At 38.2% G+C, this 144,179-nt stretch overlaps 1 protein-coding gene across 1 annotated transcript; it reads right to left on the reverse strand.

Annotated features, from left to right (window-relative positions):
• Window positions 1-2,560: 2,560 nt before the first annotated feature.
• Window positions 2,561-93,968, reverse strand: LOC149793155 (calpain-5-like). Its single transcript, XM_089967084.1, has 20 exons — window positions 93,680-93,968; window positions 85,501-85,578; window positions 59,442-59,663; window positions 50,908-51,101; window positions 49,863-49,895; window positions 42,050-42,127; window positions 41,477-41,666; window positions 39,115-39,380; window positions 38,358-38,540; window positions 33,022-33,171; window positions 29,412-29,543; window positions 26,428-26,639; window positions 25,657-25,846; window positions 24,775-24,965; window positions 23,957-24,034; window positions 18,849-19,029; window positions 15,366-15,464; window positions 12,976-13,172; window positions 7,652-7,773; window positions 2,561-5,439 (listed from the first exon to the last, which is right to left on the reverse strand). The coding sequence occupies exons 2-20, from the start codon at window positions 85,541-85,543 to the stop codon at window positions 5,426-5,428; spliced, it is 2,775 nt and encodes a 924-aa protein (XP_089823210.1). The 5' UTR covers window positions 85,544-85,578; window positions 93,680-93,968; the 3' UTR covers window positions 2,561-5,425.
• Between the last annotated feature and the right edge of the window lie 50,211 nt (window positions 93,969-144,179).

A 144,179-nucleotide genomic window follows, 5' to 3' on the forward strand; every position in this document is an offset into this window, starting at 1 on the left:
CGGGATAAGTCTGATGAGCATTAGGCATCGGGTAAGCAATTGGAGGATTTAACTTTGACATTGACAACTATAAACATCAACATGGTATACCAACTCCGTGAGGATATCAGCAAGGTGCAACATTTACCCATTCTTCACCGTGTGACTGTACAGCCACAACAGATTAACGAATGTGTGGATAGGATGGAAACATTCGTGAAGTCATTTCGCGACAGCAACAATGCACCAGAAATAATCAACGAAGCCGCATCGATTTGTCAGCGGTTGCTCACCAACAAACTTTCATGGACTTGTTTCTGCTTTTATCAGAAAGTGGTCGAGAGAGTACCTGGAATGTTTCAAGACATCCTACGTGTGAGTACGAGATTAACTCAATAAATGATAAGTTCCGAGAGAAGATTTCCTTTGTGACCGAATACGATTCTAACACCTATAAACTAGAACGTGACCCCAGACTCATCTCTGCCATCTCAATCGAATATACATAGTATGAAGTTCATATTGTACATTTGTCGTCTCAGGTGGCCTGAATATATCAAGGAGATTCCACCTAATAAACGAATTATGTTGACACCTAACGGTAACAGGTACAATATCACGCCAGATATTGCCAGGATTACAGCGATGATTCAATTTAGATTAACATGTGATGCTATCAGCGGCAGTTTTGAAAGCGGAGAAGCCACTCAAGATTAGATAATGACTGGGTTCGTCCCTAATCGTTGAATCGAGTACTTGCATATCCATAACTCCCTCGGTACCTGTGTAACGTCAATGCAGCTATCTCCAGTTACCTCACCTTTTTTCACCCTTGTGGACCAGGACGGGCACATGTTGATTTTGACAATACAACTATACAACCGAGATTTACTTGATATTTAATACAATGACGATTATACGTGGACATGTGAAACCTGTGCGTATTCTCAACGCGAGAAAATTAGTTTATGTTACATATTACGGAAATGGTCTTGGTGATGTTGTCAGAGGATTGTTTGCAGGTGCATCAAAGTTGTCTGAGGCTTTATCTTCATGCACTTAATATTTTGCAATGCGAGTCGTTGACGAAGTTAAAAGTATAGGTGTGTCGGTTGAAAAATCTGAGATTGCATGTGGGGCCAATTGATTCGAGATTACTACGCGGATTAGTGTTTCGGGCAAGATCACAGGCTGATACGCTTAAACAAGAAGTTAAATTCTATTGACAGCACTAAATCCAGCTGTGTTCAGCAAAGCTCATCGATGAAGCTACTCGACGATATCCAACGAATTCAATGACAGCGAATTATGCAGTTGCAAGCGAACATGGAAACATGAGGTTTATGTAAAGGCATTAGATGAAACTGACAATTAAGTACCGATAATGTATAAGTATGAACAATGTCAACATTCGAAGAAGTAACCGATACAGAATTTTACTGTGGTTATAGATCGAATCAAAAAGAATTTTCAGTATAGTTCGTACCCTGCTGAGGAGCCTGTCAAAAAGGTTGAGTAGAACTACAAGTGCACAATATTTTCTTCAGTGTGAATCCTTTTCTAAATCGATAGAAAACTTGTACATGATGACAACGACGCTACTTACGCCCGCGTTGATATTTTGCAAAGGATTGACCCGACTATAGAGCTTAGACCCTGTATACCATATGAAACGTCTTAACACTCCAGGAAATGCAACAATACCTGCTATAGCTGCTATTAATGGTGGTTACAACACTGGATTTGCACAGCGTCAACGACAACGTCACAGAAACGTGTTATCGTTTCGTGCGTCATTCCTCTCAGTCACATATTCGAGATTTGAAGATATGTCCGCAATGGTACCTTTGTAGGCAAGCGCACAGTGCCATTATACTGAAAGGGTGACAACAGTCAAGAAATTTGATATGCAGATGATGTTGGTCATGGTGGCAAAGCTGTTTTGTCGAAACTGACAGTGTGAATGCAAGTGATGGCTGCAGAAACACAGTTGTTATCGTTTAGAACATCTGAAGGAATATCACCGCTGTAATTTCTAACGTACACCACAGACTTGTATAACACCAAGGTTCAATGGTTATATACTTGGACAATACGATACTGCGACGCACATAATATTATTCTGTTGTACTTAGATCCGATTTACAAAACATTTTGACAAACTAGTAACTATTTCCAGAACGAATGATTGCTTTTAACGATGTTCCATTTTGCAAATTATAAAGCTCTCTTCATAATCTTTGAAAATAGTTTCTGAATCTACAGAAGATTCCAGGAATTTATAAATTGATATTCTTAATGCAAATACTGTTAAACTGTTTCTGAATCCAACGGTATATATACCAACCATTCAATCCTATTTCATCATAGGTCCATGTAACTGTAAATTAGACTAACTTTTGGTGTTAGAACTGAGGACAACTCGTTCCCAAATTTAGTAGCATTGTTTGGCACATATAAATGCTCAAACTGAATGAGGTGTTTCTTAGGAATTATCCATGAGAATTTATGAGATCATGTTTGGATGTGTTAATGTGCGTGTCTGTGCATAGGTGCGCGCGCGTTAGAGAGAATCTGTAACTTCAGACAGAAGAATATTTTAATTCATCTGACACATAAAAGCAAATAGGTCACAACAGTGGTACCACGACATGATTAGATGACCTAACACTGTAGATATGTACATGAAAAGGAAAATCTTATCGATAGTATTGACTATTTGTTTTGTATTGCAGAAACAAATAATAAAGTAAGACAAATTCAAACTAAATGTTTGTCACATAAATGCAAAACCTAACCATCTGTACAACTTATTCAAATAAAGGAATCTTTGGACGGACAAATCAATAGTGAATTACATGAAACTGGTACAATATATCTTCATAGTAATAATTGCACGGATACATACATGTTGCCACAGAAGGCATACTTCATGATTTCGTTCAGAATAGTGATGCAAAAAGAATTAATATCCAAGCAGAAAGGCCTAACACTGAACATCATATTTGAAAACTCGTTAATGTCTGTACTCGAGAAAGTCAAACAATGCCTCTAGTTAAAACTACATAAAAAATTTGGATGAGACACGCGATTTATTTATGTGGCTGTAGTCGAGAAGTGATATCTAAATGATGACCGTTTTTAACGAAAAAGTTAGAATTTAAGAGAAGATAAAATGTGTATGCATTAAATAGCTTGTCTGTAATTTAGCTGAATTGATTGTTAGAAAGCAACAATATTTTCAGCAACTTTGTAACATTCAGGTGCATTTTCTATACTGGAAAGATTACCGCAATCTGGCAACTTCATGGTATTTACTCTATAGTCAGAAATAGAAATATATTGACTGTGCAGACATATGTGTATCATCTTATGCTGCGATCATATATTTTACTATAAGGAATAAGGTTAATGCCGCTCCATACTTGAAATAGTAAATTCTTTATTAATGTATCATTGTCTCAAGATAGAGGACCCTCATTTTTATAAAACGTTCATCTATAAAGAAGATATTGACATATGATTTGGAACTCTCTCGAACTCTCTCTCTCTCTCTCTCTCTCAGGCGGACATAGGCATATAATTTAGATCTCTCTCTCTCTCTCTCTCTCTCCCAGCGGATTAAGACAACGATTTGGAACTCGAACTATCAAACTCTCTCTCCCAGCGGACATAGACATATGATATAGAACTCTATTCTCTCTCTCTCTCTCTCTCTCTCTCTCTCTCTCTTAAAAGGGGATTGATCAATAATATGCAAACCTTCAGTGATAATATAACTTTTCATTAGAAAAAGATATCCCACAACTAAACATAACATTTATAACAATCAACAAGGGGAAAATAAATGTGTACCAATTAAGTTCACATATGTGTATCATCATGACTTTATATTCAAATGCGTCTTTTGTCTTTTGGAATAATTAAAAGATGCTAGCATGAAATGTTAGCAAAATAACAGACACTATTTTCTATAAGTAATCATTGTTAAAAAATTGTTTTCAAAAACAAAAGAAACACAGTATAAAAATAATGAGCGTGTCATTTATATGGCTTTACAAAAATCACCAAGAACACCATACTTAGTAAATATGTGCATTTGTAAATGTAAGAGAACCCTCCAATATTACCAAAGTAGTTGCGCTAAACAATATTTGTATTTAAAAAGAAACAACCATAAATGTCAGAATATATAACAGATCAAGATATTAGAAAAATCAATGTCAGTCAAATGTAATTATCAACTACTAAGCATATTACATTCTGATAATAAAAATATCATTTCAGACTCAACACACATTGTTACCGGCAATAAAAATGTGTCTCCTTTTGACACCATTTATATCATTCTTTAATATAGAAATAGCTGAAATTACATTTTTTTTCAATGCCAGCCTTATTAATGACTGGATTTATGTGCTACAAAAAATCTTCCTCTCGTGCAAAACAGACTCAGCTAGAAAACACTTTTTGAGGAATAATGCAGAACTTAGTACGGGATTTTGAATGCTGGGTAAGCTATCAGAACGTTCTTTAACAAAAGCAACTGTACCAATAAATTATTCTTATAAACTGCAAAATATTTTACCATCACTGGTTGCATCTATAATCAACATGTCATTTGTGTTCAGGCACGACTACTTCTTTCCGAAAAATAGAAGGACAAGTCGATTCTGCTCCATACATCAGTAAACAACAGTGGCTACTAATTACATGAGTAGCATTTATAATATTTATCAGGCGAATCGTTTTCAATGAAATTGGTTGATGTTGTAGTATGCATATGAGAGGTCTCCAAATATTTTTGCATAAGCTATTGGCCTCAGTATTTTTACAAATAATGATAAATGTAATGATCTACTCCGACCTTTGCTTCCTCCGCTTTCTCTTGGTTTGTTTTTCTTTTGTTTCCGTTTGCAATGATGATACAGAACTTTCAAGATAATATGAACCCATCCAGTGAGCGCACAGTCCTAAACAGAAAACTCTTAAAATGAAAATTACATCTCTTTCTCTATTCTAAGGGGCATTCAAAATACATGAAGTGAATAGCTAATACGGTGTGTAAATAAGTACTTATATAAAATGATTTCAATTGCTTGACAAAAAACAGATAATACAGTAAACGGTTCTTAATTTGAAACTTTGGAGTTTCATTTACGCATGTACAATAAAGTCGACAAATTGTAAGTTGTCGGTGCCATCTGTAAACACATGAAAAATGGCTTCATCTAAAAGTAGTACTTCTGGTACTAATTGATCAACTAGCCAAACTATACCTATTCATATTGAAGTTCGTAACTAGACCTTACACATATGCTTAATGTTCCAGGTACGATATAATCATTATGTTTGCCCTTTCCGAGCATTTCGCATTTTTTTCTCTCGTTAGTCTGTTTCGTGACTTGCTATGAGGGATTATGTTATGTAGTCAACCATCAGCACGTTACTCTTCCAGATCTGAAACGGTACATGCTTTAAATATCAGAGATGTTGAAACGGTTTTTAAGGTTTACAAAGCCTATACGCACAATACTTTATGGACTACAATTACAAATATAATAGATCTCTGAATTCATATTCATAGTTTCTCAGTAAAATAATAAAGTCTGCTTCAAATTATATATATATATATATATATATATATATATATATATATATATATATATATATATATATATATATATATATATATATATATATATATATATATATAAAAGTCCTTCCATTATACAAATATGCTTTTAAAACAAATATATTGTATATATATTTTTCTATGCTCACATACACAATTATTTCATATATAGATTTTTCGTTTTACGTTCGTGTACATTTCAACAACAAATTGCTTATACGTACTTATATACTTAATCCACGAAATACCTATGTACTCGCTCACTTTCTACATATATTTAAAATTTCAAAGACAAATGATAAAAGGTGGCAATTGCGGCATAAATTAATCAACGGTTGAGTTTCAACTGGCTATTTTAAAGGAATCACACTAAATATATCGGTTATATATCTTCTTTTACATCTTATAGGGCGGGAGAGTATCGCCAATTGATAACTTGTTTAATTGTGGCATGGCAACAAAATATTCAGTCCTTTGATTGATAACAAAGCATTGCCATTGATTGACCCTTCCATTCTGACAAAGCAGAAAAAATACACCAATTCGTTTTCAAAACACTCCAAGAGCTTAAGCCATCAACAACTGTTACGCTGATTTTGCCGAAGCTATCCAGAATGATATAAAGCACATTTGTCAGACGGTCGTCATTTTGGCTGTCTCTCCCCCTTGGTCAGTGTCTCTGGAGAAAAGTTAAGGAATTCCTATTAAATTGAAGATCCTGCTGGCATTGAGTTTCGTGCCTACATTCTACTTTCGTTCTGCATTTGAAAATTTGACAGAGGCTTGTCAAGAAGAAACGACATCACTCATCGACTATTGGGAGGACACTTATATCAAAAGGAGGAGAAGAAATTGCACAGAAAGTCATCGCTTCACCATCAACGCGTGGAATGTGCATGGTGGCGTTGTGATAGTCTGCTGCGTAGAAACAACTTATTTGATACTTCACATATATTATTTCGAAACACTGTTGATCGCAATGACCCTCTTCTTTTCAGTTGATCGAGTAGTTTTGCCTTTAGAAAGACCACGATGATATAGAAACTGAACGCCAGCAGTTCGGAATGCTTTAGATAGAAGCTGAACGACAGCAGTTCGGAATGCTTTAGATAGAAGCTGCACTGTAGAAATATGTTCACCTGAGCAAAGGATTGAAGGCAACATTTGCTAGCTTGTGGAATGATTCTAAGGGGCATTGGTCATCATTCGGTTATATATTTTTATACTCACAAATATGTGAAGCATTCTTCATTGCTTGGAAATAAGAATATCACAAACGAAAATAAGATCTGCAATTTTCTAAATGTCGTCTATAATATACAATTTTCTAAAATGTATTATTTTTAATGCTTTTTTGTCTTGAGCAAGAAATGATCCCACTGACAAATTATTTAAATGACAATGATCAATTTTAGCTATATAACTTTATTTTCGAACACTGAGATGTGTACTTTATCTGTTAATGTTGTTTTAAATTAGAATATGAACGAAAATATCATCATAATAATTACGTTTTTTTATTTAACGTTTTGTGACATTGCTCGTATTTTAGAAATTAGATTATAAACGAAAATATCAGTATCCATCTAAATGTTTTCTATAACATGCTGTTGTCTAAATTATTATTAGAAAACGTTTTGTCGACTCTCTTTTGTCATGCACTCTTTTTTGTCGTCTCGGTATTTGTTCGTAGTTATTTTGTTGTGTAAAGTAAGTATAGGCATTTTATACACTGTGCAAACTTCTCATCCGTAGATTGTTCTGAGGAACTAATTGATGGATGTGTATCCAATACAACAGCGTGTAAAACGTCATGACGTGATCCTCAGAGAACTGCAAGGAAAAATCCGACTTTGCATACAATAAAACTGGAATAAATTTGAGAAATGACCTTTGTGACATTTCTTAAGATCACATTTGCACGATTACATAGGCACCATGAACGCGTATTGCGGCAGGTGCGCGGTTAAATAATGCGACGATAAGATTCTAGATATAAATACTGAACAAAGACATTTTTTTAAAACAAGAACTCACGTGTGGTCTTCCCTTCCGCTGGTAGTTCTATGCCGCCAGTGGGCACCGCGGTCTTTGGCGTCGCCACTTCAGAATTCTTTAAACATTTGCATTTGCCTTTAGGACATTCCTCCGTAAGCTCTCTAGAAGTTCCAAAAACGTAACAAATACAAATAAACTTTTACCCCTTGGAGACATATATGTCAGATAACTCTGGATTTGAATTCCTATATTTTTTTCGTCTTAATGCGTGGAGAAACATGATCAGTAAATGGTGAATGCACTAAAAACAGGTATGTACAGCTAAAACATTATATATATATATATATATATATATATATATATATATATATATATATATATATATATATATATATATATATATATATATATATATATATATATATATATTAGTCAAATTACATCGATATAAAGCAGTAACTGATTTCAAAGGCATCGTGCATATACAAGGATGAGCTGTAGTAAACTAAAGTCTGCGTATAACCTTGTAACTTAAAAAAGAAAAGGTAGATTAATCATTGTTTAACTTCTTATTGGAATAGTTCCACAGAAAATACTAATGTAATTAAAAAAGGCGCATATCGATATATAGATATATATATATCTGTGTGTGTGTGTGTGTATAATCCAGACAGATATTAATTGCTAGTCACCTGGTAAATATCATTTGTTAAGTCCTTTAACTGTTACACCTTCATGTGCAAATGGACGAGGGAATACTTGTAGTTGTGCGAATCTGTCATTTAACCATGTTCTAGTTAATATAATATTTTGCTGTGATGACTACTAGTCTTTCTTTCATAAATAATATTGCAGCAACGTTGCTGTACAAGTTTTCCTGGCTACAAACAATATTTAATTCACTACTTTCATTGTAATTTGGATCAGCATATAGTCTAAAAATATGTGAGGCCTTTTTTGTAATATTTCCTGATATGTCTCAATCGTCGTATGTACATATTTCGCATACTGAACACTTGTAAAAGAGAACACGTATTTTATTTGATGGACAATGGCTCAGTCTGTAATTTCGTTGCTTAACAAGTGATTACGTAATTATCATTGAATTTTCTTCCTTTAATTGTTCATGACATATGTTTCTGTGTAAACCATTACCCCGTATTTGCCATTATGGCGTAAATGGGAAAGATGTGATTCTTTCATGTGAAAAAAATTAGGCTCGTTTTCATATCTTTATTCTTTATTGCAGATCTAAACACACAGATATGTATATATAATTCAATTTTTGTAAAAGAAATGGATTTTCTGCAATACGATTGGCTGTAAACGGTCACGTGATACTGATCTGAACTTTTTTACACATGGAGAATTTTTGGGACTTCTTTCGGTTTGTGTACTGTTTCCAGTATAAATAAACATTGCAGACACGTCATTATGAAACGACTGTCTCATCTTTTAAATTTTGTATTCAGCAAATAAATATAAATTTTACCTTTTCATACTTTTTCAAATATTCTTTGATTGAAATGCATAGTTTACAATTTGGTGTTCGTCTGCTACATAGTCGTGAAAAATTACCGATTTTGCAATTTTCTGAGGAGTTTCTTGAACAATTAGATGACAAGGAGTTAAAAGAAATAATAGCATTGGATTTGACAATAATGCGATTGATGTTGCAAACGCTGAAAATGAAATAGAACGACAGAGATTGATAAATTCCCTCACATAGCACACCATGACCTCAGTCACCCCAGCCATACACAACAACAATACTAATAGCGTGGGAACGGGACCAATATATTTTGAGGCCGCTGAGGGATACAAATCAAGATTCGAGAAATATGTGGAGGACTTACAAACTATTGAAATAAATCAATACTCATAGGCTACTAAACGAAACACATAATGGGTCATTGGCGTTTTCAATAGTAATTTCTTTTATTTTATTTTTTTATTTTAATTTTGTTTGCTTATTTTATTAAAAAACATGGTGTTCGTGGTATGGTGAATATATCCACTTGCACACAAATTAAAACAAATATTTATGAGACCATTATTCAAAGACTGAATAAAGTTTTCAAATGGTAAAACTACCATCTCCACCAATGTGACTTAACACCATTGAAAAATGTATATAATATAGGATTAAATGATCATGGTTGGGTATTTATCGATGTGTAAATCTTACCTAATCACTCACAAAGTAAATAAAGTCCGAAGGACTTTATGTAATTTTTGTGAGTGATTAGGTAAAATTTACACATCGATAAATACATAACCATTGTCATTTAATCCTGATAATTCCAATTTCGTCCTTTCTTCCGTCAAATCAGCTTATTCCGTCAAGAATGCATTCCAATTTAAATAGCGCGTTCTTTCCTTTCATTCACCGCTTCACATCGCCCCATAAAATCAATATAAGACACACTCATGATTTAAACATGAAATATGGTTATTATGAAGAAAGTATTGCACTACAAACACGGATAGCTTTTTGTAATCTGAACTTGAACTGTCAGGCATTCGCGTACTGGCGTATGGAAATTAGCGTGGAATATAAACAAAGCAAAATGACGAACAAACAAGAGGTAATTAAAATATTTTAATATACTGACAGTTCATCTAAATCATTCTGCTTTGAGTAACATTTCTAAAGACTATAAAACTCTCTCTCTCTCTCTCTCTCTCTCTCTCTCTCTCTCTCTGGTCGGTTTAACTGAACTTTTACCATCATTCGTAAGTCTAGATACATAGTGGGATGACACAAACAAAAATCATCTACGCTCATCATTTCATAGATTTTAGCCCGTATCGTGCTAGGACGATTCAGAGAGAGAGAGAGAGAGAGAGAGGGGGGCCATCTGACATTTCTATATTTAATTAATATAATCGATTTTTGTAACATTATAATATGTTTCATAAACAAGAACAAAACATTAAATCCATCACAGTATGTGTACCACGTAACGGAGAATTACCGTATAATGTCGATATGTTTGGCAACTTTGTATCATTGATAAACACTGTAGATAAATCCTAAGGAAAGTGCACACATACCATCACGACGAACCATATTATTGTAAGGATACTTGGTGTAATTTCTATTTCAAGGTTTCAATCCAACCCCAATTCCTATTCTCTGTCACTCCACATTTCTGCGTGGTTTGTCTGTTATGCATGAGAGGGGAAGGGAGACGGTAAGCAGAAAGGATTGCGATGAAAATGTGTAACATATTAAATTCATTTAGAAAACGGGGATTATTAATACCTTTTATTGTTATTTTATACGTCATTAATGATTAATATGTGGAAATGTTCTAGAATCAGCTGCACACGGTCGCGAGAATGTTTATATATTCGTATTATTGCGCCATGGGTGGATCACAGTTTGATATACCAGTGGAACCAAAGCTTAAAATTACATGTTATTATATATATATATATATATATATATATATATATATATATATATATATATATATATATATATATATATATATATATATATATATATATATATATATATATATATATATATTGTCACGTTTGCCTGCCGCGATTACGTAAGTCAGGAACAAAGGAATGGGTTAGCGCAATGAGTATGTCGACCCTGCACTGTTACGGCGATTTTGTTTGTACAAGAACCCTTCGTTAGGTGTTATCGCTCGCATATAGATGTTAAAAGCTTTGTTCTAAGAACAAAGGACCCTCGATGCTATTGTAAATCTCTCCGCTTGACAGATGGCCTGAGGCTCGTCTGTTAAATTGCACCGACTGGGGGTAGAATTGATATCCAATCAGAATTGAGGAAGGGTGGGGCCATCAATTCGAATCAGAACTTAACAGTCATTTAAACTGATAACGAATTAGCGATTTGTAAGCCGTCGTACTGGTAAAGCAGAATATATTCACTCCGAGGGAGCCACTCGTGATTTGGCGGGAAAACTCTTAGTACATTCTAAGGACAGAAAGCTTCGTAAAGGTCAGTGAGTTATTTGCTCGATTGTTGCAGAATGTTACGGCATTGTAATTGTAATTAAGTGCAGTATGTATATTTACTTACTAGAATCGTTAGCGCGTAGAATTACGCTTGTATTGTTTAATTTACATGCGTACTTGAGAAATGAGCTATGATTATGTAGATTGCTCGCTCGTCAGAATTAATATTGTATTTCGCTATTTAGTTACTTCGTAGTAAACTAGTGTATTTATTCATGTGATATTCTAGATTTTGCCATTGTGAATTAAATGGTAGCTTGTAAAATGGTTGCAGTGTGTAAATTTAAATAATATGGATATTTGAATATTTGTGTACACTTGTGGGAGTGTAATGTACAGAAATGCGTCGGATTATTGTGATAGTGTTGAGAATAATGAGATTAAGAATATATATATATATATATATATATATATATATATATATATATATATATATATATATATATATATATATATATATTGATGTGACGCAATTTAGTGATTTCTGTATGATAAGTAGGATACCGCTCTTATTGCAACGTTGTTTCTATAAGAACGTGTGTGTTTTTCGATGTGCACGAATGCGTGACCAAAGATGTAGATAACCTTGATCTGATGATTGATTGATTGTTGATTAGTGTGAGCGAGATGGCTAACACAAATACTAACGTCCTTGTGTTTTTCGTAGGAAGCTTTTGGGGACAGAGTAGTGAAGTCCCGAGTCTCAGAGAGACAGGAGAGAAATAGGCGGAGAACGCCGGAAGGAGAAATAGAGAATAGAATTAGGCGGGGAACAAGCTTCGTTGAAGGAAGGAGAGAAAGAAAAGGAAGAGGAGAAAGGAAGACAAAAGGGGAAGAGGACAGGAAGAATCGGAGAACGTCGGAAGGAGGAAAGCAATTGGCGTAGTAAACTCAGATGAGTAGAAATCAAGTACAGGGGAAAGCCATCTCAGTAAAATCACGTGATGAAATAGGTTGTCACATGGTCGAGAGGAAGTAGATTGGTTGAGAAATTAATATCGTTTAACTTGTATTAAATTGTTATTCTTTTGGGTTTCACCTTTGTGTTCTTAATACTTTAATTGTCGATATTACTGACTGGGGGCTCGGAGCTTTACCTCTCTCTATCACTAATTTCACTTCCTACAAAACGAGCCAGGGTGGGAATTCCTCAGTAATTCAAATAAATATTGGGAGCATCCCACCCCAACGACTAACAGGGAGTCACATAGAACTTCATATATATATACATATACATATATATATATATATATATATATATATATATATATATATACACACATATATATGACAGTGGCTTTGAATAAGTCAATGCACAATCGATGTCAATGAATAATGTTCACAATTAAAACATTTTTACTCACTTCCACGATACTGAATTCCCCGTATATAGCCTCACGATAAATCTACCGAAGTCACCGGGATCCTTTGTGGTCGGTATTAGGACGTGGCGCCCTTTCTTTAGCTCCGTGGTGCCGAATATGCTTCTGGATTGCATGTAATCCGATTCGTACGTCAACTTTCTGCTGATGTGGACTCTGTATTGATTGTTTTCCTCCACCTGAAATAATTACAAACACATGACATATCTACAATGCTAATCTCAAGAAAAAGAAACATTTCATATTTTGCCACATTAGATAGCTACAAGCCTCGAGGACTGATGAAAGAAACGCCATCGTGGTTTTACTATTATATTTCAGTACACATTAGTATAAACTTGGTCAGCCTTTAAACTATAAATCTCCGTTAGGTGACATCTTAAGCGATAAATCAAAAATAAAATGCAAGCAACGTAAAAATTCAGGGTATTTTCGTAGTAAAGTAGATATCCAACTGCACTATGGCAAACCACAATAATGCCAGGTTTTCTTCGTAAAATGTTTAAAATACTCTCAAATAATGCTCTGTTAAACACGACAATGATAATGACATACAATGCTCACTTTAGTTGAAATCATTAGATGAAATGTTTTGTCTTCGTTAACTTTACATTGTCAAAAATTGGTCAGTATGTTACGATACTGAATACCGTCATATTGCACACACGTGCACGTGACGTGTGCCTAAAATAGTATAGTGCATTAGGAACTACTTTGTAAGCAAACCATGTATACTAATCTAGTCGAGGATTTAGGTTTTGGTTGATCAAATTTGTTTGTGAATGAACTAAACAAAATATTTTGTCCATTTGAAAGTATAGATGATACAGTGAACGATGTGGACGAGTTGGTTGTTAGAAACGAAACTTTGAAAGAAGCCTACAAATGAACGTGATATCGTAATTTTATCAACAAACGTGAGAGACGCATTTATTGAAAAATATTGTTCTGTTCTGATCATTGAAACGGTTATTTAGCAGAAATGTTTGTAACTTTTCGCAAATAGAATGGTGCAGACTATGACCAGTGCCCTTTAGGGTCTTTACAAATATAGCGTATAAAAGCATATTGACGCGAAGGGCTATCGCATATCTATCAGAGAAGTACCATTTTACAAGTCTGTCAAAATAGGGCCAATAAGCTAATACAACAAAAACATTATTTCTGCTGGCTAAATGGACTGTCACACAACAGCTGCTTTGCAATTTTCCACGTGTAACTATTTTGATACAGTGTTAGGCTAGCGATAGGAAACGCACACTGTATGATACAGGTCATAACTGGGGTCCCTCCAACAGTGAGATGCAAGTGACAGGGCATAAACATATGTCTTCTGTAGCTGGTAATAAGAATGGTAATACATATATTTACATGTATGCATCATGAATTTCCTCAAAATGTACTTTCTTATTTAGTTCTACAAATCGGAATCAGATGTCCTGCAAAACCTAAGAGACACTGAAACTGTACTGGAATTTCGAGTACCGTTTCCAACTGAAATCTGCACCTAATTTACCAAATAATCCAGTCCATCATAATCAGAAAAGCCGAATTGAGTTGGATCAACATAAAAATAAAATTTGTCCATTCCAAGCCAAACGGAAAAATTGTTTCAATGCTCATTCATTCACAGTATGACCCTAAATTTCCATTTTAATTAAACCAAAACGACAAAAAATGTTCAAACTATTATCGAGCGCGCGAAGAAGTTCAAAGGTCGCTTCGGCGGTGCTATGAACGCATTAATATATATATATATATATATATATATATATATATATATATATATATATATATATATATATATATATATATATATATATATATATATATATATATATATATATATATATATATATATATATATATATATATATATATATTGTTATTGTGTATTGACGAATCTACGGTTGTGTATGTATTTTTTAATACAGTATAAATTGAATAACCTTGTGTCTTGTAATGTATTTTTCTAATGAAGCCTTATGTAGAATAGCAAAATGAGTATATCATAAAAAGGTCACTGCATTTGTAGTAAAAATATGAACTCATTCTCTCGGAATAATATTTCTCAGTCTCAGAGGTTGTTCAGTATTATTCTGAAGAGAAAAAAACAACAACACAACCTTATTCATATTTTCCCATAGAGATGCAGTAATCTATAACTATCATATAGGTTTGGCAATCCTTGTGCAGATTGTGTCACAATTAGCAGTTTGAATGAATGTACCGAATACGGTGGTTAATGTAATGTCTAATGTTTCTTAACCATGATACCGTATACTCACCCAAATGGACACCAATGAATCAAACAACTAAAGATGTAGCATTACTGGTCCTCTCTGTAACTGAGCTATTCCGCCATTATTTACCTTCATGATCTGAAATCCAATTTCGTTCAGCTTTAGTCCATCTTGTTGCTCTAGTGACACCATGATCTTATCCCGCTGACTGCCGATATCAACCATGAACTGCCAACAAACAAAACTGATTACGTGACTTCATGTATATCATTTGAAATATTCTCATATTATAAAATGATTCCATTTTGAAAATCAACTCTAGGAGTCGAATGATTTCACAAATCATACTACTGACAAAATTATCAGGAGTTTTTACAAATAATCAACATATATTGAACAATGGTAAGTAGAATCTCACATTATGTATAGAAATGGAATTTGTCAACTAATTACGATGTTTCCTAACTACGTCTCACAGTTACATCAGCCATGACATATGCATTTTGACTGGACTCTTATGAAATAAGCATACCTTTACTATCCACAATGTGCGCTGATTTTACTTGTTTTTCTCTTAATATTGACGAGGCGAATGCCTTCAGTGGCGGAATTGTAATGTACAAAAGCAAATATGATCAACGTTCAGACCATTTTTTTATCTTCTTGGCGGAGTGGAGTTAGGGACATGATGTTATGAGGTTTTATTTCTCCTTGGAGTGGGAATGGGCACTAAACATTGACTAGGTGGATAAATATATTTCTTGCTCGCCTTAATTACCTGCATATCACATTTCATTATGTGGAAAAGTGTATGAGGTATAAAATAAAATTTCCGACATGAGCCATCTAACCTGCACACCAGGTAATTCGTTGGTACTGTGATTGTTGCAACAACAATACTATTGATAGACCATTGCATCTACCCTCAAAGCAAACTCGTAGTTGTTTGTATTGATTCATGTCAGCCGCTGTTTGATACATAGGGATACGTCAGGGCCTTCAGGTCAAGATGTATTCATACTCCATACTTAATGAGGTGTTTTTCCCTCTGAACCAGGGCAAAATAGAGTTGCTGTTTCTATTTATCTCCTCTTTCAATCGTTTGAAATAGATACATATTTGTTTTTTTCTACAATGTAAATGGAATTGGTTTGTTTTTATTGCAGATTTAACATATTATGGTCTATATCGTGCAGAGGAAATGGGTACTCTGTTTGTTTCCTAAGGTCGCACCAAGACATTTATACCAGGGCTGACATGAATCGCGATCAAAACATCGAACTTTGGGTTACGAGCCTGACGCAATACCAACTGAGCTACCACGGTTCTCTTAAAATGAAATGAACACGAACTGAGATCATATCGAGTTCCATTTGGTGCAACTAAGAATATCCATCAGTAGACATGCGTGAAACACAAACAATTCGGGCAAGCGATAAGGAAATACAGATTGCATATACATAATACGTGCCAGATCAGCCTTACAAGCTTAGCTGGATATGTTCTAAAGACGAAGAATGGTTCTATATCGCTGTATAAATTTTGAAATCTCCTTCTGATCGCGATGGACGCCTAAGTGGTCAGAGCGTCCGCCTCGGATGCGGAAGGTAACGGGTTCTGACCCAGGCCGAGTCATACCATAGACTTATAAAATGGTACTAGCAGTTGCCTAGCTTGGCACTCAGAGTTAAGAGGTTTGTGTTAGGACTGGTGGTCTGGTGTCAGGATAACGTGACTGGGTGGGACATGGTACCACATATTCGCTGAATGATGCACAAGTTCATGACCACCATACAACGCCACACTGCAGACATCGCAGTGTTATGACTGAACAATTGTTAAAGCTACGTTAAAAATCCAAATCACACATACATATCCTTCTATTGTGAGAAAGAACAAATTTGATCTTCGACAGATAAATAAATCTAAATCTCTCTTTAAAAAGGGCTGCAAAAAGTCGGAAATTTCAGATTCAGTGTGAAACGTATGAAGGTTTGGTTAAAATATATCCTTACAGCAGGATGCTTAATGCAGTTGTGTGTATGGAAGATCGTGATGGTTTCGGAAAATGGCGGATATTCAAGCTGCTTTGAGAACCTGTTCTGTAAATGTCCGGCTGGTTTTAAAAGGACACTCTACAAGTGGGTATCGTTGTTCTGTGGCGTACAATAAAAAATTCATTGTTCAATACATGCCATAAAAACTTGGGTCCAAAATAATGGTTGGGTTATAGCCGTAAGACTCGAAATATGCTGGTGAAAGTTCAATACCAAATATCACGGAGGGATATACTATATAATTATGATACATAATGTATCATATGTCGCATAAATAATTACTTCCACAATGTATGTTATAGTCACATATCACATCAATTGTAATGTCATGTACCATATATTTTCTAAAGAGTTACACAAAATGTTCTGATATATCGTGATGAACAAATTCTGTGAAAGGGCACAGTCTCTAGTTGCTTAATAAATTTAGTGTTACCTCTAGGGTCTTAAACTGAACAAGATTATGTAAAACCCAAACAAGCATTCAAGTTTTCCACAAAAAAAAGTTATTAAAAAAACCTAAAATAAAAAAGTGAAAGAATTTAAGTAACTTACAGTGTAAAAATTTATAGAATGTAATCATAATAATCCTAATTATATTATCGATTTCTCACTAATCTGGAAACTGTTCAACGGTATTCCGGACGAAGCCTATATATTGCTTATGTGTTATCATAATAACAACACTGAATTTAACACAAGTATAAATCTAAATGTTTTACTTCAGTTTCATTTCGTGAGCGAAGAATATCACTGGGGTCTGAAAAGTTTCACATAATCCGATGAAATTAGTTAAATATTCAAGTCATTGAATACAATCACATAATCCGAAAGCACTGACTGTTTAAATCAATAATTATCCACTTGGCTATATCCAACCAACATGTAATTATACATCACCATGTCCTTATAAATGACTCTTTCAAACACTAGCACAATAATTGTACCAGAATAAAATAAGTGGTGTATGTGTCATTATAGTGTCCATTTACGTTTTCAAATAAAGAAAATCGGAATCATAATATTTACAAGAACTATTTGAATCGCATCATTCCCTTTCACAATAACATGGTCTTCAACATGCAATAAACGGTCCTGTTCTGACCTTCAGATCTCATTGAACCAGTCAAATCCTAGAGCGTCCGTGTTAACTCTCCATACTTTTAATTATTCTTTGAACCACACTTACTTTAATTCCATTAATACTCGCGTGTCATTCTTGATTTGCTTAGTCGTTGATTTCACGTTAGCGATCGGCCTTGTCGTGAATGGCACTCTTTTACTATAGTACTAACCATTGAATTAAAACAGTTAAAATATAACTTCATGGTCTCAAACGACTTAAACAAATTTATATTATAAATTCAAATGATGATACATAATTCCGTAACAATATATATATATATATATATATATATATATATATATATATATATATATATATATATATATATATATACGTGAACAGCTTAAGCTTAACAATGTTGCTTCAAAAAATGTAAGTTTTTACCACAGCATAAACTGTGAGGGGTGATGTTGTAAGAAAATACCATACCTGAGGATTGCTGAAAACCAAACTGGAGTTGCTCTCACTGCCACCACTTCTTCCAGAGACATTCCATTCGCCGTGAAAAATCCTTTCATGCCAGGATTTTTTGATAGAGAAGAAGCTGGTGTTCTCAAAATGACTGATGTTAACATTGGAAAAGTTTTTGACAAAATCATCGAAAGCCATCCTGGTGAAAGAAGCAACAGATTGACAAATCAATGTTACGTATCACAAAAGTTTGCTTATAGGTCTAGAAGAGATTAAATTGTTTAGAACACTAAGCGATACATTTTCCTTCGTTCTATTCCAATACAATGATATAGACCAGTTTGTATCACCTGTCCACGTGGTACATGATTTATATCTTGAGATAGATCAACGGAAGCTGTTTGATGACTGATTTTTCAAAGAATTTGCAAACCTTAATGTAGCTAACTCATGTTCAGAAAATTGAAGATAAATGTCTTTCATAACAATAAAAGTTGGCTGCATAACCAAACTGGCATGAGCGGATATCGAACGGCTATTCTTCGATTATGTGTCCGGCTCTCAACCAGTTGAACAATAAATGCTCCCATATCAACCAGGGATATAAATGTTGTTTTGTCATTTTAGAAAACTACTAGGGCAAAGAAAGGGATGGTTACTAATGTAAAGCAAATCTCATAGGGATATGAACATGCCGAATACCTGACCTTCCGTGAGTAAAATCTCAAACCAGAGGCCCATACCCTGGCCCACGACCACTCATAGCCTGTGATATAGCTTGCACTATGACTCGAACATCACTGAATACAATGCTCAATTAGTTTCAAATTAAGAATGCTAACATAGAAGCTAATTGTGATCGGAAGACAACTGTCTCTTGTGCACTGAAATACAATCCAAACCGACCGCTCTGGTGGTCTAGTGGTTAAAGCGTCCTCCTCGGATGCTGGAGGTGGTGGGTTCTATCCCCGGCAGAGGCATACCAACGACTTATAAAAATGGTACTAACAGCTGCCTCGCTTGGCGTTCAACATTAAGAGGTTAGTGTTAGGACTGGTCGGTCTGGTGTCAGGATAATGTGACTGGGTGGGACATCATGCTACATGTCTGCGACATGAAGGTACGTGATAGAAAAATGAATTTTTCGTGTTGAAACTATTTATCTTTTTTAATGCAGTGACCTTGACTTTTCATCATCAGCCCTGAATCAACAAGTTACGTCCTTACCCCAACTGCATTTTGTCCACAAAATTTGCTCCAGGTATATTATGATGAACTAATTTCTCTCTCTGGAAACCGTAAGTCCTCTTGAAATCTTAGTCTTTTTAACTTTTCGGCCCGAATTTGATAGGAAGCTTGCGTACCCCATGTGTAAACCATCCAGAAAGATTAGTAACAGTAGATAATGAAAACTTCAGTTTTTGTGCGAAAACCATTTTTTTTCTTTACGTCACAGTGATCGTGACCGTTTCACTTTCGACCCGAAATCGAGACTTCCTTCCTGTCCCTTGTACAAGCTATACAAATGGCGGCTCGGCTTTGATGCAGAATTACTTTTACTGAGCTGAAACGTTATTTCTTTGCGTTACCTTTTGACCTGATATCGATAAGTTCTCTTCTTGTTTTTACTTTCATACTGCAAATGCAAGTTAACAACAAAGACCAGTGGAATATTATGCAGAACTTGCATTATTGTGCGGAAATCGTAATTTGCAAATGAACTTACCATATGATCGAAATCACAAACTGTGTTGATCATCATATTCAACGCTTGATGCTAAGTTTGTATTATACTGTTTCAATGACACATGTGAGGTAAACCGTTTCCAATGCACACTTGCAGATTTTAAGAAAGCTGTCGATCACGTCTAGAGAACAGAGTTGTCGAATCAAGTAACTACTGTTTGTACAACTAATGAAGAACATGAATAGAGATATATGTATACAGTCAGTGATGAGTTTAACTTGTTCAAGGAATTGAAGTGCGGCATGCTGAAATATTTTAACGCTTGTTCCATTCCTTTGTTTTTTTTTTATCATATTTGTGCAAGGAAATGGCAGTATGTGGTAATGATATTGAATTTTAAACTTCCTTGTGTATTTCAAAGTGATATTTTATGCTCAGTGTAGTCAAAACGTGCGAGATATCTTCAGATTATGAATAGTTGAGTTATATATCGTGATACCTGGAAAATGAATGAAAACCTACAAATATCTTGGCATTATTTCCACAAAAAGAGGACGATTCGTGTTAAATAGCTAAAACAATGTTTCTTAGTTAAAAAGACGTGTTTGTTTTGAAGGATCTTAATGTAGACTTGAACTTATCTGTAGAATGTCAACTTATATTACCGTGAACAAGTGTGGACATCTAACAATGCAACACCCATTGAAGAGTGTACCCTGATTGTAAGATATATATATATATATATATATATATATATATATATATATATATATATATATATATATATATATATATATATATATATATATAAAACTTAGAAAATTTATTCAGCTTAAACCTACCTACCCTCAGACAAAATAAAAGAATTAGTAACTGAAAGAATACGTTGACGAAAGTAAAGATATGAAAATTATTACCGATCTGACTGGCATGATTCATGAAGCAAATGTTTTAATTAAAAATTATTTTTTGTTAAAATTAGTTAAATGGTTACAAATTTTGAGCTATAATATGAGTACTAAGGATAAGAAACTTAATCACATTATTTTTTTCCTGAGGATATGAAACGAACTATTCCGAATGAAATTATACAAGAAGATATCTCAATTATAACAGCAAAATGTAATATGGCACCTAATTCACTCAATACTGATCCACATTGTTGCATTATTAACTTAAATACTTGTGTATATAAATGGTATCCATAACAAATATGTACGAATATAGTTTTATTGTATCGAGCGCGGGATGATATCAGTACCGTGATAATGGAATGTCATCCGATTCGAATATGGTCGTTTCATTTAATACAATAATAAAAAGCTCTGTAAAAACTAAGATGTACGTCACAAACGATTGTTATCTTCGTTTATGCTTTCCAATCAAAATAACCCTGCGTTGTAGCAATACAGTTCTCAGATTCAGCAGATAGAGTAAAAATCACTAGATTGTATTACCTGTCACCTTATATGAATGTCATCAGGTCTTGTTCTCTTTAATCCGAATAATTATCTAAGTAGACTTTATTTATATATGCCACTCTTACAAAAGAAAAGAATTCAAGAATAAAGTTCTAACTGTTACGTGTTGTAAGTATTGCATAATGATCTTCTAGAGCTATGTGCATTTATTTTCTTAATGCGCATTAATACGAATATTAATGAAGGCAGCGCGGTGACCAGTCGACTCTAAGTACACAAGTTCTACGCATGAAAAAATAGAAACATATTACTATTTAATGCTATTACTGTTTTATCACATTTAATCAATGGATGTTATACAAATATAACTATAAGAAATTAACATATTTTATAAGGATAACGTTTATCTTCTATTATCTGTTATTATTTGGAAAAGTTCTTTGGTAGCCAGTGGTACGATAAAGTTCAGAGTACTAACGAAGTGTGAGATTTCTAGTTCATTTTATTATTGGAAATTTTTATTTTCTGTCTTGGAAATATGGCAATTGTTGCTATTACTGGTGCAATTATATGGTATATGAATCTTGTGGAATAGCGTGTGGACTGGTGAACGAACCATTCCAAGTGGTAAGTGTAGTTTTCATTTGAACATGACAATGTTTGATTTGACTCGGGCTGGTTGGGGGTGTTTGACAAGGTTTGAAGAGCGCAGGTCTGACATAACACATTCTTAGTTGTTGCCGGCTTTGCTTATGCTCTTGAGAGAGTTTGGAGTTTTGTAACCAGTGACGTGTGCCTGGAACAGTGTTTTCTGTTTTAATTCGTTTCGCACAGCATCGCGAATTTTATCCTATATAATGCTCAGTAAATTTTCAAATCAGCTTCACTTAATCTCGATAAAAGAGTAATTCGTTCACACGAATTATTTTAAACTAATTAGGTACTTTTAGCAACATTAAATGACGCTGACCTGAATAATCTACCGAGTTACAGAAATAACAAAATTCGCCATGCTTTATGTACTTTCGATCATAACACCAAATGGCTCGACATCGTGGCGAGTTTGTGTCATCTCTCTTACAATGGTTTGTATGGTATATAATTAAAGTCTGAATGACCTTAATTTCCTTTATAAGTGAATTATATATATATATATATATATATATATATATATATATATATATATATATATATATATATATATATATATATATATGTGTGTGTGTGTGTGTGTGTGTGTGTGTGTGTGTGTATGTGTGTGTGTGTGTGTTCTTGTTTGATCTCATAACAACTCCGTCAGGCACAGCAGAAGACACATATGTTTCTTTGTTTAAATGTAGTTCCTTGCGCGTGGACACCGTGAATGAGACGACCGGACTGAGACGACCATACTTTGATAAGAAAAGTAAGGTTAGTAAAGCATGTAGGTTTCTCTATCGCATGGCTGAAAATAAACATAGATGAGCTGAGTTGATATTGCCTTCTACCGTACTAAGAATTGCTTTCAAGTTTCGATAATAATATGAAATACTTGTCTAACAACACTTTTTATGCGTCTTCTAGGTGTTGGTTGTGGTTCTTTGGTCGGAGTTAATTTACATATTGCACATACTGTCTATCTATATAATAAGTTCTTTCCCATTATCTAATAACCATGCAAATAAAGTGTTATCTAATTTAATTTTTCTTCTCATATCTCTTAGAAACAGCAGTGCAATTTCATTTATCGCCGTTGGTTACTTATATCGCTACAATATTCGTTTGCTTTATGATTTTCTTGCTCGCAAAGTTCGAATATTAAGAAAACTTGCGGAACTGAGCTAAAACTGACTTACTACATAGTTTTAACGTTCCCCAATAGTTTTGCAACGAGGTTTGGGATTAAGATTTTTCCAGATAATGAAATGTTCACATTAAATTGTAAAGGTAATCACCAAGAGTCGTCTGAGGAAAATTCCATTTATGAACAAAAATGAGAAATAAGTACTAATAAAATAATGCAAAACAACTAAAGTCACCAAAATTCCCCTTCTCTTTCAAGGCTGAGTCCTAGTTTTTGCCACTCTGATTGCTTGATCTTCTGCCATTCAGGAGCGCTGTAATAATTGAAATGCATTCTGTATCATATACGAGTCCATGTGTATTTTATTCTGTTGTGATTAAGCTCTGAACATTTTACACCAAGGGTACATATTTTTTCATGAAATATTTGTCACTGTTATGTAAACGTTTAGCGCAAAATATAAAAGGATAATGTAAACACAAATGCATGGTAACATCGAACATGGGAACATACCGCGTAGATTGCGGAACCCATTTTAAAATCGTCGCCAATGCCAAATCTGCAAATCTAAATGAGAACATGAGTTTAGTAGCGATAAAATAACCTGCTTTGCGTGTGTCTATCATGGGTTTGATACTGGTTGTCGACATGAGCACGATTCGGATGTGACCATCTATATTCTGATATTTAGCCAGTTAAGAGAAGTTGTCTGTACACAATGCTTAAAGGATCCGAGACAATTCTATATTTATTAGAGTGATAAAGTAGTGCAATTATGAAGGGCAAACATTTTGGAGACATTTTTAAAAAATTCTTTTGATTATTCGATAATTGTATTCATGCCTTAAAAATATCAGAAATTATTTCTAAAACGTTAACCTAGATATCAGATTTTTGCTCAAGAAGTCAGGAATTCGTGCTAACTTCTAAGTACATTTATCGCTAACAACAAAGTCGAAAAAGAAGTATTCTCATTTATTAAAAACTGCTGTGCGACTCCAGTAGAATAATCGTTGTCTTATAACGAGTTTCCAAATGTAATAACATGCTTACCCTTTTGACCAAGGACCTGTCCATTCACTGGTTCCCCAGGGGTTTGAAAGTCTTATCATTATCAGCTCACCTGACCCCACCTCTTCTTGCAGACCCTTGTCCATTTTAATTCTCAGGACCTTAGTAATGCAGTAGCCATGGCCTTTTATAAGCCCTTGATTAGCCCTTGTCCCTATCTGTTCAACAGGGCACTGAAATTAATCAAATTTGTGTGAGATTGAGAACTGAACCGTGTCATATTAAACAAAGACTGGTACAAAACTGTATATTTAGCTAGTCGACAAAAACCAAAAAACATCACATTTAAAACTCGCCTTCTTAAGACCGCAATTTCTCAAAATTATCATCATCATTATTACTAATTTATTATTGTTATTGTTATTATTATTATTATTATCATTTTTGTTGTTGTTGTTATCAGTATTAGTATTAGTATTATTAGTAGTAGTAGTAGTCGCAGTAGTAGTAGTAGGAGTTGGTAAAGGAGCAAGACGATTAGGAGTAGTTGCTGTTTTGTTGTTGTACTGTGTCAGTTGTTACATACATGTTCTAAGGATTGTCTGCTTACGTTTCTCACAAGGACTGAAGTTCTGCACATCCTCATACATTTTGATTTAACAGGTAAATTTGAACACAAAGAAATAACATAAAATTTAAACAATTAACACAGAATACAACAATTTTCCGACTTTTTTCTGAATGAAGATTTTATTTTGTTTGGAGTACAAACGTAGTGTCAAAGGAACATCACTATTTTGTGAACGTAAAAATGTGCTGAAATTTTTTGGTGCCAAAAATAACTAAATTTATTAGGACTTAAGTTAATGAAAAAAGTCCTAATCGTATATTAAGGATATTTTTTCAGTCTTCTGCCCGTCTTACGTCAATGATGCATGTCAGTAAAGCATGGTTGTCAAGATCATCTCTCAGTTTGCGATAAAAGGTAAACTTCTCCTTCGGTTCATTCAGTGACAGTTTTGACAGTATCACTTTCTCCGCCATGCCACCTGTAAAATCGACCAGAGCATCCTCCGTTCGGCCCGTTTTCAGGGATGCGTACCCACCGTACAACCTGAAAAAGAATAAATCGCACTAAAGTGTCGGTCTTACACGTGATACAAAGTGGTCATAAATGTTCCAACCGTTGCAAAAAATTACAATAATACAATAGTCTAATGCATAATGCCTATGTAAAATGATCAGACATGAAGACAACCTGGTTGAAGGACTAGCTTCTTTTTTCAGATGCACCCTTGAAACAACAAAGAATAGAGTCTACAATCAATTCGGTGTCCTCACCATTTCTATGTAAACTTCGTTTTCTTTTAACTCGTCTAGTGTATCAAATGCATATATTCGTCTACGGAAGGTTTGATGAATACTATTGAACGTTACTTCGGTGCGTGCGTGGTAAATAGTAACCCCATTAAATCATGCAAGTTAGGGACTTGAGACACAAATGGATGCATTATCTAAATGTTTAAAAACCCTCGGCTTTTAATGTGGGGACTGAACGAAAAGAAAAACGCGTCAGTTTCTTAGAACATCATTTGTGCAGGCTTCATTGATATAGTTTATTAGTTTATCTAGTATGAACCGGTGCTGTTTCAAGTGGAATTTCTAGCATCATCTTTAGTTTCGTTTTATGCTTACTTTGCATAGGCTTTTTCTGCAAGTGAGCTCCAAAATTCGTTTTCTGCTTTCGAGTGAGAATATATGAGATTGTCGTTCTTTGTTGGTAGTCTGTCGTCTACCACAACGTCTGTCCACTCCCCAAACCGCCAGAATTGGAAATGGAAGATCCCAGCATAGGTTGGTTTATCTGATTTCTCATTCCATTCCTGTTCATTTAGATTCGGAACAACCTGCGATGGAAAAATAGCGGAAAATACATATTACGTACACGTTTAGTCGGACGTAAGGAACAGGAAACGAAAGTAAAAGGACACTATAACGTGCCAAAGAGAAAAGTGTTTTCTCTTACCGTAAAGAAAGGGGCAGAAAATGATTTTATAGGTGGTAGAGATGTTGTTGTTATTTTGGGTTGAACGCCGTTGTTCATGACACAAAAGGCTATACAAAGCGGCCAGTATAACTGGTGGAGGACGAACGCAGGGAAATCTCGGTTAGAACCACCAACATACAGGAAACTACAAGTAAGCTTTTCACAAGCACTTGTACGAGACTGGAACCCACAATGACAGAACTGATATGACAGTGATCTGTAAAGGCGCGCTTAAAAAAAAACAATAAAAAAAACACGGCTACTGGGGCCGCGGTAAATGCTAGAGACAGATATTTGTTACAAAATCGAATTTAAAGTGATATAATAACATGCTTGAAACATTAGTGGGAGTGTTTCAGCCAGAGACAATAATAGCCAAAATTATCTTCAGATGCGAGTTTGGAATAATAATAAATGAAACCACAATTATATGGCCAAGAAGTATTCTAAAGAGGTACACGGGGTTGTAACCTTATAGAGTTCTTTATGGTATATAGGTTTAACTTTCCAAGCATGGTGACCTTGCAGTTTACCGCTTTCAATGCTATTGCATAATTAAAGATGCTAAGATGAAACCAAACAAGGAGAACGGTTTAGTAAGAAAGCTAAACTTAAGAGATCCAGCATTATGTGGCACATGATTCTGGTAAAAGGTCATGAACTTTCGCCTGGTGATGTACGAATACATACGGCCTAATTTATTACAACGCTTAGCGAAACGAAAAGAAAATAGTTCCCCATGATAAGTCCATTTCTTCCGTCATATTATTCCCTTAAATTGCTGAATATTTAAACCACCTCTGCAATTCTTCAGAAACCCCAACGTATTCGAGTTTTGTATGCTCTAGCTTAGATTTTCGCACGAGTTCTACTAATGCAGTATAAAATTCTCTGTCATGCCACATCACCTTGAAAGTGATGTCATGGATAGACTGATCATTAAACGTGTTTCAGACACTGCACGATATACCCGCATGTTAGGTTTGTTTAAATCAAGTATTACATGTTTAAAGGAGAGAGAAGAAATTACTGAAGTGCATCATTGACTGTATTCATCAGATACATCTACAAATTGAATTTGATAAAAAAATCTATTCTGTCAATACTTAATTGTGTTATCATACAGGCGAGTGCAGTTAAATGTCAAGACCTTTGGCCTTAAAATAAAGTATATGTGCCCACTTTCAATTTGTTTTTTTTTAAATACAATTAAATACAAAGTTTTGCCAAAATGAATTTGTATATGTTTAAGTCATTATGTTCATATACTTTATGAATTACATAGAACAGATGTAACCAATAACCTTTTACCAAGGTGAATTAGGTCTTGTTCAAACTTTTTTTCAAACGTGCGGATATATTGGGCAGTAGTTTCATTCGGAACAAGTTGCCTAACTGCAATACGCGTTTTAGTGAAAAACCAACGCATGTGGCAGCATTTGTTGGAGAGGAGTTTTGGTAACAATAGTTTTGAAGTGGCCTCCATGATGTCGTTTTGAAACTTAGATCAGCACTACTTGCATCCAGAACCAGCAACTACATATTACTATCAGGAGGACCCCATGGCGATACAACTGTCCAATTAGAAGAAGTTTTACGATGACCGTCGAGGCAGCGACTTCGAAGGATGGATCAACAACATAGTATCATACTAACAATTACTAACAATTGCATATTGCGAGAGAGAAGTGTGTTTTAAAAAAGTTTCAATACGACCATCCATTCAGGAGAGGTTGCGCTAGCAAGAGTTTGCACAATGCCGGGTATGTCAGCCATATTGGCCTCTAATACTGGACTGATTTAGGAGCAATTGTGTATAGTGAGAAGTATTTCATGGATAAACCTCTGTCGACATAACATTCGAAACGATGAGTAACGATAACACGATTTTCAAGATCGGTACCATGGCTTTCATCTTGAAGGTCTGATAGCCACCATTTACCATTTTCATCTGGGGCTAACGCGATATAAGAAATATTTTAGTGAGCAATATGTGTTCAGAAATAGTAGCGAATTCAAGATGTTCCATATCATGTTGGCAACGTTGGAAGTTTGATCGGCTGTTAAGACTCTAGGGCTAGAGGTATGTAACAGAATGAAGTGACACCAACAATTTAAAATCAATACGTTATTTATTTCTCTACAAAATACAATGAGACTTTACGAGATACATTATTGTGAATTAAATCCCAAATAATCCTAAATGTCCTATCATTACTAAAAACTATAGAATGCTCCGAATGAATTCCAAAAGTATTGAATGACCTGATATAACATTAAGTGTAATTTACGAATATTCCTATATTATACACATTTCTCAATACCACTTTCTGCCAATTAAACAAACTTCAATATTGATCGCCATTGCCTTGAGAAATAACAGGTTTAGCACATCGTCTGGAAATAGGTTACGAAACACATTTTTTTGTAACAAAAGAAGTGCGTTCTGGTATTAACAAAGTTAGTAGATTGAAGTAAGTTATAATTTAAGTTTGGGGAAGTTTTTTTATTGCAGGTACTTTGGTATAAAGCTGATATTAAACTAAACACGGTGGACAACAATCACAGAGGGAGAAAACTCAAACAAGTGCGAACGTCACACATGAATACTTAAATGTTGCGAAACCCTTACCGATTGAAACAGGACTTTTTCATGTGCGAGACTGGCACAGGCGGTAACAAACCAACAGTTGCCCAGTTCCCCTTGGATTAGGTCACCTGAAGTCTTCCCCTCAACCACAAGTTTTGGTTCATTACAAAGCTCCTGAAATTAATTATGTTTTAAAATGTCATATGAAGAATTAAAAATAGTGTGTTCTTACTGAAGAGGAGGAAGACTGCTTGATTGATTGTTTGGTTGCTTGTTGACTGGCACCGCTGCATAAAAGACTAGTTAGTGTCAATGCAATGCAAATAAAGTGACTAGCTCCCCACCCATAGACACACACAAACCAAGACATCCAAGCGGGGAAGGTCTTGGTAAGATTCGAATGAGCAACCCATTGATTGCTAATCTCAAATGCTAATCATTCCATAACAGCTGCTGCAGAATAGCAGAAAGAGGAAGAATATCGTTAGTAGGTATTTTATGGAATTCTATTTCTTTAGTCAGTTTGTTACAATTATGATTTCTTTACAAATTTACCGCATTTATGTTCAGTAGTATACAGGACCAATATAGACCACCTGTAGCTGGTTCAACCTAAATTTTGGCGACGCTGGTGTGGTGGGGGCAAGCAAGGAAAGAGGTATCATGCAAAGATGAGAGGTGTCATGAAAAAAGGTTGATCAAGAAATATTTCTGGAGCAAAACAAATACATAACAATAATGTACCGCAAAATCTGAAAATAAGTGCTAAGTTAAATGATTTGCTTTGACCTACATGTAAATGATGTCAATAATTATGATAAAGTTCTGCCCCAAAATTGTGTCTGCACGCTAGCAAATATAAAAGGTGCCTCCATTTTGAAATAAGCGTGGTCTAGATGCATATTTCACTTGTATCAGATTTCCTTTCGTAATCAGTGCCCAAAAAGAGTGAAGCTATGAGAGTAGAGCTGCTGGACTTGCATAAAAATAAAGTTTACGTTCCAAATGAATCAGTATATGAACTGCCTTGACATGTAAGGTAGGAATAGCGTGTAACAACGATTAATAAGTTCGATTTGCTTTTCTCCTTTGTCATGTGAACTCAATCCAATGCAGACATCACTGCTGATTCAGTGCTTATATTCAATATTGGTTTCCCTAAGTATCAGCAATACCAACATTAACTTCAGTCAGTATGAAACCTAGGTTTCACTCTCGACAGTCTGTTCTTATTACACCAACATTTAATGAACATATACAAGATTGCATATTTGGAGCTGTGACGCATTAGCTCCATTCTAAACTTTCTTTATCTTGATGCAAAATAACCCGTGTGTGTTCTTTACTAGTTTTAAGACTGGACTATTGTAATTCTCTTCTGTCTGGTACGTCCTATTATATATTAAGGAAACTTCAAAAAGTTTAAAACACGACTGTTCGGATCATCTTTTGAGTACGAAGAACTTAGCACACCTCCCTTCTGCTCTTTAACCGTCACTGGCTACCAGTTCATTCCAAACACAAAACCTGTTCACTATACTATATTTTGTTGACGGGCACCAGTCCAATATACCTATTTGACTTTGCTCAGGTCCCATCTAGAAACTGACACTCCTCGTCCGACACCCGCATTGTACCCACTGTTAAAACGAAGTTATACAGTCAACGTTCTTTTGCGTGCAAAGGCCCAGCAACATCAAACGAATTGCCCATAGACCTTAGACACAAGGTAGCTGTGATCTCATTCAAGAGAGCTCTTAAAATTCATATATTTCAACTAAAGAAGTAGATTTAAAGACTGAATAATGTTTACCTCCTTAATTATTGTCAGCAAGTTTTTTGTTTTGTAATTGTATGGTGTTTGTTTTTGTAATTTTGTCGTCGCGTATATTTTGATGTTTTATGTAATATTGTAAAGCGTTTAGAGTTCTAAATATTGGGCGCTTTAATAAGTCTACATTACTATTATTATTATTATTATTATTATATGTCACGTAAGTTTCTTGTTTCATGCAAAATTGCTGTTCATTTGCTCTGCACGTAAAAGTGCTTCAGTGCAATAACCAGGCTCAATCCATTCTTTAAGATAATTAATGTGGATTTATATTCATCATCAAGAATGGACTGGGTACTCTTGTAACTTTGGCCGCATTATAATTGCCATTAATAAATAGACAAACAAGGAGTGTACAAAAAATCAGCAATAGGCTAGAAGTGGGTTGTACGTCTTAATTGGGATTGAAAACGCATTTTTGCCATACCATTGGCTTGATCCTTGTACCTTTGATACTGTTATCCGCGTATAAATATCAGTATACGGTTATTTGAGGTACGAATGTTAAGTTGATGTTGTAAAGAGAATGGGAAGACAAATCTGACTGCAGAGAAATTTCGGCTTCTTCTTTAAAAGATTTTCAAACTTGCACTAAGCTGACGATTACTGAAAGATTCAGTTCAAAGTCAATATTTACATAAATATACAATTGCTGACATTTTAAATTATATACGCGTACAGCAAACAGCTAGAGTGAGGTCATATTGATTTATATTTATCAGGTCTTTAATGTTAATTACTTACACATGGCTCTTTTATTTTAATGAATATAAAATAAAGTAACGATTGCCTCGAATTTACATTTATAAATGAATGGTTATTAAGGGAAAAGTGAAGATGAGTATGGTATTTTTAGATGGAAGGAAATGATGCAAGGTTTGAAGTATAATTATTCAAATAGATAATTTGGTATTTTTTTATAAATACATGGATGGATTCATTAACTGATGCGATTAATTATTCAAATAGATAATTTGGTATTTTTTTATAGAAACATGGATGGATTCATTAACTGATTCTATTAAATAGATAATTTGGTATTTTTTGATAGATACATGGATAGATTCATTAACTGATTCTATTAATTATTCAAATAGATAATTTGGTATTTTTTGATAGATACATGGATGGATTCATTAACTGATTCGATTAATTATTCAAATAGATAATTTGGTATTTTTTGATAGATACATGGATGGATTCATTAACTGATTCGATTAATTATTCAAATAGATAATTTGGTATTTTTTTATAGAAACATGGATGGATTCATTAACTGATTCTATTAAATAGATAATTTGGTATTTTTTGATAGATACATGGATGGATTCATTAACTGATTCTATTAATTATTCAAATAGATAATTTGGTATCTTTTGATAGATACATGGATGGATTCATTAACTGATTCGATTAATTATTCAAATAGATAATTTGGTATTTTTTGATAGATACATGGATGGATTCATTAACTGATTCAATTAATTATTCAAATAGATAATTTGGTATTTTTTTTATAGAAACATGGATGGATTCATTAACTGATTCTATTAAATAGATAATTTGGTATTTTTTGATAGATACATGTATGGATTCATTAACTGATTCTATTAATTATTCAAATAGATAATTTGGTATTTTTTGATAGATACATGGTTGGATTCATTAACTGATTCGATGTTATCTTTAGGATATAAAAGAAACGTTTATACTTTCTTAACCCCTTAGCACAAGCTCGTATTTTATATTTTTGGTTTCTTTTTGTTAAATAATCTATTGTTTGGTCCACACTTTCATCAAATACATAACGTGGCTTACACTCGGTCTTTTCCATTCTACATCTGAATCCACTTCACTGTCGGCCGGAAATTCGGGGTCCTCAAAAAGGACTCCCTTTTCCAAACAATCCTTCTTGATGGTAAAGTAGTGTTGACCCTTAAAGGGGGTCGGCATGATGGAAGCTAAGACCTGCAAACATAGTAATTAATCACAAAATAAATCAGAACTTTAATCAACATCACTCGTTTAGTAAACTTTAGATCCTAATTTAAATAATAAAGATAAACATGAAAAATATTGTGTGCAATATAAATACACTTTAGACCATCTCACCTAAATTATCGACCTATGTTGAAAAGTAAGGAGACTGGGACAGTAGTTTGATGTTAAATATCTAAAGATAATTTTAAATGTTTACTTATATTTTAGTTTTGCCATCAATGATCACGTTATTTAAAGAAACGTTTCTCTGGATGACACAACCATATGTGAATTCAGTTGTCAGATTTCTGAGCTTAGATATAGGACCCATTGTTACTTGCATTCCACTTTGTATGACTATTTTAAGAGCGATTATCAAAAATACATCTATTTAATATTCTTTCAGCTTCTATTTCGAATAACTCTGAACTTGATAATATTTCTACGACCTAATAGTGTTTCTCTCGTTGTAAAGGACGCATTTAAATCAGTAAAGTAGCAGAGAATGCTTAGGCTGTTCTAGCAGCAGAAGGAAGGTAAGGATGGGAGGAAATACTAATGAGGTTGATTAAAGCTACATAATCAACAGAAGCAGGATTAGTAGCAAAACAAACCTTTCTTCGTTGCCTCTAAAGTTCGTAAAACGGTCAGAATTGTAACAAGAAGGAGTCGTTAAGAGTACGCGGGGCCTAGGGCCAAACATGACCGCGCGGGGCCAGAGTATCGGTATCTCGATTGGTATGCTACTGCAAACACTGATTATGTCTAGACTAGATCAACTTTCGCGATTTGGCGTTACGAAATTGACTAAGTTGACTTCGCAACTTTGCGTGCATTACGTGCGGCCTGTATCAGCGTTTCCAATTTACCGGATAATACAGCTTGACAAACTCATAAGGACAACCTTAGGCCTGAAGCGCCGAGCCCCCTCAACAGTGGGGTCTGGGGCGGTCGCCCCGCTTGCCACCCCCAAACGCCGTTCATGATTATCATGTTTCCTCTAGTCATAGAAGCTTCAGAATATGATACAAAACCCACATGAGCGTAATTCGAACGAGTTACCTCCCTTGGGCCACTGGTCTGGTAGTCAAAGCGCAACAGGTCAACGATGATCATGTCGTTCAAGGTAATTTCATTAAAGGTTTCATTTTATGTGACTATATCAGACGAGAAAAATGGGGCAAAACATTTTAGCAAGAAAATTCATAATACTTCACAGACAATTGAATATCAGGCGGATCCATTCTCAAAAATGACTAGATGGAACTGACCGCTCCGGTGGATTAGTGGTTAGAGCGTCCACCTCGGATGCGGGAGATCGTGGGTTCAATCCCCGGCAGAGGCATATCAAAGACTTACAAAAATGGTACTAACAGCTGCCTCGCTTGGCGCTCAGCATTAACAGGTTAGTGTTAGGACTGGTCGGCCTGGGGCGGGACATCATGCTACATGTCTGCTCATGATGCCCCAGTGCTAGACATCACTATAAACTGCCACATTGCAGACATCGTAGCGATATGACTGAAAAATTGTTAAAGCTACGTTAAAAATCCAAATCACACACTCACTAGATGGAACTCGACATGTCGGGGCTGCGAAAGATATACAAGATTAGTTGAAGCGATTACTTTAACTGGTTGAATGATTTACAAAATCTTAAAAGGATTTCTTTGGGTAAAAAGATGTGCATTGATCAGAAAGAAAGACATTTACATGAAGATATTTGGATTACATTAATAATGAGGGTTGATCTATAAATAATTTGCCATTTTCATTATCCTGAAAATGTTTAAACAACATGTATGAAATTTGAGTGAGCAAGTATTAAAATTATTGTTTCTTAAAGAAACCTCCTATTAGGGTTAAGCATGGGATTTATTTTTGACACCAAGAAAATGGAATACCTTTTGTGTTAAACATGGGATTTAATTTGACACCGACATATGGGCATGAAAACACTGCAGAAATATCTGCATTTCTTTTACTTACCACGATATATTTAACATGTATTGTGACTTTTATCTAAAGATTCGAAGCGCCAATTTTCTAAGTATTGTAAGACTTTGCAACACATTTACTGTTTCCGCACTCATTGGAGCCTTCGGGTTTTCGTCCTTGTTGTTCTTGTTGAGTTTAATTATAGTGGCGTGCGCACAATTGTGCATGTGCCACATTTTTCTGACAGCACCGCAGCCTGCTAGTTGTTCCTGGGGAAGGGAATGGTGCCACCTCCCCCAGGCTTTTATGAGTTCAAGGAACCCTGATAGTTTGGCCTCAGTCTGTGGGTCCTTAAAGGTCCCTTACAGTTGAATGGTTGGCTGTCATTAGTGGGAAGGAGAGATCGGGAACGGTCCTGGTTGCTTCACATCGCTGGTTTCTTGTTGCATTTGCCTGGTGTTTCTTGCGTTTTTTTCTTCTTTTTTTTTCAAATGTTCTAAAAAGGGGGCGGGGGTGTTCTATGCTATTTATAGAGGTTGTTAATAGAAATCATGTATGAAGAGAGATTTTCAAGGTTATTATGGTATTAATAGTCGAGGTGTTTAGGATGTGCTTCCTACGTTATGTTATTTATAAGTTTTTAGATATTGCCTCTTTAAGTTATTTATTTATTAACGTTTTTAGAGATTGAATGTTATTTATACTTTATTTAGCAAGAGACCGGAGTCCTAGCCGATTACACGGTTCGTTAAGGACATCAAGGACCGACCGGAGTCCTAGCTGATTACTCTGTTCGTTAAGGATTTTGCGGTTTCCTTAGTTCTTTTTTATAGGTGCTTCGTAAGTAAATTATTTGTTAATATTTTTATAAAATTGAATGATATGTTATGCGTTTTTATGTGGGGGCTTCTAAATTTATTTAGCTAGTTACTGGGTCTTTTGATTTTGTGGGGATAGTATTTATATTTTGTTCCTAAGTCCTGCTGAGTCTATGAATTTATTTATATTGTTATATGCTGATTTTTTAAAAATTGTTATTATAGTCCATAAGAAACTCTGGGTATGTGTGTGGTGATCCAATTTCTCTTTGGTTTTTGATAAATATTTTCCTGGCGGGTTGATATTTTGGGCATATATTGAATACGTGGTGTAGATCTTCGGTGGTGTGGCAGTTAAAGCAGTTAATGGTTGCTGGTTTGGGTCCTATAAACCTTCCAAAACTGCTTGCTAGTTTAGTTTTTCCAGTTATTATCCCGTTTATAGTTTTCTGTTCTAAATAGGTACCCTTAGGTAGCTGTATGTTCCTATTTACGTTTTTGGGGGGTTTCATGGTGCTTTTTAACTTTTGTGGAGGAGTTCCAAAAATCTTGCCATTTTTGGTCTATATATGTTAGTGCGAAGCTTAGTGCTTCTCTAGAGCTATAGTTAAGCTTGATAGAGTTTTGATCTCCTAGTTTGGTTTGTGCAACTTTGTCTGCTGTTTCCTTGCCAGAGATTCCAATGTGCGACGGTATCCACATGAGCTCGACTAATTGATGTGACGTGGTGATATCGTCGATTAATTAGCATGCTCTGTCGAGGAATTGTTTCCTAGAGTGTGTATTGCGATTTTGGATCGATTTGATAACGCTTAGGGAATCGCTTATAATGACTACTTTAGGTATTTGGTTGTCTTTGAGCCATTGTAGTGATTCAAGTATAGCCCAGAATTCAGTGGTGTAAATGGAGCAATAGTCAGATAATCTGGATCCCGTTTGTATATTGAATTCAGGGATGACTATTGCTGCTGCTGTTCTTGGTGGGTTGTTTGTTTTTGATCCATCGGTATATATTTTAACATAGTCCGGGTATTTTTGGTTGATTTCGTTTACCAGTAAAGGTTTTAGTAAGTTTTCTTGTCCTTCTTTATTGCCTAATTTGGTAGCTTCAATGTTAATCCTTGGTGGTTTTTGTAACCATGGTTATTCTGGTTTGTATTGTTTGTTACCTGTCTTTTTAGCAGAGGTATCTTTTCGCTTAGTTCAAGGATTACTTTGCCACTTGGTGTGGTGGGTATGATTTTGGGTTTGAAGACAACTTTACACTTGTTTATAGCAATTTTGGTGGGATGGTTGTCTGGGTGGGTATCTAATCGAATGGAGTATCGGAGGAGCAGTTCTTGCCTAAGTAATTATGAGGGTAGTTCTCCTGTTAGTGTTTGTAGTTCTTCCAATGATGTTGAGGGGAGTGTTCCTGTGCATAATAGTAAGGCTTTTCTCTGGATAGTGTCAAGTTTTTTGTAGTACAGGTTGCTTAGCCGAGTGATATGCTTGGCAATCGTAATCTAGTTTTATCTAATTAGGGTTTTATATAGCGTGAGGAGGGTTTCCTGGTTGGATCCCCAGTCAGTTCCTGTGATGTTCCTGAGTAAACTGAGATCTTTGTTACAATTCTGGGTGAATTGTTCAATGTGCTGTTTCCATGTGAGGTGGTTGTCAAAGAACATTCCTAGGAATTTTACTAGAGTTACGTATTTTCGTCGTTATCGGAACATGCTTAACAGGATATGACAAAGCTCAATTATAAGGTTGCTAACCGACGATCTCACACTGCATTCTTAGTATCAAACTGAACAACACTGCTATGGGTTTTCGTAACGTCTTTTGTGTATTCAAATCAAACTTCACTGATACACTAACCATTTTAATGCTAGAGAAAATATTTACTTTGACGGAATTAATTAAATTCAAAGACAATGTCCAGAATGTAGACAACACAAAAACCATTAGATGTATGTATGTATGTATGTATGTGTGTGTGGGTGGGTCGGTAGTTAGGTAGGTAGTATGATAATAGAAGTTGTGTATATTTTTTACGAATCTAGGTTAAGGTGTTCTACAACTTTACCGTTCAAGTCATATTATGAGTTCTCAAATGAGAAAAGTCTTTTAATATCAAGTAAATAATGGAATATTTTGGTGGTCATTAGGAAATAAGGAACATATGAATCATGCATTCCTACTATTGGTAAGCCTGAAGAAAATATATGACAAACTTTGTACAATGATATGCTTTTGTTGGTGCCCATCTGGTTGTTACACAGATAGTATTTGTTATAGTGAAGAATCCCATTGTTTGACATATCTCTTTCGATGTTTCATTAAATAAAATATAATTCATCAAGATGTATATTTCTGACGATCATTTTAACAAGATATCCCTTCCCAAATTAATGACAACACGTGGACATAAAATACCTTTTCGTCCCAGTTACGGAAGGCCGCTGCAGCAAGGCTTGCTTTCCCGACTTCGTCAACTCTCTGAAAAATCTCCATGACATCTATGTATGTTTTCCTACTAACTTTCTTTTCATCAAAGTTCTTCATTTGCCTTATTAGTTTTTCAGGCTGTCGAATTAAATACTGAATCGTCTGCCAATCCTGCAACAGATGCAAAGCATGGAAGCAGCTATAGATGCGCACCAATAATTATATATAATTATTATCCATTGTACTTTCACGAACCAATTGCCGTTATACTCGTTTCAGGATGACAGAATAACAGGAAATCGATATGCAGCTTCGTAATAGTTGAATTTCCACATTGTTTGCTAACCGAGGAACATAACTACACTTTCCTACTAAAACGTATGGTAAAATGTTTAATAACCATTCAAATGAATTATGCATGCATCATAAAATACAACATAAATTGAGTCTTACTGACATGCTACACAAAAAAATGCGTTTGAGTCATCGTTCTGAATAACGGAAAGAAGGACAACCAGGCTTTATATTGTTCTACATCAGTAATGATTTAATCGGGGTGTGCGTGTATCAGGTACTTAAACTTTCAATAAGGCTTCACGTTAATGATAATATATGTTGACTGGAAACTAATGTCTTTAATATATCTTATATCCATGTCTATAGTTTGACATCTATGTATAATTTTGCAGTCTATGTTAACGAACGTTTTTATCCTTATGGAATTGGCTAGAACATGTAATGTTACCTCCAAGTCATGTTGGTTTTCTCCTAGTAACATGAATGTTGCCATCATGACATCGTGAATGACTTTTAATGGATCGGTATAGCCCCGTAGTTCTGTAATTGTCTTTGGTGTTATTTCTAAAGGGTTGTGCATGTTATTCAGTTTATCCAGTTCTTGTTTGGCCTTTGATAAGATCGGAGGATCATCTACGAATCCACTTTCGGTGGCCATTTTGATTGCCTTCTTCAAAACGTCTGTGCGTCCTCTGAGTATGGCATCTTTTAGTACTGTGAAAATATCGATACGATGTGAAATTGCTCCTCAAATTGAAATGTGTCTCTTGCTAGTGTCACATATGTCTATACTGTGACAAATGCCGTATGTGGCAATAACAAAGGATGCAACTACATATTTGGGATCAATGAGGCACACCTCGAAATGTTTTCATCCTGACAAAAATGAATTGGTGTATATCTGTTCTTTATGAAAATCGTCAAGATTGTTTCTGAATCGTGAAGCAATGTACTCTATTTGAGAAAGAAATATAATGGCTATATTATACTCTTTAAAGCCTGAATAATGAGAATGAATTATGACAAGCAAGGTCTCAGCTTTAGAATCAAAATTTCAAATCTTTTGCAACACTGGGGATAGAAGTAATATACACTTTGATTTATCTGAAGTATTCTTAACATATATGAAACCACAGCAAACCAGTTCATATCCAAGTTCTGACAAATATTCGGTCAGTTTGATTGAAAGGAATATCATTGTTGACTTATAAGTGGCATTCTGTGGATAGAGACAGGAACATAATGTGATTAAGGTATTAAAAAATGCTTTGGTAATGATGTCAAGAGTATAACGTTTAGAGCACACGTTTTGGTACAAGAACATATTTGTCATTATTTTATCATGAACTTGGTCATAAGCTTCGTAATCGTTGAAGTCCTTTCTTGTGGCAGATTGGGGATCTGAGAATGAAAAGCAATGTTGCGTTAAGATGATTTAGTTTTGATAAGCGTCTGTTGCCAATAATAAGATATTCTCCGTAAGAACTCGAGAAAATGTGCATGTGCATCTCCATTGTTTATGAAAGAGTTAAATGTTTCATTTCCTTAGTCTATTCAAAGTCAAGGTACATAAACGCCAGATAACTAAAGATGACATCAGTTCTACTCTTTTACTAATCGGATGGAGAGGAATTTGGATCATTTCTTGAGACTGGTCAACAAAGATACAGTGTGTCTGATTATAGATAAATGATAGTAAACACATCAAATCTTCACATAGGGAAATCGCCTGGTTATTTCATAGGAGTATATTTTAAGTCCCACCAATAAACATATTTCATTTATTCTGTAGTCAAAAACACACTTAATTTTTAATGATTTTATGGAGGTTAGGATGACGAGAATAAAATGAAACAAAAACTTATTATGCGCCTTTGGAATTAAATTATATCCACAGCAAATATACTAAAGTCAACTTAATAATAATAATAATAATGCATACATACATACTAATAATAATAATAATAATAAGAAGAAGAAGAAGAAGAAGAAGAAGAAGAATATTTTTAAATTGCAACCATTACGAATATCCAAAAGTTTTTAATTGCCTCCATAAAGCCATAAACCGCATCCCCATCGATGTAATGAAACATTTGACCTCGTCATCTATTATATTTCCTTAAAAATTGAACCAAAAACTATCGCACTCTTTCAGTTGATGCAGACGGAATTCTAACCACAAGCAAGAGTCAATATTAGCTATGACAATGGGATGTGTTTTCCTGGTATAAACAGTACTTTTAACACAGTATTGGCTATATAACGCTGAGGAAATCGGAACTAAGCAACATTCACAATAACATACCGAGTTAGCCGATACGGGTTGGCCAGAGTGGGCATAAAACTAGTAACCACTGGATTACGAATCCAGATCTTTCGATGCGTGCCTAATCAAAATGTATAATTTGGCAAATACCACACCTCCCATATGGGCTGAATTAACGATCAAAAAGATCCACTGTACTTTAAAAATCCTCCTTAAACATAAATCCAAACATGATCATTCTCTCCTCCCCTCTTCTCTTTTTTTCGCTCTGTCTCTCTCAGTTTGTCAAGATGGAGTTAGGCAACACAGAAAACCGATACGGACTGACGCATGTAGGTACTGGTAGACGTATTAAAGGAAATGATGAAAAACATATCCCCAAAATCGTTGATATAATAATAATAATAATAATAATAATAATTCGAAAACCTGCACAGCAAAAATATCAAAAATCAGTATCGAGTACGCGGATTATTTGAAGTACATAGTCCAAGATTTTTAATGAATGTATACATATTAAGATTAAATATTGTAGAAATATTACCAATCTCGACTCTTCCGTTGTTCAAGACATTTTTAGCATGCAAGAGATCCACATCTTCCTTCAAGTCAAGAACATTGAATTCTAAAATTGACATCTCTAGAGCTTCAATATCATTCATGGTTTTTCCCGGTCGCTCGGCCTTCTTGACCAATTCATTCATCTTCGTCCTCGCGATTTTTTCTTTTGCGATCTGAATAGCAGAATGTAATTTTCTTTTGAGGGAAGAATTAGGCAATTAGAAAATAGAAAATTTCGAACATTTGGCATTAATGATTATTCGATTAAATATAATTCCATAATGAATAGGAGTAACAAAAATATTCTACATTTTTAATGATCATGTGAGTCCTTTTATTTGTTTTCTTTTTAAAGCTACCGTGTGCTTTATTTTGATCAACGAATGTTAAAGAATTAAAAGCCCGAAAGAACATTGTAGTGCAGTAATATTCAATATTTGTAAAAATTTATGCCATCATTTCCATAGACTTGGAAGTATCAAATTATGCTACTATGAAGAATTTACTTGATGCATTTTCATGTGTATGCGAGTGGAGGAGAGAAGAACTTTCTTACTTGATATGACGTTTTATTTTTCCTTTCTGGATATGTTATCGTAGAAGTCTGCTTGTCTGCTTTCTTTGTACTCTTCCCCTATTAAATTACGTAAGCAATATTATTATGAATGCAGTTACAGATGACTTCTAAGTCACATGACTTGTAGGTCACATGATGAGCAAAACACTTTAAAATAATTGTCAAATCTACAAATAAAACTTTTTCAAGCTGACATATGAAAGTGTATACTTACTATTAACGAATATATTGAAAGCCGAAAGACGCTCAGTATCATTAAAACAAACTGAGTCCTATCCTCCTACTACTCTGCATCGCAATGTTAAGGTGCTATGCTGTCTTGATCTTTCGTGTTTGCTAATTTCTAGTACCATTAGCTATGTGTGCTATACATATGGTATCAGCACAGTGTATTCTATAGTAACTTTGATAGACGTATAAAGCCGTCCCGATAACGACTTTTGAAACATTTATTTAGTCTTTATGTGGACGAATATTGGTAAAAAGATTTCTCCTTGACGAGGTAAGCCACGCCTAACCTACATATCCTCCAGTTTGGATCTTTCATCCAGCGGAGAGCTATACAATTTTTAGCTCCTCTGATAGAACTTGACAACTTATGTTGTCAATACCTGACTAGAGACTGTCAAGAAAGATGTGTTTGCTAGAGTTTGATTCCTATTCTTTTCAGAATAATTGTGGTCCTGCATTGTGAGACGTTAGTACACTACACATATTGAGGAAAAGCCACGTTTGTTGATCAAAGGATATTGACCTTGATAAGAGCAGTAATAAAATATGTTTGGGCATTGTAGTCAATATGGTAAAAGGGAGTGCCACTGATGATGGCATTAGCTATACTTTCGCTGAGTAAGGTTTCTAAAATCATAAAATATACCTTTGTACTTTGGCTCCCGATTTTGTTTTAGTCAAAGAAATGTTTTGGTCCAAAGTCAATGCATTTGTTTCAAGTTTGTGTTCTTAAGTTAAAATAAATTAGGATACGAAATCGCATGCAAAGAGCAATGCTTGTCCATTTGGCCTTTCGGTCTTATGTCCCAAAGTGATACACAATCTTACGATGCATCTCATTCTTGGTAGTGGAGATCTAGAATCAGAACTCCTATTGTAAAGATGAGACATATAAATCAAACTAAATATAACATTTATAAAGATAAGGAAATAAAAAGGGAATAAAACACTTGTGAGATAAAACTGACTTTGAAAACAATTAAAGACAGCAATACATTTTTCTTTAAAATGTTCAATGTTGCGTTCCAACTATTCCGTTTAGAGGCCGTTAATGAAACTATGAGATATACAATTCTAGATAAATATTTGATGCAAGATAAAGTACTTTCAAGCTGTGTTGTTTATGTGAAGTTTTAGTCAGTAACTTAATGGTTGTGTTGGTTCCTATAACTAGATTATGTGACCAAAAGCAATTGAGATATGCCTGCTTGATAGATGTATACCTCCAGAACGTCTAGCTATATCGAGACGTATTACGACTGGGTTGTCACAACTAAGTAACAGAAAGAAGCAAAACTAACACGTTTTGCGACACTTAACAAACAATCAATTATGAAACATATACATGAAAATGTGAGAGGAACTTACAGTATTATGAAGTGAATGCAAAATAATCCTGATAAAATTGTATGAAAATCCAATGAATGAAAAGTTCCGTACACATTTCAAAACCGAAAATGTACTGGTCGTTATTTTAACATAAAGGCGTCGTTCAGAACTCTTTTGCATATTTCACAATAATTCCAGAATAATAGTATAATCCAAATAATGAACACCTTCTATTTCCACTGAACAGCCCAAACAAATGTTTTTCTTCACGAATAATATATAAGTACAATATAAAACACGTCAAGAGACTTACAACAGGAGCACAAGAAATATCGTCCATTGCAATTCGAATGATCATAGTCGTAATTAGAAACCAGATTTAATCCTATATCATCAGGGATCCTTTCATCTGTCTTCGGTAATGCTAATGAGCTTTCAGGACCTCTTCTGACATACGCCAACGTTTCAATGACTTAATCTGACCAGTCAAATATATTCATTTTATGCAGATAGCATCTGCAGACCGTGATGCTGAAGAGGCCTTGTCATGCCAAATAGCTCATCCGACAATACTGTCAGGAAATATACAAAAAATGATTTGAAACCCAATAGGTCTTTATAGAGAATAAAAGCGGTTCTAAACCAACCTGTAAGAATTGGCTTTTGCCTACTTGAACCATATAGGTTAGCGAAACTTTTACCTATATCTACAAGATACATATATAATCACAATTTGTTTTATGTTTATACTATCATATGATCATCCAAAATATATTTCACAAACATTAAATCAAGTCGAGAGAATAGTGGAGGAGCATATTTTAAACAATCAAACATTTCGTGCTCTTAGTGTTTGTGATCAAAACGCACATTCTTTCATCAGAGAGAGAAAGAGAGAGAGAATTGGCTTTGGAGTGGACTTTAGGGAGCAGCTATGCACGAAGGAAATATGACCACTTGCAAATTGTTTGAATGCACTTTAGGCTTGAAGGGTAATACAATGTGTAATGAAAATCTCTGATGTAGACACGTTGTCAATTCAGCTGACACAAGTGCGAAAAAGAGCAGATATGCATAAATAAATGATTCCTAATAGTGTAAGAATGAATAGTTGCTTGGAAAGGGAACTCGGAGAAATTCTAAAAATAAACCACAGTTGTGTTAGAAATAAAACAAATCACAGAAGATACGTAGTTTAAGACATTAAATAAGACAATTTGATTTTTCTGAACGTGTACCTATTAGGACAGAAGTTCTGAGTAAAAGTGTTAAGATTAAAATTTTCTTTAAATTGTATTACATGTAATTTTTCATTAAATTATATTGAAAGTAATTTTCCACTAAAATATATTGAGATTAATTGTATCTATTTGTGTAATACAACGGAATGCTATTTTATAATGATCGCGCTTTACGAGCAGGTGCAGAAATCCATAAAATACATTTCTTTTGTATCTAACGGTCTGCAATTTAGATTTGGTGGGAAGCTGCTTAACATACAAATTATTACGTCAATAATAGATGAGTTAAGCAAGATGATTCGCACGGCTTCCGTGGGAAAGGCTAAAAGCCTTGTTCTGATCCGAAATGAGCGAAAAACAAAATCTGTGTATAAATAGAGAAGCACACTTACGCAGAATTAGTTCGTTCCTCGAGTCAGAACAGTATGTCTATTCCTTACAGCGATTTCGTACCTCATTCCCCAAGATGTAGCCATATCTACACCGTTATGGGTGAAACCCTTGTTAAGAAAGCCTGAACACCTTCTTCTTCTTCTTCTTCTCTCTCTCTCTCTCTCTCTCTCTCTCTCTCTCTCTCTCTCTCTCTCTCTAACCATGGGCAAAGACGTTTCTTAACTTATGATTAATCCTTTCTCATAGCAAGAAATGAGAAGAAGATTGTGATATAAAACTATATTATGACAGTTGGTGGAGAATAAACAATTTGAACTCTTTCTATATTACAGACAATACGTGCATTGTTTACTATTCATTTAATATAAAATTCGTTTCATAAGGAGAATATTTTTGGACTGTGGTAATTCTCACCCAGGTATGGTTTTGCTATATCTTATTTTGGTTCTTGAAATGCACAATTACAAGGTTAGTGCGTTAATTTCAAAATATTTTCAAAAACTGATATAATTTATGCTGTATTTGATTTCTTATTTAGTAACAATAACTTTTCTGTACCTACTTCAGTAACGTTCATCGCGCTTGCTAAAGTTTCTACTACAGAGAGTGTGAATGAACCTACTGACTTTTACTTTCATTTCATAGACTAAGCTTTTACATCAGACCAGTTCGTACTGAAATTTTAAACAAGTGTTTATATGTTTCGCTGCTTACACACATAACAAGATCTTACCGTATTTGACAATCTTAAGGAGAATTCTAATTTCAGCCTAGCCTTCTCAAGCATATTGATGCAGATGTTTATTTTGTTAGCTCAATGGGCTTCGATAATGTTATTGAGGTTTATCTCTCGCGTTTTCATACGAATCGTATGACATCGTCTCTCTGTGATAACGCCATAAAAATGGCTCTAATGCCTTCAAACCAGTCAGAAGAGGTGCTTCCTTCCCTGGTTTGGCAACAACAGTTGATGTTGCAATGTTGTTCAACATATATATATATATATATATATATATATATATATATATATATATATATATATATATATATATATATATATATATATATATATATGTTGAAAGTATAAAATAAAGTGTCAGAACAATTGCTCGACACTGAGCTTTCATTGTTGCATAGCTCTCATAAGACATGAGCAGCTATTGGCCAACATAGGCCAGCTTCTGAGTCAAATTTGTTTAAAACGATAACGGCGATACATTCCGTTTCTTACGTCACAGGTAACGTCAGTAATACACTCCCATTGTACGGTTGCACTAGACCACACCGCACCAATTTTACGATTATAATGGTAATTTCACTTACTACTTTTAGGTTAGTTTAAATGCGATTTCTATTTCATACACGCGCAGGTCAAGGTTTGATTGCAAGTGAACAGACGCCATGGTTATTAGGGTAGGACTAACACAATACTAACTTTTTCACTTTCATAACACTTGGTTAATACCATGTTCTGACGCCATCATCTTCGCAACCATTTTTCACTTCAATGTCGCTGATATTTCTGTGTTGATATTACACATGACATAGGAAGATAAACTCACCACACATGGCTGAAGCAAAATAATAACCGTAGTCATACATATATATATTCTGCTGATGTTATGCAAATAAAAAAAAAACATATAGTAACAAAAAAAGAGTAAACTAACATATAAAAAGAAAAATAAAGAAAACAAGAACTGCATGCTAATATTAGTGTCATAATTATTTGACAAGACTAGTCATAAAAGTAGACAATGTATTATTTTATTAAAATATTATAAAACTTTATTTGGTCATTATATTCTTTCAATTTTTATTTAGTGCTATGCCATGCTTTTTTTGACAAAATATGGAATATTTTTGACTGTCGTGAAGTATTCTTTTCATCCTATGTTGTTGTTTTTTTTTCTTCAAATTTTAGTAATTATTTAGCAATGTACTTTTCATTCTATTTATTTGTTGCATTTTACAGGGTATTTTGCAGTTTTAATCATTGTCTAATTGAATTTCAGTAGATGTCTGGCAATGTTTTTTATATTGTATATTTTGAATTTTACCGACTGTTTCAACTATTTTATTATGATTGTATTTTTGATATTTCACCTTTTACCTTCTATTATGAATATAATATTTTTCCTCTGTCGAGTCTCGAGGACTCGGTTCAAATGACTCGGAAGGTAATATTAGAAGAGAATTTTTGAGCAAAAGTATTAAGATCGAAATTTTCTCCAAATCGTATTAAAAGTAATTTTGCATTAAATTATATTGAAGTAATTTTCCACTAAAATATATTGAGATTAATTTTATCTATTTGGATAATACAACGGTATGCTATTTTATAAAGATCGTGCTTTACGAGCAGGTGCATAAATCCATAAAATACATTTGTCTTGTATCTAAAGGTCAGCAATTTAGATTTGGTGGGAAGCTGCTGAAGAGACAAATTATTAAGTCAATAATAGAAGAGTGAAGCAAGACGATTCACACGGTTTCCGATGGGAAAGGTCGAGAGCCTTGTTCTGCTCCAAAATGAGAAAAAAAACAAAATCTGCGTATAAATAGAGAAGCACACTTACGCAGAATTAGTTTTTCGAGTCAGAACAGCTGTCTTTTTTATACAGCGATTCCGTACCTCATTCTCCAAGATGTAGCCGCATCTACACACGGTATGGGTGACACCTAAGAGAGCCTGAACACCTTCTTCTTCTTCTTCGTCTCTCTCTCTCTCTCCTAGGGCAAATATATTTCTTAACTTATGACTAATCCCTTCTCATAGCAGGAAATGAGAAGAAGGTTATGATAACAACCTTTATCATTACATATCCATCATTTTGAATGAAAAATATCTTAATTGGAAGCATTCTTACCTGTGAATGAATTCAGAAAAGAATCTTGCGAATATAAGGTGCCAAACAGAATACTTTCTTTCATTAACCTAACAATAATATCCAATTGCTTTTATGTAGTGTATATTTATGTCTGAACTATTGCACATAGTATCATAATGTAGAAATTATTTCTAATGGATATGATAAATGACCTTCTATCTACAAAGCGTCAGTGTGTGCTTATTATTCCTGTAGAATCTTCTATCCGTAGAAGTGGCTATACAACATAGACGAGGAGCATTTCGTATCTTATCTAGTCTAATACTTATAATGAAAATTAAAATATAAACAAAATAAATTGTACTGAATCCAAAACGACAAAATATATAAGATTTATTTTTTAAGATGAGTTATAAATTGTCAGTCGAACTCTGTTGCATGATCTTTGACTTTAACTCAATAAGAGTAGCACGTTAAGTACTTAATACTAACCATTTCTAAACTACTTGAAATAAAAATGTAGGGCCAAAATTCTTAATATCAGTACCACACAAAAAAAGGAAGAAAGAGAGCAATTTATTATTACTTAAAAATCAATGATTTTATTTCAATTTGTCACAAATTGAAAAGTCAATCGGAGAAACAAATATAGGTGTTTGATAATTTAAACAAAGTGAAAATAGTGAGTAAAATGAAGAAAGTGGCCCTGTAAAAAAGGTTTACCGACAATATCAAAGCTGTGTACAGAAAATGAGAGGCAAGAAATGATTTCCATGACATCTAATTATCATAGCAACAATCAGTTAGAATGTTGTATTGTAATGTCGAGATGTATTTTAATTAAAGGTGATGAGTCAAGCTTTTGAGATACAAGACACATTAAAGAATAAAATATAGCACTTTGAAATAGAATACCCGTTATAAAAACACAGTCATTTTTATTAATAGCCAGGTAAGGTATAAATAACAGGGTTTCCTCTCTCTATCTTTCTTTTTTCTTTTTTGAGATTTGTATACAGGATTTATGTGCCAAGTAGCATGCTCCCACGTATTTTGTAATGACTGATATTTAATTATTTTCTCATTTGTACTAGTTGCATATGTATCGTTGGCTTTGTGGAATGCTTCCCGAAATCATAAAAAATCAATGTAAATTATTATATTTCTCTTTGTCTCTCCTGTTCTCTGTCTTTGCAAATGAACTCTCATTATGGAGTTAATTAAGAATGATTGATTTATTTTTGGGTATTATTTGAATTTCAAACTTGCATTATCTTAATTAAATTTCTCTACAGAGTTATCTGCAAATCGGAACATCTCTTGGCTTTTCTGTCAAACCTCGACAAAAAAATACTTCGATGAAGTGATTCAGTGTCCAAAGGTAGAAACTGCCGAGGAATTGCGGGGTACTACGTTCTATGCTGAAGTAAGCAAAAGCAAAATAGAATCTGTCAAAAGTGTGTGACACCTGTTTGGATTTATTTGCTTAAGTGCTGTAGAAGAGTTAACATAATTATTTCATGCATAAATAAAGAAACCAGAGGAATATTTGGCCAAGGATAATTCATCTCAATCGATTGGCAACATGAAAGCTATGCTGGTGTGTAAAACAAACAAACCATTTCTGCTAAAGCGCCAGTCCAGCACTTACTGCTGATATCATCTTGAAGACCTGTATAATGATAGATATAGACCAAATAACTTTCTCAATAAATTCTCATTAAACGTAAATAGAACAAAATAACTTTCTGCAGTGATTAGACCTACCTTTACTCTATCTTCGTTCTTTATCTTTTTTTCCTATGAAATTGTAAAAGCGATAATATTAGGAAGGCAAGTGCCTCGTATAATCTACGCAAAATTCGTAAGACTAGCAACATTCGCAAAACATATTACAATATTTGCCATTTATATCACTGAAATGTATGATACATAACAAATAAAGAAGAATACCCATAGCTATTCGCCTATCAAGTAAATCAAACATATAATAGTGCGAAATGAAGCATCAATGCACAATTCAACCAGAATTAGTGCAAAAATAGTTTAAGCAAGTGTAATGTAAAACATAATTCCGCGTCATGTGCAGCATTTTTAAATAGTATAGAAAGTTCTCTAGGCCCAAAAGAAGTGTAAAGCTTTGGTAAATACAATTCAATTTTAAAATAGTAAATCTGTTTAATATTGTGATCTTTATGCGTTTGCACTCATCAATAAGAAGGAAGTTTACTCAGAATTGTAAAATAAATATTCCTAGCTTGATATCTGATCTGATTTAGTTGGAAACGTCTAAGATTAATGTGGACACTAAATTTGCATTTTTAACTGTACACTGATGCATGGCACTGCAAACGGTATGGACAAGCAGAAGTTGTTTATTTTTGTGCCTTCACTGTACGGTTTGTGCTACGTTTTTATGAATATCCGTGTCTATTATAAGATAGTAAACTGGCATATCAAATGTTTCGTTCAAAACCCTGGGTTACGTCTTCCAATAACCCACGGATAAAATTCAAAATACCTTGATAAAACCGATAATCATAAAAACGTACTGGTAGCAGGGTTAAATAACAATGAATAAGAACATTTCTTGACACCTCAAACCTAATACTAATATTTAACCAAAATAAAAAAACAATCAAAAATGACATAATAGAGAAAGATTTTTCCTAAAATTAGTTATATTTATTCTGTCTGAATCCTTCGTAATGAGTTTTAGTTGTAACTCATGAACTAACGTCATTATCACAGTAGTTTACTACATACAACTACTAAATGTTAGAATGTTACCTCTGAAGTTTCTTGTACTTACCATTTCTGTTATTTGATCCTCTATTCTTTTGTGTATGTTATTGGAACACTCGTGGGGTGTGCCATCACTGAATACAAAATATTCAAACGATATGTCATTTTCAGTTCTGAAAGTGTGATTATCAGTCGATGAACAAAATTTGGCATGGTCCTTGACGTCATTTGTGCAGATAATCACAGCAATGATCGACTGTACTGAAACGAGATCTTAGTGTTTTAAATAACTTAGAAAAAAGATAAACTAAAATTTCATGAGGAAAATATACGCAGAAAGGTTTGGCGTGTCGGGATGTTATTATACCGTCAATGTGGTAGGTGTGGGTTGGGGTGCTTCCAATATTTATTTAAATTATTATAGAAGTCCCTCCCAGGCTTTATTTTGGTTGGAAGTTAAATTAGTGAAAAATAGATGTAAAGCTCCGAGCCCCCAGGCAGAAATGCCGACGGTTAAATGTTCGAATATACAAAAAAGTGAAATTCAACTCATAACAATTTAATGACAATTTAATAATCAAATGATTAAAATTTCCCAAGTACTTTCCTTCCGCTCGACCCTGTCATAGCCTATTGCATCATTTGATTTGTAGTGTGAGATAGCTTTCCACCTGTCCTTGTATTCTACTTATCTGTGTATTCTTCTCTCCAATTTATCCAATTCTTTTTCCTCGTCCTCCCGACTTTCCCCCAAATTCCTTCTCTTCCTGGACTTCTATATACTTCTCCTCCTTTGTCACTTTCTTCTCCCTGACTCATTTTCCTCCTACTCCTCGAATCTATATCGACTAGATTTGTCGACTCCGGCTGCTCTGCTAGTCTTACTTCCGTCTCCCCTCTTATGGGACTCAACTAAACCGGACATTCTGTCCCCCAAAAGCTTCCCATGAAAACACAAGAACGGTACAACATTTTCCTTATCCCTCTCGTCTCACACTCCACCCAGCCTATCATCAGATAACGGATATTAAATTTCTTCGGCCATTCATTCCTTCAAATCCAAATACGCTTATGTTCTTGTATGGTAAAACAACGTCGCAATAAAACACTGTAACAATGACTACTCATACATACATCCATAAATTGCGTCCCATCACTATATATTCCTAATCCCATTATACTAAACATTGTCACAACAATCAGACACATTTCTTTACATTCATCTCATAAAAGGTACACAAATCTTCAAATATCCGTGCGCTGATAGATCCATGCATCCATATTAACTAATATTGCACAAACATAATAATAATAATAATAATAATAATAATAATAATGAGGACTTTGTATGGCGCCTAATCTTTAGAAGCTCTAAGCGCTTTACAACATTAGACAACACCTATAACATAAAAAACATATATAATGATATTATTACAGAAAACAAACACCATGAAATTAGAAAACATAAAACATGCTGTAAATATTTCAGGTAGGGAACATTATTAGGTCATTAAGTCTGTTCTTGCAGTCGAAGAAAGCGAGTTTAAAGAACACTTTTGAATGGGATCACTGTGTCTTTGTGTCTAAGTTCAGTGGAAAATTCATTGCACGTTGCTGGGCCCTGGTATCCAAAAGAACGTTGTCCAAATGACTTCATTCCCGTAGTGGAAATAATGAGTATACGATTGCCAGAAGAGGAGCATAAGTATATTGCTGGTGTGTACACATTGGTGAGGTCGGATATGTATGTTGGATTGGAGTCCGTCAGTGAAACGTAGCACAGAGAACAAATTTTGTGTTTGATTCTGGATCGAATGGATAGCTAGTTTAGGGTACAGAGCAGCGGGGAGGTGTGCTCTGATCGTGATACTCTAAGTATGATCCGAGCATCTGTGTTTGGAACTTTTGAAGTTTCTGAAGTAGATATTTAGATGAACCAGACATAACTGAGTTACAATAGTCCAGTCTTGAAAGTACTAAAGAATATGCAAGTGTTTTAGTGGAATCAGCTGAAAGATATTTGCGAATGGAGCTGATGCGTCTCAGTTCAAGATATTCAGCCTTGCATATGCTCATGACATGTTGGTGCAACGTGAGAGTACTGTCCAAAGTAACACCTAGGTTTCATACTGACTGTGTGAATTTAAAATTGGTGTTGCTATATATCTATTGTTTGAGGGAAAGGATGTGATAGAGAAAGTCTTTGTGTTGTGATCAGAATGGCCTCAATTTTATCATCATTCATCTGTAGCTTGTTACATGTTATCCATGATTTCACATCAGAAATGTACCTCTCTGCACGTTGGATGGTAGCATCAACTTCAGCTGGGTGGCTAGATTTGTATATTTGGGTGTCGTCAGAGTACATTTGGTGACAAGCTGGATGATGATTTTTGACACTTGAGAGCGGCTGAGTACATAGAATGAAGAGAACAGGTCCAAGAACAGACCCATGTGGAACAATGCAACATAGATTAACTAGGCTGGAGTGTATTCTAATTGCAGACACAATATGTGTCCTGTTGACCAAGCAGGACTTGAACCACAGTAAAGTTGTATCATGAATGCCAAATACTTGCTGGAGATCTACTGTGTCAAATGCTGCAGACAAATCAAGGAGGACGAGGACTGTACTCTTTTCGCTATCAAAAGCAGAGAGAATGTCATTAACTACTTTTAGAAGAGCAGTTTTAGTACTGTGGCAAGGGCGATATGCAGATTGTACATTGCTAAAAAGACTGTTTGGATTTAGATGCGATACAAGCTGGGATAGAACAACCTTTTCTAAGATTTTTGATATGAATGGGAGATTAGAAACTGGGCGGTAGTTCTTTAAATCGTTATGGTCGAGTGTTGGTTTCTTCAGCAGAGGCTTTACAATGGCGGTTTTGAAAAATGATGTGAATTCCCCTGATGAGAGAGAGGTATTAATAACATCAGTTGGTGAAGGCAATACTGGATCAAAGCATTCAAGCAGCAGTGATGTTAGAATTGGATCAAGTTCACACGACTTTGGTGCGCTCTTCCTCACGATTGTACGCACTAAATCCATACAGACGGGCCCAAATGCTGCTAATGGTTGCCACTGAAATTCAGTATCCCAACTGTATGGTGACGACGAGTGAATTGAAATTGTGTTGTCAGTCTTATCTCTAATGGTTTGTACTTTGTCACGGAAGAAATTTGCAAACATGTCCGGAAGGTCGAATAGAGAGAATGTAGTTGGAAGTGGTGTAGATTTGTTCCTTGACATTAGCTTGTTAGTAATCTCGAAGAGCTCTTTGCAGATGGAACTTTCCATGATTTTAGTACTGTAGTGGGCTGATTTTGCTGCATGGACTATGTTTGTGACGTTCTTCTTAGCGGGGGCCCCGAGTGGCCGAGTGGTCTAAAGCGCTCTTCGTTACGGATCACTGCCATCTCACCTCTGTCTGCGGCGGTTCGAGTCTAAGATTCAGCCAATGTGGGCATGTGAGAAAGCTTGCCAGTAGCTTCTCGTGGGTCGGTGGTTCTTTCCGGGGTTTTCCGGGTTCTTCCTCCACCATTAATACTGGCCGCCATGTATAGCCCATCGTGCTGAAAAATGGCGTTAAACCCCACAACAACAACAACAACATCTTCTTAGCGGCTTCATAGATTTGCTTGTGAACAGTGATTTTGGTGGAAAGCCAGAGCCTTTCAGCTTTACGGCGATCTCTTTTAGCAGTGTGAAGCTGGTCCCTAACACTGCTATACCATGGAGAACACTTTTGAATTGATACTCTGCACTTGGTGGCTAGGGCATGTTTGTCGAGCAATGAAGGCAGGCAGTTATCGAGTTGTTCTGCTGTAGGCGGTAGGCAAGTTGTTAGGTTTGCTTGGATGTCATGCATTAGTTTGGTTCTATTTATCATACGAAGGTTTATCTTAGCAGCCAATAAAGGTGGAGGGTTAGGGACTGATACGTCAATATGGCATATAATGCGGAGGTGATCTGATGCAAGTTCGTGGGATACTAGGGAGGAAGTTAGAATATTATCATCAGGTCCATAAAGAATCCGGTCAAAAATGTGACCATGTTAATGGGTGGGTTGGTTAACTGACTGTTTGAGGTTGAAAACATTAACTGAATCTAGGAGTTTTGATGTGTAGTTTTCCGGGACAGTCAAAGTGAAAGTTGAAATCTGCAAGAATAATCAGGTTGCCACCTATCGAATTTCCATACTCCAGGAGATTCGGAAACTGCTCCAAAAAGAGAGATTCAGTCAGCTTTTTTCTACTAGGAGGAGGGCTGTATAGGCAGAAAAAATGGACTGACCTTTGTTCCAGTGTAAGTGTGGCTTGGACTAGTTCAAACGATGTGTGGTAGAAATTGAAAGTTGTGGTGTGGTTAAGACGTTTGATCATAGATTTCTTTGTGATGACAGCAATTCCACCTCCGCGAGAGTGGCGGGGGAACGACTTGATGGAGTAATCGGTGGGTGTTAGATTCGCGCACTTAGGCTCATCGCCTGATGTTTTTGACCATGCTTCTGTCAGGAAAAAGACGTCATGTTCTGATTGTTGATAAAATTAACTATTTCTTTGCGCTTTTCCGGTGGTCCTACTGATTGGGTATTGAATAATGTAATACGTAGAGGTTTGTCTTGGATAGTTGACACAAAGGTTGACGATTTAATAGGGATTTGAATTGGGTTATCTAAATTAACGGTCGAATTTTTAAATTGTTGAGCATAAGGGAGATAACGGGAGTTCTTCGTCCTGTTCTACGCCGGCCAGCTTTGAAACAACGTTTCTTTTATGGCTTCTGTTTACATTTACGTAATGATGAATGTAGTCCCAGTTGGTTTAGTCTAGAGCACAATGTAGTGTGGAGACCCAAGGAGTGATCATTTCAAGCAATTAATGAGGGTCCATCATAGCATAAACGGGTTGACTGGCGAGTATCACGTGATGGCGGTTTGTTCAACAACAAAGAAAGTTGTAGCAGTGGAGAAAGACAGCTGAGAAAAAAGGCTAATTGTTCTCGTGTCCAAAATAAGGAGATGAAGAATCACATACGAACTGAACAGCGAATGCATGATGAACACAATAGCGTAGACGAAGACAGGCAACAAGCACACATATCATGAAGAACGGCACAAAAACAGAAGAGCTGCTTCAAGCCGGTTAAGCGATAGCGGCCATCTTGAATTATATCATCTGATATCAACCATTTTCCAAATTCACATTTCAAGCATGTGTAAAATCTAACATATCACATGAATAAATGCACTAGTTTACTACTAAGTAACCTAATAGCGAATTTCAAAATTAATTCTGACCACAAGCTAACTATCTACATAATTCTCTACATAATACGCAAACTCAATTCTCAAACACGCATGCAGATTAAACACTACAAAGGCAATTCTACGTACTAAACGATCCTAGTAATTAAGTATACATATTGCACATAAACACAATTACTATGCCGTAATATTCTGCAACTATCAAGCAAATAACTTACTGCCCTTTACGAATCTTTGTCTTTCCTTAGACTATCCTAAGTTTAACCGCCAAATTACGTGTGGGTTTTCTCGCAGTAATACTATTTGTTCAGCAATATTCCCTCGTGAACTACATTTTTGCTTGCTAGTTAGATCAGAAGTTATAATTCGGATGAAATTTTTATCACACCCTCTGTCTCAATTCCGATTGGATGTCTCTTCGATTTGATCCAATCCATTTTAGCGGACACTGTCCTTCTTGCTGTCTGTCCACGCCCGGTCCTCGCGATTTCCTCTGATCTTTCTAACATATAGGTGGAAAGTCGCTCGATCTCATGCTTGTGCCTATCCGAGTGTCGGATCTTTTCTCTGGTCACGGTAACCTTGCGTAAGAGACTAACTCTAGCCTGCGGCATGTTCAGACATCAAACATGGCTTGTAATAATAATACCTTTGTTTATACACGACTTACGAACTGGCCTGAGCAAACGTGACAAGAAGTTAAACGAGAAATTAGCAGTTTTACACATTAGTTTAAAGATTAACTGCCTCAGGGGATACAAAATTCAGGTAACTTGAAAGAACCACAAACGTTCTTAATTCCGGACTGCTGCATGTACAATGGACTTGCATATGTACGACCAGTTTTCGAACAGTAGTCTTAACATTATGTTTCCAACTTTGCTAGAAGGGACATAATTTAACAATGGATCGTCATTATGTATACACATGTTTTAGTTGAATAAACTGTCTGTTACAATTGGATAATATTTCCAACTTATTTCGCATCTTTTAGTACCATTTGTGCAACTGTACCCCTATTCAATAACAGCAAATGGGCTATGCCTTTCTGAAAAGCTGAAAGAATAAATAACCGCAGTCATGATTTGTATGGTGATGTTTCCTGAATAGATCAAATAAGTCATGCCTTAAACACGCTACTTTGGCTAGGATTGCAGTAATATGTAATAACCGTTAACATGGATGGTCTGGATATATTTCATTTGGCTAGGATTGCATGAAAGTGTAATAACCGTGGACATGGATGGTCTGGTGATATTTCCTTTGGCTATGATTGCATTAATACGTAATAACTGTGGACATGGATGGTACTGTAATATTTCCTTTGGTAGGATTGCATTAATATGCAATAAACGTCGATATGGATGGTCTGGTGATATTTCCTTTGGCTAGGATTATACGAAATTGTAATAACCGTGGACATGGATGGTCTGGAGATATTTCCTTTGGCTAGGATTGCATTAATATGTAATAACTGTGGACGTGAATGGTATTGTGATATTTCCTATGGCTATGATTACATTAATAAGTAATAACCGTGGAAATGGATGGTCTAGCGATAATTCATTTCGCTTGGATTGCATTAATATGTAATAACCGTAGACATAGATGGTCTGGTGAAATTTCTTTTGGCTATGATTGCATTAATATGTAATAACTGTGGATATGGATGGTATTGTGATATTTCCTTTGGCTAGGATTGCATTAATATGCAATACACGTGGATATGGATGGTCTGGTGATATTTCCTTTGGCTAGGATTGCATGAATGTGTAATAACCGTGGACATGGATGGTCTGGTGATATTTCCTATGGCTAGGAATGCATTAATATGTAATAACCGTGGACATGGATGATCTGGTGATATTTCCTTTGGCTAGGATTGCATGAAAGTGTAATAACCGTGGATATGAATGGTCTAGTGATATTTCCTATGGCTAGGATTGCATTAATAAGTAATAACCATGGACAAGGATGGTCTGGTGACATTTGCTGAATATATCAAAAAAGTGATACCTTAAACACGCTACCTTGGCTAGGATTGCTTTAATATGTAAGATGTAGAAATCCCAAAGAAAATTAAAAAAATAATCGCTATTTTTCATCTTTATTTATCTTTCAGATTATAAATAAACATCATCCAGCATTTTATGATATCTTTGTTTAGCAAATGAGTTCTGAATATTCATAAGTAAACATTTTGTCTTGCAAAATTGTATGATTCATTTTTTGATACTCTTATGTTAGTAATGATTTACATATATCATACCTGTAACGCGATCCCCTCCAGGGTGCGGCTCTTTCTTTTTTCTCTAAAACTCTTCTCCCAAAATTTAACTTTTTTATCTGCTGAAACATTTTGCAAAATACCTAACAAAGTAGACACAAACGATAACATCACTAATTTTAGATTCAAGTTTTTGTAATGCCTGACAATTTGATTTTGATCAACTGCGTCGAAATCGTAACAACAAAACAATGGTTCTTCGCCATCAGTGTTAATTGGTTAATTGGTTTAGTTGGGTTAAGTGGTATTATTATTATTATTATTATTATTAATGTTGTTTTTATTATTGTTAGTATTATTATTATTAGTAGTAGTAGTAGTATTAAATTGTCTCCAGTTTTGATTATATTCTTTTGAAAAGGTACTTATATTAAATATAAATATTAGATTTTATTTATTGCTGTGCCGTACATCAATATGAATGATTTCATAATAAGCATTGTTGTTAATCATAAATCATAATTCGACAAAAGGTAATATGCCCCGCCTTTGCCTGGTTTGAAATTCATAGTACCTTATACCCATTCCCGTTTGATATGCATTCTACAACAACCTATACTCTGTACGTTAATGATACAGATGTCTGTAAATCTTGGCAACTATGTCGCTGTTCTTATAGTGTAAGCTTTTTATTTTCTTAAATTAGAGTTTTATTTCTTACCTTTTATTTATTTAAAAATTTTGAAGCTAAAATTATATTAAAAATCACAACAATTGTGTTTACATATATTAAATTTAAAAAAGTATTAAACATACTTTATCGAATATGAATGAAGCTGGGACAAAAATAACAGCCAAATAAATTATTTGAAGTAATGAAGATATTGAGACAAGACGATATAATCGTACTCACAACTTCTTCAGATGAAATATCTCAATGTTAAATTGCATGGGATAACAAAATTAGCAAACTAGAAAAAAATGAGTTATTGTTCACAGGGATGGATATGACAATTTGATTTCCAACTGAACGTTTTTCAAACATCTCTAATGTGTATAAAATTTGTATTTTATCTGTTGTGCAAAATAAATCGTTATATTTACCTCCTGAAGCCAGTTCTCTAATTCCGGAAAGAACATCATCCGCTCTATTTTTATCCGTAGTTCCCGTGACAAATACAATCAAGCAATTGATGTCCTTACCGGCTCCTTTGATCACTTCTGTCCATGGAATTTCCGTTAAAACACCATCTTGAACCTTCTTCGATATTTCCTTTGCGTGGTATGAAATGTTTTCCTCCCTAACCGCGTAGAAGTACCTTTTATCTAAAGTAAGAGAGAACCTTTCTCAAAAAACTAATATAATTAATCTCAGCCACACAATATTCACAATGTACAACCTGCAATATAAGGATTGGTCTGACTAGGAATACCTTAAATCGGTGACCGAAGTTTTGTCACCAAAGTGTAACAAAATGTAAACCGTTTATTGTTCGTCGGGGGAAAGATGGCGAATCATCATGGATCTTTAAAAATATATTTATAATCATGTTGTCTATTACCAAAAAGAAATAAAACTAAAAACGCAAGGTTAAAATCCAAATTAAAATATATGACCCAACATCAAGAATAAGAAACATATCACTTATAATCACGTTAGTAAGTATTGTGATCTGGAAAGTATATATATCCCTCCGAAAAATCAAACTGGTACAGAGAATAATATATTGTCGCACAAGAGTCAACGTGTACAGCAGGGGAAAAGCACATACTCAAAGTGTAAGATTAGGATAACATATAAAAGTATTATCTCGGGGTTTGGCTTCCACCTTAAATAAAGGTAAAATAGATATAACGAATTACGCTGAAGAGTAACATATTTCCTTGACGTATTTTATGATGCGTTTGGTAAGAATGCTAACATAGTATGCGTAGACTTAGAAGAGAAAAATTCCGAAACCTATGGTTTTAACGAACGAAGATGAAAAATATTTAACAATTATATATTATATCACCCAACAGCAGGGTATAATGGTCCACCACCTGATTAACGGAATTAGAAATGTATATATCCAGATACATACATATATCTATCCATAACGTGTCCGATTATGACAGTGACTTCATCAAGACTCTGGTTAAAAATTATATAAATTAAGAGTTAATAATCATACCTAACAACGACAATATATACATATCATATGGCAAGGATTTCATGGCCTATTGCTTCATGAAAGAAGGAAACGAACCCACACAATAAGGTCCATAGGCATGATTAAATACAAGACACAGTCAATAAAACAGCTGACTCACAACCTGAGTTACGAAACGTGCTCACAATCTGAGTTTAGAACGTTACAGAAACAAAGTTTACAAATAAATAGTATGAGTACAGGAATAGCTTTGAAAGCTTTCGCTAAAATTTCAATTAACATCCACGCTTTGGATTACATATATTTCCCGTCACGGAACAATTCAAACATATTCAATGGCGAATTCCAGTATGGCAATGATGTCACGAAACATTGTAAAATTTAAAACATTTGGAGATGTACATGGCTATTTAAAGAGAAAGATACTTTGATGCAATGCGACGTTTACAACAATATATACATATCGGTATTACAAACGATAATCGAACCACTACAGAGGCGTAAGTGACTAAAGCGTTAGCCTCAGTGCGAGAAGATGCGGGTTAGGTATTCGACCAAGTGATAACAAAGACTTATAAAATGGTACTTGCAGCTGCCTCGCTTGGTTCTCAGCATTAATAGGATAGTGTAAGGACTGGTCTGCCTGGTGTTTTAAACCATCTTAGCAACACTAACATTTACAAACATTTTCAGTCCCATTTTACCCCATTATCACTTTGCATCTTTCATTTGTAATAGCTATGAGTGATGCAAATGTTACGCTTCAGTTTCTGTACAGAGTTATTGTAATGTTTGTGCTTGAAACATCCAAATGATTTTCTTCATCTGTCACAACTCTTTTTATCTGGTCATGTGTATATGTGTTCTCTTTTTCAATAAGAGAAACATGACTAAATGTGGTAGTGATCATTTTGATTATACGTTTTGAAATCATTTGCATAAATATCTTATGATCATAGTAATACACAAGTTAAGATAGAAGCTGTGTATTATAAACCATGCTAATGATTTTGCAGTGTAAAGTATCAGTTATGATGGTGTCATATCAATTGGAATTTGTCGGATTTTAATTCAGGATTTAAGGTCTTGACGTGAATTAATTGCAATATACATTGGCGAATACCAATATCCAAATACAACCCAAAAAACTTTATTATGTTAAAGCAGATTTAAAGAGATTTCAAATGTCAAGTAATGGCATCATACAAACCAGGCTATTATTCTTCCATTGTTGCATGCCAGACTGAAAAGGATTGGCATGTTTCAATAGGCTAGACACATCAAAGTGATACACAGAGGACATCATCGTTGTTGTTTTTGTTTTTTTTGAGTAGATACAAATAAATATTTCAACCTTGTTATGTATAACTTTATTGTATACTTAGTGTTTCATTCATGAGTAGAAGCTGAACTTTAAGATAACAAGAAAATTACTAACCTCTTGAAATGGCCAAGGGAAGATTGGGATTTGTTATTTTTAAGTTTACTTATTGGCATAGATAGAGAAGTCTACACTTCGCTGCCGGTACGGTGATGCAGTTAAGGAATATATCTTGAAGGTTTATGTGTCGGTGAATAATGCATATAGACCAAGCTTTACGAATTGCAAATAAAAAATAGTGGAGAAACACATGTCAAATTTGCAAGGAAGAAAGAACAATTATTTGATAGGTGGTTCTCAGCCAGGAATGTTCATAAAGATTACGATAATGACAGCTCATAGTAATTGAAGTGTTCAAATATTGCATCATTGTGATGCCAGGACCCTGTTTGATGAGCAAAAAGTAGAAATGTTGGGAAGATTCTGCTTGCAAAGCTAACGATTATTCTTTGACTCACAAAGTTTCATTTCTCAATAGGTGTCCCCTTGCAGTTTGTGGCACCAAATTCATATCAGTCTCAAGTAGTGAAGTGGGATACTAGACGTACAATGGAAATTAGCATTACAGACCCCCCTGGGTCAATATACGTACAATGGAAATTTAACATGGCGAAAAATCGTGGGTCAATATACGTATAAGGGAAATTAACATGGTGAAAAATCGTGGGTCAATATACGTACAAGGGGAATTTAACATGGGGAATAGAGTTTGGGCTTGTTTAGGGACAAGGGGATTTTTTTTTTTTTTAAATTTTTTTTTAAAAAAAAGGGGTAGGCAATTGAAAAGTCATTCTCTTTTCGAGAAATATGGGGGCCCTGAAAAGGGCCTTTGGGTTTTTCTTCTTCTTCTTTTAACTTTTTAACTTCTTCCACCATCCTCTTATTTTGTCCATCATTCCTTTCTTCTTCTTCTTCTTCTTTTCTGTTTCCGGCATCCAGTCCGGGTGGCCCATGGCCCTGAACTTCTCTTGGATTTTCATCCAGTTTGCGTTTAGTTTTTCTAGTTCTTCCTTTTTTTCTATTTTCTTCTTCTTTTCTTTCCTTTGACCACTTTTCTTTGATCTTCTTGACCTCTTCGGTCAGCACATTCCTCATTACTTCTTCCGCTTTCTTAAGTTTTTCTAACCCCCACTTCGCGAAACATCAATCTGTCCATTCTACAATGTCTTCTAGAAAGCACCTTGCACTCGTCACATGAACTATCGCTTCTTTTACCTTACCCACTTTCACATACGGTGGGTTAATTAAACCTCTGATTCTCTTCTCCTCATCCTCTATCATTTCTTTTACAATATTTACGGATAAGTGGAGGCTGGTTACTTGTCTTGAGACGAAGTCTTTTGTCACTGCATATCTCCATTCCTATTCAACCCTTTCTGCTACACTCAATCCATCCACCATCCAATACCAACTTCCCATAAGATCGTTGTATAAAGCTGAAGCTGCTGGCATCTTCTTGTTTGCTTATTCCGTAGAATGGGCTCCAATGGACAACACTGTTAGTTTTATACTGAAAGCGCGGACGTGATGGAAAACATCCCCTAAAAACATAAAATTGATCTTACCTAGATCATGACCAAGCAACGCGCGGACGTGAAGGAAAACATCCCCCTACTTTCTCATTTCATATAATAAAACCCTAACTATACTCTCCACATACGCTAAGAAACAGTTAAAAAAAACCATAATCTACTATTCACAAAAACATACCTTAGCTCTTACAAACACAAACACATACCCTCACATTTTTTTAAAAAAGAGTTAGTGTTTATATTCACACTACTCTACCTACACACATTGGCAAATGGATCGTTATTTCTTTTCTAGAGTATTGGGTAGCCCTTAAAAGGGCTGTTTTTTTAACTCCAGATGCATCTATCTAATGATGGCACCTTCCTGGCCTGGCGCCACACACGCATCTTATTCCCCAGTCTCCTTTCACCTTTCTTCTGGGGAGCGCAGAGGGAGGATGATTCGCTTCAACACCCCAATCCTCTGTCTCGGGAATGTTGTACGACATCCTCTCTCCTATTTTCTTTTCCTCCTCTTCCCTCTGTCTTCTCTCCTCTTTCTTCTTTATTCTTTCCTCTTCTACTATAGCCTCCGCGGCCAGTTCATTTAACAGGCGCCTGACATATTCCAGATGTATCTGGAGTTCAAGAAGTTTGCTTATTCTGCTATTCATTTTTGGTGTTGATCAATCAACAAGGGTAGTTAGACTGCCGAACGAGTTTCAATTTATAGTGAAAGCGCGGACGTGAAGGAAAACATCCCCTAAAAACATAAAATTAATCTTACCTAGATCATGACCAAAAAACAATGCGCGGACCTAAAAGAAATACTCACTCACTTTTTTTAATGCTACCCATCACTATTTTAAAATCTTTTATAAATCACTTCAATAGACTATTTACATACACAAAGCAATCTAACCCCAAATGTACACCTGAAACACCAAAAAAAACATGATTTTAATCTACTATCCACACCAACTTACGTGAGCACTTACAAACACAAGCACACAAACTCACAAACACATACCCTCACATTTTTTAACAAAGAGTTAGTGTTTATATTCACACTACTCTACCTACACACATTGGCAAATTGATAGTTATTTCTTTTCTAGAGTATTGGGGTAGCCCTGAAAAGGGCTGTTTTTTTTTTGTTTGCTATGGCAATCATTTTTAGTTTCTAAGAATGCGATGTCCTCTGAGGATAGACTTTCTGGCGATAGGTCTGCTTCTTCGGAAAGAGAAGAAGAACTCTTTGGTGTCGATACGACAATCGACAAAGCCTCTGTCAGCTTCAGGTTGCTGCTGCTGCTGCTGCTGTTGCTGCTGTTGCTGCTGTCTCTGAAGTCTGTACTTCTCTGTCCATTCTTCTTTTTCCCTGTTCATTTCTTCTCTGAAGAGCTCTTCTATCAGGTCTTCAGTGATTTTTAACATTCTCACATTCTCTATTTCTTCCGGCTTCGGTATCAGACTGTGTCTGACCCTATGCAAATTCACGTAGGCTTCGTTGAGCTTAGCTAGTTTGGAGCACATCTTCTTAGGAGGATGAGTCGACAATGGATGGTTAGACTGGAAACAACCCCGGTTCTTAAAGTCAAAGCGCGGACGTGACGGAAAACATCCCCCACACGGTTTTCGAGCCGCAACGTTCAGTGAGTGTCATGAGAGGGATAGTAAGAAATGAAAGAGCATCAATCCAACATTCTTATGGCTAAACAAAAGACAAAGGCATTTTTTTTCAAAACACAACATTTTTTATTCAATAATCACTTAACACTAAACAACAACTCTAACATTTTTAACAATAATCCAACATGATAACATCAAACAATTTTTTTCAAATCACAAACATTTTTTTCTCAATTTACAGTCTACTTTAAACAGGGCTGACAACGTTGTGAATGAAATTGTGACTTCCACTGTTGGAAATCATTAGGCCATTGATGGACACTACGTTTGCTAGCTTGAGACAAAAGATAAGCATAATGGTCACAAAACCATCGATCTACTTTCACATCGTTTCTAGTAGAAGAACGAGGATCAAAATGAGTCACTAAATGTTCTAAGGAATAGCCCAGGCTGCGATGATGCAGAAAATACACACAGTACTGTCCACACACCAAGGAATCTGTGCCTTGTAATTTCACGTTATTGAATCGGGTAGTCTGAGCATTTCTTCTCATAAAGTCGATGATATCGTCTTCCAAAGGGGGCAATCCGTACGAATCGAAATATTCCACAAATCCTTCTTGAGGAAAGTAGACGGCTACCCAGTGGGTTCCTGGGAGATGACTGTCGTCCGTGTTGATCACGTAAGCTTGATGGTCTTTAGGTTTGCGATGAGGGAGTTCATCTTTATCACAGACGACAGGATTCCAAGAAGCCGTATACGAACTGTGGTTCAAAAGGTAATAAAGTTCCCAGGTATCCATGTTTTGTGTGTGCTTTTTTTCTTCTTCACAGGTAATAATAATTCGTCAATTCGATCCTGACTTTTTGCTTGAAAATGTCTGACGAATAAACGGTTATTCGTTCTGTTTCCTCACTCTGATTCAGGAGAGCTTCGATACGATGGGTCTCTTGAGTGGTTAATGGTGGAAAAGAATGTTCACGCAAGTCTTTATACCACTGGTGCAACACGTCTTTGTCCGAGATGAGACTCCAAGCTTCGTCCAGATACTCGTCCAATTTTTCTTCTTGACTTAACATTAGGCATTTATCGTGTTGAATTTGACTGGGATGATCGTTTTGGCATCCATAACAATTTTTCTTAATCAATTCCGTCATTTTTTCGACCAAGTGTTTGGCAAAACAGGAGGCTAAATGAGCTTCTTGTTCTGGCCATCTCGACTTCATCATGATCACTTCTTCTTTTTCCACGGTCTCCTCACATTTCATCTCCAAAGTTTCTTCACTAGGTAAAGAGGGATAACAGTCTTCCATGGCTTCTAGTAATCTAGGATGACTTCTCTCAAACTGTTGATTTCTATCGTATTATCGAATTCTGCATACAGGATGACGTTCACCGTTACATCAGGGTCTCGGTTTGCAAACTGAATTTCCACACGAATTTGGCCGGATTTTATAGGGTGGAAATGTCCCTCGTCGCTGCCTTGGTCTGGAGTGAAATCGAAAGCCCACAAAGCGTAGCCTCCTGCGTAATCTTCGTACGTAATGCCGTGACTTGTATTGGTTCCTAACTGTCCGGTGGCTTCGTACAGGGACAACTTCGACCTCAAGTAATTCTTCTTCTCAAAGTCAGGTTCAAAGGGTCGGGTACACAAGGTCTTGCCATCGCGACTGACTTCGATCTTGGACACGCCAAAGTGTTGAAAGTAGAAAGGATTTTTAGCGATAGCTCCGTTGAAGGCTTCATTTTCGACGATACCAACGATCAAACGTTTGGGTAGCTATCCTTGCAACAGATGATCTTCGATCATGGATCGCTGTCCCTTGGGAATGGTGAAGGTTTTCACTTCCACGCGTCGTATGGGATACTTGGCGGTCGTTCTGCTCAATGTTTGACTGATGTCGTTACCCACGTTAGGTAACACTTCTACGCGTCGTACTTAGAGCCTGGCTTCCTCGATGACAGTTTTGCAAGCAGTAGTACCTATCAAATGGAAAGCGGCACTGCCACGATTCAGTCTCAGGCGAACATTCACCCCGTTTAGCAAATATTTCTCTTGTAACCACATGTCCAAATGCAAACGATCCATTAGTTCTAAACTCTGTCCATCTTTGATTCTGTTTCTTCGTTCTACAAATCCGTCATTGTTTGGTGTTTTGGTTCCATCAGTTTCGAATGTTTCAAACTGGCCTGCTTCGTCAGCTTCCCATAGCACACAGGCATTGAGATGAGTGTTCTTGGCGTCTATTCCGTACGTCAAGAGATTTTCCAGGTACGCTCGATAAGGGTAAGTATCCATGCTGCTACTGACCAGTTTGTTGTTCAAGTACAAGACCACTCCGCTAAACAAGGAAGGCATGAAATTGTTGACGGGAGCTATTACCTCATCCTTTTCTAGGGGTGAATTATCCTCATCGACAAGTTTGACTTTCAAGTACAAGTAACTGCTATTCAGATCGATGTAATCTTCGGGTTGTCCTTTGATTTCAAACTCGATGGGAGCTGAGACTGTCAATGAGGAGACGGGGTGAAATTCCACCCACTGGGATTCTTGCATGGTCATCATGGTGGGGGGCATGGCAAACAGATCCAGTTCCGTCTTGGAACAAGCGCAAGACTCTCGGTGCATCATTTTTTTTTTGTCTCTTTCTCAATAATCGAAAACGTCTAAGTCTCGAACGGTTCTTCTTTTCTTGGCCTTTCTAGCTTGAAGTCTGGTGAAAGGGTGTTTTCTTCTTCGTCGTCTCTTTCTGCCTTGTCCTTGCTGAATGCCTGACTCGGTAGCGTGCAGGGCATTTATAGGTGTGTCTTGTCGGCCTAAAATGTCTTTGCCTGTTTGTAGCAAGACATTTTTGCCTGCCCTCATGAAGGCTTCTTTAGGGTTTTGTTTGTCGATGATGACATTTTGGAGAAATTCTTACCCTTGCGTCAGTGCCGCATCTTTCAAGGCGTGCAATCCGCGTGTCACCATCGGTTTCAACACCGGGGCCACCGAACGAAAGGCTGATTTTAACATATCTCCTAAACCGTGTCCTCGCTGTCGAGCAACCCCTCGGTACACTGGATACATGACTAACTTACGAGTCGTGAGAGAACCGTTTTCGAAAATGGAGTTTCACCGTGACTTTTCCTTTGGTGAATGGAATATTTTGTCCCAAATCTCCTTTTATAGTAATGTTGACCATGTCCAAATACGACTTGCTGACCGGCAAATAGTGAGGATGGACAAATTCGCGGTGGACGTGGTAAGTGTTTCCACCTTCCTCGTCAGCGTTCGCAGCAGAATCCACTTTGAAAGGAATGACACGCAGTAACGGCACGGAGGTGTGTCCCACCACGTTGTACTCCACCACATCGGAGTACACAAACATCAAATTCAGTCCTTGGTTCAGTTCTACCGGGGGTATGAAAATACTTGGCAAAAGAATCGTTGTCGTAAATGACTGGTAATTCGGGTTGTCCTTTTTGTTCTACTTTCTTCCTCAGCTCCATGTCTCCGCCCAACATGTCAAACAATTTAGGACAAAATAAGAAAGTCATCATTTTACGCCCCTCAGGAAGCGACGAGCTGTTTTGTGGTACTCCAGGGTGACGACACCTTTTTTGATTTCCTCCAAAGCTTTCAGAAACACACCATTAAACATGGTGGCTATGGTGCTGACCAAATGTTGACCACTAAAATAATAACCTGGGGGAATGAACAAGTGATAGATGGTGTACCTTTGATTTTTTTGCTAGGGGTTTTCTTTTCATATTTGCTATGGGTAACCATCCACTGTTGCAATTGCTATTCATGAACTTCCACATCAAATTTATTTTGATTGGGAAGGACATTGAGGACTTGGGTCGGGTGAATCATTTCTACTAAAGCCACTTCCCAATGGGCTTCGTGATCTAAGGGGATGGCTTGAGGTAATTTGGCCGTGTAACAGCACACCGTGTTGTTGGGAAACATCTCCATGGAACTGTCACTGGGTAAGGTTAAGTAAAATTGGTTTTCGTGACTCATAATTCCAGAGTTCTGTGGCTCTCCGAGGGGTTACTGGACGTCAGAGGCGTGTCTCCGTCCAAAATGGGGTTCTGGTTGTGGTTGGAGTGGTGACTGACACTGGCACTGGACACAAGGTTCCCGTGGTTCCAGTTCGAGGAGAATTTCAGGGAGGGATTGGGAAGCAGGCAACCGATGCAACTGCTCAATAAAATGGTCCACAATTGTTTGTCTCCTTGTTGCAAACTCAAATTGGCGATGGCTGCCCCGATGACACAATACACCGCGAAGATTTGGCAGAAAAAGACGATTTGCGTTTTAGGCACACGTTCTCCACACCACACCCACAAGGGTTGTTTTTGTAAATCTTGCACAGAAGAACTAGGTGAAGAAGGAGTGGTCGACGTAGCTGCGTCTATGTGAAAGGGCATGATGGTCACTTCTTTTTATAGTCGATGACTTGCGAAGCGTCGATCCAAGAATCAAAACTGGGTGGATATCCTTTCCAACGTACTTTGACTTCTTTGACACTTCGTTTGCCTACTTTACGGGTTCTGCGTTCGAGAATGCTTTCGATGTCGTACACGTCGTCTTCTTTTTTGGTCACACGTTGTAACTCGGGCAAATAAAACGTTCCTTTGAGCACTTCTCCGTTCATGTCTTCCAATTTATAGACGGCAGGATGACGGCCATGCACTCATCCAGTGACACGAAACAATTCGGTCGTCCAGTTAGGTAAGTAGCCTTTGTCGAAAGTGCATTTGGTTTTACCAATGCGCACCCAATCTCCTACGGCCAACACTCCACTTTTCTTGGGGACAGCCCTCGTCGGGGACGTACCAAACAGACGCTCGAACACCAGCACTTCGTTCTCGGGAGTCACGTCTTGCGGGGCACGTCCGATGCTTCGATGGTAAGATTGGTTGTACGCTTGCACCAGGTGCGGTAAGATGTCGATGTACTTCAGAGTGTGGTGATGCGTAAAATATTTCCACATGCGTTCTTTCAAAGTGCGTTGAAAACGTTCCACGATGCTGGCTTTGGTTTCGGGATTCTAAGTGGTAAAAAAATGAATCTCACGTTTCTTTAATTCTTTAATTCTTTTTGGAAAGCTTGGTTCAGAAATTCGGTGCCTTTGTCCGTTTGCCATCGAAGAGGGTGACGACCGCTTTGTTTCAACACCCGTTGCAGGGCTCGCACTAACTCGCTGCTCGATTTGGAAGTCAAGGGCACGACCCAGGCAAATTTGGAAAAGACGTCGATGACACAAAGCAAATATTTGTAGCCACGATTGTAGCTGGCCAAATGAGAGACATCGGCTAAATCGGCTTGCCATTGATGATCGATACCTTCCACTCGGGTGCGACTTCTGGTAAACTTGTGTCGAATGGGTTTGTGTAAAGTGTAGGTAGCTTGTTCTTGTAACCATCGTTGCACTTGAGGTAAAAGGAGACTTTTTAGTCGAGTTTTGGCAGCACGATACAATTTTTGAACTCCTGCGTAACCTGCAGGATGAGAGGGATCGTAGTAAATGCTAGCTAAGACTTTTTCCATTTTTTTGTGTTTGTGTGTTAATAAGACACCACTCTTGGAGGATGCTACTCTTTTTCTCTTGGGGTACTTTCTTGGATTGCAATGCTTTGCGTGTGCGACCGGCAATAGGTGTTGAAGAGGAGGATGTCTGAGCGGGGGATATTGGTTCTTGTTTCACTTCTGTCTTCACTTCTGTCTTCACTTTCTTTTTCTCTTGTGATTAAGAATGGGTGGCCATCATCTTTTTAATCCATCCAATTCTGGAGGTAGGTGGTGTTGTTAACTTGCGTACTTTTCTGGTGAAGTTTGAAACCCTTCTTCTTCTTCTCCTTTTTCTGTCTTGGTCACTGGTACTGGTGATGGTGCTGGACTTTTCATCAAGGTCTTAAAATCTTTCAGAGTGGGTAGAGCTGTTTCGTCTAAAGCTTTCTGGTGAAAGAGTTGCAGTCGTTGCAAGAGTTGACCGTACTTTTGCGATTTTTCTGTTTCGGACAAATCTTGGCGATCCATCAAGGACTGCAATTCGTGTTGTAACTGGGACATCTCGCTCAAATTGGGATTGGGAGGTAAATGCGGGGTGCGTTGTTCTTGCCACCGATGGTATTCCATCCATCGTTTGTTAGGCACTAAAGCTAGTTTTCGTCCTTCCATGGGATTGTCAGGGGTCGATTCTGAGATCTTGGGACTTCCGAGGGTCTTTTTATCTTGCTCCCACCAGTACTCCCAACATGGTTCCCAAGACTCCTTTCAGTATGGGGCCTAACAAGAGAGGCAAAATTCCTCCACGTTGGACCAACATCTTCTTCTTTAGACGAATGGGAATTTTCTTTTGAACCATTTGGCGAAGAACGTGACGATGCTTGCTTAAGCATTGTTTCTGGTGTTTGGACAAAGGGATCGTGCGTTTCAAAACGTTCAAACAACATTCGCACACGGTATCGATGACCTCTTTGGAGGCCGTTTGAATGAGTTTTTTTCGTAGGGGTGGAGAAGCTTTGGACAGGACAGATAACATGTCCCCATGTTTGGCTAAACGTGGTGGCAGTCCTTTCCTTTTCTTTCCTTGGGGTTTTCTGGAGGGTGACATCTTTGAGTCTTCAGGAGCACCAAAAAAAAACACTGATACCCCGACTTGGTAACAGGCCTTTTTTATACTGGAACTCGTCGCCACTGATTGTCTTTACGTCGTATCAGTTTGAGGACAGGCATGACACGTCGTGCAGGGGTACGTAACGGACTAAATCGAGCAAGTTCTTGCTTGGACAAATCCAGTAAACTTTGTAACATGCCCGATCTTTCTTGGACTTTGATTTTTGACGTGTACAGGACAGGCCCTCCGTCTTGGCACCAGTGGTGAAACAAGTGGGTACGAAAACGCAAATCCTCGGGGGTCGTCGGTTTCAAATCGACGAGTAAATAGGCGTGTGGCGTTTGAGTGGCATCGTCGTACGCCTGAGTCAGCCAAGGCGTTCCTAACTGTTTGGCTAAGACTTGCACTTGCGATTTATCTCGAGGGCTTTTAAACAAGACCACGTAATGCGCATTGAGACTAATGGTGCGATGGGCTTTACTTTGTTGAAACAAATTTTGGGTGATGTAAACGACACTGGCATTACGGTGATGCCCTTTCCGCGTGAACCACAGTTTAATTTCTTCTTCGTCTTCTCCTAACATGTGGTCGAAAATGACCAAACGGGTTTGACGGGAGTCAGAGACGATGCCGTCGTCTTCTTTAGGAATGCCTTCCACAAACACGATGGAATCGCCTTGACTTTCTCGCAAGAGGCTGTACGCCGATTGCCACTCTTTGTAACACCACACGATCCGCTGAGGTGGCCGATCGATCAAATGATGTTTATGTTCGATCAAACGTTTGACGAATTCGGTTTTGTCTGAACCGCTAGGTCCAGCAATGAGCATGTTAAAGGGATGGCAAAGATACAAAGCCTCCCAACTGGCACGATCTAAGTGTTCGTCGATGACTTTGACAGTAGAGGAAGAGGGAGCAGAGACAGCAGAGGTAGCCATTGTGTGAGAAATGTCACTTGTGACACGAAAACAAACAAGACAAGAGTTTATATACTTTTTCAGAACACGTTTATTAAATGTTTTTTTTGAAACATGAATACGAAAGACAAAAAGACATAAAAGCCAAAGGCTTAAGTACAAGAATAAAAGGCACATGGTAACCATTAACGTGGAATAAACACAAGTGTCTGTACAACAACATGTTTTGGGTAATGTTCTAACCAGTTCTATAGTAGGGGGTAAGGTCACACAAGGGTCCTCCCGAAAGGGTCTTTCAGGCCTGTCCACGACAGTCCCGTCCTGGGTGACGGTTTCTTCTGGCACCGTCACTAACACGGGTTGAAAAGTAACTTTTTTCCTTGAACAACTCTCGTGCATACTGGGCCACTTCTTGGGTCCAAGCCTCAAAACCCCATTCTTTCCAGGCACGGACATCTGTCCAATGGGGATGTAAGTCACAAGCTACACACACATCGTCATACACGTCTTGGGTAGCTAAAAGTTGACGAATCCAGATGAAAACGCAAGGCTTTGAGCAAAAGGAGTTTTTCGTGACCATTTAAGGCCATTGAGGTGGTAAGTACTGATCCACAAAGAATCGGCTGGTAAACGAAATCCCAGAAAACAAGTCACTAAGACACACACCACTTGTCGACCCAAATTGAATGGATACAGTTCTTGTAATAATCGATGGTAATGATCCACGGTTTGAATATGGTCATTGAGTTCCTTCCACGGAATCTGTTCAATAATATGTGACATAATCCGTGGCATGGCAACTTGATTTTATAGTGTCTTTGTTTCGGAAGCAATAAAGGTAATTTCTAACTAAACATGTTCGTTCTCCAGTAGGGAATTTAAATGTTACATACTGTAACTGAAACGTCAGAGTTTGTCTAGATGTTTCGTCTTTTTCTAAGCAGATTGCATGTAACAAATGTTGGTAATCCTTTAACTCGTCTTCCTCAATACGTTGCAGTAAGTGAATTTCGAAGTAACCAAAATTACGAACGTCTAGTCCATCATCATCCCCAAACTGAAAGTGTTCAACAAGGTCTGACCACTGAAAAAATTTCTGACGAATCAGTCCTCTTATACCATTCAGGTACCAGTGGTTAAAGATCTGGTGACGTAACGGATTCAATTGTTCTTTACGTTTGACTTGTATTTTCACCAGTTCTCGGTAAATCCTTTCTCTCAACTCCTCAGGCAAGCCCAAAATGTTCTCTTGTAAAGTATCCATAAGTATATACACTGTTTTTGGAATCGTTGGGTGGTTTAACTTTGTGCCTGATGTAATATCCACTCATAATCAGTCTTCTTGTACTTTGGAACAGAGCATAATTTAAAAACGGATGAATCACTTTGAGTTTGCGTTTCACTTGTATTTTGATCAGTTCTCGGTAAATGCGTTCTCTCAACTCTACAGGCAAAGCACGAATGTTCTCTAGCAAAGTATCCATGAATAGGTCATACTAAATCCTCTTTGGTCTGACACAAGAAATGTACTCTTTGCACAAACATGGTTTTACTTCAGTGTCGAATTTAAATCGTTTAGTCACTAATTTGCACATTACAATTCGTTCAGAAGTTTCCTCTTTCACTAAGTTGACATTGTGTTCAAGATGTTGGTAATTCGTTAACTCTTCCTCTGGAATTCGATGCAGTAAGTTTACAATGATGTAGGTAGAATCGTCCATAACAAACCAATCCTTTTTAAAACTAGAGGATCGTTGATCAATGTCCGTCCGATGGAACACTTTCAATTGAATCAATCCTTGTATAGCCTTCAGGTACCAGTGGTTCAAACACCGGTGACGTAACGGATGCAATTGTTCTTTACGTTTCACTTGTATTTTGACCAGCTCTCGGTAAATGCGTTCTCTCAACTCCACAGGCAAAGCACGAATGTTCTCTTGTAAAGTATCCATGAACAGATTATGGTAAGTTACTTCAATGTCTCGGTCCCACTAAGGGTAAGTAATGACAATTCGGTGACCATCGAGCATGTTCTATGTAGGCCGAATCTTGCGGTTCCCAGTGGTGAAGTGACACACCGCAACTGAAGCACTTGACTTTATCTCCTTCGCCCAAGTAGAAAAATCCGGCTCTGGCTAATTCTTCGGGGGTCGGTCCTCCAAGATACTTAGGCCATTTTCCTTTGAACGATTGAAGACGATTTTCAAAGTCGCAGTATTCCGACAAACGCACAGGAAACGAATATTCGTCTTTCACAGGTTCGTTTCGATGAGGGTTGGGTGACATGAACAGGAGTTTGCTCAAGGCTGGATGACATCCGTAGGGGGGTAGACGTGAAGGTGAACATTCCCCTTTAAAACGAAACCCAGTAAAATGTCCAAGAGGACGAGCGGCATCACTTTCGCATCCCTCAGGTTTGACACGCACAGCATCCCTTTCCATGATAGGGGTAGTGACACTAAAGTTCCCATGATGCTTTACGGCATCGCTCAGGTCACAACGTACAGCATCGTACCCATCGCAAGGCTCACAATCGCATTCCACTTCAGAAGCCTCACACTTGAATTGTGCCTTTCTAAACAACTTGTTCTGTGTTTCTCTGAAAGTATTCATCTTGTTCGCTCGGTCTTGGTAGTCACAATGAACTATCGATCTTGCCTAGGGTTCCTTTTTTATATACAGACCAATACCGATGTGACTGTACGGCAACGTAAAGTGATTGGGAAGTCTCACTCGCTTCTGGTACACAATTTGATAGACTTTTTCCAAGGGCCGACTGACGATGTGGTGAGTGGGTAAACGTACAATCTTGTTCGGTTGGTAGGTGGTCACTTTAAAGTGTCCATCCTCTCCCGATTGCAAGGCTTCTTTCAATACCCCAAAGTTGACCACTCGACTGGTACGATAATTCAGAGTCAGTCCTTTCACTTTGCACGTCGTGTGCACTTCTCCTTGTTTGTCCCGGTATTCGTAGCCGTAATTTTTGGGGCCGCCACTGACGAAACTTAGAATCTTGTCGTCGGGATGCTCGTCTGTCCAGTCTCCTAAACGGTCTCCTTCGATGTCAGGGTGCTGTTGACTCGGGTGATGGATGTAAATGCAACTGTCCGTGTCAAAGTACAGGACGCGTTCTCCTAACAGTTCTAAAGCTTCGTACAATTTTAAGCGAGCATGAGCTGTCACGTAAGCCGCAATGATGACATTTCCAAAAGGGTCGTCTTGTACAAAGTCCAGATCTTCGTAATTGACCAAGATCAAATTCTCTCGAACGACGTCCACGTGTTTCATGTATTTGGTTTTGTCGTGAATCATCTGGAAGTAGCGGGAAGGTTCTGTCAAATATTTCGTCTTGGGTAAACACGGACGTTGTGCCATTTTACCCCACAAGCAATTTAACATCACTTTGGCAAACGATCGCCTGCCTTCGTTTTTCTCGATGTGGTCTAAAGTGATGCCTTCTTGTACATAGTATTTCTCTTTGAATTGTATTTGGTCTTCGGGAGTGTGACACCAGGACTGATAGCCGCTGGCTTCTTTCTTCAGTTTCAAAAAGGCATCCACGTAGTCGGCGAAAATGCCTTTCTGACTGGGATCACCCTTGTGGTATTGCTGTGTCTTGGGAAAGTGGCAAATTTCGTACACTTCTAACACTTGGTATCCCATGTCCAGAGCTTTGAACAATTCTACGCTGACCCAGGTTCCCGTCAAGGCACGTTCTTCCTGGGTGTGATGGCAAGGCTGGTCTTGGTTGCACGTTACGGCACAAGTACGGCGCAATGGAAACATCAGTTTGCCTTGACAATGGTGAGGTAAGACGGGATGGTACAAGTCCGTGGGAGGCAAAACTTTACACTTGATCAAGCCTTCGTATTGTCGAATGTTTTTCAGGTCGATGTGTTCCGTCAGCAATTGTGGGTGCCCTACAGGAAAGCGACAATATTTGCACACGTAGGGATACAGCGAACACACGTCCAAGTATTTGATTTCTTCTCCTTTCTCTTCGTCGGCTTGGTACAGAAAACAGGTGGCATTGGTCCTTCCTCCGTACAAACTATCCCTCGGGTTCAGCAGGTCCATGAACTGGTAACTTTCCACGAGGCGTTTAAACTCGGGATCGGTTTTCATTCGGTGATCGTACTCGTGTTCCCACATTTCCACCACTTGGTATCCTTGCTGTTCTAACTTTAGGCGCCGCTGAAAAGTGTCCTGGTACAAGTCTTCCATGGTTCGTTGTAAAAACTGATTTTTAGTGCTACGGTCAGGGTAACAGACGGGACATCCGTGAAATAAGCAACCGTTAAACTCGTTCACGATCTTGGGCTTTTCTAAGTCCCAGCCATCGACCGAATACGTTCCAATGGTCTTTTCGCCTCCTCCGTTGCGGGCATGCTGAATCCACTTGTCTTCCTTGTCGCACAAGTAATGTAACCAACGTAGGGCTTTGACCGAGTATTGACGTTTGACAAAGTGGGTCGTTTGAGGACTGATGACAGCCACGGTGTTTTCAGGCATGAATCGTTGTCGATACACTAAGGAACACGCTTTGGCAATGGTGCAAGCTTCTTTCAAAGGATCGACCCTTCCGTGTTCCATGAACAGTTCTCGAAATTTTCCACACCAACGCCGTAAAATGTCCACGTCGGAACCGCAATACTTTAGCATTTCTTCCTGAAAGTCGAAAGGGTCCGAGGCGTGAGCCTGGTACCAAGCGTAGAAAGCTTCTCGTTGTTCGGTACGCATGTTGTCGGGGTCGTAATAATGAGCCTCAGGTAAATGGGGTAGAACGGCGTGTTGATTGGCTTAGGTATTGAAAAAGTGTGGAAAGTACCCTTTAGCCATTTCTGTCATTCCAAACGTTTTAGGCATTCGACTCAAAGGCATGGCCAAATAGCTCATCGAATCTTTAAACTGTACTTGTCCCACTTGCATGAAAATGATTTTGGCTCCGTTCAAAGTCACTTTAGGACGCTCGGTGCCTTGTTCCGTATAGTATCTGAGAAAAAACTGTCCATCGTATCCGGAAAAATTGTGAGCCATCACCGTGGCATGACGATGACAATCTCCGTAACGTTCGATGTCCTCTTGGCTCCACGTCTTGTCGATGGGGTCTAAGACCCATCGAGCGAAATCGGCTAACGTGTTCGGTCCCCGAAAGATTTTTTCACGTCCTCCAGGAATCTTGCTGCAGTGAGGGCAATGACTGAAGATAGGTTCTTGAATGCACTTCTTGCACGCTCGATTAGCCACGCAGAAATTAGGGATGTAAATGCCGGTCTCTTGCATGCATTCGAAATCGAAAAAGATGAAATTGCCTTTCTTCTTGTGACCGTCCTCTTTCTCTGGTGGGGGTTGGTCTTTTTGCACGTAGCATTGGTGTTCCAAGTCCACGATGTGGTGACAAATGTGACATTTTTTCTTTCGTCGACATACGTGTGCCTTGGCATTATTAGTAAGTATGCTTTGTCCACAGGTAGGGCACAATTTCAGGAGTTGACAAGCACATTTCTGCTGTGAACCTTGTGTTTTCAAATGTTGTTGGTAACAGGTAGGGCTGACAAACGTGCGCAGACAAGTTGAACAAGGCACTGGTTCTTCGCTCAGACAGGGTGGAGAGGCCAAACATCCTGGACATTTCATTCCACAATGCTTGTGTTGCTCTCGATTGTTATAACCATAATCACATTTCTCACAATAATAACCATATCCCAGGAATCCGGTGATGGTGGTAATGGTATCGAAATGGTCATCGTGATAATAAACATGAATGTATTTTCCATTCTTAAAATCTTGGCCTCGAAACAACAGAGGCCCGCCCATTTCTTGAGGGTGCACTTTCAAGGTGTAGCGTGGAGCTAGGACATCTTGCAATTTTTGCATCTCAGGAATGCCACAGGGTGTGTCTTTGGACAGGCCAGCTTGTTGCAACAGGAGTTCTGCTTCGTTTCGTTGTTTGGCTCGATAGGAACGTTGAATAGTGTTCCAGGTTCTTTTCCATTCTACCGTGTCGTTCTTGTTGGCATAGGTTCGTCCCACCACGATGGCACGGGCTAAACACATCTGGTCATGAGGATTGTGAATTTGGATAAGGCTACGCTTAATGCTGCGAAGCTCGTTCACCAATAACATCTTTTTGCGTCCGGTCCCTTGAGGAGGAGAGACGTGGGTCATGTCCAATGTGGCTTTTCCATCGGTGATGTCAAACTGGTCATTAGATTGTTGCACGTGTTGAATCTTGTCCATGACTTTGGAAGCGGTCAATTCTGCAGGGGTGCTAAACTCGATCCAAACAAGGGATTTCAAACCGTCGTGTTGTATGGAAAGTCTCAAGCGATCGTCTTCTTTGGGTTGACATTGTCGCTTGAGTGCAGTGAGCAGAGAATCCCACACCCCAGTGATAAACAATTCTGCTTTCTCTAACGGCACTTCAGCCTTGAAATCTTTAAACTTCACCGTGTATTTGTAAGCCGTGGTTCTAAATTTTCTAGAGGAGCGCTTTTCCGTCTCTCGAAAGGAATAGTATTTTTCAGGGTTAACTAAGGGTGGTGAACTTGGTTTAGAGGTTTCAAATTCTGGTTCACTCATGTCCTCTTCAAAATCACTGGCATGAATTTGTGCCAAGATTTCAGCCCTGGTACGAGGCGATAGATCACGTTTCTGCCTCTTACTTTCTTCTTCTTTCTTCTCGAATGAATAGGATCGTTTCATCTTGAGTGCAAAACGTCAAATGACTCAAGTTTAAACACCATAGACTAATTTATAGTCATGGCAGACCAGCGTATATAAAAGGGTGTGTGTCTTGTCCTTTCACTATTCATTTCACTCTCAAGCCGAGCACAACGATGGAAGAGACTAACCAAATCGAACGTTTCGTCAGAGCTTTGCGAGGGGTCATTAGAAAATTCTCTTCAGACCAACCCACGGACTACTCTCCTTCCTTTCGAGATAAAAGTCAAGATACTTGCTATATCTGTAAGAAGAAAGGGCATTGGTCTTCAGAGTGTCCAGACCGTCAAAAAAAAAAAAAAAACAGGGGCTAAAAAAGACAAAAGTAAAGATACCTGTTATTATTGTAAAGAAAAAGGACATTGGTCTCCAGATTGCCCAAAAAAGAAACAAGAGGAGTCAGAAGAAAAGAGGAATTCTTCAGAAGAAGAGAGGGATTCTTCAGAGGAAGAGAGGGATTCTTCTGAGGAAGAAAGAAGACAGGTGAAGAAAAAGAAACAGGAGAAGAAAAGAAGAAGGGAAGAAAGTGAGGAAGAGGAAGAAGAAGAGGAAAAGAGTGTGACGGTGAAAAAATTCAAAAAACAGAGAGACTAAACAAGGAGACAGAAGAAGTCAATGAACTTTTAATTAAAGTGTTATGTTGTGAATTGTGAATTGGATTGTAACAATGGAGAAAAGAATAAATTAATGATACAAGGTAAGTGTCTTTGAGTTTTGATTTTAAAATAAGAAGCTACACTCACGCACTCATACAAAGACACGTACTATAAGGCTAAAATGGGTGGGTTTTTTTTGAGTTATTGGCAAATTGAAATTGTATTTCTTTTCGAGAAATGTGGGTGGCCCTGAAAAGGGCCTTTGGTTTTTGGTGTAGGGGTGAGTTCAAGCAATCAACTTTAACTGCCTTAAGCCTTTGCCACGGCCAAGGCCTACTTCTGGACTGCGTAATGTTGATGATGATTGGGTTGAAATCACTAAGGGTGGTACGGTAGGCTTAGTCACAGGGTTAACGTGTTTAGCTCGGGAAGGTCGTATTCTCTTCGGTCGTAATAAAGAAGTCTGATACATTTGTTTCAGACTTCTTAACTCCGCTAAAATGTCCAACAGTACCGTGATCGTTTGATTTTCACCCTCTTGTTTCTTTGCTGCTACTTCTTCTTGCTGTTGTTGCTGTTGTTTTTTCTTACCTCTTCTTCTTGCTGCTGTTGCTGTAGGAGAAAAGCTTGTTCCGCTTCCTTTTGTCGTTGTATAAATTTCTCCAATTCTTCTTTCTGTCTCTGTCTAAAATTCTCCACTTGCGGTAATGAAGAAGGTAACGAAGGTTCCGGAACAAATTCTTGCGAGGTAAGAAAATCCACAAAATCCCTATTCACCTCTTCTGAAAGTAAGTCCGGGTTCCCTTGGGCAGTCTCCCCTGCTGATGCACCCCAATGGATCGTTTTCTGAGTTTCCGTCATGTTGAATCACTGTCGCATAGATTGACTGCACACAGGCGCTAGCGAATCTATATAGACTACGTGACGTCACAGACTGCTCTCTTCGGATTGGATGCGGGCTGACTGATGTTGTAACGCGTGTTCGGATTGGTGAATGAACTCAATCCGTTTCAATCCTACCTCTACCTATAAATAAGCGCAGTTCACTGCATTGATTCACCTGTTCTCGTCGCTTCAAGATGTGGACCGATGTGCAATCTTCTGCGCTTGTGTCTTCCATGATGTTCAGGACGGACATGCTCATACATGTCCGATCCAAGTGGACCGTTGTCCACAGGACAAACCCCAGTCTGTGGATACGTAGGATCTACGTCGAAAGACAAGGATGCCTCAAAAGAGTGCTGATTTACGGGCCAACAGTGAGACGCAGCCTAAGGACAAGAAGAAGACCAATGCGGTGCCCTTTATGTTAATGGAAACATTAACATAAACCCAAAGGCCCTTTTCAGGGCCCCCATATTTCTCGAAAAGAGAATGACTTTTCAATTGCCTACCCCTTTTTTTTTAAAAAAATTTTTTAAAAAAATCCCCTTGTCCCTAAACAAGCCCAAACTCTATTCCCCATGTTTAATTCCCCTTGTACGTATATTGACCCACGATTTTTCACCATGTTAATTTCCCTTGTACGTATATTGACCCACGATTTTTCGCCATGTTAAATTTCCATTGTACGTATATTGACCCAGGGGGGTCTGTAATGCTAATTTCCATTGTACGTATAGTATCCCACTTCACTACTGTCTCATAAGAGTACTTACAAATTTCAATCCGACACAGCTTTTGGAAATCAGTCATCTGATACAACAAATAAGAAATTCTTAATTCTTCCGCCGTGAACTTCTTATCAAATGAAACTGCACGTCATTTGCAACTTCTTGCTACAGATTCAAAAATATGCAAGAAGATAATGCGAATTTTATTCCAAATGATCCCATGTCAAAGAGGTCACGGCCTCGGTCTTGTATCGAAATCAAGGTATACATTTTATTTTTATTAGAGAGTGATTTAGCTGAAGATAAGATGGTGGTGACAAGCTTTGTTTATATCAAAGTGATGATCCTATTGAAAGTGAAATCCCTAATTTGTATCATGCTTATGATGTTGATCAGGAACTTATTCCTTTAGCTGGCACATTTATTGGTAGATCTTTCGCTGAAGTAAGATTTGCTCCTTTTATTGGTCAATAAAGAGGTATTTATCATAGTGATCTTTTTAGTACTAATTATCTGTTCTGATGAAGGTAACAACAAAAAAATCACTCATTTTCTAACAGGAACAATATCCTGTGATCATCTGTTTGTTTTACACGGCTATGAGTGCAACTGAAGCAAGTTTGTTACTTTGTGAAAAATTGAGGTACTTGAGAGAAAATGGAGACCAGTCTTTCATGCTTGATGATTATACTGACATTTTTAAGTAACATATACTACAAAAGGTGAAGATACCCTAAACAAATTGCGATATAGTTTCATGTTCTTGTGCTCCTTCTTCGACAAAGTATTTGGCTTTTACTTTCATATATGTCCAATAATGCTGAAGTGGAATGCTTACAATTGTTGCACAGCAACTTAAAATGTGTCATATGTAAGTTGTTACTATTTGATTGTATTGCATCATCATTTGGTAACCACAACGAGCTGTTCATTTCCACACTTCCTGGGTTGAATGATTTTGACATGTATGTAAAATTGTATAATGTTCAATACATAAGACCTGTAGGCACATTCTTTCACATTTACACGTAACATTTTATATTTATTTGTGTTCAATTCCTTCAAAATGATTTTACACAATATTTTATCTATATCCATGGTCAATCTATTTTTATTTCATTTACATTATTTTACAACTGATTATTTCCAGATATTTAATCTTATCTTCTATTTCTTTGTTGAATTTCAATAATATTATTTGTTAAGTCAAAATTTGAAAAATATGTATTACGAAAGCTTTATGTATATACAGTGCTAAAGAAATATTAAATTTTAATTCGTTCATATGTTGTAGAAACATTTCACATATCAACATAACTTTGGCTAGTTTTTGTAACTTCCTTGTTGCTGAAGATTTTATGGATCTGATACTATTGCTACTAGTAAAAGATGCTTCGAAGGAAAATGCATGAGTGCATCAACATTGATGTGATTTTAATTAACCTTCTTCCTCTAGATCTCATGCATTAACTTGTAGACTGTTATATTGTAACTTTTGAAATTTTATTCGGATGCAATTGGAATCATCTTCATAGAATAACATATCTATTGATATTTTATATGAGTTCATTTACTAATCTGCTAGTATATTTTCTACATTGTAATCACGTTATCGCATTTTTAGAGTGTAGCAATTTGTCGTGTTATATTGCTACACTTTCTTTCTATATATTCAGAATCTACAAACTCGTTATGAGTAAAATAAAGAAAAAAATCTTCAAAGATGCCATGCAACTTTTCAATGCAAATGGTGATTGTTATCTTCAAATGTTTCTAATAGGACGGTGTGTTCTACATATATCATTTATTCAACGACATAATATTTCATTTGGTTCCCACGAGTCTGACTTTCCATCAGATCCTTTTGTTTCCCGACAACATACTTCTAACCAATGACTCTTTAGTCTTTAAAGGGTTTTTGAACTTTATACATGTTATCTTTTTCAAACTAAAGCTAGAACTCTTGTTTGCAAAACATGCCTACTATATCCCCTCCGATTAAGGTTTATTGTGTGGAAAATGACTAGATCACTTAAAACAACCTGCCTAATTAAAATATTTTCTTGGTAAAGTATGTAAGTTCATTTTTCAAAAAGAATGCTTTGCATAATAAAAATTACAATTGTTTTATATACCTTGCGCGCGCGCGCGCGTGTGTGTGTGTGTGTTTTGATTATTATTGTACCAATCAGTTATATGTTAGAAAGACAACAAATTTTTAAATATTTTCACATTCCTGTCTTTACGATTCTGCGAAACGTCTCCACTAACAATATTTTTGGCAAGTTGAAATGTGTTTGATTTTGTCACCAAAAAAACCCCAACAAAATGTGCTTTGATCGATCGTTGTATTCCTGTGACTGAAGGCCATTGATATCAGCCTGCCACTATTTTTCCACGTGACTGATATAAACTCTCTCTAAGAGTGATAATGTTGTCGCTTTCTAGTGTAACATCCTAACATAGTATTAAATTAACAATCCCGCAAGGCAGAGTAATTTATTTTCTTTTTGTCCTGTTTAATGTGTCTCTACAAATTAGTGATATCTGTGTACGCATTTGGACTTTCAAAATAGTAGTAAAAATTGTGACATATAGAGTTATTTATCTTCCTCTGCAGCGTTTCCTACTTTAGTCATTTTAACGGTATAAGAGCATTGGCAGCATTCTTAGTCCTTAATAAAATATATTTTGATCTCATCACTAAATCAAAAGCACACTCATCTACAAGAGACACTATAATTTAAAAAGTATAACCTGTTTATCAATCGTTTCCGACTAATATCAAATGATGACATCCAATGATTGATTCTAAACCAACTAAATTATATGCTGAACCAAAACATGTGCTCTTTTAAATCTACATTTGTTCTGCTTAAATTTTCTCTCTGTGATTACATTGAATTACTTTAGGTTGAGTTTTTATGAGATCTTAAAATAGCACTGTAAATTTAGCTTATTGCAAATTTGTTGATTTTGTTGATATCAAATACGTATTGTATTTTTCCTTCATCGACGTATAGGTTATTATTAGTCTTGCTTAGTCTGATGTTGACATCATTAAATGTAATATATGATCCAGCCTTTTCCTAAAGTAATATAGGATATATATTTGAACGTTTCAAAAAACATAAAATAATCATTTTATTCAGTTGTGTTTATTTTTGAGCTACAGGCAACTGAGACTCATCCAACCGTGCAAAGAAATACATATTATCGGTTGATGACAACTTTGTTTTCTCAGTATTAAAGTCATGAAATGCTTACAACATCTCCTTGAAAACCACTGAATTAATGTAGTGTTGTATCATTATTCTTTGAGCATACCATCTTATTTATTTACTTATAAAATTATACACTAATCTGACTTGAATGTAAATGTTCTCTCTAAAAAAAATGTTAAGAGGTGAACCCAGAGTCCCAACCTTGGCATCCCTATTTGTGTCTGTGAAAATACAAAAATGATACTAGCAAAATTAGAATGTACTAAATAGAGCAAATTAATGATCCATCGACCGCGTTTGGCTGTACTGTGCCAGCTGAATATATCAACCTGTTTGAACCAGTAGGCTTTGGTTTGATTTTGACTAAAATAAGAGTAGATTTTTAACGATTTTCAAAACGTGACTAAATCGAGATAGTCCATTTATTATATTTATGACTTTTATTGTTTCGTATTAACAAACAAGGATTTAGGAACAAATATCGAGTGTAATTGCAACGACATGTAATTTCTTGTACTTAGTGCCTTAATTGTCTATAAACGTAAACCTACCGTGCATAGAAATAAAACAAAACACAAATATCTTTAGTGTTTATGTATAGTTGCTACTTGCTGTTTAAGGCAAATTGTTTATCATTATAACATTTCAGATTTTATTCCCATTTCTTTATTACGTTTTCGATTGTAATACATGTTGGACTTCCATCTTGTATCATTACAAATGACTTGTATCAGAAAAATCAGAAATGTATTATTTGTTAAATGGATATAATTTACTGTAAATGTAAAATGAAAATGCTACCTCTTGTCTCTGACGATGAGGAGATATTGGAAATTTGATTCATTCTGGACGATTCTCTGCTGGTTTGATTCCTATGATCTGTAATAATAATAATAATAATAATAATTGAATAGATATAAAAGTATGTAGTCGATGATATACCAGACCATGTGAATATCTAGCAACTTTTTTATGTAAGAGCCGCGAAATAAGCACAAAATATATGACTTCTTTTTAATCTAACAGAGAAACTTCATACTTCAATGCACGAAATACTTTAAAATGAATTGTTTTGTTAACGGCGTTAGTTAATGTTGGTTATCTGGTCACAAAATGGCAACTGTGGTGAGATTCACTCTCCGTTCATCTCGTAAAATGACAATATTAACGGGAATCTACAGTGGATGCTGATAATGACCCACCCTTATTGAATAAACCCCACACACACTACTAACCATCATCCACACTAGCAGACTAATATCAATAGCAACAGGCCAACACAGCCTTACAGATTACTACCAATTCCTACAATCAGTAACCACACATATTGAAAAGATAAATGCAAAGAAACGTAATTCATAATATCAACAACAACAACAATAAAAACGTATAAAATGTACGTTACTTGGATACAGAATACATTGAAGGAAAGAACTCACTAAAATTGAACTAGCAACAACGTTCCGTCATCATTAAGTTTTCAAAAAAAAGGATAAGGAGAAACTTGTAGTTATGTATCAAAATCTACTAAAGCAAAGATCCTGTATTACAGGAGCGGCTGGTGAGGTAGCTAATCCTTGTGCTCCCAGACAATACGTCAAATCAGAACCAGAGGTTCGTGTCGCGAAGATTTATCTATTATATACTGCAGATTTTCATCGAAACCTATATTAAAAACCTAAAAACGTCAGGAAAACATTTTAAATTGAAAAAAATAAAACTAATGCCCGTGAACCAACAATTGTTCAGAAACAAGTTGCAGACAAATATATTTAAACTGGTAAATATTTCAAACCAAAAACTGCAAAAGTTGTAAAGTATTCTCAAATGATAAGAGAAAAACGAACTAAAATACAAAAATGGTTCCTGAAAATATGTTTACCTTGTAAGCCTTGAAAAACGCGAACTCTCCGGCAAAACATGCTATTACGAATACTGTAAGTCACATCAGATAGCGTTACATGTTGGTGTCAGTAGTCGACCCTGCCTTAAATGTGTTTTGGGGAGTAAAGTCTTGTAAACAGGTTTCTCAACAATGTGGATCTGTACGCGAGCATTATTTCGCGCGCTTGGAAAGACTCCTGAAAGCTCTCGTCGTGGAAGCACGGTTGAAAATGATACAGTACTTATTCGATTATTTACTACGAACGGTTATTGATCCTGGTAGAGGAAATATATTGATGGAATAGGCTATCAGATATGTCATGATGCATTCTGTCAATCAACATAGGGAATCTCCGAAAGATCGTGGAATAAAGATGTCAGGTTGACCCTTTCATAACGGCAATGACAATATCAACTGTAACTCAACTGAAATAATTCGCGCAAGAATATAACATAAAATACAGAGAACTGCAAGAAAAGTTTACAAACTTGTAATGTTATGACTTTCCGTGGACGACACATAGTTGACGAAGTCACCTTATTCCCGCAGCAGCGCGTCTGCGTAACGAAATGCCTTCACGGGCCAAGCGAGCCGAGATCGCACGCATGTTGGCGATCAGCAACAGCATTGCCACATTGTAGCTGTTATTGCAGCTGACACTGTTAAGTATGTCCAAATTCCAAAGTTCAAGTTCATAAAAGTTTGAAGATTACCGAGCGATTATTCCCCACCTGTAAAAACCAGGTAATGATGTTTCGCCGAGGAAATATTAACGCTAGAGGGCGCGTGTACCTCTGGGGTTAAGATGGAGATTGATCTTGGTGTGCATTGATTATTTCGCTTAATCGTGATTTACCATACAATGGTGCTTTCAAAATCGCAACCCATTGGATTCACTGTGATGTCCGTATGATCATGAACAATGACAAACAGGGCAATAAATAATGAAATCTCCATAGCTATTGAGAAGATTGTCGAGACTTTGGGGAAAAATACAACAATGCAGTTCAGATGGACTAGTGCGAATGGACCTTTAATTTCCCTACCCCTTATAAGAGTTTTCGCGGGTCAAGCTATGTTACAACACCAATGTAGGTACTGCTGAGAAGAGTGACGAATGTAAGGAACGACGACAGCCGATGTTTCGAATGGGTGCTTGCGCCTGCACTGCATCTAGCAACAGATCATCCTCGAGAATGTCAACACTACCGAGATGAACTCTAGTTTGGTAATATATAATTTTTTGTACAGACTTCAAAGGTCAAATCGCTAAACAAGTTGCATGCTCGATATGATATACTATGTCAGGTGCGACGGAGCAACTGAGGAAAAAAAATGTTGAATCGCGGCCGGGACTCAGCTGAAGTCTTCCTTAAATCACCTGAATTTACCGCTTAATTCAAATCTACAACAGCTCTCCTCGCCCACACACGTGATTGTAACACGTGATGATTAAACGCGAGTTTTTCTGCGGACAAAGTTTGCTGGATCTGTCAAGGAGCTTTCAGCTGCACTGACGAAACATTTCGCCATCACTGTCACATCACTGATGCATACAGAAGCGTCGAATACAGCGCATTAAATGAACAGCTGGGAATGTATCTTGAAAAAAACGAAAATCCAGTTATACCTCACGATGCTGTGTGGGTATGATGTTCCCCAGATCATGCAAGGACTAACAATATCATCGAATGCAACATCACGATTTTTTCCCCGACAAAATTGGAAAACACATATGACACCTATATCTGGACAATTTTAGTCTATTGATTCGATACTGTTTCTCAATTCCAGCCTGGACAAACTCATAACCAATCTGTCGCATTAAGGTGACAAAGCCAATTTATGTTGGCGCGTCAATATCATACATTCCAAAGCACTAAATGTATCAGTTTTGATGCAAGATTAAACCTTTGAAATGCATGCAGATGCTTATCATGGACAGAGATTACCAATACATGTTACCAGAAAATATATCTACGCAGAATAGGAAAGTCATCATTTATCAGCGAAGGTAAAAACAATAAGTATCTGAAACATCATTTAGCAGTCAGAATAAAACATCTTCAGGAATTCACGAACGAGGAATTCGTGGGACAGCATTGTATTCAATAAAGATTACCAACATAAACATCAAGAAAGCCAAAAGAGTCTCAAGCAGGGTTGCACAAAACTATTTACAGCCAAACATGTATGTGGAGTGCTTACGAGAAGGGTACGAATGTATACATGCCACCAATCTGATCCGGTCAAAGCGTCACTAAATGAGGTATGCATAAATTCATCATGACAAATTTCACGGGGTTTATATAAGTGGTTTACGGATTGGAAACATAATTGGTCGTCGACTAGATAGTAATACCCATTAAGATACTCTTTGGTCAGTAGAAATGGATGCTAGTTAGATAGTACTACAATGTTGGTCAGTAGGTGTCGTTATTTTTCTGTTGGTGTTGGTGATAGATGATGTGTGTGTTGGTCAGTATATTTGGTGATGGCTATATATATATGATTTCCAAATGCAGTAGTTACAAGATGTCAATAGCAAACTATATGGTGCAATTAGAAAAAGAAACGGGTCTTACCAGAAGATGAAGAATTGAGATTTCTGACATTTGCCTACTCGAAACCTATGAAAAATCCGCCCACCCGTTCATGCAACAACGACAAATATTTCATAGTAGGAGCTATATTTGAGATGTGTCCTGCATTAACTAAATCAGTAATCGATATTGTTGTATTTGATTTATTAAAGGTCTCCAACGATCTGTATACACGTAGTTTGCACTATTTCGACTCGCAACAGGTAAAACAGTTAAGAGTGTTATGGGCATAAACTAAGCTGCAAAATTCCATTATGGATTATTGGCTTTAATATATATATATATATATATATATATATATATATATATATATATATAGAGAGAGAGAGAGAGAGAGAGAGAGAGAGAGAGAGAGAGAGAGAGAGTGTGGAAAATGCCAATATAAAGCGCCAGTTCTTGCCAACGTAGGAAATTTAAATTCACCTGTAAGTAAGTTACGGTTGTTATAAACAGTCATCACAGTGTATAAAGTATCTTCACAACGAATGTCATTTGCAGTTCGTGACACGGAATAAATCACAGTAGAAATACACATCTTTCCGAAAGAGGTTACTAATTTTCTGCTAATTAGAAATGAGGCATTTACATTAACGTAGCATTGGAAAATGCAGGCTCTTGAAAGTATTTTATATTATTAACAAGAGTATACGCTATCTCTGTATCACATAATAACGTGTACGATGGTCAAAGAGACCAATAAACTTATCTGGATTAAGATTATGTGCAGAGAATGGTCTCTCTATCCAGTATCGTTACACTGCAAGGTAAGAAATAGAATAACGTGATAATTTATTACATATCCTCTTGAATAATGTATGCGCAATCGCTAAGCATAGGCCAAAAGCTCATAAGTTTTGATGACAAAAGCAGTTAAATATTTTCTAGATTGGGCAACCACTTCGAACACAACGTTGAAGAGTTGTTTCCTGAGACACTTTTTAGAGTAATAAAATGCATCATCTTGTAATAAACGAGGAGTCAGACATGTGTAAATAAAAACAAAACAGGTCAAATTGTTTTTGTTTACGTGACTGTCTCACGAAATGTTTTAGAACACACTTTATTGTAACGTGGTTGCCTGACTTGGTAAGGAACCCACATAATATGCTATTACACTGCTAAATAGTTTGTCAAATGCATTAATAGGTTGCAAATGAGCCCTATGCATCTTCTGATCGTTTTTTTCCTACTATTTCATAAGTTTGACAACATCTACAGCGTTTAGAAGTATCATTTGTAAGTTTCAGTCAATACATTATGATTGAAGCTCCGGGGAATAAGTCTAATTTACGTATTTCTAATGGGTACGCCAAATTGCAATTTGAAAAGTGCTCGTTTATGATTGAGATGGGCTTATTTTTACTAAAAGAGGTACTGAGAAGAAAGCTTACTGATAAATTAAACTTTGTGAGTCAAGCAAAAATTGCCCGGTATGCGAGCAGCATTATCTAAAGTATTCATCGTTTGCTTGTCAGAATTGTTCTTGACATCACTTTGGATGCAATTATTCAGCTCTTCAATGAATATTAAACCGTCTGAGATTATCGTAATCTTTGTCAACCTTCTTGGCTGAGGACCACCTATCAAATAATTGTTCTTTTTTTCTAAAATGAACATGTGTCTGTCCAGTTTCTTTTCAACAATTATTAAACATTTGTCGATATGGTATAAGTATTAACTTATAACCCTTGAATACATTTGTCGATATGGTATAAGTATTAACTTATAACCCTTGAATACATTTGTCGATATGGTATAAGTATTAACTTATAACCCTTGAATACATTTTCCTCAACCACATCAGAATCAGCGCTCTGTAGCGTAGTGTGGTGTAGACTTCACAAGCGTAGTGTAGTATATACTGATAAGTAGATTTTGAAATAACAACGTCTAATGCATTCGGCTATTATTTGTTTTTCAGAAATTTGGAGAAAGTGTTGATCTGCTTTTTCCTGAGAAGTTTGTATTACCTAACAATATTGCTAACATCAAAACCTGAACTTGTGTGTAAATGGGAGAGGGAACCGTGCTCTGCTGCCAGTTCTCATTCTTTTAATCTGCATTGTGTTCCTCGTTCTTCTCTTAGCATCTACGTTTGCATTTTCCTCTCCTTTTCATCTTTCTGCATTTATATTCTCTCTCTCTCTCTCTCTCTCTCTCTCTCTCTCTCTCTCTAATCTCTCTCTCTCTCCATTTGCATTTATTTCTCCATTTCCTCTTTTCCAATTTGCATTTCCATCAATTTTGCCAGAAGCGGAAGTTTTGTTAATTTAAATCTGTTTTTTTTCTCCATTGTAATGCTTTAACTTTCCTAACAAAACTTACTAATCAAATCAAGAGCACAATAAACTAAAATTTTCTTTCCCACCAAATACTGAATAAAACTATTTTTTGCTAAAGATGCGTTCGCTTCAGAAAGATCACAATGTATGGCAGCTTCAAGCAACTCGTCCCTTTCCATAGGCTAGATCTAACCCTCCCTTGAAGGACAAAGTTCACTACTTTATATCAAATTGTGAATGCTTTCTGGTTTCATGAACAATGTATCAAATAGGTGAGACAAAAATATTTACCTGGGACAGTGAAAATTCATAAACAAATCAATTTAAAATGTGTGCGATTTTTTTTAAAGATCTCTGAATTGTTTAAAAGAAACAGACTATAGAAGACCCCCAAATTTTGTTACAACTCTAGGTTTTAAACTATGTACAGAAAGAAGTGAAGGCAACACGTTTTGTAAAATTAACAAAAAATTTATTTCACTACGTTACAAAGTGAAACTTTAAGAGACACTTACAGTATCGTGAATTAAATCTAATCCTTTATGTCCTATGACAAGTCCAAAAGTAAATAATGTTCCGAATGAATCCCAATAGTCTTGAATTTCCTGATGTACCACAATCTTTTAATGAATATCGGTATTTCGGCTATCCAATACTCATATCAAAAAGACGGTACTTGTTGCAGTACATAAGTGAATTTCATGCCGAATTAAACACATAAGCAAAGGTTTATGCTTTGTTCTTTCTCTCTCTCTCTCTCTCTCTCTCTCTCTCTCTCTCAGTAGTAATGAACTAACGGTGATATGAACTATTTAAGTTCAAAAGTGGACTCATCTGTAGACAACGAAGACATTTTTTTCCTGGGCAAGTTCTAAAATTTCGTCCACACAATTAAGAATGCTATAAGAGCATCGACACCAGCAAATATGTGCGGGATTGGATATCGGTAAAATTATACACTCTGTAAATTATAATGGAGGTTTAGACATGTTTATTTATGATCAGACCTCATGTGCTCCTTCTTCATGGAAACCTACACTACTCGCACATGAAAGATTACAAGTGGGTCCTTAATGTGCGGTATTTATCTCTCAGGTAATATAAATTACGTATTTTGGTTTTGAAGTAAAATATCGATAGACTTTTGGTCTTTCGCATTCCCTTGTTGTATAGAAACTATGTCAACTTTGACTTGATAATAGTACATGTACTGCGATATTAGTACTTGTTTCATTTTATTTTGTCGATTAAACTTAAGAGCCCTTGTAATTTTTCACATTAAACCTAAATCAAAATGGCTTGTTGGCCTGATAAGATATTTCCTACAGCGAAGCATAGAAGATTAGTCCCCCCCCCCCCGCTCCATTCCTAACGTGTAAAGAAAGAATCTTGAGGTTACGCTGAAAACCAAAAAATATATTTTACGAGGATGAAAAAATCGCAACCGAAATTTAGCAGGCTAAAAGAGAAATCGAAGTTTACAAGAACCTATTCATTTCACTTCATTATAATCTAAGGTATGCTGTATCGGATGTTTCTGATTTACAGACTGAGATTGGGTTTAACTTTAAACATTTCGAGTATATATATGCAGTAACTGAAATAATCTTTTAGCAAGGTATTATCCAAGAGTAATCTTTAATATTTCCAGTTCAAAAGGCTACACAACTGAATTACAGTTTGTTGATCAGATTTTTTATCATACTATTACGACAAAAATCCTTTAAAAACGTTTGTAGTGTTCCTCCGAACGCACCAAATTGGCACTTTTAAGTACAACTATAAACCAATGAATTAATTTCAACACTAGATCTGAACTTAAATCACGGCTGAGCTACATAGAGTGTATTATTTTCTCTTCTAGATCTAGCTCGCTAGGAGCTCGGCATTAAGAGGTTAGTGTTAGGACTGGTCGGCCTGGCATCAGGTCAGCGTGACTGGGTGGGACATCATGCTACATGTCTGCGGCGCGATGCCCCAATGCTAGACATCACTATAAACTGCCACACTGCAGACATCGTAGCAATATGACTTAAATAATTGTTAAAGCTACGTTAAAACTCCAACACACACACACACACACACACACTCCTAGTTCGATAGATTTATATGTGAAATCTTCGACTGTTACAATGAATAACGCTTTTATGATATAATGTTAAACATTATAAATTATATGACACTGGGTAATACAAATTAAATATACAAACCATATTTAAGGTAAGCCAATGTTTCTTTCTTGTTCTATCTTCTACTGCAATCAACTTTTTACGGGTAGAAACGAATAACAGCCCACCTAGATCTTCAGCACGAGATAATATTGTTTCGTGAAATCGATACATAGGTAGTTTTACGATACCCGCTTTAAAACCAGACAGGCATAAGTAACATTTGGATAGGGAAGATTTTTCTCGATATCCACTTCAACACCAAACAGGGATAGATAACTTTTGGATAAGGAAGATAACATAAATCCACATGACTGAATCGTGGTTTGAATTGTTCAAAGGATTAGGTCTTCTTGCGTAAGTTTGCACGTGTGTGTGCGCGCGCGTGAATCCGTTTTGCCACAAAATTAAGAAAAACTTGCAAAAGAACATCTTTCATTTACAGGAAGAAGAGGACAAACACTAATATGTTCGATGAATAACATCTCAGAAGCCTCTATGCCTCGTGATAAATCATATCCACTGTCAATACTAAACACAGTTCCCAACTCACACGATTTTTTATGTCATCAGTGACTGTATTAGGTTTACAACGGAACGTAACACAGTCGCACGGCGACTTGCAGAGTTAGATTTGTTCATCATACGTCAATCGGGTTTATTTTCGGTTATTTTTAAACAAGTTAAAACCTTGTTTAATGCAGCTTTAAACTAGAAAAGTAATTGAAATAAATAATGTAATTTTAAATTTAGTGAATGGTCTATGGATTGATAATATCAATAAGAAATACATGGAAAAGATGACAAAATGTGTATACCATTTTTAATATTTTGTATCACGCGATTTCCATGGCAACCAACAACGAATAACACAAACGTTATGTCAGAAATTAAATCAATTCACCTCATACTTATAATATATATCATACCAATGATTTTGGAGAGAGGGTGGAAAATGGCCCAAATTTAATATACGTCCTTCATCAAAAAGCTTCTGATAATAAGTTAATCCATTTTTTGTATGTATATGAGATCCAAAATTGGTGATATAGTATGACAGAGCAGATTCACACGCAAAACTCTCAACGATCATATTATGCCACATAACTTAAATAATTGCAAGGAAGTACTACACAATTTTTTCTTATCGCTGAGGACATTTTTGATGAAAGATTTAGTCCCGATTGTTTGCGCTTTAAGGCCATGATGTGTAGATCATGTCATTGTGCAGGCAAAGTGCACTGCCAATAAAATGTGGCCAATATTAGGCAAATAGTGCAATGAAGTGGGGAAAAAAAGGTGTTCCACGCATATGCTGTGATAGCGGCATCAGTGTTTCGAAAGCAACTACGGAAACAATTTTGGCACAACGTGTCCAAAGGATAATTTATCAACGTTTTGTTAAAACTGGACTGTTAACATGATTACAATATTACGAATGATGACAAAGGAAAGTGCGACGGAAGAAGGGCCATATCACAATCTCATATGGCAGTCGGTTACATATTTTTGCGTATATTTTGTTGTTTGCTGGATGGGCTTTGGGGGGGTCTTGTTTTTTGGCGGGAAGGGGTTCTTGATTGGTTTATATTTTTTAGCTCTGTAATATGGTCAAAGCAAGTGGGTAAACATCAACAACTAGTTCCTGAGTTACAAATGTGGAAAGTATGTTATGAAACATTTATCTGTTTGAGCGCGGGCCCCGGGTGGCACAATTATTTAGCCCTGATTTCCGTAGACTGAACGTGAACGCATTCGTATCTATATATATAGTGACGTCCTATAGCGTCAGTTTATTTTTTCACGCGATAGATTCATCCTTCTGAGTGAAATTTAAACCTCTTTGCCACATTTGATTTATTTTCACGGAGACAAAAAAGCAAACCGAATGTTCCATATGTGTAGCATGGGTAACGTCCAGTCGTAGCACTCATGCTGTGATCGGTGCGTGTTTGTCATGAGTGAGTGCGTGAGTGAGTGAGTGAGTGAGTGATCGATCAGTGGACGAGGCGCATGAAGGGGACGATAACGTCGAGTGCCTGGCACCTAATAAAAGCCCCAGGCGCTCGTCGCATCGTCTCTGTACGAGCGACATCTTATTTCTTGTCTACGCCTATGGTGGCGAATACAATTCGCGAGAATTATAGTATCTGAATGTTTAGGGTCTTTGTGTTTGATAAGCTGTCATTTATGTTATCGTGTTGCTATATATTAAAATATCGGAAGTAAAGAACAGCGATGTGAAGGTTGGTGTGGGTTTGCCATCAAATCGCAGCTAGTAAGCAAGATAGCAAATCTTCAAAAAGGCGTGAAAGACAGAATAATGCAAATGAGACTTTCAATGTCGAGAACAAATTTGCGATTATCGTCCACGCCTATGAACCCACTATGAACAACCCCCATTTGAAATCAAGGGCAAATTCTATGAAGATGTTGCGTCTTTAATTTGCAGAAGTGCCAAGGTCATAGGAGTTCATCATCCTTTGTGACTTTAATGCTAGAATGATAAATCACCAGGTATTGTCAGTTGTTATCGTCTAAAATAGATTTGGCAAATGCAACAACAACGGACTCCTACTGCTGAAGAAATGCAGTCAATACAACATCTTAATCACCAAGACAGTCGTACGCCTGCCAAACAAAAAGACGTCTCGGATGTATCACCAAATATGGCCAGGTGTCATTGTCGAACATGGCCTTGGAAAATACAACAGAAACTGACTCTTTCTACAAAGGAAATGCACTTGACACAACATCTTAATCACCATCACAGTCTTCCACCTGCCAAACCGGAATAAGACTAAGACACACGCTATATGAACGGACCTCTTACTGGCCACGCTAGAGATAAATTAACCGTGAGAAGTGTAGAATGTTGGACTGACCCCAGGATCTCCAAGTTAAATATCCGGATTCAGACTATCAGACGACCACGAGACCAAAAAACGTTCCAAAAACGTAATATCACCAAATTTAAAATGTGAAACAGCCAATTGGATACAATTGATATTAACTCAGCGAATGTTGAGAAAAACTGACTATCCTTCTGAGCCTTTGTGTGCTCAACTCAACGATGAGAGGAATGACATGGAAAACATTATGTTGTTTTTAAGACAATCTACCGGTCATAGTCATTACGAACAGCTCTAGATAATGAGTGATGACAGCACCACGATGCTCACTGACAGATCCTCAGTCAACAGTCATATATCTTCGACAAGGCAACTGATCGACTGCCCCATCTGGAAATAAACATATCACTGGCTGAAAACACCATTACTGACTGAAACTCTGAAAGCAACTGACTTGCTCTCAAACAGCACAACAATTGGAATAGAAGACATCTAGCAGAAGTCTGCAAAGCCGGAAGCTGGCACATGACATTGGAACTGACAACTCTTCTAGCCAATGTGTACTCATGGAATTATACCAAATGCATACCAGGATGCATCAATTATTCATCTATACAAGTGGAAAGGCGACAGACAATCCTGTGAGAAATATTAGAGAATCTCCTTCCTGTCAATGACCTGCACAGTCCTTGACAGGCTTCTACTGAAATATCTTCTGTATCACATCAATCACAACCTCCTGCCAGAGAGTCGTTGTGGCTTCAAGAAAGGACTATAAGACTGGGATCGATACCGAATTGACGGCAAGACCTTCAGTCTCAGGGACCTTTTTGCAGCCGACTTTTCTTAGAACTACAGCACGCCCTGTGTTGATCAAGCAAACCCAAGGTACATCATTCACGTTTGCCGCAGAGAGTTAGCACACATTATCCTGATCAGTCACTCAGGTCATCACGGAAATAAAACCAGTTAGAGATGTCATGGTCATCTGCGAACTCGATGATGAACAGTAACATCCTGCAGGTGAGGTTGCATTGGATCAAAATAAGTTTTGTTCGATTCGTCAGCTTTATGTATGAACATGTTAACGGATTTGCTTCGAATGCCAGTGAATTTGTGGGACTTATGAAATTTAGAGTTATAGTTGCAAAAAGAGGAGACGAAATCACTGTGACAAAATGTTCTGGATCATAAACATATCTTGTAAGTAGAGTATAGATTCCTATAGTTTTTATTGGATCTTAAAACATCCACAAACATACAGTTGGAATATAAGTGACTTATAATTGTTTAATTCTCAGCAAAATTAACTTCGACAGGTAAATAGTTTTCGAGACAGATGGATCGGTCACTGAGTACAGAATATGTACCAAAACTTGGTCTAAATAAGCCCTTTGCATTTAAAACAGATTTAGTGCAATCGATTTGCTTTTATAATTCTTCAAGTTAATATCTATTTCTGTGATCCTTTGATGTACAACTATTTATTTACTACCACTTTGTTTTCTCCATGTGTTTTGCATCTTTTAAATTAGTAGCATCCAAAGTGTGACATATTTGTGTATCAGAATATTTTCATACAACTGCCTATCGGCAGCAGCAGCTACTTTTAACGGATCACATAAATTTATAATACAGTGATTCTTTGAGCTGACTAATATTATGAAGACCTTTCAACGTCAAAGTATTTCAAATTTAAATCAAACTTTATTTCTTTAGTCATTCCAATAATTATGCTAATTACTTTCGCTATTTTACTAATAATAAATTACCCAAGATTTGTGCATACGTTGCAAACGTTAAATTTGTTGAACATATATTTATTTTAAAAAATTATACATTTATTTAAATTAAAAAATTATCGATTTCTATCTTATCGATCATTATTGATCGACTTAAATGTTAGGTATCAAAATCCTGAAGTTTTACTATCTCAATTAGTATTTTAATTTTAAATTAATAACAAAAATATAAAGGTTATTTAGGTGCAAATAAAGTATTTAAACGTTTCGAATAATTCCAGTATGAACTTGTTTTTCCATACATGAAAAAGTCAACAAGTATTTCAAAAAAGCTTTTCGAGTAAACTTCTGTACACAGTGTTTAAATTTTAGTGAAATAAAATTGAACAAAATATTGCTTTCACACAATTGCTCATAAAAAATGATTACACGAAAATATACAGTTGATAAGAAAGTAAAAGTTTTGATGAAAGCCCACAAAAAACATTCTTCTTGCATTGTTTTTCTACCACTAAGTCAGTATCCACGAAAATTAAATTTTTTTTCTAAGATTTTAAAACCAATCTGATTACTGTCAATAATATTTATAATTAGATCAACGTTTATTATGACTGCATTATAATGATCCAAACTTTTGTAATTATAGTCCTGACAACGGTTTGTATTTTTCACCGATACACATTTATGATCGATGCAGTGATGACAATGATTAAAAAGAACTAATTTCATTTCAAAATCCGATCTCTTCCACAAAGTGTGAAATTGAATATGATCAGATTCCTGTAAGTTTTCGATGAAGTACAAAATGTTAAAAACATACTCTTAAGAGCAGATCATCTCCAACCTTAAAAAGGTGTATTTTGATTAGGAATAGTTTGTTGATAGGACAAGCCTTAAAATTATAAATGGAAATATTTATCTCTAGTTTAATTTTTTTAGTAGCTATATGTACTCACTTTATTAACTTTTCCCACCCTTCCACGCTCCTTCTCTCTCTCTCTCTCTCTCTCTCTCTCTCTCTCTCTCTCTCTCTCTCTCTCTCTCACATACACACACAAAGACAGAGTGGTAGCCCGGACACAGTGAGTGGTTTAAACATCCAACATTGTATATCTCATGCAATGATTTATTTATATTATTACTGGAAACTTTCCATTGACTTAAACGCTTTTTGCATATCAGTAAAGCATCCCTAGCCTTGGACTTTTTGACCACAATTTCCACAATCAAAAATCACATTGCCACCCCCACCTCCCGTTTTGCTCGCCAATGCAGTGGAAATTTAGAGCTCCTTTTTATTATACTCGATTGTATACTTGGTTCATTCTTTGTTGTCTTATTTGTTCTCACGGACGTTAGTAGTTAAGGGGGTCACCCTAGGGACAATGGGAATTACCATTAAAAACACCCCTTTGTCACTCTGGGGACAATTTAACATGGAGAAAATTGCTGGGTCACTCTAGGGACAAGGGGAATTGAACATGGGGAATAGAGTTTGGGTCTGTCTAGGGACAAGGGGAATTGAACATGGGGAATAGAGTTTGGGTCGGTCTAGGGACAAGGGGAATTGAACATGGGGAATAGAGTTTAGGCTTGTCTAGGGACAAGGGGAATTTAACATGGGATTTTTTTAAAAAAATTTTTTAAAAAAGGGTAGGCAATTGAAAGTCAAGTCTCTTTTCGAGAAATGTGGGTGGCCCTGAAAAGGGCCTTTGGATTTATGTTAATATGCCCTTAACATAAAGGGCAACTGCGGCATCTTCTTGTCCTCAAGCTGCGTCTTAGTGTAGGGCCATAAATCAGAGTCCTCTTGAGGCAACCTTGTCTTTCTACGTAGATCCTACGTATCCACAGACTGGTGTTTGTCCTGTGGACAACGGTCCACTTGGATCGGACATACATTAGCATGTCCGTCCTAAACATCATTGAAGACACAAGGGTGGATGATTCAACTGTGGTCCACATCTTGAGGCGACGAGAACAGGTGAATCAATGCAGTGAACTGCGCTTATTTATAGGTAGAGGAAGGATTGAAACGGATTGAGTTCATTGACCAATCCAAACACGCGTTACAAAATTCAGTCAGCCCACATCCAATCCGAAGTGAGCAGCCTGTGACGTCACGTGGTCTATATAGATTCGCTAGCGCCTGTGTGCAGTCAATCTATGCGACAGTGATTCAACATGACGGAAACTCAGAAAACGATCCATTGGGGTGCACCAGCAGTGGAGACTACCCAAGGGAACCCGGACTTACTTTCAGAAGAGGTAAATTGGGATTTTGTGGATTTTCTTACCTGGCAAGAATTTGTTCCGGAACCTTCGTCTCCTTCTTCATTACCGCAAGTGGACATATTTAGACAGAGACAGAAAGAAGAATTGGAGAAATTTATACAACGACAAAAGGAAGCGGAACAAGCTTTTCTCCTACAGCAACAGCAGCAAGAAGAAGAGGTAAGAAAAAAACAACAACAAGAAGAAGTAGCAGCAAAGAAACAAGAGGGTGAAAGTCAAACCGTCACGGTACTGTTGGACATTTTAGCGGAGTTAAGAAGTCTGAAACAAATGTATCAGACTTCTTTATTACGACCGAAGAGAATACGACCTTCCCGAGCTAAACACGTCAACCCTGTGACTAAGCCTACCGTACCACCCTTAGTGATTTCAACCAAATCATCATCATCAACAGTACGCAGTCCAGAAGTAGGCCTTGGTCGTGGCAAAGGCTTAAGACAGTTAAAGTTGATTGCTTAAACTCACCCCTACACCAAAAACCAAAGGCCCTTTTCAGGGCCACCCACGTCTCTCGAAAACAGATACACTTTCAATTTGCCAATAACTCAAAAAAAAAAGACATTTTACCCCTATAGTACGTGTCTGTGTATGAGAGCGTGAGTGTACGTTCTTATTTTAAAATCAAAACCCAAAGACACATACCTTACATAATTAATTTATTCTTTTATCCATAGTTAGAATCCAATTCACAACAGAGCACTTTAAAAAGTTCATTCACTTCTTCTGTCTCATTGTTTAGTCTCTCTGTTTTTTAAATTTCTTCACCGTCACACACTTTTCCTCTTCTTCCTCCTCACTTTCTTCCCTTCTTCTTTTTTTCTCCTGTTTCTTTTTCTTCACCTGGCTGCTTTCTTCCTCTGAAGAATCCCTCTCTTCTTCTGAAGAATCCCTCTTTTCTTCTGACTCCTCTTGTTTATTTTTGGGGCAATCTGGAGACCAATGTCCTTTTTCTTGACAATAATAACAGATATCTTGACATTTGTCTTTTCTAGCCCCTGTTTTTTTCTTTTTTGACGGTCTGGACACTCTGAAGACCAATGGCCTTTCTTCTGACAGATATAGCAAGTATCTTCACTTTTATCTCGAAAGGAAGGAGAGTAGTCCGTCGGCTGGTCTGAAGAAAATTTTCTAATGACCCCTCGCAAAGCTCTGATGAAACGTTCGATTTGGCTAGTCTCTTCCATCGTTGTGCTCGGTTAGAGAGTGAAATGAATAGTGAAAGGACAAGACACACACCCTTTTATATACGCTGGTCTGCCATAACTATAAATTAGTCTATGGTGTTTAAACTTGAGTCATTTGACGTTTTACACTCAAGATGAAACGATCCTATTCATTCGAGAAGAAAGAAGAAGAAAGTAAGAGGCAGAAACGTGATCTATCGCCTCGTACCAGGGCTGAAGTCTTGGCACAAATTCATGCCAGTGATTTTGAAGAGAACATGAGTGAACCAGAATCCGAACCCTCTAAACAAAGTTCACCACCCTTAGTCAACCCTGAAAAGTACTATTCCATTCGAGAGACCGAAAAGCGCTCCTCTAGAAAATTTAGAACCACGGCTTACAAATACACGGTGAAGTTTAAAGATTTCAAGGTTGAAGTACCGTTAGAGAAAGCAGAAGGGTTCATCACCGGGGTGTGGGATTCTTTGCTCACCACACTCAAGCGACAATGTCAACCCAAAGAAGACGATCGCTTGAGACTTTCTATACAACACGACGGTTTGAAATCCCCTGTTTGGATCGAGTTTAGCACCCCTGCAGAATTGACTGCTTCCAAAGTCATGGACAAGATTCAACACGTACAACAATCCAATGATCAGTTTGACATCACCGATGGAAAAGCCACACTCGACATGACCGACGTCTCTCCTCCTCAAGAGACTGGCCGCAAAAAGGTGTTATTGGTGAACGACCTTCGCATCACCAAAACGAGCCTCGTCCGAATTCACAACCCTCAAGACCAGATGTGTTTAGCCAGGGCTATCGTGGTGGGACGAACCTATGCCAACAAGAACGACACGGTAGAATGGAAAAGAGCCTGGGAGAACATTCGAAAATCGAACCGAGCCAAACAACGAAATGAAGCAGAACTCCTGTTACAACAAGCCGGACTGTCCAAAGACACACCCTGTGGCATTCCTGAGATGCAAAAATTGCAAGATGCCCTAGCTCCACGATACACCTTGAAAGTGTACCCTCAAGAAGTGCGCGGGCCACTGTTGTTTCGAGGGAAAGACTTTAAGGACGGAAAATACATTCATGTCTATTATCACGATGACCATTTCGATACCATTACCAGTATCACCGGACTCCTGGGATATGTTTATTATTGTGAGAAATGTGACCATGGTTATAATAATCGAGAGCAACACAAGCATTGCGGATTGAAATGCTCAGGATGTTTGGCCTCTCCACCCTGACTGAGCGAAGGACCAGTGCATTGTTCAACTTGTCTGCGCACGTTTGTCAGCCCTACCTGTTACCAACAACATTTGAAGACGCAAGGTTCACAGCAGAAATGTGCTTGTCAACTGCTAAGATTGTGCCCTACGTGTGGACAAGGCATACGTACCTATAATGCCAAGGCACACGTATGTTCAGGAAAGAAAAAATGTCACATTTGTCACCACATCGTGGACTTGGAACACCAATGTTACGTGCAAAAATACCAACCCCCACCAGAGAAAGAGGACGGTCAAAAGAAGAAAGGCAATTTCATCTTTTTTGATTTCGAATGCATGCAAGAGACCGGTATTCACATTCCTAATTTCTGCGTGGCTCATCGAGCGTGCGAGAAGTGCATTCAAGAACCTATCTTCAGTCATTGCCCTCACTGCAGCAAGATTCCTGGAGGACGTGAAAAAATCTTTCGGGGACCGAACACGCTAGTCGATTTTCCCCAATGGGTCTTAGACCCCATCCACAAGACGTGGAGCCAAGAGGACATCGAACGTTACGGAGATTGTCATCGTCATGCCACGGTGATGGCTCACAATTTCTCCGGATACGATGGACAGTTTTTTCTCAGATACTATACGGAACAAGGCACCGAGCGTCCTAAAGTGACTTTGCACGGAGCCAAGATCATTTTGATGCAAGTGGGACAAGTACAGTTTAAAGATTCGATGAGCTATTTGGCCATGTCTTTGAGTCGAATGCCTAAAACGTTTGGAATGACAGAAATGGCTAAAGGGTACTTTCCACACTTTTTCAATATGGAAGCCAATCAACACGCCGTTCTACCCCATTTACCTGAGGCTCATTATTACGACCCCGACAACATGCGTACCGAACAACCAGAAGCTTTCTATGCTTGGTACCAGGCTCATGCCTCCGACCCCTTCGACTTTCAGGAAGAAATGCTAAAGTATTGTCGTTCCGACGTGGATATTTTACGGCGTTGCTGTGGAAAATTTCGAGAACTGTTCATGGAACACGGAGGGGTCGATCCTTTGAAAGAAGCTTGCACCATTGCCAAAGCGTGTTCCTTAGTGTACCGGCAACGATTCATGCCTGAAAAGACCGTGGCTGTCATCAGTCCTCAAACGACCAACTATGTCAAACGTCAATACTCGGTCAAAGCCCTACGCTGGTTACATTACTTGTGCGACAAGGAAGACAAGTGGATTCAGCATGCCCGCAACGGAGGAGGCGAAAAGACCATCGGAACGCATTCGGTCGATGGCTGGGACTTAGAAAAGCCCAAGATCGTGTACGAGTTTAACGGTTGCTTATTTCACGGATGTCCCGTCTGTTATCCTGACCGCGACACTAAAAATCAGTTTTTACAACGAACCATGGAAGACTTGTACCAGGCCACTTGTCAGCGACGCTTGAGGCTAGAACAGGAAGGATACCAAGTAGTGGAAATGTGGGAACACGAGTACGATCACCGTTTGAAAACCCATCCCGAGTTTAAACGCCTCGTGGAAAGTTACCAGTTCATGGACCCCCTGAACCCGAGGGATAGTTTGTACGGAGGAAGGACCAATGCCATCTGTTTGCTGTACCAAGCCGACGAAGAGAAAGGAGAAGAAATCAAATACTTGGACGTGTGTTCGCTGTATCCCTACGTGTGCAAATATTGTCGCTTTCCTACAGGCCACCCACAATTGTTCACGGAACACATCGACCTGAAAAACATTCGACAATACGAAGGTCTGATCAAGTGCAAAGTCTTGCCTCCCACCGACTTGTACCATCCCGTGCTACCTCACCATTGCCAAGGCAAACTGATGTTTCCTTTGTGCCGTACTTGTGCCGTAACGTGCAACCAAGATCAGCCTTGTCAGCACACCCAGGAAGAGCGGGCCTTGACGGGAACCTGGGTCAGCGTAGAATTGTTCAAAGCTCTGGACATGGGATACGAACTGTTAGAAGTGTACGAAATTTGCCACTTTCCCAAGACACAACAATACCACAAGGGTGACCCCACTTAGAAAGGCATTTTCGTAGACTACGTGGATGCCTTTTTGAAACTGAAGCAAGAGGCCAGCGGCTATCCGTCCTGGTGTCACACTCCCGAAGACCAAAAGACATTCAAAGAGAAATACTATGAACAAGAAGGCATCCCTTTAGACCACATCGAGAAAAACGAAGGCAGGCGATCGTTTGCCAAAGTGATGTTAAATTGCTTGTGGGGTAAAATGGCACAACGTCCGTGTTTACCCAAGACGGAATATTTGACAGAACCTTCCCGCTACTTCCAGATGATTCACGACAAAACCAAATACATGAAACACGTGGACGTCGTTCGAGAGAATTTAATCTTGGTCAATTACGAAGAAGATCTGGACTTTGTACAAGACGACCCTTTTGGAAATGTCATCATTGCGGCTTACGTGACAGCTCATGCTCGCTTAAAATTGTACGAAGCTTTAGAACTGGAAAGGGAACGCGTCCTGTACTTTGACACGGACAGTTGCATTTACATCCATAACCCGAGTCAACAGCACCCTGACATCGAAGGAGACCGTTTAGGAGACTGGACAGACGAGCATCCCGACGACATGATTCTAAGTTTCGTCAGTGGCGGTCCAAAAAGTTACGGCTACGAATACCGGGACCCACAAGGAGAAGTGCACACGAAGTGTAAAGTGAAAGGATTGACTCTGAATTATCGTACCAGTCGTGTGGTCAACTTTGGGGTATTGAAAGAAGCCTTGCAATCTGGAGAAGATGAACACTTTAAAGTGACCACCTATCAACCGAACAAGATTGTACGTTTATCCACTCACCACATCGTCAGTCGACCCTTGGAAAAAGTCTATCAAATCGTGTACCAGAAGCGAGTGCGACTTCCCAATCATTTCACTTTACCGTATGGACACGTCGGTATTGGTCTGTATATAAAAAGGAACTCTAGACAAGATCGATAGTTCATTGTGACTACCAAGACCAAGCGAACGAGATGAATACTTTGAAAGAGACATCGTTTCAGTTTGGGGATTGTAAAAAAAGTTGTATCTTCCTCTAGTGTGACTAATACTGGATGGATAAGACCCAGGCATTGCGACGGAAAATGTCCGGAAGGAAACTACGATTGTCCATGTGGTTACCGTTGTAATTGCGTAACGGAGTTTGCAGACGAGTGCGATTGTGAGCCTTGCGATGGGTACGATGCTGTACGTTGTGACCTTAGCGATGCCGTAAAGCATCATGGGAACTTTGTTCTCACTACCCCTATCATGGAAAGTGATGCTGTGCGTGTCAAACCTGAGGGATGCGAAAGCGATGCCACTCGTCCTCTTGGACATTTTACTGGGTTTCGTTTTAAAGGGGAATGTCGACCTTCACGTTCACCTCCCTACGGATGTCATCCAGCCCTGAGCAAACTCCTGTTCATGTCACCCAACCCTCATCGAAACGAACCTGTGAAAGACGAATATTCGTTTCCTGTGCGTTTGTCGGAATACTGCGACTTTGAAAATCGTCTTCAATCGTTCAAAGGAAAATGGCCTAAGTATCTGGGAGGACCGACCCCCGAAGAATTAGCCAGAGCCGGATTGTTCTACTTGGGCGAAGGAGATAAAGTCAAGTGCTTCAGTTGCGGTGTGTCACTTCACCACTGGGAACCGCAAGATTCGGCCTACTTAGAACATGCTCGATGGTCACCGAATTGTCATTACTTACCCTTAGTGGGACCGAGACATTGAAGTAACTTACCATAACCTGTTTATGGATACTTTACAAGAGAACATTTGTGCTTTGCCTGTGGAGTTGAGAGAAAGGATTTACCGAGAGCTGGTCAAAATACAAGTCAAACGTAAAGAACAATTGCATCCGTTACGTCACCGGTGTTTGACCCACTGGTACCTGAATGCTATACAAGGACTGATTCAGTTGAAAGTGTTCCATTGGACAGACATTGATCAACGATCCCCTAGTTTTAAAAAGGATTGGTTTGCTATTGATGATTCTATATAATACATTGTAAACTTACTGCATCGAATTCCACAGGAAGAGTTAACGAATTACCAACATCTTGTACACAATGTCAACTTAGTGAAAGAGGAAACTTCTGAACGAATTGTAATGTGTAAATTAGTGACTAAACGATTTAAATTCGACACTGAAGTAAAACCATGTCTGTGCAAACGGTACATTTCTTGTGTCAGACAAAAGAGGATTTAACATGACCTATTCATGGATACTTTGCTAGAGAACATTCGTGCTTTACCTGTGGAGTTGAGAGAACGCATTTACCGACAGCTGGTCAAAATACAAGTGAAACGTAAAGAACAATTGCATCCGTTACGTCACCAGATTTTTAAGCACTGGTACCTGAATGGTATAAGAGAACTGATTTGTCAGAAATTGTTTCAGTGGTCAGACCTTGTTCAATACTTCCAGGCCCCCGATGATCCACGTGTTGATTATTTTGGTTACTTCGAGATTCACCGAGTACAACACATTGAGGAAGACAAGGTAAAGGATTACATATATATTTTACGTGGAATCTACTTAGCGGAAGAGGAAACTTCTAAACGAAGTCTGACGTTTCGGTTACAGTATGCAACATTTAAATTCCCTACTGGAGAACGAAGATGTCTGGCTAGAAAGTACGTGTATTGTTTCCGAAACAAAGAGACTATAAAAACAGGCTGCCATGCCACGACTTTTATCGCATGTAATCCAACAGATTCCGTGGAAGGAACTCAATGACCATATTCAAACCGTGGATCATTACCATCGATTATTACAAGAACTGTATCCATTCAATTTGGGTCGACAAGTGGTGTGTGTCTTAGTGACTTGTTTTCTGGGATTTCGTTTACCAGCCGATTCCTTGTGGACTCTTTACGAGCAGTATTTACCACCCCATTCAACATGAAAGTGGTGCCTTTAAATGTTCACGAGAGACTCCATTTGCTCAAAGCCTTACGTTTTCATCTGGATACTTCTCGACCTCTACGGGAAAAAAAGATTCGTCAACTTTTAGCTACCCAAGACGTGTATGACGATGTGTGTGTAGCTTGTGACTTACACCCCCATTGGACAGATGTCCGTGAATGGAAAAAAATGGGATTTTGAGGCTTGGACCCAAGAAGTGGCCCAGTATGCTCGAGAGTTGTGATCCTTCCTTTCAACGTCCAAAGAAAAAAGTTACTTTTCAACCTGTGTTAGTGACGGTGCCAGAAGAAACCGTCACCCAGGACAGGACTGTCGTGGACAGGCCTGAAAGACCCTTTCGGGAGGACACTTGTGTGACCTTACCCCCTATAGAACTGGTCAGAACTTTACCCAAAACAAATGTTGTACAGACACTTGTTTCTATTCCACGTTAATGATTTTCATGTACCTTTTATCGTTGTACTTAAGCCTTTGGCTTTTATGTATTTTTGTCTTTCGTATTCGTGTTTAAAACATTCAATAAACGTGTATTGAAAAAAGTATATAAACTCTCGTCTTGTTTGTCTTCGTGTCACAAGTGACATTCCTAACACTATGGCTACCTCTCCTGTCTCTGCTCCCTCTTCCTCTACTGTCAAAGTCATCGACGAACACTTAGATCGTGCCAGTTGGGAGGCTTTGTTTCTTCGCCATCCCTTTAACATGCTTATTGCTTGACCTAGCGGTTCAGGCAAAACCGAATTCGTCAAACGTTTGATCGAACATAAACATCATTTGATCGATCGGCCACCTCAGCGGATCGTGTGGTGTTACAAAGAGTGGCAATCGGCGTACAGCCTCTTGCGAGAAAGTCAAGGCGATTCCATCGTGTTTGTGGAAGGCATTCCTAAAGAAGACGACGGCATCGTCTCTGACTCCCGTCAAACCCATTTGGTCATTTTTGACGACATGTTAGGAGAAGACGAAGAAGAAATTAAACTGTGGTTCACGCGGAAAGGGCATCACCGTAATGCCAGTGTCGTTTACATCCCCCAAAATTTGTTTCAACAAAGTAAAGCCCATCGCACCATCAGTCTCAATGCGCATTACGTGGTCTTGTTTAAAAGCCCTCGAGATAAATCGCAAGTGCAAGTCTTAGTCAAACAGTTAGGAACGCCTTGGCTGACTCAGGCGTACGACGATGCCACTCAAACTCCACACGCCTATTTACTCGTCGATCTGAAACCTACGACTCCCGAGGATTTGCGATTTCGTACCCACTTGTTTCACCACTGGTGCCAAGACGGAGGGCCTGTCCTGTACACGTCTCCGTCCTCGACTTAATTTCACTCCACAAAAAATCTATAAAAACCTCAGACCCTTTTCGTCTGTCTCACACAACGTCAACATGACGTCCCTTCAGTCGCATCTTCCTGTCAAATTGATTCGTGCCTTGTATGGCATCAGTCGAGAAAAAAATCCACAAATACGAGCTCGTGTCTTAGAAGCTAGTCTCAAAGAAGTCTTACGATGGTTCACGGTGACGGCACGTCAATTACTCCAAGGGATCATTCAGATTCCTCATCAAACCAAACGCTTTTTTGATCGAAACAAAGTCGCTTTGACCCAACTGGCCGATCCCCGCATCGACACTCAAACCAAAAAACAAATCATTTTGAAACCTGGAGGGAGCGGTACTCTAGGAGGGGTCATCATTCGTTCTCTCTTAAGATGGGATCCTAATGCCTCCAAACATCTCCCCAAGAAAAAAGTCAAACGAAGCTCCAAGAAGAAGAAAAAGACCAGGTCCCCAAGGAGATCTTCTCCAGTGGCGGACCCTCCTCTTACCAGACACCACCCAAAAAAAAGAAAAGAAGCCCTCAGAAAAAGAAACAGAGAAAAAGTCCCCAGAAAAAGAAAAGTCCACAGAAGAAAACTAGTCGCAAGAGAGGCACTTCTTCTGCCAGGACGCAACCTTACACTCGCAAACCACGACCTGCCACGGCGGTGACCGCGTCTCCGGCATCCTCACGTTCATCCACTTCTCCGTTGATGACACCAAGAACTGAAGAGTACTTGGAGACGTTGATCACACCAAGAATTTCTCCGTTGATGACCACAAGAAGACCTTCCCCAGTGGCAGGTCCCTCCAATTTAGTGGCAGTGGCTGCTGCTCACAAAGTACCTTCTCCCAAAATCAAAGTCCATGAAAGATCGGGCATGTTACAAAGTTTACTGGATTTGTCCAAGCAAGAACTGGCTCGATTTAGTCCGTTGCGTACCCCTGCACGACGTGTCATGCCTGTCCTGAAGTTGATACGACGTAACGACAATCAGTGGCGACACGTTCCAGTATAAAAAAGGCCTGTGACCTAGTCGGGGTATCAGTGTTTTGGTGCTCCTGAAGATGTCACCCTTCAGAAAACATCCCTCTTCTAAACAACCCCAAGGAAAGAAAAGAAAAGGACTGCCTCCTCGTTTAGTCAAACATGGGGACATGTTATCTGTCCTGTCCAAAGCTTCTCCACCTCTACGAAAATAACTCATTCAATCAGCCTCCAAAGAGGTCATCGATACCGTGTGCGAATGTTGTTTGAACGTCTTGAAAGGCACGATCCCTTTGTCCAAACAAAAGAAACAATGCTTAGGCAAACATCGTCACGTTCTTCGCCAAATGGTTCAAAAGAAAATTCCCATTCGTCAAAAGAAGAAGATGTTGGTCCAACGTGGAGGAATTTTACCCCTCTTGTTAGGCCCCTTACTGAAAGGAGTCTTGGGAACCATGTTGGGAGGACTGGTGGGAGCAAGATTAAAAGGCCCTCGGAAGTCCCAAGATATCAGAATCGACCCCTGACAACCACATGGAAGGACGAAAACTAGCTTTAGTGCCTTACAAACGATGGATGGAATACCATCGTTGGCAAGAACAACGCACCCCGCATTTACCTCCCAATCCCCATTTGAGCGAGATGTCCCAGTTACAACACGAATTGCAGTCCTTGATGGATCGCCAAGATTTGTCCGAAACAGAAAAATCGCAAAAGTACGGTCAACTCTTGCAACGACTGCAACTCTTTCACCAGAAAGCTTTAGACGAAACAGCTCTACCCACTCTGAAAGATTTTAAGACCTTGATGAAAAGTCCAGCACCATCACCAGTACCAGTACCACCACTACCAGTGACCAAGACAGAAAAAGGAGAAGAAGAAGAAGGGTTTCAAACTCCACCAGAAAAGTACGCAAGTTAACAACACCACCTACCTCCAGAATCGGATGGATTAAAAAGAAATGACCACCCCTTCTTCATCACAAGAGAAAAAGAAAGCGAAGACAGAAGTGAAACAAGAACCGATATCCCCCACTCAGACATCCTCCTCTTCAACACCTATTGCCGGTCGCACACGCAAAGCATTGCAATCCAAGAAAGTACCCCAAGAGAAAAAGAGTAGCATCCTCCAAGAGTGGGTATCTTATTAACACACCAACCAACAAATGGAAAAATTCTTAGCCAGCATTTACTACGATCCCTCCCATCCTGCAGGTTACGCAGGAGTTCAAAAATTGTATCGTGCTGCCAAAACTCGACTGAAAAGTCTCCGTTTACCTCAAGCACAACGATGGCTACAAGAACAAGCTACCTACACTTTACACAAACCCATTCGACGCAAGTTTTCCAGAAGTCGCACCCGAGTGGAAGGCATCGATCATCAATGGCAAGCCGATTTAGCCGATGTCTCTCATTTGGCCAGCTACAATCGTGGCTACAAATATTTGTTTTGTGTCATCGACGTCTTTTCCAAATTTGCCTGGGTCGTGCCCTTGACTTCCAAATCGAGCAGCGAGTTAGTGCGAGCCCTGCAACGGGTGTTGAAACAAAGTGGTAGTCACCCTCTTCGATGGCAAACGGACAAAGGTACCGAATTTCTGAACCAAGCTTTCCAAAAAGAATTAAAGAAACGTGACATTCATTTTTTTACCACCGAGAATCCCGAAACCAAAGCCAGCGTCGTGGAACGTTTTCAACGCACTTTGAAAGACGCATGTGGAAATATTTTACGCATCACCACACTCTGAAGTACATCGACATCTTACCGCACCTGGTGCAAGCGTACAACCAATCTTACCATCGAAGCATCGGACGTGCCCCGCAAGAAGTGACTCCCGAGAACGAAGTGTTGGTGTTTGAGCGCCTGTTTGGTACGTCCGCGACGAGGGCTGTCCCCAAGAAAAGTGGAATGTTGGCCTTAGGAGATTGGGTGCGCATTGGAAAAACCAAACGCACTTTCGACAAAGGTTACTTACCTAACTGGACGTCCGAATTGTTTCGTGTCACTGGACGAGTGCATGGCCGTCATCCTGCCGTCTATAAATTGGAAGACATGAACGGAGAAGTGCTCAAAGGAACGTTTTATTTGCCCGAGTTACAACGTGTCACCAAAAAAGAAGACGACGTGTACGACATCGAAAGCATTCTCGAACGCAGAACCCGTAAAGTAGGCAAACGACGTGTCAAAGAAGTCAAAGTACGTTGGAAAGGATATCCACCCAGTTTTGATTCTTGGATCGACGCTTCGCAAGTCATCGACTATAAGAAGAAGGGACCATCATGCCCTTTCACACAGACGCAGCTACTACGGCTACAAATCCTTCACCCAGTTCTTCTCTACAAGATTTGCAAAAACAACCCTTGTGGGTGTGGTGCGGAGAACGTGTGCCTAAAACGCAAATCGTCTTTTTCTGCCAAATCTTCGTGGTGTATTGTGTCATCGGGGCAGCCATTTTGAGTTTGCGACAAGGAGACAAACAATTGTGGACCATTTTATTGAGCAGTTGCACCGGTTACCTGCTTCCCAATCCCTCCCTGAAATTCTCTTCGAATGGGAACCACGGGAACTTTGTGTCCAGTGCCAGTGCCAGTCACCAGTCCAATAACAACAACAACGACCCCATTTTAGGCGGAGACACGCCTCTGACGTCCAGTAACCCCTCGGACAGCCACAGAACTCTGGAATTATGAGTCACCAAAGCCAATTTTACTTAACCTTACCCAGTGACAGTTCCATGGAGGTGTTTCCCAGCAACACGTTGTGCTGTGTGTAACAGCACAACGTGTTGCTGGGAAACACCTCCATGAGGCCAAATTACCTCAGGCCATCCCCTTAGATCACGAAGCCCATTGGGAAGTGGCTTTAGTAGAAATCATTCACCCAACCCAAGTCCTCAATGTCCTTCCCAACCAAAATGTTTTTGATGTGGAAGTTCATGACGAACCATTGCAACAGTACTTGGATACCTATGGCAAATATGACAAGAAAACCCCTAGCACAAAAAATCAAAAGTACACCACCTATCACTTGTTCATTCATCCAGGCTATTATTTTAGTGGTCGACATTTGGTCAGCACCATAGCCTCCAGGTTTAATGTCGTGTTTCTTAAAGCTTTGGAAAGTGCCAAAAAAGGTGTCACCATGGAATACCATAAAGCAGCTCGTCGCTTCTTGATGAAATTTGACGGGAGTAAAATCCTGTCCATTTTATTTTGTCCTGAATTGTTTGACATGTTGGGCGGAGACATGGACATGAGAATGGCCATGATCAAGAAAAAGGAATTACCAATCATTTACGACAACGAGTCTTTTAGCAAGTTATTTCGTGCCCCGGTAGAACTGAATCAAGGACTGAATTTGATGTTCGTGTATTCCGTTGTGGTGGAGTACAACGTGGTGGGACACACCTCTGTGCTGTTACTGCGTGTCATTCCTTTCAAAGTAGATTCTGCCACGAACGCTGACGAGGAAGGTGGAAACACTTATCACGTCCACCGCGAATTTGTACATCCTCACTATTTGCCTGTCAGCAAGTCGTATTTGGACACGGTCAACATTGCTATAAAAGGAGATCTGGGACAAAATATTCCATTCACCAAAGGAAAAGTCACGGTGAAACTCTATTTTCGAAAACGGTTCTCTCACGACTCGTAAGTCATGTATCCAGTGTACCGAGGGGTTGCTCGACAGCGAGAACACGGTTTAGGAGATATGTTAAAATCGGCCTTTCGTTCGGTGGCCCCGGTGTTGAAACCGATGGTGACACGCGGATTGCACGCCTTGAAAGATGCGGCACTGACGCAAGGCAAAGAATTTCTCCAAAATGTCATCATCGACAAACAAAACCCTAAAGAAGCCTTCATGAGGGCAATCAAAAATGTCTTGCTGCAAACGGGCAAAGACCTTTTGGGCCGCCGAGAAACACCTATAAATGCCCTGCACGCTACGAGTCAGGCATTCAGCAAGGACAAGGCAGAAAGAGACGACGAAGAAAACACCCTTTCACCAGACTTCACACTTCTAGAAAGACAAAGAAAAGAAGAACAGTTCGAGACTTAGACGTTTTCGATTATTGAGAAAGAACAAAACAAAATGATGCACCGAGAATCTTGCGCTTGTTCCAAGTCGGAACTGGATCTGTTTGCCATGCCACCCACCATGATGACGATGCAAGAATCTCAGTGGGTGGAATTTCATCCCGTCTCCTCATTGACCGATTCCGCTCCCATCGAGTTTGAAATCAAATGACAGCCCGAAGATTACATCGATCTGAATAGCAGTTACCTATACTTCAAAGTGAAAGTGATAGAACCACCCAACGCTAACCTAGACAATGATGATGCAGTAGGTCCCGTCAACAATTTCATGCATTCCTTGTTTAGCGAAGTGGACTTGTACTTGAATAACGAACTGGTCAGCAGCAGCATGGATACTTACCCTTATCGAGCGTACCTATAAAATCTCTTGACGTACGGAAAAGAAGCCAAGAACACTCATCTGGATGCTTGCGTGGTATGGAAACCTGACAAAGCGACTAAGTTCAACGGCCTTACACATGCCGGGGATGCTTCAAATACAACGGGATTTGTAGAACGACGAACGAAAATTCATCGTCGTAGTTTAGAACTGATGGAACGCTTGCAACTAGACATGTGGTTACAAGAAAAGTATTTGCTGAACGGGGTGGATGTCCGCCTGAGACTGAATCGCAGCAGTGCCGCTTTCCATTTGATTGATGGCTGCTGATGGTTCCACTTACAAAACCATCATCCAAGAAGCCAGACTCTACGTGCGTCGTGTGGAAGTGTTACCTAAAGTGGGAAACGACGTCAGTCAGACGTTGAGCAGAACGACCGCCAAGTATCCGATACGTCGCGTGGAAGTGAAAACCTTCACCATTCCTGCTGAACAGCGATCCATGATCGATTTCACCCCAGACCAAGGCAGCGACGAGGGACATTTCCACCCTATAAAATCCGGCCAAATTCGTGTGGAAATTCAGTTTGCGAGTCCACTGGATGCAAGGAACACAGTGAACGTCATCCTGTATGCAGAATTTGATAATACGATAGAAATCAACAGTTTGAGAGAAGTCATCCTAGACTATTAGAAGCCATGGAAGACTGTTATCCCTCTTTACCTAGTGGAGAAACTTTGGACATGAAATGTGAGGAGACTGTGGAAGAAGAAGTTATCATGATGAAGTCAAGATGGCCAGAACAAGAAGCCCATTTAGTCTCCTGTTTTGCCAAACACTTGGTCGAAAAAATGACGGAATTGATCAAGAAAAATTGCTATGGATGTCAAAACGATCATCCCAGTCAAATTCAACACGACAAATGCCTGATGCTGAGTCAAGAAGAAAAATTGGACGAGTATCTGGACGAAGCTTGGAGTCTCATCTCGGACGAAGTCGTGTTGCATCAGTGGTATAAAGACTTGCGTGAACATTCTTGTCCACCATTAACCACTCAAGAGATCCATCGTATCGAAGCTCTCCTGAATCAGAGTGGGGAGACGAAGCGAAGAAACGGTTATTTGTCAGACATTTTCAAGCAAAAAGTCAGGGTCGAATTGATGACTTATTATTACCTGTGAAGAAGAAAAAGGACACACAAAACATGGATACCTGGGAACTTTATTACCTTTTGAACCACAGTTCGTACACGGCTTCTTGGAATCCTGTCGTCTGTGCTAAAGATGAACTCCCTCATCGCAAACCTCAAGACCACCTAGCTTATGTCATCAACACGGACGACAGTCATCTCCCAGGAACCCACTGGGTAGCTGTCTACTTTCCTCAAGAAGGATGTGTGGAATATTTCGATTCGTATGGATTGCCCCCTTTGGAAGACGATATCATCGACTTTATGAGAAGAAATTCTCAGACCACCCGATTCAATAATGTGAAATAACAAGGCACAGATTCCTTGGTGTGTGGACAATATTGCGTGTATTTTCTGCATCATCGCAGCCTGGGCTATTCCTTAGAACATTTAGTGACTCATTTTGATCCTCGTTCTTCTTCTACAAAACGATGTGAAAGTATATCAATGGTTTTGTGACCATTATGCTTATCTTTTGTCTCAAGCTAGGAAACGTAGTGTCCATCAATGGCCTAATGACTTTTAACAGTGGAAATCACAATTTCATTCACAACGTTGTCATCCTTGTCCAAAATAATGTGTGAGTTGGAAAAAAAATGTTTGTCATTTGAAACAAAATGTTTGATGTTATATTGTTGGATTATTGTTAAAAATGTTAGAGTTGTTTGTTAGTGTTAAGTGATTTTGAATAAAAAATGTTGTGTTTTGAAAAAAAATGCCTTTGTGGTTTGTTTGACTATAGAAATCTTGATTCATGTTCTTTGACTTCTTACTATCCCTCTCATGGCACTCTTTGAACGTTGCGGCTCGAAAACCGTGGAGGGATGTTTTCCTTCACGTCCGCGCTTTGACTTTAAAGCCGGGGTAGCCTCCAGTCTAACCATCCATTGTCGACTCATCCTCCTACGAAGATGTGCTCCAAACCAGCTAATCTAAACGAAGCCTACGTGAATTTGCATAGGGTCAGACACAGTCTGATACCGAAGAGATAGAGAATGTGAGAATGTTAAAAAGTCACTGAAGACCTGATAGAAGAGCTCTTCAGAGAAGAAGTGAACAGGAAGAAAGAAGAATGGACAGAGAAGTACAGACTTCAGAGACAGCAGCAACAGCAACAACAACAACAACAGCAGCAGCAGCAGCAGCAACCTGAACCTGACAGAGGCTTTGTCGATTGTTGTATCGACACCAAAGAGTTCTTCTTCTCTTTCCGAAGAAGCAGACCTATCGTCAGAAAGCCTATCCTCAGAGGACGTCGCATTCTTAGAAAATAAAAGATTGCCATAGCAAGCAAAAAAAAAAAAACAGCCCTTTTCAGGGCTACCCCAATACTCTAGAAAAGAAATAACAATCGATTTGCCAATGTGTGTAGGTAGAGTAGTGTGAATATAAACACTAACTCTTTTTTATAGCGAGAGGGTATGTGTTTGTGTATAGGATTGTGTGTTTGTAAGTCCTCATGTAAGTTTGTGTGGTTAGTAGATTAAGATCATGTTTTTTTTGCTGTTTGACGTGTGGGGAGAGTATATTTGGGGGTTTGATTGGATTGCTTTGCGTATGTGAATAGTATATTATTTGTTTAATAAAATTTTTTAGAAGAGTGATGGGCAGTATAAAAAAGTGAGTGTTTCTTTTAGGTCCGCGCGTTGTTTGGTCATGATCTAGGTAAGATCAATTTTGTTTTAAGGGGATGTTTTCCATCACGTCCGCGCTTTGAGTATAAATTGAAACTCGTTCGGCAGTTTAACTACCCTTGTTGATTGATAAACACCACCAGAATGAACACCAGACTAGCAAAACTGCTTGAACTTCATGTACACCTGGAATATGCCAGGCGTATAGTGAATGAGCTGGCTGCAGAGGCCCTAGTAGAAGAGGGAAGGATGAAAGAGGAGGAGGAGAGAAGAAACAAAGAAGAGGGGGAGAGAAGAAACAAAGAAGAGGAGAGAGGAAATTTCAGAATCCCAGAGACAGAAAATTGGGATTCTGAAGCCACTTATCCAGCCTCTGCTCTTCCCCCAAAACGAGTGAAAAGAGACTGGGGAAGAAGATGTTTGTGTGGTGCCAGGCCTGGAAGGTGCCATCATTATCCAGATGTCATGGAGTTAAAAAAAACCCAGCCCTTTTCAGGGCTACCCAATACTCTATAAAAGAAATAACAATCGATGTGCCAATGTGTGTATGTAGAGTAGTGTGAATATAAACACTGACTCTTTTTTTCCTAGTGTGAGGGTATGTGTTTGTGTGTTTGTGTTTGTAAGCGCTCACGTACGTTTGTGTGAATAGTAGATTATGGGTTTGTTTATCGTTTCTTAGCGTATATGGAGAGTTTAGTTTGGGTTTTGTAAACGCTTACGTAGGATTGTGTGGATAGTAGATCATATGAAATGAGAAAAGTAGGGGATGTTTTCCTTCACGTCCGCGCGTTGTTAGGTTATGATCTAGGTAATATCAATTTTATGTCTTGGGGATGTTTTCCATCACGTCCGCGCTTTCACTAAAAGAACCCACAGTATTAGTCGTTCAAACCATTCTACAAAGAATAAAAAGAGAAGATGGAAGTGTCCCAACTGTTCAATGATTTAAGGCATGTTTATTTTTGGATGGTGGATGGTGAATATGGAGTTGAAAGGATTGAAAGAGATTCGAGGTTAAGAACCAGTGTGCACTACGTGAACGAACTAAAATTAGCCAGGGAGATGATAGAAGGATTAGTTGAAGAAGAAGTGAAGAGACTGAGAATGCTAATAAATCCCCCTTATGTCAGAGTGGGAACATTAAAAGAGGCCCTGGAGAAGGTAGAAGAAGTAAGAAGGTTTTTGGAAGAGATAGAAAAAAGGTCAGAGTGGCCCTTTGTCAAAAGGAGTGTTGAAAGATTGAAAAAAGGGGAAGAAAAGATGAGAAAGGTGATAGATGAAGAAGTGGAGAAAATAAAGGACAGGTGGGCAAAAGATAGAAAAGAAGAAGAAAATAGAAAGAAAAAGGAAGAACTAGAGAAACTGAACGCTAACTGGATAAAAATCCAACAGAAGTTCCGAGCCATGGGTCACCCGGACTGGATACCAGAAACAGAAAAGAAGAAGAAGAAAGGAATGATGGAAAAAATAAGAGCATGGATAAAGAAGTTAAGGAGTTAGAAGAAGAGGAAGAAGAAACCCAAAGGCCGTTTTCAGGGCCACCCACATTTCTCGAAAAGAGATTGACTTTCAATTGCCTACCCTTTTTTAAATTTTTTTAAAACAAAATCCCATGTTAAATTCCCCTTGTCCCTAGACAAGCCCAAACTCTATTCCCCATGTTCAATTCCCCTTGTCCCTAGACAGACCCAAACTCTATTCCCCATGTTCAATTCCCCTTGTCCCTAGACAGACCAAAACTCTATTCCCCATGTTAAATTCCCCTTGTCCCTAGAGTGACCCAGCAATTTTCTCCATGTTAAATTTCCATTGTCCCCAGAGTGACCCAGGGGTGTTTTTAATGGTAATTCCCATTGTCCCTAGGGTGACCCCCTTAACTACTGACGTTATCAATTTATACTAGATCAGACGTTGCATAGTTGGGGGTGGTATGGATTGGCCATTTTTTATGTTGCCTTATGGCTAGAAGTCACCATGGATTTTCGGTTTTCAAAGTACTATGCTTTATATTTTCACTATAAATGATTCAGTAGCAAGCCTATGTTCCATATTTTACAAACGTCCCGAGAGTTATATCACATGGGGGCCAATCATTTGTAAACATCTGAGGCAGACGGACGTAAGAGCTGTATATGTGTATGAATAAAAGCCTGTCTACTTTATCTACCTTGACTTTCCCTAACGTTGAATTAGTATGAAAAAGCAAGACAAAGGCTAGGATCTTCTTGTGTGGTAATTCTTCAACTGTTCATGTTTGTGGACTTTGTCATTATATGTCAAAACCTTTGAATGCACCTTAACAAAATTATGGATGATTTATAGAATAATAAGTCCAATAAGAACTAACATTTTAGGCTGGCACACAGTCGTTTGCAAACTGGAGTTTAAGAAACTAAAATTTAATTGACTGTTAATAAATAGAAAGTAGGCTATAGCAAGGAATCTCCGTAATTCATGCACGCGTGCTAGGTCGTGCATTAGAGCTACATGTCTTATTCATGATTGGGTGTCTTGTGACAAACGTGTATTTTATACATGGCAATTATACATAGGTATGTTGCAATGTCATTCATAGACCAGCAGACGCTTAAGAAATAGCTGACCGTACTAAATGTCGACGAAAAGTATATTCATTTTACAATTATAAGCAATCAGGTTATAACGCCTGTAGGTTCTCAAATAGCATTAAAATATATTCTTTTGCTTTTTATGCGGAAAAAATGGTTTCATACATTTATATCTGGGGACGCTTGTTTACAACCTGTCTAATCCCAAAATGAACATAAACGTCAAGAATCTAGACTTTGTGGTAACTTTGTGGGGAAAGGTTCTCTGCATTTATTCTTGTAATTCTTTATTATGACGTGTGTCCAAATATGTGTGTCAATGAACACGTATACAAATATTCCAAAATAACAGATCTCGCAATGAGTGATAGTTCTCATTCTATCGACGTTATAACTATAACCATAGCTATATATATATATATATATATATATATATATATATATATATATATATATATATATATATATATATATATGCCCTTCCGTGTGAGCCGAGACAGGTGGACCAGGCCTCACGGTCAGCTCCCACTCTAGCATTGAAGTCTCCTAGTAAGTAGAAGCCTTCTGTGTTGGGGATCTGGATATTGTCTGAACCAGAGCCTCATGGAACTACTCTTTCTCCTCGTGGGTGGAGCAGAGGGTTGGGGCGTACACGTTGAAGATGTTGACTGGACCTGAGGATGCTGACAGCCGGAGGACAAAAATTCTCTCAGTACCTGATGATGGGGGTACAGTGAAGGCGACTAACGTGTTGTTGTTTTTATAAGGCGAAGCCTGCACCGTGCTGCCTAGGTCCATCCGAGGACTTCCGTTATCAAAATAAGGTGTAGTTGGCGTCAGCGACTGCTGGAGATGTGCTGCTCCACAGCCTATGTTTGACCAACACTTTCTTCAAATGCAAGGAGATCCACCAGGTGTCGATGAGACACTAACGTTCACTCCACTGGCACCAGCTAGACCTCGTCATCACCAGGCGTGTGGAACTGGCTAGTGTCCTCAGCTACCACAGTGCCGACTGCGACACGGACCATTACCTCCTGGCCAGCAAGGTGCGAATAATACCCAAGAAGCTGCACCACACCAAGACGAAGGGTCGCCCACGCATCAACAATTGCTGTGCAATCAACCCAGAGAAACCACAGCACCGTCAGCAAGCTACAGGAAGCTACAGGAAGCTCTCACCAAAGCGACACCTGATGACACCTTCGACTCCAAGTGGTCACATCTCCGTGACTCTGTGTACAATTCAGCCATCACTGCTTACGAGAAGAAGGAGCGCAAAAATGCCGACTGGCATAAGGCCAACTGGGAGGAGATGGAGCCCGTGATTGAGGCAAAGAGGAAAGCCCTCCTGGCATACAAGAGTTCACCTAGCCCCAGTACACTACAAGCCGTCAGGACTGCCAGGAACAACGACCAGCAGACCGCCCTCCGCTGTGCCAACACATGCTGGCTGAACCTCTGCACCAGTATATAGACAGTTGCTGATACCGGGGATGCAAGAGGAATGACGAGGGTATCAAGAAGGCGACAGGGCCCCCACCTCCAATACCGCTCGCCCCCCCAAAGACCCAGGCGGGCAAAGTCATCACAGACCAGGGGAAACAACTGCAGCGATGGGTCGAGCACTAACTCGAGCTGTATGCAACCCGAAACATCGTCACCGCCACCGCCCTGGACGCCATAACAGACATGTTAGTCATGGAGGAACTAGACACACCGGCCACCCTGGAACAGCTCGGAAAACCCATCGATTGCCTTGCCTGTGGGAAGGCTCCTGGAATCGATGGCATTCCTCATGAAGTCCTCAAGAGCGGGAAATCAACACTGTTCCAGCCCCTACACATACTCCTCTGCCTCTGCTGGGAACAGGGACACGTGAACCAGGACATGCGTGACGCCAACATCGTCAGTTTGTACAAAAACAAAGGAGACCGTAGCGACTGCAGCAACTACCGGGGCATCTCCCTCCTCAGCATCGTCGGAAAGGCTTTCGCCCATGGTGCCTTTCAGCGCTTGCAGACTCTAGCCTCCCGTGTCTACCCACAGTCCCAGTGCAGCTTTCGAGCCGGCAGGCCAACTGTAGACAGGCTTTTGTCACTACGCCAGTTGCAGGAGAAGTGTCGCTATGAGAAGATGCCCCTCTACATCGTGTTCATAGACCTAACGAAGGCGTTTGACCTGGTTAGTTGGAGTGGACTCTTCAGACTCCTGCAGAAGATCGGCTGCCCACCAGGACTGCTCGCTGTCGTCACGTCATTCCACGAGAACATGCACAGCACAGTGTGCTTCAATGGCGCAACATCGGAGGCCTTCCCAGTTATCAGCGAAGTCAAACAAGGCTGTGTCCTTGCGCCGATGCTCTTCGCCATCTTCTTCTCCATGCTTCTCCAGTACGCTTTTAAGGACTCCATCGAGCGAATGTACATCCGTACCAGTGTCGACGGCAAGCTGATTAATATCGCCCGTCTCCGTGCTAAGACTAAAGTCGCAGAGGTCCTCATCCGTAAACCGCTCTTCGCCGACGATGCAGCCTTGACATCACACACGGAAGATGGATTTCAGCGGCTAGTATGCCGCCTCTCCCACGCCTGTAAGGAGCTTGGACTGACCATCAGTTTGAAGAAAACGAACGTCATGGCGCAGGACGCAGACTCCACTCCCTCCGTCACCATTGATGGGTACAACTTGGAAGTTGTTGGAAACTTCACATACCTCGGGTCCACCATCTCCAACTCACTCTCCATTGATTCTGAGGTAAACGGCAGGATTACCAAGGCATCAGCAGTGATGGCCAGACTGGATCAGAGGGTCCGGAACAACCCCAACCTCACTAAAAGGACCAAACTGCGTGTCTACCAGGCCTGCGTGCTCAACTCACCCCTCTACAGCAGTGAAATATGGACCACCTATGCGAGATATGAGAGGAAACTCAACAGCATCCACCTCAGATGCCTGCGGTGCATTCAGCACATCCAGTGGCAGGACAAAAGTACCCAACACAGAGGTTCTGGAACGCGCCAACGATGAACATCATGTTCTCATTCTCAGCGATATGCGCCTTCGCTGGCTCGGCCATGTCAAGAGAATGGACCCAGGCTGCATTCCCAAGGACCTGTTATACGGGGAGTTAGCAGAAGGCGGACGACTGGCTGGACAACCACGTCTGCGCTACAAACATCGTTAGCAAGAAGGACATGAAGACGGCCAACATAAATGTCAACGACTGGGAGAGCTGCGCTAACGACCATTCCATCTGGCGCCTAGCTGTCAAACTGGGCGTTCAGAAAGCCGAGAAAGACAGGAACATAAAGCAAGCTGAAAAGAGAGCTAGAATAAAGGAGAAATAACAACTTACTCTGGAGCTACACCATTGTCTCCCGTAGACGGACGGATGCCAAGAATATATATATATATATATATATATATATATATATATATATATATATATATATATATATATATATATATATATACATAAATAGTGTTGGACTTTATGTTGACACATACGCTTTTATATCATCAATCCATATTTTCATGACAAAGAGCATAATTTCTCTAAACCATTTTCTTTTTCAGGTGAGACTGCGTATGGTAGGGCGTATGATGAAAGTAAGTTAGAAGTAATTTAAAGATTTAAAAATACCCTTGCGTCATTGAAGACGGTTAATTCGGTGAGATGAAAAGTAATAGACTTCATTAAAAATGTTACAGCATTTAATACCGTATTTTGCATTTTGTGTGAAATGTCCCATAAACATTCTTGCTAGGTCCCGTAATTGTCTAACATGCTCACACATGATTTTGTGCAATACGTACACTAAACTTTATTTAATGCCGAGAACTATGAATTTTGGCTTTTAATCTCCTTTATCCGTAAATGAGATATTTGGAGTTGCAGAGAAAACATCCTCAATTCATAACATTTTCTTACAACGACTCACCGTATCGTACGGGAAGTGTGATAAACTAAAGCATCAATGCGGGCGATCATACCACGAGTTTGGAGCTAAAACTGCCCCAAAAGTCTCCCAGGTCTCAAAAATTTGGTTAGAGAACCACCCATGGCTAGCTGATGCTCCACAAGAGCCGGCTTTAATTGAGGGTCTACAATAAGACCATGACATTCACTCATTTTACCTGGCTTTTTTTGGATATATACAGTTACAGTATATACATATACTTTTTTGGAATGTAGCACTATTGCATACCATCACCTGGATGTTTACACATCCAGGTAAAACTTGGAATTTGACAACACTATGAACGCAGGATATTACTAAGTACACGGCCTGAAGTTTATACGCCTAGTCTTCGTGTTTGATGTGATGTGAGTGATTTAGAAAACATTGCCTTTATTGACCAGGAATTCACGTTACTAATTTTAACATGCAAACTCAAATTCTTTTCCATTGTACGTAATAAATTTTGGACCTTCATAATGCAGGCATCATAAGATTTTTCTGGTCTTTTGGTATTTTAAGGGGTTTTTTTAGGGTGTCATCTTTTGTTGAGAGTTGGAGTTGTGCAGAGGATTGCCATTGGTCTCCGATTAAATTGATTTTGCACATTTACTATGCAAAATTGTATAATACTTAGATTTTTGCCCTACTTTTGCTGTGGAACATACTGGGGCCTGAACGGTTACAATATGATGGCTCGAACTCATGACAAAATGTGCATTTTAGCCATCCAGGCCAGCTTCCCGATTGCGTAGTGCGTGTGAAGGTGAGCTTACAATACATTTATGAATTTTTCTTAAAACGAAGTAGTTTCGGATACAAAAATGAATTTAATACTGAGTCTGCTTTTTAAAATAAAAATTGAACATTAAGTTCGCTGTCTCCTGTATTCGTCAACTTTCTGGCACACACAGACGCTCTCTCTCTCTCTCTCTCTCTCTCTCTCTCTCTCCTGTGTCTTGTGGTTAAAGAGTCCGCCTCGGATGTCGGAGGTCGCGGGTTCGACCTCCGGCCGAGTCATACCAAAGATTTGTAAAAATGGTACTAACGGTTGACTCGCTAGACGCTCATCATTAAGAGGTTAGTATTAGGACTGGTCGGCCTGGTGTCAGGATAATGTGATTGAGTGGGACATGATGCTACATGTATGCGGTATGATGCCCCAGTGCTATACATTACAATAAACTGCCACGCTGCAGACATCGTAGTGACATGACTGAAAATTTCTTAAAGCAACGATATAAATCCAGATCTCTCTCTCTCACACACACACACACACACTTGAGTATTATCTCAGTTTTATTATATACAAATACTCATATTAATAAATGAGGAAGATAAGCTTTACGTTCCATTGAATAAGATAATCTTTCTCTACTCATGATTCTAAAGGATATCAACATTTGCATGATTGCTGTCCTATAACTTGCCATGTAACTATGCATAGTTTTGTAACACTTAGATTTGTCTCCCCTTATTTAGCGGGGTAAGGAGTGATTACAGTAAGATGGCACAAAATCATGACAACATGAGTGGAATAGGGATCCAGACAAGTGTGTGAAGTACTACCCTTGTGGCTTTGCAAAGTGGCGGTCATGGCCATCTTTACATCAAGTGCAAAGGAGATATGTACTAAGACATGCAGCAGTGTGAGAGCGGTTACGTCGTTATTGAATCATAGCTATATTTAACAAATCATACTTCTTCAGAGGCTTTATTTCCAGGTGAACGAGTGACATTCGGGTTGGGACTGGGAAGGGCAGGGCTGGCTGCTAACAGAGGTGTCCTGCCAAGATCATTACCGGCCATTTGAAATTCAAATCTGTGCTGTGAAAGGGTTTGGAACGTTTATTTTTGTTTCCCATTCTAGGCAGTCATACTCCCATTTCTGGTTCCTAAAAACTAGTTGAAAACAGTATTTCCTGAGAATGCACACAACAAGAAATACTCAGATTTTATTTGAATGATGTAAATTGCAGCTTGTACATAACATCCACAGTGTATCAAGGAAGCAGTGCAGGTATGGCTTCGCTAAAGTTTTATTCCTATATTTTCAAAGAAAACTCAGCTTAAGGAAATGAACTGTTTTGAATTTGCATTTATATAATTAAATATATCATGCAATCGAGTGCAAAGTAGACCAGATCAAATCAAACGTATTACAATATGTTTGTTCTTCTAGCAAAAGAAGATTTGGACGAAATATTAAATGCTTTGCACATCGTAATCGTTATCTAAAAATACAAATCGCTTTCCTGAGAATTTTAACCGAAGGAATAGGACATTATGTTCATGCATACTATTTCAACGACACTATGCCAATAAAGATTTACCGTGTAGGTTAGTGATTTAATTAGCTCAGCGTACAATTGCAACACACTGTTAAACATTTAATTAAAGTTCATCAGTGGCGCATTCAGAAATATCGTTTGGGAGTGGGGACTTAAACAAGTAGGCAAAGAGTCTGTGGGAGGGAACACCCAACCGAGGGAGTAAGGGTGCTAAGCCCCCCTCCCCGAAGTTCCTGCAGGTTAAGTATTTCTAGAGCATAATTTGAACAATCTAACTATAAAAGAAAGCTCACTCTAAGAAACGCTCTGGTTGTTTCGCGCTCGTTTTAGCGATTTTAGGGAGTAGCCTATCCCCTTTCTGACCCTTATGGGAAGGTGACCTTTATGTAAAGGTATCTGTGCACAAAGATGATGGGTTCAAAGGGAACTAAGTGACCATTATTTATAATTTGCTGAAAATTAGACCTGAAAATTATTGCAGGAGTGATTTTATTACGACACGAACTCAAGCTATCGTTGCGACTTAATACAGAGATTTATTGCACAGATATAAAATAGCAATGATAATTTGCTGATATGGCTTAGGAACCTTATCTAGCGAACACGATCTATTCTCAACAGCTTAAAAAGTCTGAATAGCAATTCTACGATACTGCGACACGTCATGTGGAATCCTTTGGGATATTTGCTTTCTGCTTTATATCGCAAATTGGTGTAAGGTTATAAATTTAATCAGAGCAGTACAACCAAGAAAACAATTAGAGATAAATAGTTAAGACTTGAATGTCCTTGGTGCGCTTAATTGTTTTAGAATTACGGAGAAAAGTTTAATTTGAACCGAACGCAGACATCTTGATAAACACGTCCGTTTAGAGTTTCTTTCAATAATTTTGCTACAAGAATAATTTTTGTACTTTTATAAAATTATACCTAGAGAGACAGTAAAACAAAGGGGGAATCTTACTATTTTTCTTTCCATGAAATCAATCATAAAGATATTCCCTATTTTCAAACTTTTAATTGATACAAAATTCGAAGATCTGTTCTAATAAAGAACCAAATGGAATTTATAGTTTGTTTCTTCAGTGGTACGTCTTGCCTTATCAATACATGGTAAAACAAGAAAACTGAGCATAGCTACCTTAGCAAAAGATGAAGGCAAATATGTTGCACATTTAATTGATGCTAAATAACGCGATGAAGCTGAATGCACACTTCAAGCTTCATAACCAAAGACGTAACATTGTCAAGAAAATCCTGTAACAAGTAAATTAAAATAACAATCAAATGGACCATGAAAAGTACTAATCCTAGTTTTTGATAACCTTTCTCATCAAGTTTAAGATATTTGGACTACGATGTTTGGGGTGAGAGGTATTAGCATACTTCCTATCGAAAATATGTAATTTGCCGTAAAAAAAAAAAAAAAAAAAAAAAAAAAAAAAACCTGTAGCGACATAGATTAATCGCTTTAAACAGAGGCTGGCATAATTAAGCAGTATTGTATATAATCCTACTTGCCATCGATAAGCAATGTATATTTATTATTTCATTTGCAGCAATTAAAATGTATTTCGTTATGTTAAACAAAGGTGTCACTGACCACTGTAACATACATTTGCCAATAGTTAGTAGCAACCTCCAAAGACAATAAACTATTTAGAATTTTGAATTTCGCATATGCGACTGGATACAATGCAGTCCACTGTATCTTATTGATCATGCATTTCGTTTTAAAAGCCGTTGTTTTGCACAGTTTAGGGATCACATCTACCCATTTATCTATGCGAAAGCCCGAAGTCATCCAAATGCCCGTGATGAAGCATGGTCAGATTCTATATGAACTCAGATCACAATTATTTCTCCACTTAAGTCCCGAATTTCATTTTCAGTACTGAGATTTCCAGTGTCTCCAAATCCAAATAAATCAAATGTGAATAAAATGTATTTTTAACGCTGAGCTCACAGTGAACTTCTTGTCGTAAACTAACTAGCATTAGTTTTGGGAGGCTGGGCTGTAAACAGAGCAACATGCATTGGGTCACAGATTTCACTTCTGGACCAGAAACAATACCTCATTACTCACTGTGCACTGTCGCCAAAAACTACACCAAAATGCTCATAGTCTACAGAATGAAGAATTTCCTTCAAATCAATACCAATAACTCATAAATCTATCTCGTGCATCACCACCAAAATGTAACATGAACAATTGCTCTAAACAGAACTGGGTCTGCATTCGTGGGTACTCACCCGGAAGTAATAATTGTGACCTGAGACCAAATACTATTGACCAAGTGACCTGAAATACGCCCATCCATATGTAACTGATGACATATCTCTGCTGGTGCAACGAACTATGTGTGATAACAAAAGCAGTCCAACTGTCTGACCTGATATTATAGCTTTGGACTAATTTGTGGCCACGATATAAAATAAGCATACAATTGACCGATTATCGGCCCTACTCATGAAATGTCTATAAATTATCGTATGAAAAGCTCCGATAAAACAGTGTCCATTTTGATCTCTTGGGTGCGTGTCAATGTTTACCAAATTGTATTTTTCAGTCATTTCTATTTTGGTATTTGTGCAAGATTTGTGAAACTGGCTGGGTCATCTAGATAATTTTGATTATATTTTAAAAGCTTTATGAGTGTGAAATATTTTATTCCATTTCAATGAAAGTTTCATATTCTAATTATTTCTTCAGGACTAAAAACACGTAACAAATTTAGTGGGCAGGTCGTTCTCTTAAAATCTGTAAGTTATTTGGGAAGTTGGACAGTTTTCAATGACATCACTCTTGTACCATTTTCTTTCTTATTTGCATAATATTTATCCATCTTTTATAACTAGAATAGTTATGCATTCTTTAGGGCCTGTTCCATTTGGAAAGTAGGTAAGATGGCTGTTGAACAGAGAAGACAACATTTATTTTTACAGTCCATGCTAGACGCATGAACAGTCCTGTACCCATTATGAATGTAAACTCGGCCATTGTAAATATTGAGGCGAAATGTCGCATCACCAGGTCACTTAATCTACTTCCATATACAAACTGACCGCTTTAATAAGGATTGATCTTTGGACGATATGAACAAACGACCCACGTGCTTCAATTTACACAGCGATGAAATCAGGATAGTAGTAATAGAAATACCCTAGGGACAATGGAAATCCCTGTCAAAAATGTTGTGTGAACGTCTGGGGACAAAGGGAATTTAACATGGGGAATTTTAACATGGGTGGGACTATAGAGGGACAAACAAGTATTGGGATTGTCTAGGGACAATATGAATGGAATAGGGAGGTGACGTCCCGGTATTGACTATTATCAACAATGTAACAAGGGTCTGACCTCAATCGGACCAAAGAGCGGGATTGCTGAATTTTTAAACATTGTATATGTGCTGTTGGATATAGTAAAAAAAGAAGGAAAGGAATTATAATAATTTTTTATATACATTTCTATTTTTATTTATTTTATTTTTACTATTATTTTTTGTTGAAGATGTTTTGTTTGTGATTAATTTCTACTTTATTTTCGTAGGGTTTCTGTTTGTATCGTTTGATAGTGTATGATTCTAAGTGGAGTGGAGTGAGGGGATGATCATAAAGTGTTAAATTTTTCCTTGTTTGCCAATTTCTTTCAGGAAAATAAGGATGTTATTATTTGTAGAATTGATGTTAGGTTTACTGGACGACATGAATTCCGGGTAGGTTGTTGGCGATCCTGTGTTTTTGATTTTTCTTAAAGATCTCCCGGTGTGCTTGATATTTGTTGCACTCATTAAATACATGGTGTAAATCTTCTGGGGTGGGACAATGCGGGCAATTCACGCTTCTAACATTATTAATATAAATGTATTTTCCGAAACTGCTGGCCAATAATGTATTTCCAGTTTTGATTCTGTTGATAACTTTCTGGTTTTGTTTGTTTACTAGAGTAGGCGCTTTTATATTCCTGGTTATTTCATTTTGTATGAGGTAAAGTGTGCGACCTTTTGTAATAATGTCCCATTTCTGCTTCAATTTCGCTAGAATTGTATTCCTGATTATGCTATAGTATTGTTTGCAGCTGTACTGGAGTATGATATGGTTGCTTTCTTGAAGTTTGTTTTTAGCTGATTGGTCAGCTTTTTCGTTTCCTGGGATGTGGGATGGTACCCACATAAAGTCTATTATCCTGTCCTTATTTTTCGTTTGTCTCAGAAACAGGTTGGTCTCTTTGACGAAATTGTCGCGGCAGGTGGAGATGCTGGATTTCATTGATTTTAAGACACTTTGCGAGTCACTGATAATTAGTGCTTCGCGAACTGAATGATAAAAAATTAAAGTCGCCTATGAATCATGTGCTTTTGCGACTGGCTATGTCTTCGGATGTCAAGATTCTTAATTAGTCGGAACTGTAGGAATGGTGCCGCTACAGTTCCGTATTTATGTGTGAGTGTCACACTTCTTAATTAGTCTGTCTGGACGTGACAGAGGTGGAAAGGTATCCAGGAACGGCGCACAAAATGAAACAAACAATTTCCAATTCGCCAACTAATAAGAGCGTTTTATTAAGTTCAATTAACATTACCATTAGAATTAAGTTTTTGGTTGTGAATTTCAACTTCCAATCAAGTTCAGTTTTACATACCTGATATCATCAAGTTAGAAAATCAACCAAGGGAATCAGCTGCCAATCAGATTCGGGTTCACAAACCTGGTTTTCCCGCGTAAAAGTACGAGCCGAGTTTTCCACGTTTCAATCCGATTTAGTTTCAGCAATTTAGAAAGTCAGCTAGGGATTCAACTGCCAATCAGATTCGGGTTTACAAACCTGGTTCTCTCGCGTAAAATTTCAGGCCGAGTTTTCCAATTTTCAATCCGATTTAATTTTCAGCAAGTTAGAAAATCAACCAAGGATTCAACTGCCAATCAGATTCGGGTTTACAAGCCTGGTTCTCCCACGTAAAAGTACTAGCCGAGTTTTTCAGTTTTCAATCCGATTTAGTTTTACAACTACGTACACCGAGCACAACATACTAGCAGCCCTAAATCACCAGGACGTATTATCATTTCAAATTAAGTCCAATTTTATTAATGGACAATAAAACCCCAATAATGTGTAAGCCACCTGTGGAATTGATCAAATATAGTAAGTTGTTGAATTTCAAATGTGACTCATTCGTTAGTAAGTTGGAATTTTGTGTACTGAGTGTACATATGATTTATTAATAAATATCAATCACTGAAGTCAAATTGACTTATGTGCATTTTGCATCACGCATTGAAAATGATAGGTGAAATTTTAATGGCGGTCGCCGAATGGATCAAATTAGGTTATTAGAGAGAGATATTGTCAAAAAAAGGTTCTCGAGCCAAATTCATTAAGGCAATGAATGTTAGCAATCTTTGGTTCTGTGTTCTTCTCTGTGGCTGCTGTAACAGGTGCCAGAAAGTTGGTTAGCTGCTCCGTAGCTTGTTTTTGTGGTGACGTCACTGGATTTATGCCTCCCTTTTTTAGCAGACCACCTAGTGTACGCCTTCCCATTAAAATTCTATGGTTCCACTGCTTTCTCCGTACAGCTAATTTTATTATCCACCTCTTTAAAGACATGGTTCTGGTGATGCTTGTGATTTCACTGGCTGCTCTACATTTTGTGGGCTACCTCGTGTTGACTGCTTCCCCCGTCTTCTCTGTGTCTGTTTTAGTAGATTCTTATCAGCAGCGTGTTGATGTAAAGTATTAGCAGCGAGTAGAATAACTAACTATTTGAATCTAAGTCGTATGTCACCCTTTTGGGCATTCACGACTGATTTATTTCCCATTTGGGAATATTAGATTGTTTCGAGGGGGAATGTATGGTGCCACTTCCCCCAACGCATTAATGCACTTAGAAAGTGCTGTTAGATTGGTCCGATTTCGAGACATTTATGTCTCACGGGACTAAAGGTGGGTGGGACTGTTCCACATGCACGCACCTAGATAGTACATGTCCGGAGGTGGTAAAGGAGGATCGGGCTCCGCAGAGGGTCGCACCAATCATCCGGTATCTATTTTTGTCCCCAATTTCCGAATAGTAAAGGCGTCATTTGCCGTATTTATAGTCTGGAAAATCATTTGTGCTGTTTGTATGAAGAGTATAGATAGCAAGATGAATCTCCTAATCTATTCTAGGGGAAAAATTATTTAATTGAATGATATTTGGTGAAACACCATTGCTATGTTAATAATAATTGTTTCCGCCTTGTGCGGGGGGCCTGATGACCGGGTTTTTAGCCTCCTTATAGTTCACTATTTTAGGGTCATAATTCCTAATTAGATATTTTGGTGTCACCTTGTGTGGCTGGGCCTGATGACTTGGGTTTTTAGTCACCTTATAGGTCTAATTTTGGGTTGTTATTTTAATTTGCTAACTAATTTATGATCCATTTGTTGCCGCATTGTTCAGCGGGCCCTGATGCGTGAGATTTAAGCCACCTTATACTTTTAATGTTGTAGGCCAGTTATAATTAGTACCTTTTATTGCGATTCGTGATTCTTTAAGAATGAATTGAAAATTAGAAAAAGATGTTAGTATATAAGTTGTAATCATAATGATCAAGTTACCCGTTACACTGCCTGATGGGCTATACATCTGGGCAGCTCATGGCGCTGAGGTAGGTGACAGGTGCAGTTGTAGCATCGGCCCGCGCACTGACGGTACTCACCCCGATTAGGTTGTAAACCGTATGCCACTCCTGACCCCACTTCCCCACCCAGTTGCACTAACAGTGGTGCCCAGTAGCGTACAGCCCAACGACAGTGCACGAGTATATATTAATTACTTAATTGATTTATTCTGTTTCTAAATTTAACCTTAGTATATTTTACTTATGTGCGCATCCTAGGTGTCCAGTCGGTCTAAGTATGGAAATATGGCTTATAATTTATTGATTTTGTCAATTTCCTTAAGGAAAATTAATATGGCATCAATCGTTTGGTTGGGGTTTGGGTTAGATTGGTGAAGAAATTCAGGGTAGGTATATGACGAATTAACTGACTTTAGATTATTGATCAATTTTTTCCTTTGTTCGTCATATTTCGGGCATGTTGAAAACATGCCTAAGGTCTTCATCATCAACGCAACTGGGAGACTTTGCTCCAAATCCACTATTAGCCAGTACATATTTCCCCATACTGCTTGCAAGTAAGTTTTTTCCTGTGTTGATTCGGTTAATGATCCGTTGATGATGCTTGATCTTAGTATTCGGTACTTTGATATTGTGACTCACTGTTTTTTGTATCGAGTACAGCGTACGTCCTCTGAGGCATGTGTCCCATTGTGTTTTCCATTTAGAGACAACTTTTGCGGTTATCATGCTGTACAGTTCAAGGATGCTGTAGTCGATGGGGGTTAGTTCAAGTGTGCTTAGAGCGTTCTGTGCTGCTTGATCGGCCTTTTCGTTGCCTGGGATGTTAATGTGTGATGGAACCCACATGAATTATACGGTTTGGCCTTGTCTTTCCATGTTGTTAATTATCAAGTAGGTTTCTTTGAGGAGGTTGTCGCGTCCCTTAGAGTCGCCTGTTTCAAGTGTTTTGAGTACACTAAGTGAGTAGCTTACTATTCGTATTTTCTGGATTTTCTGTTGGTGTGCTATCTTTACTGCTTCGAGTATGGCCCAGAATTCTGCTCTGCATATTGAACATGTGTCTTGGGGTCGGTATCCTATTTCATTGTTCAATTCCGGTATGGTTAGTGCTGCAGCAGTTTTATCTGGTTTATTTGATTTAGACCCGTCTGTGTATATTTTGACAAAGTCTGTATAGGAGTTGTCTAATATAGCAAGGATCTTTGATCTTATTTCTAAGGGAAATTCTTCTTTGGATCCGAATCTTTTTGCTAGGGTGTTGATAATTTGTTTTTTCCTTCACCATTGGGTAGGGTTCGGATATCGTATTGATTCTGCACGGGGGCAGACGAGTTGTAGTTCTTTGCATAATATGTGGAACATTTTCCCAGATGGTTAAATGGGATGTTGCATTTGTCAATGATGTTTCTTGTTGGATGATTTCTTTTTTGTATCGAGATTCTGGCGACGTATCTTAGTATAAGTTCTTCTCTCCTTAGTGTTGAATGTGTTTCACCTGTTAGGATTTATAGTTCTTCTTTGGATGTGTTTCGGAGTGTGCCTGTGCATGTATGTAATGCTTTTGTTTCGATTCTGTCAAGGCGTCTGACTAAAACTGGTTTGGCCAATTCATAGATCTGGCATCAATAATCCATTTTTGATCTAATAAGGGCTCTGTAAAGTGTTACCAGTGTGTCTTGGTCTACACCCCATTGTGAGCCTTTGATGTTTTTCAAAAGATTTAGGTCTCACCACATTTCCGTATTAGTTCGGTGATGTGATAGTTCCATGTGAGATGTTGATTGTAATACATGCCTAAAAATTTTGCTACTCTTTCAAATTTGACTGGTTCGCCTTGGATATATATCATAGGTGGTTCTATTTTGTATCCTTTATGGGGGAGAATAAGATTCCTGTTGTTATTCCTTTGAATAGTTTGAACCCCCATTTATCGGCCCATTTGCCGATGTTGGTTAGGCTGTCTTGTAGTTCTGTTAATAGTTGTTGGCTATTTGGGTTGCCCGCTTTCCATTGGCCACTGTCGTCAGCAAATTCTGATAGGTCTATTTTTGCTGAGATTGATAGAACGTTTTAGATCGTTTATCATGATGTTGAATAGGGTCGGACTCAGGACACTTCCTTGTGGGGTGCCGTTCTCTAGCACATATTCTTCTGAATACTGCACTCCTATTCTGGTTCTGATGTGTCTATCTTTTAAAAATGTTTTAATCCATTCATGCATATTGCCATTGATTCCATAATGGTTCAATTTGGCAATGAGACCATCAATCCAAACTAAGTCGAAGGCTTTCTCAAGGTCTAAGAAAATAGCTATGAGGTGTCTATCACTTTTTCTTTTAGCATTAAAAGCTAATTTGATACGAGACTCAAGCCTTATTAGTTGATCTAGAGTGGATCTTTTGTTGCGGAAGCCACTTTGGTTTCGTGAGAGAAGAGTGTTGCTTTCAAGGTGATGTTTGAGTCTGTTGTTAATCATCGTCTCCATTACCTAGCATATGGTATCCGTAAGTGAGATCGGTCTGTAGGAGGTTATTTCAGTGGGATCCTTGCCAGCCTTGGGGATCGGGATGATTATAGCCTGTTTCCATTTGTGGGGAATTTGTCCTGTCTGCCATGATTGATTTATCAAATCTAATATGATTTCTTCCATATTTGGTGGTATGTTCTTATATATTTCGTATCCGAGGCTATCTTCCCCCGGGGAGGTGGTTTTTGTTTATGTCTAATTGCTGACTTCCATTCGTCCAAGTTAAATGAGTCATTTAATCGAGTATTCCTTGGATTTAAATCAGTGAATAGTTGTGAATATTTACACTCTATTGTTTTCTATGTGCTTGGATTTTGACTGTGTTATTATCGTTTTTACTCATTCCAGCGAAGTGTATTGCTAGTTTTTCTGCTTTATCTTTTTCAGTTGTTGCACCTTTAATGTTTGGAATACGGTTACTATTTGCGCCTCGCATTGCTTTTAGTTTCTTCCAAATTTGTTTTGAGTTATTTTGATTGATTTTAATGGTGGCGCAATGTTTTTGCCAAGATTTTTCCTTTGCTCTTTTGATGATGTTCTTTACTTGTTTAGCTATTGTTTTATAGTTTGTATAATCAGTTGAAAGACCTGTATGGCGAAATTTATTGAGGGCTTTCTTTTTTTCCTTGATTTTGTCCTGCAGTCGTCGTCCCACTATAGGTTGTTTATTAATAGCAGCATTTTTGGTTCCAGTGGTGGGTATACTTTGAGTGGCGGCTGCATTGATCGTTTCAAGGATATTTTTGTTGTATATGTCAATGTTGTTGTCCCGTAGGCTGGCTATAGTCACTCCGGTGAGCAAAGAGTTGAATGAATGCCAATTGGCTTTGTCTAGTCTTCTTTTGGAGAGTTTGGATGAAGTGATAATAGGAGTAGTAAAATTTATGGTGATAATAATGGGGAACTGGTCACTGCCCAACGTGGAATCTCTATCTACTTCCCAATTAGATAAAGTTTGTGTTGGAGGGCAAGAGGGTGGTTTTGTTGTCAGCTGATTTATCGGAAGTAAGTGGGCTTGGGTATTTGTAGGTTTAGGGTTTTGTTTCGAATTTGGCTCCATTATAGCAAGTATTTGTGGTTTAGGTTCCTTTTTCCTTTTCCTGCTTGGGGAGATTCGATAAGATTGCTGATTTGGCATTTGCGTATGACAAATGTTTTTCTTTCATCAATTTTATGATTGCCTCTTCTCTTCTGGTGTGAGGACAGTCTTTGGAAATAGGGTGATGTGATCCGTTGCAATAAGCACATTTGTGTCCTGTGTATGTACATTTGCTGCTGTGGTTTCCGACGCAGGTGTCGCATCTTTGTTTTTGGTTTATGCAGCTGCTGGCTTGATGTCCCCATGATTTGCAATGGCTACAGAATCGAGGTTTGATGTTGTATTCTAGTAGTGTGTAAGAGTGGCCATCAAAGTAGACAGTAGTAGTGGGGTTGAAAAGAAATCGAGTAGGATTATGTTGGTCAGGTGTCTTTGACTTGACTTAAACCTGGAAGCTCTTGATATATCGGCTCCCTGGTTTATTAGTTCCAATGCTATGTCATTATTGCTTAGGTGGTTAAATGTTTGATGTAATTTAATGACCTTTTTATAAGTTGTGTTTGACTTATGACCAATCGCTACTTTTGGTGGAGTATTGGTTTTTTGGGTAGCATTTGGTTTTTCCTCCTTTTTCTCATTCCTTGTTTGGTCCTGCGGTATCATGTTTGGAGCATTTCTTGGGAGCTCTTTGTGTCTTGTTATACTCACTTTAGTTGGTCCTATTTGTTGAATTTCCATATATTTGGCCACTTGTCTTGCGGTGCTGCATCTGACAATGATGTATTTGGTTTCGGGTCTGATGATTTCGAAGGCTCCAGCATGAGTTTTGGTTAGGACGGATGCTATACTAGTTGTACTTATGTTCATTTGTTTGGAGCTGTTACCGGTGATGAATAAGGTAAGTACTATGCTATGATACTGATTTTTTACCTTTTTTCTCCCTTTGTTATTTGGGTTTTCATTTTGATTTGTTGATTTGTCCCTTCATTTGCATTACCTCTTGTTGGCTGTGTGGTTACCGTTGCTTTCTTTGTGGCTTTGGTAGTGGTCTTGATTGTTTTCTTTGCTGTTGTTGTCTTACTGATTTCTTTAATTGTCTTTTTGGTCTTGGGTATTCCATTTATTGGTGTTTTACCCTTTTTGGAATTCAGTATTTCCTCTGGTGATCTTGCTTTTCTCTTTTCTGGGGATAACATGTGGCAAGATTCATCTTCTGATGGAAGTAGGTCATAGATGTTTGGATCTGCTAGGTCTGATGTGGTTTTTCCTTGGAAGGACATAGGGTTTGGCTGGAATGTAGGACTTCGATTGCCTTTTGGTGATTCTGGTTCTTTGATTTGTTTGATTCGGTCAGTCTCTTTTTATTCATGCTTTTTGGTAATGGCGCTTTCTGCGCCAATTTGTCCATTTGGTGTTCTTACTCTTGGTGCTAGTAGTGATATGTTTGGGAACAATTCCCATTGGGTTATCCTGTTGAGATTTATGGATGGGGGGTGGCTTTGGGTTGGTGAGGGTGGAAGCGGTGACAGACACATAGGTGGATAATTTGGAATTTAGTTGTTGGGTGATGGTTGTTGCGGCGATTGTGGTAGTTATAAGTTAGTTGTGGAATAGGGGGTAAGTGTGGGAGGTTCAACTACGTAGGATGGACGTTCTGGGGTTAGGTTAGTTGTAGGAAAATCCAACAATAAGTCCGACAGGTCCGGCAACCCCAACAGGTTCGGGAGCGCCGTAACCTCTTCTGTTTTGTTTGGCGTTCCTGTTAGTGTGGCCATGTTATTATATTCAAATTCTATTTTAATGGATTTTTTTCTTATTTGGGGTCTCGCTTAACACTTCCAGGCCGGTAGGGGCAGGCAGAGACGTCGGCGATGTTGCGTTTTTCAGTGCTTCCCGATATGTCAATACCGAGCGAGCAGAATGACAAACGCTTTGACTTTATGTGTCAAGCACGGACGTGAAGAAAAACATCCTTACACTTACTTCAGATATTATCTACTATCCATACACACGGGAAGGAGAAAAACAAACCCTTACTATACTATCAACATAAGCAAAATATAATATCCACACACGGTAAGGAGAAAAAAAACAAACCCTAAATATACTATCAATAACCACAGTATTACTATCCACACACGGGAAGGAGAAAAAACAAACCGCAAATTATACTATCAATAACCACATTATTACTATCCACACACTGAAGGAGAAAAATCAAAATCAAAATATACTATCCACACACGGGAAGGAGAAAAATAAGCACCAAAATATGCTATCAATAACAACAATATTTCTATCCACACACGGGAAGGAGAAAAAACAAACCCTAAATATACTATCAATAACCACATTATTACTATCCACATGCTGAAGGAGAAAAACTATCATCAAAATATACTATTCACACACGGGAAGAAGAAAAAGCAAACCCTAAATATGCTATCAATAACCACAATAATACTATCCACACACGGAATGAGGAAAACAAAACCAAAATATACTATCCACACACGGGAAGGAGAAAAAACAAACACTAAATATACTATCAATAACCACACTATTACTATCCACACACGGGAAGGTGTGAAGGTGTGTGTGTGTGTGTGTGATTTGGACTTTTAACGTAGCTTTTAACAATTTTTCAGTCATATCGCTATGATGTCTGCAGTGTGACCGTTTAAAGTGATGTCTAGCACTGGGGCATCATGACGCATACATGTAGCATGATGTCCCACCCAGTCACATTATCCTGACACCAGGCCGACCAGTCCTAACACTAACCTCTTAATGCTGAGCGCGATGCGAGGCAGCTGTTAGTACCATTGTTGTAAGTCTTTGGTATGACTCGGCCGGGTATCGAACCCACGACTCCCGCTTCCGAGGCGTACGCTCTAACCACTAGTCCACAATATTACTATCCACACACGGGAATAAGAAAAAACAAACCAAAATATGCTATTAATAACCACAATATTACTATCCACCCACGGGAGGAGAAAAAACAGAACCAAAATATACTATCCACACACGAGAAGGTGAATAACCAACCCGTACATACTATCCACAAAGCCATAATATACTATTCACACACAGGAAGGAGAAAAAAGTTACATCCAATATACTATCAATAACCCCAATATTACTATCGACACACGGAAGGAGAAAAAACAAACCCAAATATACCATCCACACAAAAGGTAAAGGAAAAAAACACACACTCTACTATCCACAGAAACGTACGCGATCGCTTACAAACCCCAAAAATACACAAATCACACAAACGTATGTGCACTTATTCAAACACACATACACGTACACACACACACACACACACACACACACACAATCACATCAGTAGACGAGTGTTTATAACACACTCACTCAAACTGGCAATTTGAATAGTGTCTCTTTTCTTGAGATTTGGATAGCCCTGAAAAGGGCTGTTTATGGAACTTCAGTTTCATCTGTTCATGCCGGCACCTCCCAGGTCTAGCCCCATAAACGCAACGTCTGCTCCAGTCCTGCTCCCAACTGATGCGTGTGGTTGGGAGTGCTGAGGGAGGTTGACTGGTTTCACTCTCCCAGTCTTCACTTTGAGGGATAGCGAAGACTTCCCCCCTTCTCCTGTTCTACACTGTGGCTGTTGCCTTCCTTCCTCCTCCGGTCGCTGAAGATCCCGCTCTTGCCTCTGCAATTCTTGGTCCCAGACCTCTATTTGTGGGACGACAGGCCGGTTGTGTCTGTTGTGTCGGAAGTGGCTGTGGAGGTGTCCTCACCATAGGCTTAACTTCACAGCTCTGTCGTGGTATTAAGTGAGGCAAAATTGTTCTTTTCTTTTCCTCTTCTTCTTTCTTCTTTTCCTTTTCCTCCTCTTCTGTCCTTGCTTCCTCCTGTATCGCCTCCATAACCAGTTCATCTAATAAACGCCTGGCATATTCCAGGTGCTTCTGGAGTTCCATCAGTTTTGCGAGTCTGCTACTCATTCTTCACAGTTGATGAATCAACAACGGGTAGTCAGACTGAAGAGCGCTTCCTTTATATCAGTCAAGCACGGATTTGAAGGAAAACATCCCCTGTCACCAAACCTTACATCGCCCATATCATTACCCCAACAAACATGGTTCGCGCGGACATAAAATAAACACTGATCTTTTACTTACAAACACTAATTACAATCACAAACTCACTGACTATTTGACAAGCTACGGAAACGAAGTGCTTATAGACATACTTGTAACAAAGTCAAACAAACAAAGTGATTATAGACACATTTCTAAACAAGTCAAGCAAAAGAAGTGCTTGTGGATCCACTTCTATTTGTTTTACTTACTAACATACCATTGGCAATTGAATTAGTATCGCTTTTCTAGAGTATTGGGGTTGCCCTGAAAAGGGCTGTTTCTGTGGGCGAGGAGTTATGGCAAATTTTATTGTCTAATATTGAGTCCCCTTCGGGCGGTAGGCTTTTCCACAGGATATAGTCTGCTTCTTCGGAAAGAGAAGGAGAACTCTTTGGTGTCTACACTGCAGTCTACAAAACCTCTGTCTGGTTTCTGCTGATGCTGTTGTTACTGCTGCTGATCTCTCTATGCTTCTGAAGTCTTTACTTCTCTATCCATTTTTCTTTCTCTTTCTTGATTTCCTCTCTGAATAGCTCTTCCATCAGGTCTTCGGTCACTTTCAACATTCTGACATTCTCTATCTCTGCAGGCTTCGGTATCAAAATTTGCCTGACACGATGTAAATTCACGTAAGCTTCTTTCAGCTTGGCTAGTCTTGAACACATCTTCATAGGATGATGAGTCAACAATGGATTGTCAGACTGCATCATCATATCGTCATATTTAAATTATAGACATAATCGCCCATACGGGCATGCACGTCTGTTTAATATCCGAAACCGACAATTTAATTGGTCATGGGGAGCGGAATGGTGCCACATTCCTCAGTGTGGTCAGACTGGATACTACCCCGCTGTATATTGTTCAAACGCGGACGCGACATAAAACATCCCTACACTGTTTAGAGTCAAACCGCTAGGATAGTTTGATTTGAAGGTGAAGGATAGAGAGAAGTCAAAGAGCATCGTTCATCATAAAAATTGAAAACAAATGACATACGCATTTTTTCTAAACACAACATTTTTATTCAAATAACTAACAACCAACAATGAACAATTAACAATCAAATAAACTAACATTTTGTTCAATAACAATCTATTTTGGACAAATTTGACAACGTTGTGAAGGGAAGCTAGACATCCACTGATGGAAGTCATTGCGCCATAGATTTATACTACGTTTCCTAGCTAAAGACAAAAGATAACCATAATGTTCACAAAACAATCGATCTACTTTCTCATCGTTTCTAGAAGAGTGACGATCAAAATAAGTCACTAAATGTTCTAAAGAATATCCAAGGCTGTGTTGATGAAGACAATACACACAATAGTGTTCACATACCATGGAATCTGAACCTTGTAATTTCACATTTTTGAATCGTGTCGTCTGGGTATTTCTTCTCATGATGTCATCTTCCAAAGGGGGCAACCCATACGACTCGAAATACTCCAAACAACCTTCTTTACGAATGTAGACTTCTACCCAGTGGGTTCCTGGGAGATGGATGTAGTCCGTGTTGATGACATAAGCTTAATGATCTTGAGGTTAGCGATGAGGCAGTTCATCTTTAGCACACACGACAGGATTCCAAGAATCAGTGTAGGAACTGTGGTTCAAACGGTAATAAAGTTCACAGGTATCCATTTTTGTCGGTTTTTTTCTTCACAGGTAACGATAAGTGATCAATTCAATCCTGACTTTTTGTTTGAAAATGTTTGACAAGTAACCGTTTGTTCGTTTCGTCTGTGCACTCTAAGCCAAGAGAGCTTCGATGTGATGGATCTCTAGAGTCATCAGTGGAGGAGAGGAATGATCACGCAAGTCTTTACACCACTGATTCAACACGGCTTCTTCCGAGATGAGACTCCAAGCTTCGTCCAGATACTCGTCCAATTTTTCTTCTTGACTCATCATCAGACAGTTATCGTGTTGAATTTGACTGGGATGATCGTTTTGACATCCATAGCAATCTTTCTCGATCAGTTCCGTAGTTTTTTTCTGCCAAGTGTTTGGCAAAACAAGAGACTAAATGTTGTTCTTGTTCTGGCCATCTGGACTTCATGACTATGTCCTTTTCGTCTTTGTCTTGTGGTTCTGCTTCAACGGTATCGTCACATTCCCTTTCCATAGATTATCCACTATTCAAAGAGGGATAACAGTCTTCCATATCTTCTAATAGTCTAGAATGACTTCTCTCAAACTGTTGATTTTTATGGTGTTATCGAATTAGGCATACATGATGAGGTTCACCGTGTTGTTTGTGGGTATTGGCTTTCCAAACTGAAGTTGCACACGAATCATGTCTGATTTTATAGGGTGGAAATGTCCCTTGTCGCTGCCATGGTCTGGGGTGAAATCAAAGACCCACAAAGTGCAACCTTCTGCATAATCCTCGTACGTAATGCCGTGCCTAGTGTTGGTTCCTAACTGTCCAGGCTTCGTACAGGGACAAGTACGATCTCAACAAATTCTTCTTCTCGTCACTAAAGTCAGGTTCAAAAGGTCTGGTACACAAGATTTTGCCTTCTCGACTGACTTAGATTTTGGACACTTTGTGGTGCTCAAACTCAAAAGGATTTCCCTCGAAGGCTCCATTGAAGGCGATACCAATGATCAAACGTTTAGGTAACTGCCCTTGGGACAGATGATCGTCGATCAAGGATTGATGTTCAGCGGAAAGGGTGAAAGTTTTCACTTCCACGAGTCGTATCGGATATTTGGCAGTCGTTCTGCTCAAAGTGTGACTCATCTCGTTTCCCACTTTAGGTAACACTTCCACGCGTCGCACGTAAAGTATGGCTTCTTGGATGATGGTTTTCTAATAGGCAGCATCGCTTATCAAATGGAAAGTGGCATTGCTACAATTCAGCGTCAGGCGGACATCCACGCCGATCAGCAAATACTTCTCTTGTAACCACATGTCTAAATGCAAGCGATCCATCAGTTCTAAATTTTTGTTGGGTCCTTTGATTTTGTTTCGTCGGGTGTTGAATACCACATTGTGGTTGTGGTCTTTATCTGTAATCAAATCGGTATCGTCAAATTTCCCGCTGTATCAGGTTTCCATACCACGTAAAGCATCCATATGGGTGTTCTTGGCTTCTTTTCCGTACGTCAAGAGATCCCCCAGGTACGCTCGCTAAGGGTAAGTGTCCATGCTGCTACTGATCAGTTTATTATTCGGTTACAAATCCACTCTACTACTGAACAAGCAATGCATGAAATTGTTGACGGGGGCTGCTTAACTTCGTCCTTTATATCGGGACCGTCTGCCGATGTGTCGATCACTTTCACTTTCAAGTACGAGTAACTGCTATTCAGATCGATGTAATCTTCGGGCTGCTCTTTGATTTCAAAATCGATGGGAGATGACACTGAGTCTTTGACAGAGGAAATAGGATAAAATTCGACCCCTTGAGATTCTAGTAGGAGGCATGGGAAACAGATCCAGTTCCGACTTGGAACAGGCGCAAGACTCTCGGTGCATCATTTTTGTTTCTATGATTTTATAATCAAAAACGTATAAGTCTCGAACAGTTCTTTTTTTCCTAAACCATCTCCTCGCTGTCGAGCGACTCCGCCGTACATTGGATACATGACATACAATTCGTT

This window comes from Sinohyriopsis cumingii, chromosome 8 (assembly GCF_028554795.1).
Source record: "Sinohyriopsis cumingii isolate HCF-2022 chromosome 8, ASM2855479v2, whole genome shotgun sequence".
Lineage (NCBI taxonomy): Eukaryota > Metazoa > Mollusca > Bivalvia > Unionida > Unionidae > Sinohyriopsis > Sinohyriopsis cumingii.

Coding starts and splice junctions, on each gene's coding strand:
- LOC149793155 (XM_089967084.1), bottom strand. CDS start 85,543: ATGAATCAAATTTCCAATATCTCCTCATCGTCAGAGACAAGAG. Junction 39,381..41,476: donor CAACGGAAGAGTCGAGATTG/GTAATATTTCTA, acceptor ATATTTTCACAG/TACTAAAAGATGCCATACTC. Junction 24,035..24,774: donor ACAGGTCCTTGGTCAAAAGG/GTAAGCATGTTA, acceptor CAATTATTACAG/CGCTCCTGAATGGCAGAAGA.